Source organism: Paramisgurnus dabryanus, chromosome 24 (assembly GCF_030506205.2).
Source record: "Paramisgurnus dabryanus chromosome 24, PD_genome_1.1, whole genome shotgun sequence".
NCBI classification, from domain to species: Eukaryota; Metazoa; Chordata; class Actinopteri; order Cypriniformes; family Cobitidae; genus Paramisgurnus; species Paramisgurnus dabryanus.
Genome location: NC_133360.1, coordinates 15,374,480 through 15,487,089, shown reverse-complemented (window position 1 = coordinate 15,487,089; position 112,610 = coordinate 15,374,480). Strand labels below are relative to the sequence as shown.

The 112,610-nt window shown below is 37.0% G+C and overlaps 6 protein-coding genes across 10 annotated transcripts; 3 read left to right on the top strand and 3 right to left on the bottom strand.

The window, feature by feature from the left end:
* Positions 1-4,132: 4,132 nt before the first annotated feature.
* cks2 (CDC28 protein kinase regulatory subunit 2) lies at positions 4,133-10,614 on the top strand. Its single transcript, XM_065244311.2, has 3 exons — positions 4,133-4,332; positions 9,789-9,916; positions 10,131-10,614. The coding sequence occupies exons 1-3, from the start codon at positions 4,268-4,270 to the stop codon at positions 10,172-10,174; spliced, it is 237 nt and encodes a 78-aa protein (XP_065100383.1). The 5' UTR covers positions 4,133-4,267; the 3' UTR covers positions 10,175-10,614.
* Positions 10,615-10,829: 215 nt separating this feature from the next.
* cimap1d (CIMAP1 family member D) lies at positions 10,830-16,017 on the bottom strand. The gene is made up of 4 exons (XM_065244309.2): positions 15,023-16,017; positions 13,233-13,343; positions 11,452-11,565; positions 10,830-11,308 (listed from the first exon to the last, which is right to left on the bottom strand). Exons 1-4 carry the CDS (start codon positions 15,069-15,071, stop codon positions 10,830-10,832), a joined length of 753 nt encoding a protein of 250 aa, XP_065100381.1. The 5' UTR covers positions 15,072-16,017.
* A 4,174-nt stretch (positions 16,018-20,191) lies between these two features.
* On the bottom strand, positions 20,192-70,440 carry cpamd8 (C3 and PZP like alpha-2-macroglobulin domain containing 8). Its single transcript, XM_065246580.2, has 43 exons — positions 70,034-70,440; positions 66,253-66,404; positions 65,896-65,918; positions 65,635-65,800; positions 64,779-64,831; positions 64,028-64,045; positions 63,361-63,415; positions 63,141-63,254; positions 62,832-62,916; positions 62,642-62,750; positions 62,250-62,477; positions 61,974-62,144; positions 61,675-61,803; positions 61,381-61,576; positions 61,112-61,287; positions 60,864-61,013; positions 60,621-60,779; positions 59,608-59,750; positions 59,449-59,511; positions 58,934-59,165; positions 58,355-58,508; positions 55,028-55,167; positions 54,870-54,921; positions 54,460-54,758; positions 53,444-53,669; positions 52,974-53,150; positions 52,747-52,828; positions 47,770-47,926; positions 47,413-47,487; positions 45,527-45,692; positions 45,355-45,441; positions 43,093-43,229; positions 42,540-42,695; positions 42,216-42,278; positions 38,449-38,696; positions 38,243-38,330; positions 30,565-30,639; positions 29,730-29,835; positions 29,431-29,541; positions 29,029-29,241; positions 27,292-27,366; positions 21,428-21,620; positions 20,192-21,192 (listed from the first exon to the last, which is right to left on the bottom strand). Coding segments are annotated over exons 1-43 (5,589 nt in total). The 5' UTR covers positions 70,120-70,440; the 3' UTR covers positions 20,192-21,191.
* A 1,019-nt stretch (positions 70,441-71,459) lies between these two features.
* Positions 71,460-79,472, top strand: rex1bd (required for excision 1-B domain containing). Of its 2 annotated transcripts, XR_010525635.1 has the most exons (6): positions 71,460-71,597; positions 71,903-71,985; positions 72,070-72,274; positions 73,048-73,136; positions 73,936-74,059; positions 79,335-79,472. XR_010525635.1 is itself a non-coding variant. In XM_065246680.2 (5 exons), exons 1-5 carry the CDS (start codon positions 71,595-71,597, stop codon positions 74,006-74,008), a joined length of 453 nt encoding a protein of 150 aa, XP_065102752.1. In that variant the 5' UTR covers positions 71,460-71,594; the 3' UTR covers positions 74,009-74,938. The 2 variants fall into 2 exon arrangements, 1 of the variants encoding a protein (XP_065102752.1); XM_065246680.2 differs by lacking the exon at positions 79,335-79,472 and having other exon boundaries at positions 73,936-74,938.
* crlf1b (cytokine receptor-like factor 1b) lies at positions 75,622-84,432 on the bottom strand. Of its 2 annotated transcripts, none has more exons than XM_065246641.2 (8): positions 82,914-84,432; positions 80,815-81,093; positions 80,529-80,658; positions 80,283-80,449; positions 79,311-79,468; positions 77,614-77,782; positions 76,688-76,873; positions 75,622-76,179 (listed from the first exon to the last, which is right to left on the bottom strand). In XM_065246641.2, exons 1-8 carry the CDS (start codon positions 83,044-83,046, stop codon positions 76,163-76,165), a joined length of 1,239 nt encoding a protein of 412 aa, XP_065102713.1. In that variant the 5' UTR covers positions 83,047-84,432; the 3' UTR covers positions 75,622-76,162. The 2 variants fall into 2 exon arrangements, with proteins under 2 accessions (XP_065102713.1, XP_065102710.1); XM_065246638.2 differs by having other exon boundaries at positions 76,692-76,873; positions 82,914-84,430.
* Positions 84,433-84,536: 104 nt separating this feature from the next.
* tmem59l (transmembrane protein 59-like) lies at positions 84,537-108,211 on the top strand. 3 transcript variants are annotated; one of them, XM_065246658.2, is made up of 8 exons: positions 84,537-84,867; positions 86,886-86,991; positions 88,086-88,180; positions 90,874-91,026; positions 102,476-102,584; positions 102,767-102,881; positions 106,313-106,430; positions 106,563-108,211. In XM_065246658.2, exons 1-8 carry the CDS (start codon positions 84,703-84,705, stop codon positions 106,734-106,736), a joined length of 1,035 nt encoding a protein of 344 aa, XP_065102730.1. In that variant the 5' UTR covers positions 84,537-84,702; the 3' UTR covers positions 106,737-108,211. The 3 variants fall into 3 exon arrangements, with proteins under 3 accessions (XP_065102730.1, XP_065102725.1, XP_065102739.1); XM_065246653.2 differs by having other exon boundaries at positions 106,560-108,211; XM_065246667.2 differs by having other exon boundaries at positions 84,539-84,867; positions 106,578-108,211.
* Positions 108,212-112,610: the final 4,399 nt, after the last annotated feature.

The following is a 112,610-nucleotide window of genomic DNA, read 5'->3' as shown; positions in this document are numbered from 1 at the left end:
GGGCCCTATTTTAACGATCTGAAACGCAAGTGTGAAGCGCAAAACGCAAGTGACTTTGTGGGCGGATCTTGGGCGCTGTTGCTATTTTCCCGGCGGGAGAAATAACTCTTGCGCCAGGCGCAAATCAATAAGGGGTTTGTCTGAAGTAGGTTCATTTTTCATAGGTGTGGTTTGGGCGTAACCTCAAATAAACCAATCAGAAAGTCATCCAACATTCCCTTTAAATGCAAGTGCACAAGTTCCATGGCGGGTTGCTATCATTATGACGGATTTACCAGGCGCACGCCAGGAGCGGTTCACAGCCGAGGAGACCGACGTTCTTGTAAGAGCAATCAAAGACAGAGAAGTTGTTTTGTATGGGGATAGGAGAAACCCGCCCAAATCAGCGTCGGTTAAACAGGCGTGAGAGGAAATAGCCACAATTGTCTCATCAGCTGGCATCCCCAGGACGTTGCGCCAAGCGCTACAATGATGTCAGGAGATGGGGGAATCCCAAGCTTGCCAGCATAAATTGGGCACGCCGTGTAACGGGAGGTGGATCTGCCTCAGGACCTGACACCAGCAGAGGACATCGCTGCATCCACCCTCACCGCTGAAAGTGTTGAAGGCAGTTTGGGGACTTTGAAATCGGACCCAAGAAACGCAAGCAGTCCAACCCCAAAGTGCACTTACAAATCCAGTTCACATACATTAAGGTTTCTTATGAAAACTTTTATGAAAAATAAATGAAAATTTGAATTATTATTTACATAAAATAAACATAATACAGCCACACAACAAACTTATGAAAATGTTGTAATGGTTATATGCATGAGAATTTTTTTAACGCAGCTACACAATAAATAAAAACTATCACCACAATGCTCACCACTATGATTCCCCTTATCTCGTGTATTAATATTTTTTATTGTAACAATTTATGATTTGCAAAAATAACTGTTGCATCTGTGTAGATTAGAAAAGCAAAGTGTGTGCCCGTTGTGCACGCTATACATTATGGTCAAGCATGCGCCCTTAAAATAGCATAATGAATAACGCGCCACTGACTTTAGACTAGTTTTTTTTTGTCAGTGGCGCAATTGTTTTTTGAAACTGGAAAATAGGATCAGGGATGGTTTGCGCCGCAACACGCCTCCTTTTTTTGCGCTGAACCGCCCAGGGAGCGCAAGTTCTTTCCCTAGTTTGCCGACGTGCGTCTGTGGAGGGAAAACCCACTGTGCGCCGGTGCAAAATACAAATGATACATGCGTCACTGACAAAGTCAATTGCGCTGGGTGCAAGATAGGGCCCCATATGTGAATCAGAAGTCTTCAAACTGAGGTCTGCGCTGGGGATCCATCAATTATTGTTTATCACTAAACAAAATTTTGGTTAAAAAAAAAGTCAAATATATTATCTTTATTTAAAAATGTATATACATGATTACGTTAAGTTGAACTAATGTAAAAAAAACTTAAAAGGCTAAACAAATGAATTGCTGCGATTGCGTCTAAACTATTTCTAAATATCCTGCATATTACGCCATCACTTTGGAAATTTGCAAATGTGAAGATGAAACATTCACTATTTAAAGTGTTGGTTGTTGAATTACTCCAAAAATATGTTTTGCAAAGTCGCATGTTCATAAATAGATCAATGGCAGGTGACATTTATTGCATTAAACTTTTGACTCTTATCTGCTTTAAAAGATTGTCATGACATTATGCATCAAATTGTGGTTAACGTGGGTGAAAGGGTACATTAATAACTGCAACCAAATTAAGAGACACCTTCCAGATGTCAGGCACATACCACATCCTCATTTCAGAGGAAAGACAAGCACTAGCTTGCAACATAACAGAAATGTTACACAAAATGCTATTAATTACAAAAATAGTCTAATCTCGTATAGTGAAAAAATGAAAGATGTGGAAAGTGGTAAACACAAATTAAACATAACTCACCACTAGAGTTGAACTGATCTTCAGATGACATCCTTTATCATAACAAAAGTCACAAAACCAATCTGGATCATGTGCTTTTGAGTGTGAAAGGCATGTTAAATTGATTTAAGAATGACAATTAAGTTAACGTCTGAAGAGAGTAACGCCAATAAAACCACAGTCTAGAACCTTGTTTGTGCCCTTAGTCGTGAACACCCACCATCATATAGTTCACACGCCTCCTCTATTGACTTGTCCAATCGTGTTACATTTTTGTTGTATGCACTGATGTGTCCACATTTTGTGAAGTCGCATACGACCTGTGATGATGGTGGATGCTGTTAAAATTTGAGCGAAACGTATTAACTAGGGAAATTTTGTTTTAGCGTGACTAAGTGTGTGAAAAGTATATTTCAATTGAACAAAAGTTCATGTTGATTCCATACAAACAGGCTAGATGTAGTGTTAGACATTACTCATTGAATTCATCGCTTGGACAAAAGTGACTTGTGAACCGGAAACTGTGTAATATATTAACAAAAGTCACCTACTAAAGTTAACCTTCGGTTAAAGTTCTAACAGATCCCATTACTTGTATTAAACAACGTTAGGGTATGAAAAACGCAATAAAATGCAAGTGTGCAGGAAATTGTAAAAATGATTTGTTTTAGTGTAGCACTGTTAGTATATTACTTAGCAAAAACAAAACATTATATAAGTTATATAAAAATCAAATATAGGTAGGTGAAGTATGGTTATTGTCTGGTGCCTTCTTTGTTTTTTTTTTGTTGTTGAATGTTTACTGCAACAATATGCGCTTGGTAAAAAGGTCACAGGAACACTGTGGTCAAATCAGCAACCCTGACATTAAATGTTTAAGCATCCGTAAAAAAGCAGAGAAAGAAGCTACTGCTAACAAGCTATAGATCACGAAAACCAACGTTTTTGTTGATTTCTTAACAAACTAATTCAGAATAAATTATAATTTTGACTTTTAATTAGGATTTTGTTTTGCAAAGAGCGGCATCTGAGACCTCTTTAAACCTTTGTTTTAATTCGTAGCCTGAACTTAGTGATTTAACTATACATTTATAAAAATGCATACATTAAAATGTATAAAACAACTTCATAAAATATAATAAATGTTTATTTACAACTTCTGGTTCCAATAGGCCTGATTTCCATTATATACAGCAATTCACTTGCTGTACAACAGATAAGGTTTTGCTTGTAGAAATGTAGTTATACCTCATATGTTTACATACTGTTATACCACAAGGCTGTTGAATGCATTATTCTGATTGGTTGAGAAATGTTCCACACGTGTTGATTTTTCTTTTCTGTAAAACGCACACCTGACCTGTCAAATGTCTTTAAATAAACACCAGAGCAATGTTTGTGGTAACCTGGTATAAGCGGAATAATTAACTCCAGTCCTTTGAATTATTTGAAAATAATGCACACCCGCGTTGTGACAGCAAAACGAGCGTTTTTATTATTCCTTATTTATTTGAGCTAAAGTATTATAAATTGTCTACTTTTTTATAGTTTTTGTTTGCTTTTTTTAAACCAGGGAATAATTATGTTCTGCAAAATGCGCTACAAGTCAAGTCATTTTGAACATTTTTAAGTTTTAAAAAAATTGTGCTATTAGATCTCAAGGTAAACTTTCATTTTAATAATAGGGTAACAATTAAAATTGTGCAAAATGTAATTCATGAGAAAGAAACCTAAATGCATTCATCATTTTTGTCTCACCAAATGCTAGGGCTATAAAATGTAATAAACACTCTCTCAGATTAAATAACATCCTTTTCTGTGCCACATTTCTAGTTCTAACATTTCACACATTTACATGAATGCATTTGGTTGATACCTTTATCCAAGTTTATACTCCCTGTGCATGGTTGAACCCACAACTTGGGTGTTGCACTATGCTTTGCCAGTTGAGCTATACGAACAGTTTGCTACCTTCGACAAGGAAAAAAAAAACTTTTTCATAGACAAATATATCAGACAAAACAAAAATTATTCATTCATTTCCGGTTACGACGTACAAAACAGTCTATTTTACACACGCTATGCAGGTACATCACAGACCTACTGCAGTACCACAGACAGTAACTAGTGCGCGTGCTCAAGAGGTGCTGTCAAACGCAGACTCGCGCCGGGGGGCGGGGGCTGAACGGACAGAGATCGTGACTGGACCTATCAGAGGGCGCGAAAGACCGTTGGAGTTCAAAACTGAAGCTGCGCGCGCACAGCAAAACACCGGCGGTTGCAAGAAGAGAGTTGGGAGACGTGAAGATCTCAACATTTAACATTTAATTTAACTTTACTCGACAATGTCTTCAGCAAAAAAGCAAATTTACTACTCCGACAAGTATACCGACGAGGAGTTCGAGTACAGGTGAGGATATTTACTCAGTTTCACTTCAGTGTTGTGTTGACGTGAAAATGCGTAACTAACATTAACTTACCGATCGATGTTTTGTCAATTTGACAGCTTGTTTTTTTGAAAATACTTATAATAGTACTTAATACTACGTTAATTATATAACGTTACGAAAGTTGTATTTTTAACTAACTTTCTGCTGACTATCGTATCGTCATACCCTTAGGAAAAGTAACCATGTTATTTATTGTATAATAACAATGTTGTAACTTAACCGTATGTTTTATCAGATTGATTTACTATAGTTTTACCACACATATATTGGTTAAACTATGGTTATTGCTGTAAGACCATAGTAATTTTTGTGTTACCATGATATTGATACAAATACTATAATTAAACTATGGTTACTGTAGTTAAACCATAGTTCATTTTCTTAAAGGGATAGTTTACCCCAAAATGAAAATTCTGTCATCATTTACTCACTCTCATGTTGTTACAAACCTATATAAATTGGAGAACACAAAGGAAGCTATTTTGAGGAATGTTTGTAACTAAACCGATAAGAGGCCCCATTGACTTCCATAGTGTTCTTTAGCCCTACTTTGGAAGTCAATGGGGCCTCTTGATTGGTTTGGTTACAAACATTCCTCAAAACATCTTCCTTTGTGTTCATCAGAACAAAGAAATGTATACAGGTTTGTAACAACATGTGAGTGAGTAAATGATGAAAGAATTTTTATTTTTGGGTGAACTATCCCTTTAAGGATAACTTGACTGTATGTCAGGCAGTTTAAGAAGCCAATACACTTATGCTTTGTGTACACCTAAAGACTTTGAAAAGATTTAGAAAAGACTTTATAAGATTATCAGCTCACATCTAAAGACTTGGGTTCACAGTTTTTAGTCTCAGACTAAAGATTTTACAAACACTGAATCTTGTAGTGACACTATTTACAAGACTACAACAAGATTATTTTAGCTTTTTATCATCATGCTCAGCAGTAGTTTAACAAAAATGTATGCACATGTCCATTGTGCTTTCACACCAGCTGCGTTTTCAGCACATACTGTGCAGTTTACAGTTTTTCTCAGTTGCTTTGGTACAATTCTCAGATCAGAATTGAAATTCTCAAAAGTACTTGTTCATTTCTCACATCATTGTGTCACTTGTGCACATCAAAAAAGCAGTTTCTTATTTCTTTGAACAAGTTGCAAATGCTTGGTACATCCATGCAAATGATTATGTACAATTCTCTGCTTTTTCCTACATTATCGATTGCTTATGTCATGTTGATCAAAATGTATTATAATGGGTCTCTGTTGAATAGTCTTACCCCCCACAACATTTAGGCATCAGTTCATAGTACAAGTCTTTACATGCAAAATTATTGAACAAGTTCTCATAATACAGTTCTCATAATTGTGCCGGTCAAACATATTTTTTGTATACATTTCTATTAGAAGTTTTTTCTAAATCTGTCCTGACTTGGTAAATTGCTCCCAGGTGAATCTTGACTTTCTCTAACAGACAGAAACGTCCCCAGCAAGCAAAAACTGAGATGTTGAAATGACGGCTAATTATAGACCCAATATAGTCCAGCTATGAGTAACCCACTTCTACCCTAAATAACCTTGAATTTGGTTACATGCCATTTTTGCCCAAATAACTTGAAGATGTATGATATTCCAACAGGTGTTCAAGGTGTTTGCTTTCAATTCTTTTACATGATCTAAAAGTATTTGTATTGTCTATTTTTTGGCTATGGTTAGATGTCTATTAGACTTTCACTGGCAGCCCAAATTTAGCCTTGTAGCCAAACATGCTTGCTGAGTCAGGAGGTATAGGAAGACTTCAGTGTAAGACAGCACTGCATGTACAGTTTTCCCTAAAGATATTGTTCAATGTTCACATTTCTACTTTTTTTCTTTGGGCTATGCAGTGCTTTTCCTTTCTGTATGGCAATGACATGGTTTGTCAATGAATTACAGTACAAACAGTAAAAGCGTAAATGTAAATTTTGTTTAGTCTCTTGCAATCAAACTCCCACATAACTTACACTAAGGTGTAAATTACAATTTACAATACTTGTCGTCAAAACTTTAGCGATAGTTTACGGTATATCAGGAAATCACTTCAGAGTAAACTGTTATATTGACAACGTGACTAAACAATTTGACTGTCTTATCCATACACAATGACACATTGACTTGTCATTCTGATGGCAATGACATGTTCATTGACACAGATATTTGAGAGATGAATTTTGAGTAAGAGACTGGCTTTTGCAGGTTATCCATGGTGTTTTGCTACTTGTCCGAATTGTTTTGAGAAATGCACTTACTGTTTTGCAAATTGTGAGTATGATTGGAGAAATGTACCAAAGCGACTGAGAAAAACTGTAATAACAGTATAAAAATCTCAAGTTCACATTACTTTATTTTATATGCATTAATGAGCAAAACCTCTTCAAGACGTTTTTTGACGGTCAGTGTAATTTATATAGCTGTGATTTGTTTAACCCACATTGTTTTCGTGCTGTTCTGGTCCGTGTAATGACAGATATAGACACAATACACAATTATAGACATAAAAAGCCCTTGGCAGATTATTAGATCTGTTTCTCTTACGTTTTAAGATAAAATAAAAAAAATCACCCAGGGATTGACAGCATGAAGTAGTCGATCTTGTTTCCCGTCAAACGTTTGTAGCATAAGATTTAGATTTATTGATGTACGTTATGTGTTTCATTGAACAGTATTAAGTACGGTGGCCCTGAAGTGCAAACCACAACAACAAATTACTAAACAACAACAACAAATTAAAAAACAACAACAAATTTAAAAAACACTACAACAAATTAAAAAACACCACAATACATTAAAAAACACTACAGCAAATTAAAAAACACTATAACAAATTAAAAAAAACACTACAACAAATAAAAAAACACTACAGCAAATGAAAAAACACTACAACAAATTTAAAAAACCCACAACAAATTAAAAAACACTACAGCAAATTAAAAAACACTACAACAAATTAAAAAACACTACAACAAATAAAAAAACACTGCAACAAATTAAAAAACAACAACAAATAAAAAAACACTACAGCAAATTAAAAACCACAACAGCAAACTAAAAAACACTACAACAAAATAAAAAACAAATACAAAATAAAAAACACAACAGCAAGTTAAAAAAACACTACAGCAAATTAAAAAACACAACTACAAATTAAAAAACACTACAACAAAATAAAAACCATAAAAAAATAAAAAACACAACAGCAAGTTAAAAAAACACTACAACAAATTAAAAAACACTACAACAAAATAAAAAACCATAACAAAATAAAAAACACTACAACAAATAAAAAAACACAACAACAAATTAAAAACACAACTACAAATAAAAAACACAAATACATTAACCTACCGGAAGAGGTAGGTCCCAGTGGGCACCATGAGACATCGCTGATTGGACGACACTGCAGTTCGGCTATTGAACCGGACGTTATTCTTCCTGTAGCGCGTGGTTTGGAGAGGAGGAAGGACAGCAAAATGTTTTGCCCAAACTGCGGAAAAGAACTGGTTGAGCCATCCCCGAACTTTTTCAGCGGCTGTGGCAAAAGGCTTAAAGAAATATCTACCATCGGAGACACCCAACAACCTTCGAGTAAGTTAATAATGCTTACGTTGCTTGTGGATGTAACGTTAGCTTACTACTATCGTTAGCGGTTTCCAGACCGTACCCTTAGCCGGCCCCAGCAGCTGCTACATTTGGGTCATCTGTAACATTCATGTTTGAAAAAAATGCGCTACAGTAAGAATAACTTCCTGTTCAAAAGCCGAACTGCAGTGTCGTCCAATCAGCGATGTCTCATGTTGCCCACTGGTACCTACCTCTTCCGGTAGGTTAATGGAGTTGTGTTTTTTAATTTGTAGTTGTGTTTTTAATATGTTGTAGTGCTTTTTATTTTGTAGTTGTTTTTTATTTTGTTGTAGTGTTTTTTAATTTGTTGTAGTGTTTTTTTAACTTGCTGTTGTGTTTTTTATTTTGTTATGGTTTTTTATTTTGTTGTAGTGTTTTTTAATTTGTAGTTGTGTTTTTAATTTGTTGTAGTGTTTTTTAATTTGTAGTTGTGTTTTTTAATTTGCTGTAGTGTTTTTTTAACTTGCTGTTGTGTTTTTTATTTTGTATTTGTTTTTTATTTTGTTGTAGTGTTTTTTAATTTGCTGTAGTGGTTTTTCATTTGCTGTAGTGTTTTTTTTAATTTGTTGTTGTTTTTTAATTTGTTGCAGTGTTTTTTAATTTGTTGTGGTGTTTTTTTAATTTGTTGTAGTGTTTTTTATTTGCTGTAGTGTTTTTTAATTTGTTGTGGTGTTTTTTAAGTTGTTGTAGTGTTTTTTAATTTGCTGTAGTGTTTTTTTATTTGTTGTGGTGTTTTTTAATTTGTTATAGTGTTTTTTAATTTGCTGTAGTGTTTTTTAAATTTGCTGTAGTATTTTTTATGTGTTGTGGTGTTTTTTTTGTTTGTTTTAGTGTTTTTTAAATTCGTTGTTGTTTTTTAATTTGTTGTTGTTGTTTAGTAATTTGTTGTTGTGGTTTGCACTTCAGGGCCACCGTAATTAAGCTATATGAGGACTCATTTGCTGGGCAGAGAGTGAATGACAGCGCAGTCTTCTGATGTTTTTAAATATTTCATTGCTTTCTTTTACATTGCTCAAAGTCATGACTGTTTGAAACACACATTTATGACATTTATGGCGTCACATGTATGACCGCACGCGTGCGGTGTACGTGCTTGTGCTTTAACTTGTTAACGTGGGCACCGAAAAAAACACGCGCCGCTTACGCGTTGCTCACGCTTGCGGTGTGAAGAATGTAAGCACATACCAGAAAACATTAGCACGTTATGCCATTCAATAGAGTGGTAGAGTTAGCATGTTAACACATACAGGCAATATCGCTCCACTTTTTTTCTTTTTCCACTCTGTCGTGGTATGAATGGCAGTTTACATCAAAAAGACACTGCTCTGCCCACCGCTCGACAAGGCGCTCCTCTTTATCCACGGTCCATTTTCGCCTACTTCGCGCTCGTTGTGTTTCCACGTCCGTCGACTTGTTTCTTTGTTGTGACTGTGATGGCTTCCTGTTTCCGGAGAACGAGTTTATTGGTTGTTGATTGTTTTACGTCATGAGACTACGCTGGGACTTGCGATAATATCAAACATGTTTGATATGAAAGACTAAAGAAAGACTGGCATAAATCGGGTCGCTGACTGCAGATTATCACCTCACAGTTAACGATCGAGACTACGGGAGCGCGCCGAGACTCCAGTTAGATTCCTAAAGACTGCCGGTCTTTAGTCTGGGACTGTGAAAATCCTTTGGTGTACGCTAGGCATTAGTCAAAGTCTTAGTTTAATTGAAACTAAAATGTTTAATCTTCTTTTTCCACATAGACATGTCATGCTTCCCAAACAGTTGTCCAAACTGGTGCCCTCCGCCCATTTAATGTCCGAGGAGGAATGGAGAGGGCTGGGTGTCCAACAAAGTCAGGGCTGGATCCATTACATGATACATAAACCAGGTTAGTATATAGCTATCTATCAGTAGACATAGACTGTGTCAAATTTGAACTAGTATGCTGCCTACGTGGGCAACATTTCCATGTGGACCTATGAAGAGTAAAATGTTGTCCAGGTAGGCAGCTTGACAGGTTTTGAGACAAAGTAAGGGGTGTGGTTACTAAAATGTACCTACATTTCCATATTGCCATTCAAATATACACTCTTTCCATGTAGAGCCCCATATTCTGCTTTTCCGAAGACCACTACCCAAAGAATGAGATGAAGGAGGATTACAATCAGAAGTTAAAAGATGTGGTCGGCTCTGACCGTGTGCGCATTTCCTTCCATAAGTTATGATTTGTATATAAGTTTTATTATTTGCAGATCTGTGGTAACGAAATGTTACGCCCTCTCCCCGACAACCTTACAATTGGCCACAGGTGCTCCGAGGGGAAAAGGGTGGCATATAAATCTGTTCAGAAGTGTTTAGATATACACAGAAGTGAATTTAAATAAGTTGGATGGTGTTTCAGATCTAGTAATCGCCCCTGTTGTGAATAGAAGGAAAGGTTTTGAGTAATGTTTTGTTGTACACTACAATGCTTTCCCTTTACAGAACTAATGTAGTTAACATCTCACATCTCATGTTAACAAGTAAATGCTTGTTTGTTTTTTATTTGTTGTTGACAAATCAATAAATGTTATTTTTATTAGCTTACGGAAGATCTTGTTTGTAATTATTGTATTAAGGTAAACCACATGTGGACAATAAACAATATTTATATAAAATGTATACGTCATATACATTAAAAACAGATATTCAGGGATTCCATCTGGAAAAGATTTTCAAAATTTAATTATTAAATGCATATTCATAAAATACAACAACAAAAGATAGTTTACATATAGTGAAGTGTTAACCTCAAACTAGTACTAATCTGTAACTAAAGGTGTTACAAACTCCGAGTGTCTGATGCCTAAGGAGAATGCAGGAGGTCTGGGCTTGTGCACTGTCACTTTCTCAGGGTTATGACTTCCTGGTCCTGGTACTACTGTTGACTCTCTTTTTGCATTGTGTCTACCCAGCATAGAGAAAGCAGGCCGTCTCGGGAGATAGACGTTGGGATCTGTGCTGTTATATCTACCAGGACCTGGTGTTTTTGATAAGTCCTCAGCAGGACCTCCCGTTTTGCTTTTCCCAGAGATGGTGTAACTAGCACTTGATGTCTTGGTCAGGATGTGGGAGCCCATGAGAGAAGGAAGGGTGTATCTGTTTGGGGCAGGCACGGCGTCGACAGACCGATACTGAGTGCGGTAACCCATAGTGTGGGATGGTTGTTTGCGATGGTTGCTACCAAAAGGGGCTTTCTCAGGGCTGTATGCTCCTGGTCCAGGAGTGCAGAAAACTCCTCCTGCAAATAGAGAAAAGAAAGCTTAGGTGTTGAGCTAGGAAAAACTGTCTAAAAGCTCATTACAACTGTTTTACTAATGATTTTGACATTAAGTGGATTAACCGACCAGTAAATAGGCAACGAGTTTGAATCTTAAGGCTTACCTCGACCTTCCATTCTTCCATGTATTGAATAGGCTGGGGTGCCATCCCTTCCAAAACGAGTAAGCTTTGCGTCAATGTGATATTTAGGCCCTGGACTGCAGTCTATGCAGTGCACTATACAAACATAATAAACAAACACAACAACTTTACATTACATTACAGTGCTTATATAATTGCACATGTATATTTTATTGTATGCATAAATACATTACTACTCATTTGTGATAGGCCTACTGTTACTACAAATTTGCAATGATTTCTTTAGCTCATTGTAGTTACAAATTTTTATTATTTTATTAAGTCATAATTCTAAACCTGGGGTGGGTTAGGGTTAACCTACCCTTGTTCTATACTGTCAGAAAAAGTGGTCCCATACCCATTTAAAAGGTCCTAATATGTTTCATTTAAATACAGATATGTATACATTTGGTACCAGTATGTAGCTATGAGGTACTAATATGCAGTCTTTGGTACCAATATGTACCTTTGAGGTACTAATATGTGCTCTTTGGTACCAATATGTATCTCTGAGGTACTATTATGCAGTCTTTGGTACCAATAAGTACCTTTGAGGTACTAATATGCAGTCTTTGGTGTCAATATGTACCTTTAAGGTATTAATATGCACTCTTTGGTACCAGTAAGTACCTTTGAAGTACTAATATGCACCTCTGAGGTACTATTATGCGGTCTTTGGTACCAATTAGTACATGTGAGGTACTAATATGCAGTCTTTGGGACTGATTAGTACCTTTGAGGTACTAATATGCAGTCTTTGTTACCAATATGTACCTTCTAGGGATACTAATATGCAGTCTTTGGTACCAATAAGTACCTGTGAGGTACTAATATGCAGTCTTTTGGACCAATAAGTATCTTTGAGGTACTAATATCCAGTCTTTGGTACCAATTTGTACCTTCTAGAGATACTAATATGCAGTCTTTGGGATTAATATGTACCTGTAAGGTACTAATATGTACTCTTTGGTACCAGTATGTATCTTTGATGTACTAATATGCACTCTTGGTACCAATATGGACCTTTGAGGTACTAATATGCAGTCTAAGTACCTTTAAAGAATTCTAATATGCAGTCTTTGGTACCAATAAGTACTAATATGCAGGTACTTATATGCAGTTGTTGGGACTAATAAGTACCTTTGAGGTACTTATATGCAATCTGTGGTACCAATATGTACCTTCTAGGGATACTAATATGAAGTCTTTGGTACCAATAAGTACCTGTAAGGTACTAATATGCAGTCTTTTGGACCAATAAGTACCTTTGAGGTCCTAATATGCAGTCTTTTGGACCAATAAGTACCTTTTGAGGTACTAATATCCAGTCTTTGGTACCAATATGTACCTTTGAGGTACTAATATGCACCCTTTGCTACCAATATGTAACTTTGACGTACTAATATGCACTCTTTGGTACCAGTATGTATCTTTGAGGTACCAATATGCACTCTTTGGTACAAATATGTACCTTTGAGGTACCAATATGCACCTTTGAGGTACTAATATGCCGCCTTTGGTACCAGTATATGTAACTCTGAGGTACTATTATGAACCCTAGGTACAAAGGTTTACAAAGTGTTAAGCCTAAGCCAAAACTAAGATATGTACAAAAAATTGTCTATGTCTCCCTCTTGTGGCGGTATTAGCAAAATGCAGGTTTATAAATTTAGGTTTAACATACTGTAATGACTTGGAAACTATATTGAAAGGCTCAAGCTGTGAGCTCATATCTCAGTTAGCCATAAAAATGTATTACTTACTGTTGTTACTCATCCTACTATGAAAGGTGTAGGCAGGATTAGTCAGCTTTGTGAAATCATGGCCTATAAAGCCAATTGTCGGTGGTAGAATGTATCGCCCAGGCCCTGGTCCTTTACATAATTTTGAAAAACACACAAGTACCAAACACAACAGTCATGTGCGTGCAACATATGTTCAGCCCCAGTACTTATAATCAAAAATATGCAGTGATGCATTTCTTGGCAGGCAATTCAACACATCAACAAGTGAGATCCCCACCCTGTAGATGCAGCCCATAAGGAATGTGATGTGAGCTCATTGCATTTGCGTGATCGTTTTTTTGTTTTTTGGTGGAGGGACAGACACTGCCTTTGGCTATCTTCTGCAATTCTTCAAGGGGAATGACGTGACTTCAGCCTGTGTGCATGAGAAGGGCTACTAGAAGCACATTGCATTCTTTCACATTTACTTCAGCATGTTTTGGCAGGTCTGGACACATGGTTATCACAACCTGCTAATAAAAGTGACCTTTAAAGGGAGTCGATAGCTGTCCTACAGAACATTTTATCCTTAAAAAAAATGCTGGGGTGTTACAACCTACGGATGACTAATTTATAAACATGAACCTGTGCCATGATTAGGTCAAATATATTTTATATACTGTAACAAAAAGTTGATTTAATCTAAATTCAAATTTTGAGTTGATTCAACCTAAAAATAATAGTTAACACAACAATTTTTAAGCATTTTTTTAAATCAGCTAATATTTTTAAGTTAAATGATCTTAAAAATGTAAATTACCTGATTGCCTTGAAATTTTTAAGTTGAACTAACAAATCTTTTTTAAAGTGTAGGTTTATGTAACCCAATGGTTGGGTTTGTCCACATTTTACTTAAATACGAGTTAAAACACTACAAATAAATTAATTCCTGCCAAGAAACACATTGGAAGAAAACAGAAAACCATGAGTTTCTTAAGAGTCACACACAATGCTGGGTTATTTTTGACTCAGTGTTGGGTCACAAAGGGACGAATCCAAACTGGTTATACTAGGGATGCACCGATACGATTTGGGTGGGGGCGATACCGATTTAAACAGCCAACTATTGACCAATGCCGATATTAACCACTTGTATACAATACTATACAGTTGGCCTATTAGCTTGCATCAAATTATATTTACTGATAAAATTTAAGATAAAATTTTTGCAATTTTTGGTCTTTTTCCGAGATTTTGAAAAAAGCCCAGTCCGCAGACATTTTCCCCAAATATTTACGCTGACCGCATGGCTCATGTGAATGAGTAATCTTTAACATAATTAATTACGTTATTTACCAATTTTTTCCCTATCGCATGTCTGACAAACTATAATACAGAATTTATTTTGGGAAGTATTTAATTATTTTGATCATTCTTTTTTAAAAATGCAGGACATGCAACCTATTGCCTTCACACAGTTAATTAATAAACAATCGATATCGGCCTATTTCATGATATTGGCGTTTCAAATTAATCAAAAATCGTCCAATACATATCGGCAGCCGATACATTGTGCATCACTAGGTTATACATTAACATATTTGTTTTATAAAAATATAAAGATTTTCTTGGTTAATTCAACCCAACGGTCGGGTTTTTCCCCCTTTGACCCAATTCTTGGTTGAAAATAACCCAGCATTTTTTAGAGTGCATGTTACAAAATACAACACCACATAGATTAAATGCATTATTTCCTATACATTTCACTGTAGTATTATTAATATATGATAATTCCATACATCCATCTGAATATAAACAAAACAACTCACCTTTTTCTCTGCCAGCAATGCTTGGACGTTTCCTCTCTGTTTCACTCATGGTCGCGATAGCATTTATGATTAAACTATTTACTCTACACCACAAATCTAGAATAGGGTGTTTGCTTAAAATTAAGTACTCTTTTTTTACAATTTCAAGAAAATCACAATTATTAAGTCATTCAAGTCAATTTCCCATTTTCCAAAAGCCCACATAGGTGCAAAACTCTTCCGATCTTCATCCCATCAAAGCTGATGGTAATATCTCACAAACCCTACTATTATCCGTCTCTCTCTGGACGATATTCACCTGCATGTCTTTAGATCTCAGGCTATGCCATTTTTAATCACATGTCCTCATGCAGCACCCTTGGGATTTAACCCTGACCTTTTATTAGTTGTGACAAGTCCAGTCAAGTTCCTCACCGTCCATCTGATTATGTCAAAGCCAGAACCTTCCAAGTGGAAAACTAAACGCTTAACAGTCATTTTCATTCATTCAAGAAGCCGTGACAGCCGTCACGTTGCATGCCTCAATCAGGGGCATCCAAACCCATTAAATATACACATGCATTTGAGAGACAAGTGTCATCACTTGAATACTTTTTCGCGTAACACTATCTCCATCAGCTATTCTCTCCTCTCTTTATCCGTTTTGACGGACAGTAAGTGCAAGAGAGCATCATGCTTTAGTTAAGCATGGCTTGGCTGGGAGACCGCAGCTGGTGGCCCCCCTGCAACGCTGCACAGGGACGGCCCATTACCTTTGAGGAGATAGTTTAAACTACACCAACAGAATATATACTATACGTCCTTATCTATCTGTAAGAAATGCTTTGAAACAGTAAATATCTAGGGGGTGCTTCTAAATCCCAGGAAGTGAAAGTTAGCAGATGCTAGTAGGACCGGTCACTGCTGTGTTATACAGCAAATAACAATTAAAATTAACAGGCTCTGCTGGTTCATGCTGTGGTAACCAGAGCTGTTTGTCAACATGGGAAAACACACAAAAGCTGACCAAGCGACAGAAACGCTAGGGTCACCGAGTTGCATGGACGTTGGAACGAACTTTAGTGGGATTTGATAAAGCACTAAAGCAGTTTCCCAAACATCTCCTCGTGTTTCATTTCATCCCTATTTTTTGGCAAAGAGAAATAAAAATATGTACTGTAAAATCAAAAATGATCGTGTTTGCTTAAACAGCAAATAGTTCACATTAATAAAAAAGTTTAAATAACTTAAAAAGGCAGAAAATATTACAGGGACTCCACATTTTTAAGTTAGTATCATTTTACTCAATAAATTAGGTTAACCATACTTTATATATTTAACTTCATTTAGCATCAGGGTTTACATTGACTTAAACATCTGCTCTGGGATCTATTAAGCTTTGGCTTAATACAAATTTGCATACTTTTTAGTGCATACTTAATGCATACTGTACCTATACACTGTAAAAAGAAAAAGCTGGATCAACTTAGATAATTACTTCAATTGGTAATGCCTTTTTATTTCAACATTTTAGTTTAAAATGGTAACGCCTAAAATATTTAACCAATTCAAGTAATTTTTTAAGTTGATGATCCAACTTTCACTGTTTATACTACACTAGGTTTAACCTCCTAAGTGTGTCCACATACGTGGACATCACAATTTTTTGTTGTTGCACCATAATACTAAATTCTGTGTAACTGAACCTTGTACACAAACGTGGACAATTACACTGCTTCATGTTCAAAGAAAAATATTTGGTTATTATATTTATTGGTTCTTCCTTACCCCAAATAGCTAAAAGAAAACCAAAATGCAAGCCAAACCAAAGCTCGGGTCTTACGAGGTTAAGTATGTACTTTAAAAAATGATCTAAGCTTGAACAGCAGTGACGTGATAATGTAAGATAAGATGATGTCATACAATTGCACCCAATGATTAGCCTAAAAATATGCATGGATGCATAGTGTAAAAACATTACCCTAAATAGTCATTCTTCTGTGTTGTGTTCTTGTAGCTCACTCGGTAGAGCATTATGTTAGCAGTGCCAAGGTCATAGGTTCGATCCCAGGGAACACATATACTTATAAAATGCATTAAAGGGACACTCCACTTTTTTTAAAATATGCTCATTTTCCAACTCCCCTAAAGTTAAACATTGGATTTTTACTGTTTTGGAATCCATTCAGCTGATCTTCGGGTCTGGCGGTACCATTTTTAGCATAGCTTAGCATAATCTATTAAATCTGATTAGACCATTAGCCTCGCGCTCAAAAATAACCAAAGAGTTTTGATATTTTTCCTATTTAAAACTTGACTCTTTTGTTGTTACATCATGTAATAATTTTCTAGGCCGATATGGCTAGGAACTATACTCTCATTCTGGCGTAACAATCAAGCACTTTGCTCCTGTAACATGGCTGCAGCAGACATATGCTCAATTCGCATACCATCCGTCCTAAATAGTATGCAAAACTAGTATTAGTACGTCCCAAATCGCAGTATGTTGAAACGAGAATCCCAAAAATACCCGGATGGTCTACTATTTCTGGTTACAATTCAAAGTGCAGATCAATGCACACTCTAACGGCAAATATTGCCCACAGACCATTTCGGCGGGAGGGAGGAGCTTAACCACACTGATACTGTGCCTGTACAAATGTTAACTTTATTAGTCCAACCAAAGAAACATGGTTACTACACTTTTACTATAGACCTTTTGCGTGTTTGCAAACAGAGATGACGTTTTTTTGTGGGCGGAGCCCAACTGGTGGCAGAAAGTAAATGCTTCTCAATAGCTGTGTGAAGTGTTTTAGCATTAAACTGTGATTTTTAAGGATCCGGAGTTCTGTAGAAGTCTGTTTCCCCTATATTTCTCTTAAGTGTAATGTTTCTTATAACGTTTTCACCAAGTTGCGTTTATTTTTTAAATGAATTAAAAGTTTAAATGGCTTGGCTACTAATTGTGTGCATGTAATGTATATGTATTGTTCTTTATTGGTAAATCAATTATTTTTACAGTATGAATCGCTGAAGTACTTATAAGAGCAATACAATCATGTATTCTGTATAATATCATTTATTAAATATTTCATCATTTCCTGTTTTCAATTTCTTCCTTATATTTTTAGTCTACGTGTTTGATCTAAAACTATTATGTTTACATACAAATTAATTTGTATAGGCCTGTTTATATATAGTATTAACACTTTACATTGTGTGTGCTATGTTTATATATTTTTAGTAAACATCATAGAACAAACAGGAAGAAGACATAGGCTAAGATATAAGGTAAAAAGAAGTAATAGAAAACGAAAAAAATACGAAAACTTTAATAAATGGCAATATTATTGATATTATGAACTAATTCAAATCTTTAATCTTTCTAAATAAATTATAAACGTAAAAACGCTATAGAGAGAACAGACTTCGACAGAACACCGGATATCTTCGCTAATTATTTTCTATTCAAATTATTAAAAGATTTTCAGATGATTTCATCACTCCAGTCTGTCCTGTTGAGGGATTTTATTGCAACCATAAACACCTACGTTTATCTTCAAATGGTGTCTTCGACGACGGTATACTATAAAAATGAAGGTCATCTATTTTGGCATTCCTATTCTGACACTCAACAGCACAACAAAACATTTTCTAGTGAGTTATATTGTTCGTTTCACTCGTGTCTCATTCATTTCCACTGTTTTTCTGCCACCACATGCGCGATTGACGTAACTGTGACGTCGACTCGCAAAAGGTCTATTGTAAAAGCATGATTCATTTTCATCGGGGTATTTTTGAGTTATATACACAAGTATAAAATTAAGTATAAATTACGTTAAACAATAGTTATTCCATAAACTTTACATTTTTTTACTTTAAAATAAGTAGCTTTCGTTACACACTTTGCACATGAACGTCAGAACCAGCCGCTTCACAAACGACCTGAGTTTGGTTCTACAATGACACCCTGCTGCACTTCTCAACTTGGTAGAACACATTGTAAAATATATTGTGAAAAAAAAAACTATGAGAAAAAAAGATGGGAATAGTAAATACAATTATATTGGACATAAGTTTTAAGAATGAATGAAATCTTGTTAACAGTCGTGGAGTGCGTAACTAGGCAACCACGTTTTTGTTCACGTTGCATGACGTCATCAAAGTATGTCCCAGATCGTGCATACATACTCAAAAGTATGTACATTTTCCTCACAAAAACAGTACATACTTTTAGGTCGTAGTATAAGTAGGTGAATTGGGACTCAGCAATAGTGATATAACGCAGTGCCCGAAAATAGTCCACTTGGTTACTTTCAATAGCAGGGGACTATTTTCGGGCACTGCGTAATATCACTACGCTTCCTGCAGCCATGTTACGGCAGCAAAGTCCTTGATTGTTACGCCGGAATGAGAGTATAGTTCCTAACCATATCAGCCTAGAAAATCGCAACTTTTAATTTTCAGGCGGTCTTAGTACACAATGTAACTACAGAAGAGTCAAGTTTTAAATAGGAAAAATATTGAAACCCTTTGTTTGTTTGTTTTACTCGCGATGCTAATGGTCTAATTCAATGAACTATGCTAAGCTATGCTAAAAATGCTATCGCCAGACCCAGCTAATGGATTCCAAACCCCGGTAAAAATCAAACGTTTAACTCTAGGGAAGCTGGAAAATGGGTCCATTTAAAGGGATAGTTCACCCAAAAATGAAAATTCTGTCATCATTTACTCACTATCATGTTGTTACAAACCTGTATAATTTCTTTGTTCCGATAAACACAAAGGAAGATATTTTGAGGAATGTTTTTAACTAAACCGTTCGTGGACCCCATCAACTTCCATAGTAGGATAAAAGAATACTATGGAAGTAAATGGGGTCCACGAATGCTTTGGTTATAAACATTTCTTTAAAGATCTTCCTATGTGTTTATCGGAACAAAGAAATGTATACAGGTTTGTAACAACATGACAGTGAGTAAATGATGACAGAATTTTTCATTTTTGGTGTAGTTAAACATCCCTCTAAATGCACTGCTAGTTGTTTAGAACGCGAAAATATGAAAATATTTTAAGCAAACTATGATTTAAGACACTCTCCTAATTATATATACGCTGTATATTACATATGATGGAAAGTATTCAAATTGAAATTTAACCGTAACAAAAAAGTCTCTTGCACAGGATAAAATATTGAATAAAAAGTTTATTCTTTTTGATGAAGTTCCAAATATTTTGCTTTTGAAAGAATTGTAGGTTACATTCAATTTAAGTCCATTCAAATTTGCAGTGATCTCAAAATTCAACATTTTGCAAAATTTGTTATTTACATTTTTGTGCTGACTACAAAAAAAAAAACTACAAGCAATTGTGTTTTATATGGTACAGAGCTGCGAGTGTTAAAGTCTTAGTAGCTGAAAGCACAATTTACCGATCCAAAATATTTAATATATGAACACACAAGGGAACGATCAGAACTAAATTCAATGCAATTCAACATTTGATTTGTTATGTAGTAGTTTAAATAAAATAGCTTATGTTTGCACATCAAATCGGAGTATGGGTGACAATAAGACATTATCTGTGATTCAAAAGTAATTATTATTATTTTACTAACTATAGCTTATTTTTAACGGTTGTGGTCTCCGTTATGAAACCGTTACACATTTTTGTCCATAAATGTGACACCTAAATGTGCATCGCATAAGTATGTATTAAATGTGACACCTTACTTACAGGGTGTGAAACCACATAAGTAGTTTGTGGTCGGAAAAGACATGAACATCTGCCAGAGAAATGAAAAAACGAACCAATCAAACAACAAGTGACTAGCCACAAATAAATACCAAGGATAGAAAACAAAACAATAAAATATTTGATTTTACGTCAATTATACTTACAAACATAAATACTGGACTATTAAAACTAGATTACAAGAGGAATACGAGATGACATACCATCAAATAAACGCAAAGAGCTATGGAAACTACACGAATTGCATCAGATATTATTATTATAAAAAGAAAGGAGAAATGATACTCTCTCTCTCTTAGGACATAAACACGCACAGCTGTCTCATAGCAAGAGGCTGGGTACCCACACCTCACTTTTCCAGTATTTCTTTCACACAAACATATTCACAGAGAATGTACAATGTCGAGCCCTTGGCTTTGCTGCTGGCAGGCAGGGCTCTGTTGTAGGGATATAAAGTAGAAAACAAAAGTTAGATTGTGATACAGAAATATTAAAAGTATTCTTCAGTGTTATGTAATGTAAAGAACATTATGTGAAAATATAACCTTGATATCTTTAATATTGACATAATACAAACTTTGATGCTCCTAATCTCATAATTCGATTATAAGCATATTTTCATGTACTGTTGCTTTAAGAGACCGCATTTAGTGGTTGGCATTTGCATCTCACCATCGCTCAGGCGAGTCTTTTGTGTCCACTGTGAGGAGATGTTCGTTTATAGGCCCGACAGCATCTGCTGCCTCATCTTCCTCTCTTATAGGCACTAACTTCTCCTCGCTCTCTGGTAAAAAGGCATCTGTTTCTGGGTCATACTCGTAAGAATAGTAGGACACTTCAGCCATGGAGCCTGGCTCCTCCCCTCCTATAAAATAACAGCAGTCAGTAAAATGAAAACATTGCAGTCACACCTCAACAACTTTTAGAAAATATGTCTAGTGCATTTATATGTAGACATTTGTGACCACTAAACCAGTCTTAAGAGTCAGTTTTTGGAAATTGAGATCATTGATGTACGGTTTGTTTGGATAGGACAATATTTGGCTGAGATACAACTATTTGAAAATCTGGTATCTGAGGGTGCAAAAAAATCTAAATATTGAGAAAATCGCCTTTAAAGTTGTCCAAATGAAGTCCTTAGCAACACACATTACCATGATAAATAATGTTTTGATATAAATTTAAGGAAATTTACAAAATATCTTACAAAACACTTGATTATTAACATAAAGCACAGTGTTTCCCAACCAGGGGGTCGGGGGCCCACAGGGGGCCTCAGCAGATTTCCAAGGGGGCCTCAAGATGACTCAAAATGAAAAAAAATTGGACAAAACAAGCACTAAAATAGCTAAAACAAGCAAAAATCAATATGTTTCTTATTTTCTTGGCCATTTTAGTAGTGAATATACAGTACATCTGTCTAGCCATGCCAAGTTCTAGTTAATTTTATTTGGAGTGAGTGGGGGCCTTCAAATATTTTGTGGGCAACTAGGGGGCCTTGAAGTGAAAAAAGTTGGGAACCACTGCTATAAAAATATAGATAATTTTGACTTATTGCTAAAAATATACCCATGCTACTTATGACTGGTCCAGGGTCACATTTACATTATTGTAGGAAAGACAGAACTGAACATGGCCTGTAGAGGGAGCTCTTTGCATACATAAATAAGCAATTCGACCAGATTTTATTGCTGATTTAGAGGGCAGTAAAGTCTTAAATCATTAGATTATAATGCATTCTATTACAGTGTCTAAAATTATTTACTTTTAATTTGGCTGCAGAGCCTTAGGCATAGAACATATTTTGCAGGGGTACATAAATGAGACCATAAAATAACACAAATTCTTCACTGTAAAAAATGATATCAACATATATTTGTATATATATGTTACTTGAACTAGGTTGAATTGACTTAAAAAAACATCATGGTGCATTTTTTAGAGTGTACATGGGCCAGTACAGTTTTAAAGATGAAGAATATTTGTACATTACACGTAAAATAAAAAATGACTTCATTTTGTTAGCACTGATGTTACAGAAAAGCATAAAAACATGGTTTGGAAGTTGCTTTGGATAAAAGCGTATAGTACACCAAATGCATGAACCCAAATATAATGCATGAATATATGCAGACCGTTTATATGTTGCTTTGATCTGAAAATGGACATTAATTTAGCTAATGTGTCGTTGAAACTGTGTCATATCCAAATCACACATTTCTACTATCAAGGTGTATCTTATAAAAAGCTAAATTACTTAAAGGGACATTCCACTATTTTTAAAATATGCTAATTTTCCAACTCCCCATTTGATTCTTACAGTTTTGAAATCCATTCAGCTGATCTCCGGATCTGGCGGTAGCACTTTTAGCATAGCTAAACACAATCCATTGAATCTGATTAGACCATTAGCATCGCGCTAAAAAGTAACCAAAAAAAGTAAATCAAAATGTTTAACTCTAGGGGAGCTGGAAAATGAGCTTATTTCCAAAAAAAGTGGAATGTCCCTTTAAAGGGACCATGTCACAAGACTTTTTTTAAGATGTAAGTTACTAGTTGATCGTTTTCATATTTTCTATGTTGATAGAAGCACTGGGGACCCAATTATAGTGCTTAAATATGGAAAAAGTCACATTTTTATGCCATGGCCCCTTTAATGAATCGCAAATGCTGCAGCAGGATCCACATTTTGACTCATTTAGGCTCTGTTAAGGTCTGACCCACACAAGCTTAATCAGCCATTAATACTATAGTATACAAAAAGCTCAGAAAAATTGGCACAAAAGCTGTCAGTGGAACAATACCCTTTAAAAAGGTCTTAATATGTACCATTTCGGTACAGATATTTGGTGCAAATATGTACCTTTGAGATACTAATATGCTCTCGACTGCTTATTGAAGGGGAACCGCCCCAATGACAGCATTTGTACCTTTATTTCTGAAAGTGTATGAACAAACAAATGTATAACAAATGCAAACCGCTGCAAAGGGTTATCAAGGGTACTCAGTATTAGGTCAATAACCAATAAAGTGCGTTTTTACATTATTGGAGCAATGCAAGCACGTAGCATCTGAATGCATCAGGAAGAGATTATGCAAACCAAGCAGCGCTGACGCATTTTCGGTGCTCAACACAACACAGGGCAAGTCTTAACAGCTCTGTAAGAGACCATCTAATCAGTCTGGGAGTTTTCCAGAGGACACAGACATACCTACATACACACACACACCCCTAGTTGAAAGTGCATGTGAGATCACGAGTGCCTCTAACTTGCCATACGTGCTAATTCATAGGCATAACATTTTGCAAATTACCAGCCCAATAAAAGCGATAACCAGCCTTAAGTCAATAGCTACAGGACAATTCATCGTATACTGTTCCTGTAGATTCATTGGTAGAGCATTGCATTGCTATTGATTCAAATCCAATGAAATATAAAATATAACTTGAATGCACTGTAAGTTGCTTTAAATAAAAGCATCTGCCATAATACTTAATAAATGTAAATCTTCACTTGTTTGATTAACCCAATAATACCCATTTATTAATGGGCACGGTTTTTGTGTCTATTTCAAATTTCTTTCTTTCTCTTTCAAATTTTTAATATAGCAATCTTTAACTATAAGACTTATAGTCCAAAAATGAAAATCCTGTCATCATTTACCCTCATGTTCTGAACGGGGTTTAAATGAATCTAAGACTAGATGTTAGTTATATTAGGACATTTAAGTAGTTTTTACAAACAAACCTTACAAAAAATACTGGCGTGCATATTGAGATAAAACAATGGCACTGATGTTAAAGGGGTCATATTATGAGATTTTTTTTAAAGATGTAAAATAAATCTTTGGTGTCCCCAGAGTGCTTATGTGAAGTTTTAGCTCAAACTACCCCAAAGATAATTTATTATAGCATGTTAAAATTGCCACTTTGTAGGTCAGAGCACAAATGTGCTGTTTTGGGGTGTGTCTTTTAAAATGCAAATGAGCTGATGAAATGTAAACACTGATCGCAATGATGGTGGTTTGTTGCAATTGAATTAGTTTGATGTCTATCTCTCTTTCTCTCTGCACTAAATGGCAGTGATGTGGTTGGACAGTGCAGATGGTAGATGATAGAAGCACTGGGGACCCATTTACAGCACTTAAACATGGAAAAAGTCAGATTTTCACGCTATGACCCCTTTAGGAAATGTCAGTACGAGGTGTTTTTAAAGAGTAACTAAACCCTAAACCAACTTTTTTTAGTTAATGATCTGTAAGAATGATGCTTTATTAGTGCTGTTCATTGATTTCAGTAATTTTTTTTGACATTTGGATATAAAGTGTTTCAATACTACAATATATGGTGTAAAAACGTCTGAGTGCTGCCCTCTTCAGGTTGAACGGTGGCTACTGCAGTTGAATTTTCCTATTGGATGTTGGGTCCAAGAAATAACTCGTGACGTAAGCAGGTTCAAGCTCACCACGCCCTTGTTACGATCTCACCACACACTTGGTACGAGCCTGGTACGAGCTTAGTTCGTCCCCTCTATCTCCGTTGGGATCTGCCCACTTTTCTTGCATTTTTCAAATATTGCAGTGGGTGGAGTCAGGCTCTGACCAGGGGTTTAGTTACTCTTTAAATTAGGTAGCTCAAACAGACATTTAAGTCTGGGACTAGGATAAGCCCTGTCCGAGAAACCATCCCAAAGGGAGATATTTGTAATCAAGCAGTAAACAGAAGCACGATTGACTTCCATAGTAAAAAAAATACTATTATGGAAGTCAATGGTGCTCAAAAAGGGTTTGGTTATAAACATTGCTCAAAATATCTTCAAGAGAAATGAATACAGGTTTGTAACAACATGAGGGTTTGCAAATGATGACAGAATTTTCATTTTTAGGTGAACTATCCATTTTAGACTAAAATTTGTTGCGGGGACTAATGCAAAATACTACATATACAAAACTTCAATTTTTGTTACATTTATATTGATAGGTTCGACCAGACAATGAAGGGAAACGGTCGACGTGTGACCAACAAACAAAGAAACTTAATAAGATCATATAGTTAAAAAAGTATCCCAGGATGCACCTCGTGAAGTTGTTTGAAAGAATGTCAAAAGTGTAATCAAAGTAAAGGGAGGCTACTATAAACAAACTAAAAGATAAGACAGTTTTGATAGTCTCATACTTTTGTTTGTGGTATTTTACCACTACCAACTACAATAATTTTAAAAGGTAAAATAGTAATAACAAACAGTAAATAGTTGGGTCAGTGGCAAGATGAGAAATTCAAAAATCTTTTTTTTAAAACTTGTTTTAAAAGCACGCATCAGGTTTATTTCAATGCACATAGTGTATTTCTGTTAATTTTATGCAATAAAAATTACATTTGCAACATTTTTATGAAAGTTAAGACTGAATGGACCTGAAAGTGTCAAATGGTGTAACCGGCAATTATGCCAAAGAATGAGAAATATTAAATATTTTATCCACCTTGATGGCATGTAAGCGTAATAAAAAAAAAATCATTTTAAAATATAATTTTATTAGTTATTTCTAAATGTAAATTTTAATGCGTTTTTGTAATATTTGTCCTGACATATGCTGAAAACAGCTCTGTTTTCTAAATAATCTTTGACAAATGATGTAAAAAAATGTATGTAAAAAAAAATCATATTACACTAAACTAGATGATTATATTTTATTCCACATTTTTTTATGAATAATTTTATATTTTCTTCATTTAAAAAATCCTAGTTACACCAATTGACACAGGCCGGTTACACCACACTGACATTTTTGCAGTTATCCCCCAAATATTTTTTTCAAAATGAAATGAAACCAGAAATTTTAGACTTCATACTTAAAAAAGAGAATGTATGCAAGTAATCTGCAAATTTATTTAGAAATTTTAACCCTTAATTAACATTATTAACGTCATTGACCCAGTTATGTCCTAACCTTTAACTATTGGTAGTATAGTTTAAAAAGATACTTGAACTCACGAAGACCTCTACCCTCCCTCAAGTGATTCTTAGAAATTTAGTTTTCATTTTAGTACATTCAGCGAGAGTAATAAAATCAAAACTCTGAGCCTTATAAACTTATAAATAGCAATATACTACAGCATTGATAATTCAAACAATTTCCTTGTTTCTTGGGTAACTGGATTTAAACGGATAATTCACCCAAAAATAAAAAAAAATATTTTTTTTTGATAGGTTTAGAACAACATCAGGCTGAGTAAATGACAAATTTTTTGGTTGAACTATCCTTTAAAAGCAAACCAAGGTAACTCAGCTCACTGCTAATAGTGTTGAACACGCCAAGCGTCGTACAGGGAGGGTGAAGGGTGAGCATCAGGAGACTGGGATACTAATTATCCGTTCATTAATGCAGTCTGGGCTGATACGCAGGTCTGTACACGCGTAAGCTTTCCTGCATGTAGCTTCTGATCGCTGAACTCCCCAGCACCTGCTCATGTGTGGCACACGCTCACACCTGCAGGGCACTTGCACAGCTGGCGTTTAAAGAATAAAAGATGATACCTGCGGGAATGAGTATAGGTTCCTGTTCGGGTTCCTCTCCTGTGGCAAGCTCTCGCTCTTCTACGACCACCCCTACTGTAAGATGACAACATGCACACACACAAGCAAGTCAGATTGATGCAATACATTCTCCAAAAGACGATTGGTGTTTACATAGCTTACACCCTATGTACATTAACCGATAGGTTGAGAGCCAAAAATGATACATTTACTGTCTATTCTGGTAAGATCTGTAAAACAAGAAAGCCTCTTTGTTTTTGGTTCGTGCGTCGGAAAGGAATGCGACAGGATTTTTCTAACGCACCAATCTACCCCGCCTCTTTTCTGTCAAAGCCCTGGACAAAAGCGCTCTGTTATTTGGGGTTCCCTTTAATAGACTGTATGTGTGTGTGTGTGTGTGTGTGTATTTATATCATCTGCAAAAGCAGCACCTGAACAGCTGTTTCTACCAAGCAGGTACACACATCTTTCATGTTAGGGACCGTGGGGTTTGATTCTTTTAAGTGGGTATGCCTGGACATGAATTGAAAGGACTCGAAACACTTTGATTCCCTTTAAGTGGGTGAAGCTTTAATCTCACATCTGATGTTACAAAACTTCAATTCTAAGTCCCGATCCATATTAAGGTGATCCGAACCAGGTTTGGTTTGACCTAAACATCTGCAGTTTTCCCTCGGCGCATGTTTGTGCCTGCGTGTAGTCTATCTGAAGGTCCTGCGTATGAACTTTTTAAGGGGAAGGAAGAAACATGTTTCAAATTATGCAGTGAGCATGATTTCATCCGAGGGTGTCAGCGGAGGATAGCACCTGGTGGCATAAATCTTGACGAAAGCAAGTTTGGTAATGAAACGGTTTCTTGAAGTTACTTGGAACTTCAACTCTTTTCTCGCGGACACATCGAAGCTGTAAATATAGGTGTTGTGAATGTGATCTTTCTGTGTGGTAGTTACGCTGAGGTAGGTCTTCAACTCAACTGTACAGTACAAGGCTAAAGCTCTTCGCTTTGTGCTCTTACGGTGCTTTTCTACCATCAGGCCAAGCCTTTCCCATTGGGCATACACACCAAATGCGAATTCAGTACATATAAAGAAAATTATAAAATTTGTTCTCAGCGTCGCAAACGGAAATACCTATGGCACAGTTTTTTTTTACTGACGGGAGGGGACCAATCACAGCACTTGTGGTCCGCGTAGAATTGATGCGCTTTTAAAGATTTGGCGAGGTGCACTTCAGGCTATGCAGAGCTATGCACAGGCTACGGATAACCTATGGGAGTGGTTTTCAAACTGGAGGCCGCGAGATGGTGCCAGGGGGGCCCCAGTTTTATGACATTTTATGAAATACATTAATTTATCATGAATTATGTGTAATTAAACCTAAAAAAATAAGGCTACTAACCAAAAGCACTACTTTTTTTGTATAATTTAATGTTCTTTTATTAAAATGTTGAGTTTTAGAACAGTTTTTTGTCACAAATTTTCTTTGGGGGGCCGCAAAGGAATGCACCATACACGCTGAAAAAGTTTGGGAACCTCTGACCTATGGCATAGACCTTACGCACGACTCTAACATGGGCTTAAGTGTCCGAATTCAAGCACTCATTTTCGCTCCCTCATTCAAGTACACTAAAGTAGTGAAATAATGTAGGGAATAGTGAATGAGAGTACGGGGGGCATAAAGAGTTTTGTGCGTGCTTCAAAAAAGTGCAGAGGATGTAGGGTGTGAACGCATACTTACCCCGTGGACAGTGACTAAAGGGCATCTGCTCGATCCGTGTGCCGTTTCTGCAGGCGGACACTTCCATCTGACACTGGTTCTGATATAGCTGACCGTCAGAACCGCAGACGGGTTCGCCGTCATAGCCGCAGTCTCGATAGCACGTACAGCGCTCGTAGTGTTCCTCCTCTGGACAGTCGAAAACGTTATTACACTGACCATTTTGAACAAAGCCTGTAGAGGAAAAAAGGTCTTTGTTAAACCCTGCCGTGCTTTTTGATTGGTCAACACAGCAACAGTGACTCAGCCAATGCCGTTAGTTTAGGGCAGGAGTAATGGCTCGCGATTGCAGAATTTGTACGATGCCTTTGAGAATGACACGAAAACAAGATGTAAAATCAAATACAGTTAAGATGTACTGACCCGTCCAATGATTGCTTGAGCTCTCAACCTCATTACACGTAGTGCCGTCACACAGTTCTCGTGCGAGAGGACTGCTCTCACTTACATTGTAGAAACGAGTTGCTTCAAATGCTGTATAAACATAAATACACTTGGTGTTAAGCAGATTAGAGCAGGTTGTTGGACCAAACAATAACCTATGAACTACCTTGCTGCAAAAATCAAACTTAAAATAACCTTACACTGGTACAAACTTTTTATTTTCAAACTACAATTTCATAATGAGCTAAAAATGTACTGTTGGTCCAGATGGTACCCACCTGGTTCGTAATAGTCATAGACTTTGACTGGCACCGGGGCTGTCTTGCCCACAATATACTCCCTTATGGCTTGGAAGGTTACACAAGTCATACACTGACTAGGGATCTGTGGGACATAGAAGACGTTAGGAGATCTGTTACATCACGTCTTAAAGGAAAACACCACAGTTTTTCAATATTTTACTATGTTCTTACCTCAACTTAGATGAATTAATACATACCTATCTTTTTTCAATGCATGCACTTAATCTTTGTACAGCGTGTCGTGAAGTGTTAGCATTTAGCCTAGCCCCATTCATTCCTTAGGATCCAAACAGGGATGAATCCATATTTAAAGACTGTTACATGAGTAGTTACATGACTAAGTATGGTGGCACAAAATAAAAAGTGGCGATTTTTTAAGCCGATAAAAAAGAAAACTATATTGTATGGCGGAAGAGCACTTAGTTTGCAGCACTTTGACCTCATCACTCCCATTCTCACTGAGTTTGAGCCAGAGGGGGCAGTTCACAGGGGTGATGTTGTTACTGCGCCAGAGGTCGAAGTGCTGCAAACTAAGTGCTCTTCCGCCATACAATATAGTTCTCATTTTTTGTGCCACCATACTTACTCGTGTAACTACTTATGTAACAGTCTTTAAATATAACAGTCTTTATATACATCTATATATAATAGATGTGCTGTGCAAAGATTAAGTGCATGCATTGAAAAAAGACAGGTATGTATTAATTCGTCTAAGTTGAGGTAAGAACATAGTAAAATATTGAAAAACAGTGGTGTTTTCCTTTAACAAAACACATGCAGTTATACGAGACAATAGAGAGCTTAAACTCACCTCATCGAAGTAAAAGTGAACTTTTCGGCCATCCACCTCATACCTCTTCAGACCTACTCTCTTATCCAATAGCAACTGGGAAGAGAAGTATTAAAACTTTCAATTATTATATAACATCACAGACCATGCTAATGATTAATTAGCACAGATTTATAAGTGAAGTGACTTAGAGTACACCTATGACAAGCACAATGTACGTGCCCTAAAATAGTACCCTGCTATTGAAAGTAACCAAGGGGACTATTTTCGGGCGCTGCGTAATATCATTGCATTTTTGAGTGCCATGCTAATGGTCTAATCAGATTCAATGGATTATGTTAAGCTATGCTAAAAGTGGTACCACCAGACCCGGAGATCAGCTGAATGGATTCCAAAACTGTAAAAATCAAATGTTTTACTCTAGGGGAGCTGGAAAATGAGCATATTTTCATAAAAGTGGAGTGTCCCTTTAAGCTAAAATTGCCTTAAAAACACCTCTATTCGCAATCGTTTCACCTGTGCGAATGCGTACAGATTGAAAAGCACCTCACAAGACTCTATACAGATCCCCCTCATCCCCCAGAGAATCATCAGTCTTTATCGAGTGATGAATGGTTCTTTTAACCAAAACGTGTGACTTCCCCCAGCAAGCAATAACTGAGCCAGTAAAATGATGGCTAACTATAGAGCCAATATAGTCCAGCTATAAGTAATCCACTTCTACCCTTAATAACCTTGAAATTGGTTACATGCCATTTTTGGCAACAAACAAACTAGCAAGATGTACGATATTCCATCATGTAAGCAAAGTCAACAGGTGTTCAAGATGTTTGCTTTCATTTTTTTTACACGTATACAAATCATCTATTCTTGGGCTATTGTTAGACGTCTATTAGACTTTTACTGACAGCCGCAATTTTTCCTTGTTTTAGGCAGAACTGTTTGCTGGGCCGGCACCAGAGCGGCAACGTGGCATGTTTTTTTATTTATTTACCGCACTAATAAGTATATTTTTCATGTATATGGGACGTGTCGATATGGGATGTGTATTTGAACGCGGTCATTAAAATTACAGCATTTTAATATAAATTTATGTGTGTTCAACTGAAGAAGGGAAGAAATGTTTCATATCTGGATTAACTATACCTTTAACAGTTGTTTACCATAACATCCTTCACTCAGTGTGTGTATTGGTGGCAGAGAGAGAGAGAGAGAGAGAGAGAGAGAGAGAGAGAGAGAGAGAGAGAGAGAGAGAGAGAGAGAGAGAGAGAGAGAGAGAGGTGGTGGGCATTTGGACACAGTTTATGAGAGACCCAGTGTGAGCTGGCGCCACAAAGACATAGTCAAACACACACGCTCACAAACAATATGACTGCAGCTACATATAAATGACAAACCAACTGCCAATGGTTATTTTATTGGTTTACAAGTCACAGCAGAGTGCATGATATCGTATACAACCAATAATAAGCAAAGCCTTGGGAAAAAGGGAAGTTGTTGCATTAGCGCCCAAGACAAACCACAATCATTATTGTAACAGTAAAATATATTATTATCTAATTATTTAATACTTTTAATCGGAAACCAGACTGCATCGTTTATTGTACAAAAGCAAAAATATATATTGATTTTCAAAAAGGAATAACAAAAAAGCAAACAATTCTCTAATAACAACGTCCTCCCGTTCACTATAAATTAAAACAATGAGACATAACGATGTAAGCAATCCCGCTTCCCATAGCGAAACGAGGAATGTGAACAGCCGGGGTCGTGTAATAAACATGGAGCCCGCCAGAGGTGGCCGTGTAAAGCCAGCTTGTTACTGGCTAATGGCGCTAATGAGACACGTTCCCTGCGCTACGGTTCCGACTCAGTTGGCATTATATTGCTCCCGTGGTAGCGTCGGTTTAATGGTGTGGAGGACATGAGGCCCGAGGCTTATAACATGACTAATGAGGGACAATGAGTTGATCAGGGACAATGAAGGTGACCTGAACCAACCTCCATTTACACCCCTCCTAGCTGATAGAGGTGATGGGGCGGCATGACCCCCTAAGCATTTCCTGTTTTAGACTTTGGCTGTGAATGTTATGGGCCTGTGGAGGGTCTGCAAGAGCTCACTGGTCGCCTCTAGGGAATGAGGTCACACCAGCTCGAGGCCAGACGCACTTTTATACTCTGCAATAAACCTGCCAACCAATAATATTAACAAAACACACTCGTACCTGTCCTCATTCTCGACTGTAATTTAAGTATGATTTATGTAAGAATTTATGTGTATGTTTATATACAGTGGAGAGTCCAAAAAATGTAATACCACTAGTGAAAAGGTGTTTAGTTTGTTTTATTTGAATAGCCAATAAGTGTAGAATTTCGAAGTTTTTGGTCTTTCTCGATGTTGCCCAAATTACAAGAGCTGGCATAGGCTTAAAAGCTCACATAAAAAAAATAATGTAATATACAGTAGGGGTGCACGGGGCAAAAACTAACGTGGGGTTAGTTGTAACACGGACTGTTAACATTGTTGCACAAGGTTGAGCGTTTGGTTTTTCTGGTATTTTTTCACGCTACCAAAAGACGATCTCCTGCAAATTATTGGAAATGTATAATGTTTTTCCAGAGAGTTATTGATGAACGAGTGTTTTGGCATCATATCAGTAAAGTTTTTCATCATATGTTTTTTTCGGTTTCAAAGTTGGGTGTGTAAGATACCAAATCCAATGCTATTTCATATTAATCAGTGTCTTGTTGACTAAAAAATAGCGTCGTTTTGAAATATGTCTGCAGCTCTTAGCAACTTTTTTGGTGGTCTTGAAAATATTTTAACCCAGCGGGGTTAATTGTAACGCTGTGTTACAACTAACCCCTCAGCACTTACGAAATGAATATCGCTAATGTTAGCCTGATTCTTGTCGTTGTTTTAAATAGGCTACACACAAATGATTGCTGGCTGCTAACAAAATAAATGTGCCTGTCTTATCAAAAATCATGGTCAAATTTATTTTTGTTCATATCTTTAATATTGATTGAATAAGGTCATGTCAAAGATTGAAATCATAATGAAATAAATGGTTAAAATCAGACTTTGATGCTCATTATCTCAAAATTTGATTTTTGAAACTGTAGTATGATTATTACAGACTGGGTCACATATAAAAAAATTTTTTGTCATAATTGTGCTGCTTTTTCTCACATATTTAGACATTTGTATCCATTTATAATTGAATTATTGTTAGAAAAGGGCTGGATGAATGAATACAGTGTGGATACCTGTCTATTATAGACAGATATATAAACAATATCCACTTCAAGTATATAGACAAAATAGTATTGAAATATTTGCCTGCAAACTTAATTTAACCCCCTGCCTGATCCAATGAACCCCACCTATGGGGTAATTTGTAACGTTTGCACTTCTGTCACGTTTGATGTAATTGTCCAAGAATGGTAAGTACTAGAAACAAACTTCAAATGGTCATTTGTAGCAGAGATGTGTGTGTTGCTTGTGTAAAAATATAATTAATCAAACTCAAATACTTTTTGAATGATTGAGCCAAAACTAAAAAGCTTTAGGTTGTGCCCCGCTCTCCCCTACTGTGTAAAAGTCTTAGGCCAGCATCACCAGCTTTGTTGTTATAGCCGAGTTTTAATATCCAATCCATCCATATTTATTTTTCACTCTTCTTAAGATACAAACAGAAAATACAGGAAATGTGCACGCAAAATTAAAAACTAAAAACATTTTTCAGAACTAAATGTCTTCTTCAGGCATCAGTCAGCATTTAGTTTGACCTCTCAGGAGACTGAAGTCCTGAAGTCATTCGATTAAAATTAGAAATGAGGATTTAATTTCATTTATCTTTAAAGGCGGATTGCAAGATATCTGAAAAACGCTTCAGGCCGACTACCAAAACACACTTGTAGCCAATAAGCAGTAAGGGGCGTGTCTACTAACCGACATCCTTGCCGGGGTTGCGTATGTGTGGGGCAGGTCTATCAAAAGAAGGTCCAGATTCTATTTGGGTAGGGGTGTTTGTTTAGGTGATTTCAAATGTCAACATTGGCTTTCAAACATTGTGCACTCTGCCTTTAAAGTGCATCTATTTTAGCCTGGTTAGCCAGACCTACATCAAGATGTAAGGTCTGGCAACTCTTCACACAAATGGCTCAATGCAAGGGGCGGGATATAAGGTTGTCCCTCAAAATGCCTCTGCACGCAATAGGATAGCGCTATGACCAATCAGAGCAACGACAAACACATCTTTCTTGCTTAAAAAGGACTTCAGTAGGGTTATTTGCTCTTCTCTCAAAGAAAAACATAAGTCTAAGTCCTCCAGAGTCGCAGCCAAAGCCGCTTCAAAAGAAAGCTGTTCGCCAGCAGCAGCAGCCATTCTTTGTTTTCAAGTAGGAACCGTCGCAGCTCTGTCGTCATCATATTAAGCCCGCCCCACAGACGCTACACACGATGTGATTGGCCTGACCAAATTTTGGTTTTTGGAGCTGTTAAGTGTATTGTGAGTGCCTAGACTAAACCCTGGCAGCAAATATATTTTGCGGCCGCTAGGGTGCGTCTAGATTTCTAGGCTACATCTATTTCCTTGCTAAAAAACAACGTTATTTTGTGAATTTGGTAAAAAACAATGTGTTTGCATGGTTTATGGTTAAAAACTCACATTATTTTCCACCAGATATCTTAAAGGAATAGTTCGGCATACAGAGGAGTCTAAGATGGCGGCGCTACCGGTAGGTAGTTATTTACGTTAATAAAGTTTTAAATATGGATATTTCTACAACAACACCGCGCGGATTACCCTCAGAAGACCTTTGTTTATCATCCTGGAGCCGTTTGGATTTAATTTGTGAAGGATGGACGCACTTTTTTTGGACTTGAAGGTCGTGGACCCCGTAACATTACATTTAATCAACTGAAAGATCGAAAACATTTTATAAAATATCCGAAAATGTGTTTGTCTGAAAAACGATGGACAAATGCAACTCGGACAGCTTGGGGGTGAGTAAATCATGGGTTTAATGTCATTTTTGGCCGAACTATCCCTTTAAGGAATAGCACTCAACAGCAGGATCTCTTAAAGAGCACCTATCGTCCGATTCACGATTTTACATTTCCTTTGGTGTGTAAATGTGTATTAGTACATGTTAACAAGTTAAAGATGACGCAAATTATTATCTCCAACGTAAATCTCTTTTCTTAGACCACAACAAACACACGGATTGTAGGCAACAGTTTACTTCCTGGGATTGGTGATGTAGTAAAGACCGACATTATCATTATTACTCCTGTTTCAAACTCACAGTCTGTAAGTTAACTCCTGCATTGTGAGCGAATCTTTCTAACATGGTAAGGAGCGTCACATTTCCGGCTGATGTCAGAGGTATTCAGACTAATCACAATGTACAGATTAGCTGGCCATCAGGGACAGAGCACATTTCAGATTGATGAGTTTTGTACAAAATCAATGCATTTGAGGAAAACAATATATCTGGAGCTACAAAAATGTGTACGTTATGTGCAAGATAATGTTTTGGGTTTTTAACCACAAACCACGCATACACATTGTACTATACCAAATACACAAAATACTGTGTTTTTTAGCAATGAAATAGGTGCTCTTTAAAGAAAAGTAAGCATGCTTACAACATGAGAAATTAGTGATTAGCCAACAACAGGCTAATATCCAAAACCGATATTATGTACACAACGCCCTATTCTTATCTAAAATAAGGTCTTATTTCCCTTCTAATTTTACCAATTCATGCTTTCCAAGGCTCTTTGTCTTGTGGAAATTTGTAAAATTATGTATTTTCTGTTTTGATGGCTGAATGACAAGCATCCTGATACAAAACAAACGTCCATCCCTCACAGCCTCGGTTTGGAATCAACATGGCGGCGGACTGAATCAAGGTGCATTTCGACTAGCAGCGACTAGCAGTAGCAGACCGAAGTAATCTCATTGATTTTGGAAGCTTGCCGACTTTCGCCCACACGAGCGAAAGTGACCGTTGGTGACCTGATTGGGCGTGTCCAGTTGCACAACAAATTTGAGAAAAGTTTCACTTTATGCAAATGATGAGCGACTTTCTGGAGCGACTACCAATGAGAGCCAAGCAGTGGAGTTCACGTCATCCATCTCTCGTCAGTTACTGGAGTGGACGTTACTGAGGCGGTTTACACTTGCCATTAACATGCGTTTTCATCAAACGGATCACAAGTGTACGACGTTAATGCCAGGTGTAAACGCTGTTCAAAACGTTTTGAGCTCGTCCACTTTCGACCACTTTCAACCACATTCAGAGGTAGTCGAAACCCCTTTCGATCGGATTGCTTTTGTAGTGTAAACGCACATGTGATTGAATGTGTTCAATCAGCCACACGCGACCGCCTTCCCTCCGCCCATTTATCTAATCTGAGGTACTTAATACAATGTTTTACGTCTTTTCTGACTTCTGGTGCGAACACACAGTACAGCGCTATTTTTAGCCATTCATTGATAAAACTAAAGCGGCTGATCTCCGTAGTTTCATTTTGAAAGCGTGTGAAAGTTGCGCAATCCTATTTCATCAACTGCGCTGAAATATCAGAGAAAGCTCTAACATATACATGTACAAAACACTGTGCAGCATCTTTACTTGCTAAACAAGCAACGGACTCCAACATAATATTAGTTCGCGTCCATATAAACTCATAATTACTCCCGCTCGTGTTTGAATGACAGCAGAGAGACTCGCCCACCGTCTCACAGACCGTCCCCTCACAGTATTCAGGACAGAAGCGGTCGAAAGTGGACAAAAGGGACGGATTTAAATACCAGGTGTAAACGTAATGTGTCTCTCTCGCCCACTTGTGATCCAATCGATGAAAACACATCTTAATACCAAGTGTAAACAGCCCCACTGATTCGTTTATGAAAACCAGATTTAGACAAGCCCCCTAACAACCTATTTGAAAGAGATGAGCACACACAGCGACAAAATCGCTTATAATGTGAATGTAGCTTAAAGCGTATAGCAATCTGTTAAACACTACAGTATACTGTACTGTAATGTGTACTACAGTATGCTGTAGTATTAACTAAAGTAGAGTACACACTGTAGTACACTTTAGTCTTTACTACAATAAACTGAAGCTAAATTCTTAGACACTAAGACACTTTTTAAACCTTACCATGATAAATAAAGTGTACTACAATATTTTTTCATGTTAAAGTATTGTTTATCAATTAACTTATTAGTATAATTTTTTTGTAATGCCCGTGCTATAGGGACAGTACATGGATTATTAACATAAAAAGGGCAGAAAGCTGTTATATCTGTTCACTTGCAAAATAACAAAACAGCAACGATCTGTCACAACAGAAATATGAATTTGAGATACGGCGTGTTTGTTTACATGTGTGTGTGCTCATGAGAGAAAGCAAAGGCTGATAAATTCCACGCCATACTGCCTCCTTTGAAATGGCCTCCAGATGTTAACTCTGTCCATCTGCCAGAAGGACACACGCAGAGAGAAAGAGAGAGAGAGAGGTGTACTGTCCTACTAGAAAGACCAACACCCTTGTGGGTTCTGTGATCATCTCTATTTGCCAAGATGAAGTCAAGTACAAATGGGTGTGACAAAGGAAAGGATGTTCAGTGAGAAAGAACGTAAACAACAACAACAACAATTAAAAAGAAGTCTCACCCTCTCCAAACTCTCAACATCCGCACGAAAGCCGGACAACAGAGGGACTTCTAAGACAGCCATATTGGATGAGCCGATGTGCAGCCACCTGAAGGAGAGTTTACAGAGTAAACACCTTTTTACGCATTTATTTCTTAAAAAAAAAGGTTAAAGTTAGTTTTTGATCTACAAGCTGGCAAAAACGATCTCTTGTAAACTGTTATTACCTGGTGCAAACCTCCAGTGTAACACGGTAGTCCAGGTGATCTTGGTGGGCTGCGGGGTCCTCGTCATCTACAGGGGCCCTCCGCTTGCGATTCAGCTCTGAGCGGTTATCATCGCGAGAACGAGAGCGAAGGGATATGTGCCGGGAGGAAAGTGGGGAGTGCCGTTCCTGCCTGGGTTCCTTCAGGTCTACTTTTAGCTGAAAAGCTGGCTTAGCCACTGGATCGGGCACATTGTAAGACACATCGATCTATGAATGGAGGAACAAACATCATAGATGTCACAATAATAATTACGATAAAGCATCACAGTCTGTCAGGCAGTTTAAAACCACAATGAAACGGAAGTAGAAATTGTCTTATTTTCCCCGTCGTGATTTTTGAGTGAAACAGCTTTTATAATGAGAAAAAAAATGTAATGGCAACATGGGTCATGTTGCTAATCACTGCGATTTTTTCCCAGGCCCCGCCCTCCCACCATTCCTTGAGACCGGAAGTAAATAGTGATCGTTATGAGGTGGGGAGAAGATTTGCGCTTTGATGAAAGATTATGAGGTCACATGAATCTTTAAATAATAATGGAGCTCACAGATAAGTCATGTGTAAAAATACCACAATATACCTAAAAGTTTATCATTTCAATTTTACTGTGACTTTAAAGGGAACAGAGAATGAAAAACCATTTTTACCTTGTCTTTGTTGAATAATGGTAGTCTACCAGCATTCATGAAAATACAAAAAGTGCTAGACATGCTAAACATCTCAGTCTCATAGAAATTCCTCTTTTAGAAATGTCAGCCAGAAAACGGCCCAATCTGAAAAACTGATGCTTATGACATCACAGGCATCTCACTGCCCCTCCACTTTAAAATAATTGGCTACATTTTTTGAGTGGCAGCAAAGTCAGCCAATCAGTAATGAGATTGCAAGTTAACCAGTAGGGGGAGCCAAATAGGTGCAAAACCACTCGTTTAAAATCACCCACCCTAATAGAGCTATCTGAGAGAGGTTTTTAGGAAGCTTCTAAGGCATTACAGACCCACAAAAAAAAAAAAAAAAATCACAGAACAAGAATAAACACCCCGTTCAATCATTCTACGTCACCTTTAAATTACAAAACATTTTGACCACAGCAATATATGGTTACTAGGAACTTTTTAGCACATTGATATATGTATGGACGCAAAACTGTCTCAAGTGGTTGCTATGCAATCGCTATGGTATTGTGAATAGTTTTAGCATGTTGCTATGCAGGTGCTCAGAGAAGTTTTTCATGTTGATATGTGGATGCTAAAGTGTTTAGGATGGTCGCTATGCAGTTGTTAATGTATTCTGAATAGTTTAACATGTTGCTATGCAGTCACTAAGGTGCTTGAAGTATTTTTTTATGTCGATGTGTGGATGGTAAAGTGTTTTGGGTGGTTGCTATGCAGTCTCTAAGGCAGTGGCTCTCAAACTGGGGGCCTGGGCCCCCTGGGGGGCCGCGAGATGGTGCCAGGGGGGGCCCTAGTTTTATGACATTTTATAAAATAAATTAATTTATCATTATTTCTGTGCAATTAAACCTAACAAAATAAGGCTACTAACCAACAGCACTACTTTGTATCATTCAATATGTTTTGTTTAATAAAAAGTTGAGTTTTAGAACTGTTTTTTGTCATAAATTTTCTTTGGGGGGCCGCAAAGGACTGCGCCGTACACAAGGGGGGGGCACACGCTGAGAACCACTGCTGTAAGGTGATCTGAATAGTTTTAGCATGTTGCTATGCAGTCGCTAAGGTGCTCTAATTAGTTTTTATGTTGATGTGTGGATGCTAAAGTGTTTTGGGTGGTTGCTATGCAATCTCTAAGGTGTTCTGAATAGTTTTAACATGTCGCTAATGAGTCACTAAGGTGCTTAGAGTTGTTTTCAAGTTGATGTGTGGATGCTAAAGTGTTTAAGGTGGTCACTATGCTGTCGCTAAGGTGCTCTGATTACTCTTAGCATGTTGCTATGCAGTCGCTAAGGTGCTCAGAGTAGTTTTTCATGTTGGTGTGTGGATTCAAATGTGTTTAGGGTGGTCTCTATGCAGTCGCTTAGGTGTTCTGTTTAGTTTTATCATGTCGCTAAACAGTCACTAAGATGCTCTGATTTCTTTTAGCATGTTTGTATGCAATCGCTATGGTATTCTGATAAGTTTTAACGTGATGCGATGTGGTCGCTAAGATGCTCGGAATAGTTTATGATGTTAAAGTGGATGCTAATGCAGTTGCTAAGGTGTTGTGAATAGTTTTAACATGTTACTATACAGTTGCTAAGGTGCTCGGAATAGTTTTTCATGTTGATGTGTGGATGCTAAAGTGTTTTGGGTGGTTGCTAATGCAGTCGCTAAGTTGTTCTGAATAGTTTTAGCATGTTTCTATGCAGTTGCTAAGGTGTTCTAATTATTTTCAGCATGTTGCTTTGCAATCGCTATGGTATCCTGATTAATTTTAGCATGTTGCAATGCAGTTGATAGGATGCGCAGAGTAGTTTTCAAGTTAATGTGTGGATTCAAAACTGTTTAAGGTGGTCACTATGCAGTCGCTAAGGTGTTCTGATTAGTTTTAGCATGTCGCTAATAGGTCGCTAAGGTGTTTAGGATGATCACTATGCAGTCGCTAAGGTGTTCTGATTAGATTTAGCATGTTGCTAGGCAGTCGCTAAGGTGTTAATTTTGGTCGCTATGCAGTCGCTAATGTGTTCTGATTAGTTTTAGCATGTTGCTATGCAGCCGCTATGGTATTCTGATTAGTTTAAAGGAATTGTCTACCCTTTTGCCATATTTAACTATGTTATTACCTCAACCTAGATGAATTAATACATACCTATATTTTTTCAATGCGTGCACTGTACAGCGGGTTGTGAATGTGTTAGCATTTAGCCTAGCCCCATTCATTCCTATGGTACCAAAAAAAAGTTTTCTTTTGTGGCACCATACTTACTGGTATAACTCCTCATGTAACAGTCTTTAAATAGGGAAAACACTGAAGTGTATGGTGGCTTCCCTGTTTGATACCATAGGAATGAATGGGGCTAGGCTAAATGCTAACACATTCACGACGCGCTGTACAGTGCACGCATTGAAAAAAGATAGATATGTATTAATTCGTCTAAGTTGAGGTAATAACATAGTTTAATATGGCAAAAGGGTAGACTATTCCTTTAACATGATTTGACACGGTCGCTAAGGTGCTCAGAGTAGTTTTCAGTTCCCCTTAACAAGCTGTATCATTTGATGTATAATTTAGTGTCCATAATACAAATGGTGCAGAACAAATAAAGTACCCACGTTTATTACTTCCAGTAAAACTTAAAATCCTAAAATCAAGTACAAACAATAACAGTACTGATACAATGTAATCTTTGTGATAAACCCTTGGCGTTATTTCTTTTAGGAACTATCTGTTGTGCAATTTGACCACAGATGAGATAAGCTATTAACATTTTACCCCAAACAACCTAAGAAAAAACGTTCCAGCTGTTTTTGCGGCTTGGTTAGACTGAGACTATTGTTTCTATCGAAAGTTATTTTAAAAAAGTAGACCCAGAAAAAAGAACATACCCCTGGCATACAATAGCATAAGTTTTACCAGATCCTTCCATCCTAAAGGCAGGAATGTGAACATTACTACTGGATTTCAGTTGCCATGGAGGGATTTGCCTTTAGAGTAGGAAGAATACAAATAGCAATCGTTTATCTATGGTGGATATGGAATGTGGGTTTGGTCTAACCAGAGACCAACAATACCTGCATTAGACAGCAGCCTTCTCCTTTAGCGCTGACAAATAGTCCTGTTGGAATGCTGGGGATCTTAAAAAAAAGAGAGGGAATGTAAGATTTATCAATCAGATTAATGCCACAGGTATAAACCAGTGCATTAACTGACTGGCACCCATCCAGCGTCCAAATTACACGCATTTAAACTGACACTGCTAATCACAAGATGGAATGATGTGCCAAGCAGATGCTTAGAGGAATGCCGTATCAAGTTCAGGCCCTCACAAAAATCTCTCTAGAAAAAAATATCTAAGAGAATATGGAGATGGCATAACTGGTATGAGTGATCTTTACCATGGCCTTCTGCAGAATCTTCTTATTGTCCAACTGAAGCTCAAAGGTTTCTTGAAAGTCCAGGTTAGTGGAAGCCAAGGATATGGTGAGATTAACTCTGCCCACATATGACAGGATGGCATACTCAGACAGGGATTGCAATGCCACACAGGTATCCTGTTTTTAGATATAAATGTCATATATTTAAAGGTATAGTTCACCCAAAAATGAAAATTCTGTAATCATTTTCTCACTCTCATGTTTTAACAAACCTGTATACATTTCTTTGTTCTGATGAACACAAAGGAAGATATTTTAAGGTATGTTTGTAACCAAACCGAATCATAAGCCCCATTCACTTCCATAGTAGGAAAAAGAATACTACAGAATAATGGGGCTCATTAACAATTGCATACAAACTTTCTTTAAAATATCTTCCTTTGTGTTCATCAGAACAAAGAAAATTATATATGAAATGATGACAAAATTCATTTTTGGGTGTACTATTTCTTTTTTCTTGGTGCAAATAAATTAACATATTCAAGAAAAGTAAAGGTTTAAACAGATTTGTCACCTGAGTTGAGGAAAAACCTCCCAATGCATTTCTTTGCTGCGAGAGCCATTTAACCACTGGTAGGGCAGATGCAACATCACCAAGAAGGGTGTAGGTGAGAAGACCATAGGCTGTCATCTCAACTTCAGCCGACACCACTAATAAAGCGAAAAAATGAAAAACATTATGCACATTATTTATTTATTATTTATAAAACATTATTTGTAATTTGACTTCAAATAAATATTTAAAGTGCGTTAAATATCCAGTTATTATCAGTTATAAATAAGTGGCAATTGGTTAAGGATTGAGAATTTGTACAACTCTTTTGATTATAAGCATTGGTAGACCTGTTCATGACAATAAAACTGATAAGAAAGAAAAATCACAGATAGGATTTCTTTAATATCGCAGTTATTTCTCCAAGACATCAATGAGTTTAAATAGAATGCAGATGGAAACTTTTACTTAAGTCTCCTGCGTCTCAGATACTGTATTTCTTCTGAGAAAAAGACCCAGAAATCTCACAAATGTCTACATTTGTTCAGAAGAGATCGCAACAATGCCACAAACTAAGCTCAGATGTGACAAGATTTGACAAATCTGCAATCTCATGTTAATATTATAGAAGACTTCAATATAAATTCTAATTAAATTGACACAAATCCAGTTTTTTTTTAAATGTAAAAAAATTACATTTATTTACCCATACAATCTACTTCTACATCATTCATTTAGTCTATTTTTCTCCTAGGAATTTTAAGGGAATATCTGAGTATACTTTTATGTACTGGGGCTGGATTCACAAAAACATTCTTAAGACAAAAAATGAGAAAGTTCTTAAGATAAATTATAAGAAGTTCGTAAAAATGTTCCTACGTGCAATTCTCGAACATTTTTCTTGAGAACATCTTACATTTTTTTCTTTGAAATTAATTATGCTACCCTGCCAATGAGGTAAAATACACTTATCCATTAATCCATTGACACGATACAAGCGGGTGATGCAATAAGACATGTTATAATACGAAGATGTTATTCGTATTATTAAGTTAAATATTTGCTAATATTATCACTAATACTTTTTTGTGTTTTATGACATATTACTGAGCAAGCCATTAAACTTCTTTTGAGTGTGAAATTCCTCATGTGAAGTAACATATTAAATTGCCATTTAAGACTACACAATACAACCTGTCATATTTAAAACAATCAAATTAACTTATAAAACATATTACATTTTGAGATTTGAGACAACTGTAAGGTTACCCTAACTTTAAGATGTTATTTAAGACTTGAGAATTGGAATTCTTCTTAAGTTTTGTCTTAAGAACATACTTAGTTTAGTTAGGAATATTTTGTATTCTCAAAAAGCTTTTTAAGAAAGTTAGGTTTTTTCCTTAAGCTTGAATTTAAGATAAAAATGGCAGTTAAGAAAAATGTTTTGTGCATCCGGCCCCAGGTTCTTAAACTGAGGTTGGGCCCCCTTAGGAGGTGCGGGATGGTACCAGGGGCCCCCCAGTTTTATGACATTTTATAAAAGACATTAACTGATTGTAAATTCTGTGTTATTAAACCTCAGAAAGAAACAGCATTACATCTGTTTTTTTGTTGTTCAATTCAAAGTCTTAAATTGTTTATGTCATGAATTTTCTTTGGGGGGCAACGAAGCAATGCAAGGGGGGCGCACAGAGAAAAGTTTGAGAACCGTGCCAAAGAATGCATTCAAATAATTTATACCACGGGTCTGTTGGATGCTCTATTCTAATTGGTTGAGAAATGTTCCATGGGTATTGATTATTTTTCAATAACCACATACCTAACCTTTAAAATGTCTTAAAAATGCACACCTGCGGTTTAATGGCACTCTGCTTCGCGTCGTGGCGCATAACCACCTTTATTTTCTTATAATTCAATGGCCCGTCATCAATTATTTTTTACAAGTTAAATTGTTCTGTGATATATATATAAAAGGTATGTGCAAAAATTATCCAGAGACGGTTTAACATGTCCATTTACAACGCTAGGATTTGCCTTTAGAATGAAATAGTCTGTTATTTCCTTATTTGAAATAAGGGTCATAAATAATAATTTTGAGCTCTGCTTTGATTGGCTGTTTCACAGAGCAGCTCCTTCAGTAGCTCTGTGTGTGTGTGTGTGTAAACAGAACGTTTGATCCTGTATCAGATGAAGACAATTTTCTTCCTATTGACATGATTTAAAATTTACTTCACCTGCTATTTTGGGAACTGTTTGTTAATTTATTGGTTAATGGATAGATACCTGACTGTGAGAGGCCATCACTGAAGCCCATGAATGTGTCTTCATCAGTTACAGTACTGCCGGTGAGACTCCAGTGAGTGAAACCATCTGTGGCCAGAACAGAAAAGTCAAGATGAACAACATCTAAAAGCCTTAACCAACAGCTATCTTTAACCACGCGTTGAAAAACGACCTTGAGTGATGGCCATGTGGTTAAGTCGCCGGAGAGCCAGTGGGGCGTAAGGACTGCGGAGTAAAGTGAGCGCATATGCTGTCAGAGCTGTAGTATACGGGTCATCAGCGGAATACGTGTTGCTCTCCAGAAACGCCTTGGCTTTAGCAACGGCTTTCTTCTCCTCCTAAATAAAATCATCATTGATAACAATTTATTAGCTGTGAAGGATGTACCTCAAGCAGTGTAGTGACATAGACAAAGATTAGCTTTGACACAGCTAACAGGTGCTTCTCGCGCTAAACTTCAGATACATTTAGTACAAACTTGTTTTTTGAGGAAAAATGGCAAATAGACAACACCGTTAATGATCTTTCATCTGTTTAGAATCAGTGCACTCAGTTTTATCTCGACCATATGTCGTTTTTCTCCTTAAACCTGGACATTAGCCATGAGCAACCATGCACAATAATCTGATAATCTGGTAGTCTTTTCATTAGGGTGATTTGACAGTGTGAGAAGCTGGTCTTTGAAGTGACTCATTCTGTCTGTATAAAGGACAAGATTACACATTAATGATGCTACACATCGGGAAATATTTGGCAGTAGATCAAGTTAACTCTTAACTCTTTCCCCTCCATTGACGAGTTAACTCGTCAATTAAGAGAAAACGCTTCCCTGCCAATGACGAGTTTTTACAGCAATCCGTATTTCTGCTATTATCCACCAGGTGGTGCTCTTACCCAACTTATAAAACCTGGAAGCATTCCCTTAGGGCAAACAGTTAAAACTCAGTGTATGTTTTGAGGATGGCTCTGAATCTGATCTCTATCAAAAGTCCTTTACAAAATGTAATTATCTCAGCTTTTGCTCAAAATTTGGTATTTTTGAAAAAAATTGAGGTGATAAAAGAAAACAAATGAAGGAAGGATGAAAGTTTTTTTTATTGGAAAGCAGAGGGTCTGTTCTTTCATTTGATATATTGTATGTTTATATATTTAAAGAAGAACATTTTCTTGAAGGCATTAAACTTGTTATAAACTCATAAATGTTACACATTGCATCTTTAAAAAAAGTTGCCAGTCAGTGCCACCATTTTTATAAGGATCTCTTGGCAAAAATGCAATATCATCTACAGAACTATATTATCAGTGGTCTATAAAGACATTACATGATAAACTATTATGTGTTTATTAACTTAGAATGAGACGTTTTTATCTACGTACACCGCAGGTCCCCTACATGGAAGTCGCCATTTTGTGCCACCATGTTTTTACTGTAGCCCTAAACGGACAAAATGAGTTTGCACTAATGTGTTGTCTTCAACAACAACATGTTTGTCCTGTGGCAGCTACCGTAGCTTCTCTATGCGTTTCGGTGAACGGCGGACCGAGCTGTTGATTGCAATCTCACTGCTAGATGCCGCTAAATTCTACACACTGCACCTTTAAAATGTTGGAGGGGAAAGAGTTAAATGATAATTTTCTTTTTAAAAATCATTATTGTCCAAACATGCATGAACTGCATCGCTGACTACAGTAATGAAATGGCTATAGAGACTGTGCTATGGATTTCATGTGCATTTAATGGAAATATCAAATGTCTTTTAGGTTTGAGACCAGCAATGTGGGAAGACTGAAAACGAATTTAGAAGAATTCCATTGTCTCTGCATGTTCCAATCATAAATCTTTAGATTTAGACAGCAGGCTTCCATATTAGATTACCCATCACTAAGCTGAAAGAAAAATTGTTGATTCCCTGCCAGAACATCAATCATCTTATGAAGCAAGAACGCACTCTTAACACAGATCCTGGATACTTGTGCGAAAAGTTTGTCTAAGAGATCTGGCTCTAAGTGGTTTAATGAAACAGAAGATAAAAAGATCCATCGTGAAAGTTTTCTCACCTCAGTTGTAATCCCTGTTTCCATTAGAGCTGCCACCACATATGCAGTCAAAGAGATCTTTCCATGAATTCCACCCTTTAATTGGACAGGACAACTTTCAGCAGAGCGATGACAAATAACACTTTATTCCCATTTTTCCTAGTTGGGTGTGAGCTTGTTAAAGGATACAATTACTGGGGTCTTGATGTCTAAGCTGTCCTTTAAAACATTTTGTTTGATATCTAGCTTGACTAGTCGTGATAAGGTCTTTAAAATAATCACAGATTTACATGCAGACCTCTTGTAGTAAATGTATACATTTACAAAATCTCAAACTTTATGAAAATGTAAACATTAGGATGGTCTGCGCTCATGTACCTGCAGGTCTTTGTTGAGTATCCGGCCCATTGCTGGGAAGGAACCTTCTTCTTTTTGATGAGAGATCAACCAGGATTTAGCAGCACGTAGTTCTTCAGGATCAATGAAGATGAAGCCACGAGACTGGGCAAATGATTTTAGCACGAATGCAGTTAGCCTGAAGGAGCAAGAGGTGACAGAGCCCAACACTTAAATTTAAAATTGTTTTTAAGTTTTCAAAAATGTAAAAATGTAAATCAGTCTGTGTAATGATTAGACACCACATTGAAAACTCTTGAATATTAACAATTTTCCCGCTATTGACAAGTAAACTCAACAATTAAAGGGATAGTTCGGCCAAAAATGATATTTAAACCATGATTTACTCAGCCCCAAGCTGTCCGAGTTGCATATGTCCATCGTTTTTCAGACAAACACATTTTCGGATATTTTATAAAATGTTTTAGATCTTTCAGTTGATTAAATGTAATGTTACGGGTTCAACCAAAGTCCACGACCTTCAAGTCCAAAAAAAGTGCGTCCATCCTTCACAAATTAAATCCAAACGGCTCCAGGGTGATAAACAAAGGTCTTCTAAGGGTAATCCGCACAGTGTTGTTGTAGAAATATCCATTTTTAAAACTTTATTAACGAAACTAAATACCTTCCAGTAGCGCCACCATCTTAGTCGTGTCCGCATTCAGGAGAGAGTATTAGCGTAGTGTACGCACTTTTCTTAGTGACGTATGACAAATTCGGAGGGTAGGGATTACCCTCAGAAGACCTTTGTTTATCATCCTGGAGCCGTTTGGATTTAATTTGTGAAGGATGGACGCACTTTTTGTGGACTTGAAGGTCGTGGACCCCGTAACATTACATTTAATCAACTGAAAGATCTAAAACATTTTATAAAATATCCGAAAATGGGTTTGTCTGAAAAACGATGGACATATGCAACTCGGACAGCTTGGGGGTGAGTAAATCATGGGTTTAATATCATTTTTGGCCGAACTATCCCTTTAAGAGAAACGCTTCCCTGCCAATGACGAGTATTTACAGCAATCCTAATACCGCTATTATCCACCATTATTCCGCAACTTATAAAACCTGGAAGTATCGCCCTAGGGCAAACAGCTGTATGTTCGTGTATGTTTGCTCAAAATTTGGCGTTTGTGAAGAAACCTACCCATATTTGAGAGGTGATAAGAGAGAACAAATGAAGGTAGGATGAAACGGGGTTTTTTGTTTGAAAGCCGAGGGTCTGTTCTTTCATTTGATATATTGGTTGTTTATATATTTTAAAAAGAACATTTTCTGGAAGACATTAAACTTTTGTGAAAATCATGAGAAATGCTGGCGCTGCTGGTAACTTAAAAAAAAAAAACGCTGGTGGGGAAAGAGTTAATAAGGTGAAGTCACACTACCTTACAGCTATTAAAAATAGGTACCCCCTTGTGGCCTAGATTTACTCTAAATTCAACAGGCGATCCAAACTGTTAATGATTCCTAACTTGTTTTCTTTGTATGTAGCCAAAACTCTTATAATAAAATGCTTATTTCCCAAAAAGTGGGGAAGCCTCCAAAACTCTAGAACTTTGACAGATGTCAGAAACAACTAATGGAGTCCATGAGTCATCTGACCCTTTCAAGTTCTCTAAAAACATGCAACGCGTGTGCTAGTTTGTTTTAACAGCAACATGGCATGTCATGATGACATTCCTTGAATCGGCCAAATGATGATACAAGCTGACATCACCGAAAGTTAAGGTCAATACGTAAACAATCAGGGAGTTTTTTCTCAGCGTGTGTTGGGATACAAAACACACAAACAACACTATGGAGTCCTTGCATGCCTGGTCATAAAGTTTGGACATGATGTTTCCCAAGTGACTGAAACATTTAGCCTACAGGATTTTTTATAAATGTTAAGAAATACTGAGTCAACATTAACTGCCTAAGTGCTAGAAAAGATTGAAGATGTTCAAATGATCTAAGAATGAAGGGGACATCTGCAGTTTCTTCAAGTTAGTCTTGCCTAGATGTCCATTCAAAGGTCTGCAAATCAAAATTATACCCTTGTAAGAAGCCACCTTACCGATGTTTTGAGATGTTGTTACCTTTGCAATGACTCCCAAGAAAAACAGGACTCTTAAAATGAACATCTATGGCAGACCACTGTTACCATGCAAACAAAGTGAGATCCCCAAACTTAAGTATATGTTTTATTAATGTAGTTAAAAGGCCATTACAAAAGTTTTGAACCAAATGTTGGAAGATATATGGTGTTGTTCTCTATGGCCATTTCTGGGGAGTACATTTCAGTTTCAATTCATTTTGCATACTGGACCTTACAATTCCACTTTGATTTTCACCTGATCTACAAGATACTGTTGCCTTTCTCTTTCTAAAGTTATAAAATGTAACAAAAGTCCTCAAGTCCAGTAGGTGGACATTTGGTAAGTGGCAGTTGAACCATAGACTGTAAAAAAATATGGATGTAGTCTCCGTGACATCACCCATAGGTTGTGAAGAACTTTTTGTTGAAGACAATAGTAGGCGGTCCCTGCCATCACCATCTTGGCCATGTGTCACCGCACATTACTCGCGGATAACCAAAAATGGGTAAGGAGGCAGGACATGGGTAAAGCTGGGGTGGCTTGTTGCTGAAACCACGCCCCCCTAGCTCGACTCTAGTGACAACAGTGGCTGTTCAACCGTCACTCAAGTGGCCATCCCCCTAATTATGCAGAATTTTAAGGCTTAATAAAATTTAAACGAATGAGCTACAAAAAATCACCCCCTCACATGATGAAGGACAAATTTCTATCTAGACCAAAAACCCTTTTTGTACCAGGCTGTAAACACATTATTTTCTACTGTAAAGTTTGGAATTTTAACATGGGGGTCAATGGGAATTGACTCCCTTTTGGAGCCAGCCTCTAGGGGCCAGTCGATGAATTGCAGTTTAAGTCACTTCCGTATTGACTTCATCAGAGAGATCGGAAGGTTGCCCTTCAGTTTAAACCCACCAAGCTGTGAATTAGCACCAGTGTATACTTGACCACCATGTTTCTCAAAGAAGACACTTTGGCTTGACCATGGCCACCATAGTCCAAAATGGTAGCTTATAAGAAAATACATGTCCTTGGTACCCTCAAGTATTTCTTTCTTCAAAAACAGCCTAAAAAGGGCACTTTTCAGTTAAATGTGGTCCCATACAACGCTGGGAAATGCAAGTCCTGCAGCAGGCTTACAGGAGATTGGAGGATTGCTGGGGGTTTCTAGGGGATGTAATATAGATTACTACCACATGTGGCTTTCATTGGATCCAGACGTGCTGATGCCAATCAGTGATGCCAGAAGATGGGTTGCCAGGTCCGGTCCGAGGTCTAAACAACCTCCCCTCTCCATTGAGAACATCCTCAGACATTACAAAACTCTACTATAGCGGCATCCACCTTCCAGGCAATTGTAAATGAAAGTTTCCAATGTGTTCCAGAACATTAGGTGCTTTTTTCACTGAAGTAGATTAGTTTTGAAGGCCTTGGCATTACTGGGGCACCAAGGCGCTGATGGGGACATTAAATACTTGCTGCATCATTATGCCCAATCTTTTCATTAGGAACCGCAATTTCCTTTCCTATCATTCAGCCCAACCTGGGACACATTAACAGAACTTTGAAGCTGCTGTTAACCTGGTAATAAATTATCTGTTTGAATATCTAAAACCGGATGTGAAACAAAAGAAGGGCTTATCAGAAGAATGAATAAGTGTAGGTAATGGATATGAGTAAGACTTCGACATCTACTTAACAAGGTATCCCCAACGGTGAAAATGTCATTCTTGGAGGCCTAAATTGTAAATTATGGTTGTACGCCGTAGGTTATGCATAGCTCTGTATAGGCTGACATGGACCTCGACAAAATTTTAACACCACGTCCGTTCTACAAGGACCCCCAGCACTGTAATGAATCATTTAGACAACAAGTTCTTTGCATAAGTAACATTAGGTGGTCTTTGACATTTCCAAATTTATTGCGCAAGTGAATGTCCATGCAGCTGAGATAAACCATACAAAATGTATGCACAAAGCAAGCACATGCACGAACTTGTGCATGAAATATGCAAACATTTTCACAAACAAATCATGGTTCACCAAAAAGTTTTGTACTAAAATTTATGCTAAATGTACGAATGAACGTTTTAACGACGCATAAGCAATTATTACCGAATGAAGCCCATTGTTTCTTACCACTTGATTAGTTCGACTGTGGTTTGCAAGAATTTTAGACTTTGAATGAACTCAGATGCAAATTAAGTTTAAAGTCCATACCACATGCCACACAAACTACTTTATACAGGATAGAGAGGTGACACAGATCAAGTATGTGGCCTACAATTAGCCTATCCAAGAGTGAAAGCTAACCTTATTTTCGGTGTCTCCAATTGGGGTAGAAACTCTTACCCTTACAGGGGGCATAGTGAATGATGACTGTTCAGGACGATGTGAAGAAATCCCCCGAAACAACCAATAAATCTGTAGTCTGGTGAGTCGAGTCAGGGAGCTTATTACTAGTTTGTTAATAAGGCTCTAGGGTACAGTCCAGTGTTTTACAATCCAAGCCTCTATTAAAAGTCAGAGAACCAATAAATGAATCATTTTAATTTTTGTGCTAAGCAAAACAGTCCGGATAAAGTTTTCTATTTCATGCGGTGTTCCATTCGAGTTCTCGGACAACACAAACATTGCACTTCCAACCTCAGCTTTAGCCTTTCATCATAAATCAGTTTGAGTAGCATAAAGTCATGATACGAGGACATTTGGAAAAATAAATGACGAGTTCCCCGAAAACCAAACAGGGATGTTTGCGTACTTCACCTTTCTCTGACTGGGGCTGTGGGTTAAATAAAGGACAAACTAGAAAAAAACAATATGTAATTAAATCTAACTTCTTAGCAGACATGGCATGTACAGACTTCACATGGCAAAAGCTTACCACATGCTTCCGGAGGAATCTCTTTCCCCGAAGGCACTGTAGGAACCATCCTGCCTCTTGTATGTAAGCTGCCTCTGATAACCTGCCAGGCACATTCGAAGACCCAAGGCATTGTTTGCACTGCATATGCACAGACCTTCAATCACTTATATAATAATAATAATTCTTTACATGATTAAGGACTGAGAAGACACATTTTAAGAAAGAAGGCATGTTCTGTCTTGCACCTTGAAGTAGGTAGTCTGTGGCCTCTGCCTCCACCTCTGGGCTGAGCTGATGGGTTTTCTGTAGGTACTTGAGTACGAAGACGTTGGGAGCGAAGTGGATCATGTTCTGCTCACCACAACCGAAGGGAAGGCGAAGAAGCTTGTGAAGGTTATTGAGCGTTGGGCCCATAACATCACCTGGGACACAAAACGGTGTCACCTTAGATAATATACAGATGCTTTGATCCAAAGCAAATTAAAGTGCTTTACATTTGCAGTTCCAATCAGACTTGTGTGTTCAAATACTTTCAACTAAAAGTACAGGAATTATACTAACACTGTTCTGTTCAACCAATGGAACAGGTTTGGGTTGCGACAACCTTTTTGTCAGACCAAATTCAATTTCAAAATCTCAGATAATCGAACAAAAAAGTACAATTTGTGTTTGGTTGGCTAGATACCGAACTGAGTGACACTCCAAGTATTCTCACCAATCATAGAAGCCGTGGCTCTCTCGGAGCCTGGTACCACATTTTGTGGGACTCCCAGAGTAAAGGCCTCATTGTGGTTCTCATCTGCATCTTCTTTGCGCCAGATCCTAAACTCGCCGACAGAACCCCAGCCAGTGGAAAAACCGATATGCCGTACGTGAGCTGTAAGTGGTCCAGTCCACTGCATGATCAGGCTCTCGTTGGATGGCTCTAGGCCGTGGCCCACCTATTACAAACAAGACATAGTAACACCCTGTCAAAATGATGAAGTGATCAGCACATGACATATTCAAGATTTGCATTTGCTCATTCATAGGAAACTAAACAAAGTATGACTACACTATAATGCAATAATAACAACATGGAAACTAATTAAGTTCTACTCAAAAAGCAGTTTGATGAATACTGCACTTTACAAGCACAGGGGACTCATTAAAAACAACTGCCAAGTCTTGGCAAAGGATGCTCACCTTCAGCTTACACAGACTCAGTCAGTCCCATAAACAGGCAGGCCAGTCATGTTTTGTCATTAAATCTTAAACCATTTAAAATGGAACATGGATACAGTAAAAATAGCTCACTATCTAAACAAATTTGACCCCAGCGCTGTATTATTGCTCCCTTTGGTGAGTGGTGTAATTTCAGTGTTGGATCAGAACCTTTCCAATACCAATGAGTGCAAGGCAATAATCACAGATGCCTGGGTCTTTATGGGTCTAAATGTAAATGTAATGAAATCTCTTTGTGGTGACATCAGCTGGGATATTATGACCTCACTAATACACCCTTAACTACTGACCCTGGTGCCAGGACAAATCCAACATAAATGCAAACACAAACAACTACACAAACACTCTCTTTTGCCACTCCAGGCACCTAACAAGTCTACAACATGATGTAATGGCATACGAAATTTAGATAATCCAAATTCTGGTCAGCTATAAACTCATCCATCAACGAATCATAGCAGGCACATGTTTAACAACTGATAACTACACAATCAAATACTGTCCTACCTGCACGCCTCCTCCTCTCCAGCTGATCCAAAAGCTGCGAAACTCATCCCATGAGAGGATGCCTGGCGTTTGGGCATTGGCGACAGGCTCCCCCATCTTACCCCGCGAGATCCAGGAGCGCGAATTCTGCCGACCACCCAGCACAATCTCCACCATTTCCGTGCTGTCGTGTGCAGTGGGCGAGAGCGCAATGTGGGCATCATTGTGGCTTTTGACGGATACTTGAACGTGCGTGACTTTGGCCGGCTTCTTCACATATTGATACTCGTATTTGTTGGGTGTGGAGATGTGAATTCGTTCTGCAATACATCAGGAGTGAAATATTAGGGAATAACTTACATTGTACTTCCTTTGTATAGTGGGACAAACAATATAACCAAATGAATGAAGAATGGAAAAGATCTGTTTACCATTTGGGCAGAAGAAGACGCTGTATGTGTACTCTCTAGGTAAACCTTCAGGCTTAAGGGAATAAAGCAAAAAGGGAAGGATATTAATAACTTGCTTACTCCAGTGTGCACCCAAAAAACACCAATGAGATACAAAACAAGAGATCCAAGGTTCCCACCTCTACCAGTACACTCCTGCGGACATAGTCCATGCCCGCTGGGCTTCTCCGATCTTCTTGTTCTTCACCAGCTTTGGCCCCTTTGCTGGCCTGCAGTCCATCTGAGCAACAGCTCGGCTCACTATAGGCCACAGCTCGAGCTGCGGAGGAAAGAAATGTTAAATGAAGCAGCATGGAGAGCATGTGCATTTTAGGTGCAGATAACGGCGACACATTTTATACGAACATTCAAATGAAAGTGCAAACATGGAAGACTCCTGGCAGCAATTTGGCAGCAAAATGTCTTCCGGGACCCTGATGGCCTGAGGATAATAATATACACACATGGCTCTCCGGCAGGATGGCTAGTTGCCAGCCAGGTCCCTTTGTATGTGTGTAGTGAAAAGGAAGGACGTGTAGCCGGGGGGCTCGGACAAAGCTGTTGGGGGCTATTGGCCAGCACTGACCTGCAAATTCATTGACATGCCACAGGACCCCCAAAACCATGTGCTACTGCCCCCCATGTACTTTTCCTCAAGACTACCCGAAAACATCATTGCTGTCCGGAAAGGGTCATTACATACACGTCAATGAAAAAGGTTTAACTTGGCAATGATGCTCTTGTGAAGCTGAAATGGTGCAATATTTAGGAAAACTCAAGTTGAAACAAGTCAAGTAGGAATACGTGACAGCGATTTAACACAAATATTCCAATGAATGTAAGTTTTGAAGAGAACTTAATCTTTTTTGACAATGTAATAATATGAAAAACCTTCTGCAAACAGCGGAAAGAATAAATATAACTTTGTCAAACATGTCACATTTAACAGGCTCAAAAAACAATCAGCATGTGGCTAGCATTGACATGTATTCCTTGGACATTGTTTAAATAGCATCCCAGGATGCATTTATAAAGTTAGTTTTATGAATGCAGAGTTTGCAGAGCTGTTTTAACGAATCTTAAACAAGTCGCTTCATAAATGCCATACATTTTAAGACTGCATAACTCTACAAGAAGTAAAAAAAATTAAATATGGTGGCACGTTGAATCTTGTATGCATCATGACTAGTTGTAGTGTGCGTTTCATCACAAAACATGCAAGAACCATGCAATGTTATTGACGTGCCGTCATATCTGAACTTACCACGCTGATCTGTATTTTTCCATGGCTATGCAACAAGCTCAAAATATTAATTGTTTTCTCTGACAAATGTATTAGATTACATTTAGATTACATTAACTCTTTCCCAGCCATTGAAGAGTTAACTCGTCAATTAAAAGAAACTGCTTCCCATGCCAATGAAAAGTTTTTATGGTAATTCGTATTTCCGCTATTATCCACCAGGTAGCGCTCTTACATAACTTCTAAAATCCGGAAACATCCACTAAAACCAAATAGTAAAGACTCCGTGTGTGTTTTGATCATCACTCTGAATCTGATCTCTAACAAAGGCCTTCACAAAAATGCAATTATTAATGCTTTTTGCTCAAAATTTTGTATTTTTGAAGAAACCCACTCTTATTTGAGAGGTGATAAAAAGAGAACACATGAAGATAGGATGAAACGTTTTTTTTTCTGGGTCTGTTCTTTCATTTGATATATTGTATGTATATATACATAGTATATATATATACATAGTATATATACATAGTGGCTGGCAACTTTTTTTAAACGCTGGCGGGAAAAGAGTTAATAATGGATGTACATGCCTTTTGGAGCTTTGCCATGTTAACCCCCGTATAGGAAGATAACATGACAGCATTTAAATATATTTTTTGTGTTGAGCTGAAGACATGAAGTCATGTACATCTGAGATGGCATGAGGGTAAACCAATTGTGACCAACAATCCATTGTATAGGTCAAAATGTTTCATATCAAGTAAATAAGATCAAGTATTCAAGTAAAGATCATGTTCCATAAATATATTTTGTAAATTTTCTACCATAAATATATAAAAAATAAAGCAATAAGTTCCAAGAAGCAGTGGGTTACCAGTGCATTTTATAACAGCTAAGGGGCGTTGCTAAAACCCCCTTAGGTGTTATAAAATGCACTGTAACGCCACTGCTTTGCGGGGCTTATTGCTTTTACAAAACGTTTACTTCATATGCATAGCAGGATTTCATCAAATAAAAAGCAAATAAGTTGTAATTATATCAGTACAAATATTACTCTTCCCCCAAACAAAGTAGTTCCTCAGAATCAAGTGTGGCTGATACAGAGCGTAGTTCCCAACCAACACGCAGCAAAGACACAATGAAAATATGATTTAAGACTGTGGTGTTTATTTTTATAAATCAACATTCATCTAATTTATACATTAACATTTATATAGTGCAACTGTTGAAGTGATGATCAAATATGCTTGGAAGCATGCTTAACTCTTTCCCCGTCAGTGTTTTTTTTTTAAGTTGCCACCCAGTTTTAGTTTAATGCTTACAGAAAAATTATCTTCTTTAAATAAACTTAACATCAAATGAGAGAACAGACCATCCGCTTTCAAACAACAACAACAAAAACGTTTCATCCTACCTTCATTTGTTCTCTTATCACCTCTCAAATTTTCAGCTAACAGCGGAGATAATTCCATTTTTGTGAAGAGTTTTTGTAAGAGATCAGATTCAGAGCCTGATCAAAACACGGTGTTAAGTTGGGTAAGATGAATTTGAGGTATAAACTCCTCAGCAAACGTTTTCTCTTTATTGACGAGATGACTCAACAATATTTATTGACATTTATCTGGATATCGCCTTTAATTTTGCAATTGTAGACAAATAAAAAATATGATTAAAGACTGTGATGTTTCTTTTCATAAATCAGAACGCAGCAACAATGTCGCAGTGATACTAATGTAATGCGGCTGAACCGTGGGTTTACCGGGGTATTTTATCACGGCTTAGAACGCGTTTCAACCAATCAGAATGAAGAACCAGAACTCCCCGTTTTATAATAAGAATTTTATTAGATGTTTTGCTCCCTCAGATTCCAGATTTTCAAATAGTTGAATCTCAGCCAAATGTCCTAAACTAACAAACCATATATCAATGGAAAGCTTATTTATTTAGCTTTCAGATAATAGTAAAAACTTGACCCTAAGGAGTGGTTTGTGGTCCAGGGTCACAATTATGAGAGAATTTTTGTATTTTGTTGAACAATTTAATTAACTCATAGTGTAACATGTGTAGCCTGTAAGTTACTCAAATAGCTTTGCAATAGCTATAAAATACCAAACAGTGAATGAGTTTACATTTGTATTGTAAAATCCAAACAATTCATATTAACCTGCAATAACCACCACAGTTAACTTTTCTCCACAAGCATTGTAAAAATATTCAATGAACCAACCTGTAATGTTGGCGGTCACCAGTTCCGAAAAGAGCAGCACTATAAAAGTGGGCGTGGCCTCGCCAGGTGCCACGCACTTTTTCCGTGTCAGATGCGGTTTCCCTGGGTGACCCACAAACTTGACTCCTTTGGGCACTGATACTTTCACATGGACCTAGAGAAAATTATTGTATAAATCGGTCAAGGCATTTTGCCATAGCACATAAACACATGCTCCCTGCATTCTCAAACATATGATTTCCCAAGGACTCCCAAAGGATCCTGGGGAATTTCTGAGGTGCATTGCACATTTTCCATGCTGCCTAACCCATTGCCTCCTATCGTTCCTGAAGGATTCGACACCAGACCCCTCTGCAAACTTCTCTGCACATACAGTTTCTCAAGTCAAGAATAGGCTAAAACAAATCCTGTTATAAAATCCCAAGAAACATCAGGCCAACCACATAAAGGCAATCAACTTACTTTCTCAATTACTCACAAACTTTCACAAAAATTTATCTGGTTTATTTTATATGTTGTTTCAGGATTGACCAAATGTTGACATTGACCTAACTAAGCTGAAAACACATGCACACACACCTCTGCGCAGGTAGGGAGGTAGTTATACACAGTCAGTGGGACTTTGGTCTGTTCCCCACGGACGACGCTGTACGGCAGGGTGAAGTCGATGAAGAAAGGCTTGAATGTGCGGAGCTCTACAGTCCGAGCCAGGCCAAACCCCTTTTCCCTAGACAGACCGATAGCCTCCGTCACCCACGTAGTAATGGAATCAGGAACATCCAATCGTATCTCAGCCTCTCCGGTGACATTACTGGCAATGAAAAAAGGCAAGACTTGTTTTATGCTATATCATACAAAATTAATTAACATGTCACAGACCCCCAAACCATCCAGTCTGCTCCCTTATGTACTTTTCCTCAAAACTGTAATATTACTGTGATTTTAATAATATAAATATTTATAATATAAACATTACTTTTATTTTTATATATGTGTTCTAAAGGTGGCCTGGACAATATGTTGATCTATTTCACTTTATTACTGCATATAATGTAAAAATACAAACTCTATACTCCAAACTAATATTTTGTTACCTGACATTGAAGCAGTGCCATATCCATGTTTCCGGGAAGAACGTACGCCTGCGATTCTCTGCCCTAAAACACACATTCACATAAAATATGCAAATCCTTGAATATGTTAGTTACCTTTAAGATTAATCTTAGACCGATTTCTGAACATTGTATGTTTACCGTGTCCCAGTCCGGGCGTGCATGGCTGCCACAAGGGTTGAGGTGTGCGGCTGGAAAGCAGGCACAGCCTCATCGGTGTACATCCCTCCACTTTGCCTGTGATTCAGGCTCACCATATCCGTCATCACCACCAGTCCCGTCTCCTACAACATGTACATTTTTAATATTTGGGATCAAATTTGGGATAGTATTTCTGCCACAGTTAAAGCTCATATAACACACACTGTTTCTGCTTTTCTTATGTTAATCTTGAGTACCTATAGAGTAGTATTACATCCTTCATATATCCAAAGAGTCTTTAGTTTTATCAGATTTATAAAAGATAGATCAGCTGCTGTACAGTTTCTTTTTGAATTAATCTGTGCTACTGGAGGCGTACTGCGGGCGGAGCGAGTCACGAGCACACAAAACACACAAAGCATTATCTCACAATCTCTGGATAACTTTGATTCACTAAATGTTCTTCTCGTTTACATTATATGCACCTATGCGCCTATTTCCAACAAAAATAGAGACACTTGAGGCAGTTTTACTTACTGCCTGTGACTCAAGACCTGGTTGGGACCGCCCCATTTCAGCAAAATTCCATTGTTAAACAAACACGTATGCACAACTCTGCTGCGGATAAACAAACTATATCCATTGTTTCCACAAGGCTGGGTTCTTTGGGAAACTGAACAAGTTTAAATTTTTCCTACAAACAACAACACACTTCTTTGGTGACATTGATTTCGTGTCAGCTCTTGGTTGGCGTGTGCGTGCACTAATCCGGTTAAAGTGCCCATATAAGGACTTCCACTGTACTCCCGGGATTTATTACGCAACAGATTCAAAAGTCAAAAGAAACTTGTAGGAAAGAGGTGGAGCGTGTTTGGCCCAGAAATACTCCGTCACACGTCCAACAGCTTTTTTAAACCTTTGCCCATGTTAAGCATGAGCAATCCAACTCTTTAACTGTGTTAATAAGTCATATTAACCTCCCCCTTCATATGTGAAAACAGTGATGTTCTCACCGTAAACGCAAAACGTGCATCTTTTGTTATATCCCAGTGCCACGGGAATACAGAAGAGCGGCGTCGCCTTGATGACAATCCAGGCCACCAGAAGTGTCCCTCGTCCTTGGATACTCCAAAGGCTTCAGACACATCAAAGTCACCCAGTTCTTTGAACACCTGCAAATTCATACAATAATATAGCCAGTAGTTTTAACTCATTTTAAATCACATGTATAAAGAGATGCTTGAATGAGGGCTGACCTTCTCAGGTGTGAGCTGGAAGCCTGGTTTCAGAAGGTACATGCTCTTATCCACAGAAGCTACACATACACATGAGCCGCTCTCTGCTTGGACCTTCAGACTGACCGGACTGCCAGGCATCGACTCATTTGTGGACAAAGATACAGAAACCTAAAGACAAGACAAGTCCGTGTAAATATCAGGATTTTCTTTTCAATATTAGGTGATATGCCCTTTAATATATATTTGAAGTGAGACTGGAAACCCACTTGATTTTCAAAGTAAGGCTGAACAGGAATTTGCAGGCTGTCTGTGACCCCTTCACCATTGTCCCTCACATAGTAGACCATCAGACGGCTGAGAGGAGCCATGGCAGGGGTGACATTGAAATGCAGAACTGACATACAGCTGTCTGTCTCAGCCTGAATAGAGGACGCAACAGAGTCTGGGCAAACAGAGGACACAAAAACAAAGAATGAAGAAAAAAGCGCATTAACGTTCCTAAATTTAAAACACTGAGTCTTGTAGTAACACTGACCCGAGTCACTTGGCGGTTTAGTGGTGGTGTGTATGTTGGTGTCAAAGGTCACCGTAGCTCTCTTTCTGCGATGGGCCATGCTGTTAGGATGTCTTTGACCTGACTGCACGATATTCCCGCGAGATACTATCTCATAGTGTAAGGTGAAGTTACAGGGACAGGTGGACTTTAAATTGATCTCAGCTTCTTCTCCAATCTAGACACGAAAATAAATTATTTTTTTTAAATAGCTTTCCTGATGCCAAGGTGCATTGTGAGTGGTTGTCAGGACATGGCTATGTGGAAATTATTTACCATTAAAGGAGCACTGGGGCTTAGGAGCTGGATGTGGCACTTGCTAGGAGAATACCAGCTACTAATGGACAGATAGTTGGGAAGATACTGGTCTCCTGCTGGTCTGCCATGAATGGCTGTCACTTTTGACTGTAAGAAAAGAGAAGGTGAAGTAATACGATAACTTGTAAAGCATTTAGCAAAACAACTCCCATTATAGATCTCCCATTGTGGGGTTTGTACCTATTGGTAACTAATCTAATCCACTAAACCACCTCTAATAGATGTTTCATCTACACCTCAAAACTCATCCCACTGACCTCCAGCCAGACGTACTGGGCAGCCGTGGGTATGGAGGGGATCTCAAAAATGGCCTTGCCACTGTGTGAGACTATTTCGCTGGTAAAGACGTTGTCCTTTGGGGTGAGTTCCGCCTTTACCCGCACCTGCACCCCATCAGCTGGGCTCCCATCTGGATATGTGACCTCAATCTGGGGTCAGTGGTGAAAAACGATTATTTTAAATTAGCTTTGATCACCAAAGCGGAAAAACTGCGCTGTCTTTGCATCTTCTTCAGAAGATGATTTTCCACTCACCATCCCTTTGTAGGGCAAACCAGGCTTGAACTGCTTCCTGGTGTCTTTGGAGTACTTGATGTCAATGAGCTGCTTGTGGACAGGTGTCGAATCATCATGCACAGTCTGCTTCCCACCGTCAACACTGGTCACAGTCACCCACATGCTCACTGCACCTCGGAAATGGTCAGTGACTTCTAAGGGCATCATGTCCTTCACACAGAGGCTAAAGTTGGCTGAGTCTTTGATCTATGTAGTAGAAAAGAGACAGTTACAGTTATTTAAAGTTGGCCATTTTAGGAAATGACCTCAATGGCTGAACAAGTTGTGAAGCCAAATGGAGATACCACCACCATTGCATGGGACCAGAATGTTGGTCTTTTCAGCATGGAAATCTTTAAACATTCCCTTACCTCCATTGATTTGATAACCGGGTGTCCCATTTCATGCCTGTAATAGCCGACACCGTTAACAGTCATGTTAACTGTTAATTTGCCCGTCACTGGCTTTCCAAAGGTGTACCTGGTGGAGATCAGGGTGACGGAAAGATTGTTAACTATTCTCAAGCAATTTTTCCGATATATAATAGATTCCTTCTCTTACCTTGCCCTGACTGTGACCTGCTCACACGAGTTAAGATCTCGAATGTAGGGAGGAGGCTCAACGATGACTTCAAACTTGGGCATAACTGTTCAAGACAAGAAGCAGCAAATTCAATGATCAAAAAAGCTGCAAGTCTTATGTACTGTAAGCTCCTAAGAAACAGCTTTTGACTCTAAAGCAAGTGGATGCAACACTTTACACCTCATTCTTAAAGTCAAGGCAATTCCAGGTTTACTGAAAACGTTCTCCAACCAGATCACCAATGTTCTGCCATATTGTTGCTTTTGTTACTAATGCTTAATGGCTTACCATACTTTTGCACTTCAAAAGATTTGTTATATGTGTGGCCTTGCATCTCCACAAAGGCAAACCATTCACCGAATACTGGTTGGTCTGACAGTGGAAAGCTCATATTGACAATTCCTGAAAACAAAGACAGGGTATGTAAATACTATACACTATAACTTGTGTATTATAATGATGTTGACATGATTGCAAAAGACACAATTCTTGTATCATGAGCTCTTACCACAACAAACAGGCTTTACATCTTTCCACTGCACTATGCGGGATCCTCTGGGGTCCTGCGTACACAGAGAGTTCATCTTAAACAATATGCAGTAAATATAGATATAAATTCAGAGACCACGTTATACTTGTCAAGAATCAAATGCAAGCGAACAAGCTCCAAATCCATCTGAAGCTTAAGCATAGTGACCTTGCCCTAACTTTAAGGGCAACGATACAGGAGCCCGTCAATCAAGGTAAAACCCTGCATACCCTGAATGACACTTTCTCCATCAAGAGCCAGAGGCCGACGGTGCCAAACTAACATGAACATGAAACATCGTATACATAGCAAACATTTTTTCGGAGTCCCCTTTGGCCAATTGCACAGCTTTCAGAGGAATGTTCTGGAACCGAGCAACAGTGCCTCAAAGACGCTTCAAAGCCAAAGCAGCATGTGGGAAAGGAGTGGAAGTTAAGCATAGATCGGTGGGGGGCGGTGGCCCAGGAACACTCATTCCCTTTCATCTCCCTTGTCCCCCGATAGATTCTGCTCAAGGGTCAAACCCAACACTGCTAGGCAGTTGTCAAGCCCTATAGCTCCGTAACATGGTCCCTGCTGGGGAAAAACACACTTTGTGCGTGCGTGCATCTCAACCTGTGGTCTCTGTTTCACGACCTCCACTCACCACTATGTAAGCATCAATCTGTAAAACAAAAGATGAGATGTGATTAGTGGGGGAATTACAATGCATACAGGTACATGATAAAGATGCCTTTGTAGTACTGTGAAGATTTATATCAACACTGCATACTATTAGAAGAATTGCTAGGTAGTGTTTGATAAAAAATCTAACTGTTAAGCTACTGTAACCTACCTAATGTTTGTAAGAAGTTTGGTCACCTAGTAAACTAAAGGCCGGAGTATAGTCTGTTTTTACGTGTACGCGAACGTAAGCGCGCGGGTAAAAGCACAGCCTTGCAAAGTATAGTTTTTTTGACTCGTACGTTTACGCAGACCATCTGCGCATGCACATTGCAACAAAATGCAATGCATCTTCTGGGCTACATAAAACATGCACGACCTACGCATACAATGCGTACATCTCTTGTTGCATGTACAGTTATATTCTAATGATGGAAATTGTGTAACACACGCTGTACGTAGACCATCACGTACACGTAAAAATGGACTATACTTTGGCCTTAAGGTGTTCCTATAGCTCAACTGGTAGGGCAATGTGGTGGCAACGACAAGGTCATGGGTTTGATTCCCAGGGAACATACAGCTTGATGAAAATTGTGCAGATTGAATGCATAGCAAGTCGCTTTTGATCAAATTGTCTGCCAAATACATTACCGTTAATGTAAACCGTGCTAATTGGGATTACTGTTTGCACTTTCCTACAAATAATTTTTTTCAATTATAGGTTGTGCTACCTTTTCACTGGTTGGCCTCAGGTCTGGCGTGACGGCGTAAACATTTATGCGTACTAGAGAGGAGATAAAATTAGTATTAATTGAATGAATTAAGGTTTTGAATTCAACTTTCTTATTTGTGACACAGTGACTTTGGACTCAAAACAGCATACTATATACAACACATATATTCAGCTCCATAAATAAAGAAACTGGCCACATTTTGTGTTATTTTAGCTGTTTACCAACATTTATTCCAGGTACAGCCATATAATGAATATTGTTCAATATTGTTGTAAACTATTGACTTAAAGGGGACATTTTACAAGACTTTTTAACGATGTAAAATAAATCTTTGGTGTCCCCAGAGTACATATGTGAAGTTTTAGATCAAAATAACCAACAGATAATTTATTATAACATGTTACAATTGCCACTTTGTAGGTGTGAACAAAAATGTGCCGGTTTTGGGTGTGTCCTTTAAAATACAAATGAGCTGATCTCTGCACTAAATGGCAGTGCCGTGATTGGATAGTGCAGATAAAGGGGAGGTATTATCCCCTTCTGACATCACCGGGAGAGCCAAATTTCAATATCCTATTTTTTCACAAGCTTGCAGAGAATGGTTTACCAAAACTAAGTTACTGGGTTGATCTTTTTCATATTTTCTAGGTTGATAAAAGCACTAGAGACCCAACTATAGCACTTAAACATGGAAAAGTCCGATTTTCATGTCCCCTTTAATATAAGTTTGTTTTTGTTGCAAAAAGAGAAGTCTTATACATCCGGGATGGCATGAGGGTGAGTACATTTTAAAAATTGACATGAAGCATTACAGACACAACACATTTTTCATAATGTGAGGACTATGAGAGACCTTTCTGAAGGGGTTTATAGACTGGTTTGTCGGTCTGGATGAACACTGTTGTTCCTTTGCTGTCCACTGTCACAGTGGTGTGGTTGTGAAAGATGTAGCCCCCCTCATTGAGCTGCCGGTTCCCCCAAACCTTCAGATGTGCCTGGCCTCTTAGATCTGATGGCACCTGGGCAGATTGTGAAAATGAACCATAAAACCCCTTTTAAGCTGCTTTGTATGAAGGATCAACATGAGGTGTATGAGCCAAATCTGATGACTTACCTTTATTTTGATTGTGCCTTTATCTGAAATAGAAAATAAGCCCATGTTAAAACACTTAACAGTACATGCATCCTACTTAACAAAACTATTGCCTTTCCAAACCAACCAGACATTCAGATTTCAACATCAAAGTTTGTTGATGAATATGGACATACACTTCAGAAGAAGCACATGATAGCACAGCTGTTGTGGCACAGACATGATCTGTACATGCTGCATTAAGCATTACTTTCAGCTAGAATTTAAGTTCCTATAGCTCAGTTGGTAAAAAATGCACTAAAGCATCTGTTACAGACATAAATGTACATGTTATGTATATGTAAACTGAGGAGATACAAGATCCCGGATACTTCTCACCTCGTACAGTGCCGTGGCTCTGTGCTACAATCTCGCCTTTGACGCTGAGCTGCAAATGCACTTGTGTGTCATCCACAGCATTGAAGAGGGTCACGCTCACAGACTCTTCAACGCCGGCACGAAAAACCGATGGCGCAGCAATCAGGTAACCCCTGTGTATCAAAGGAATTGTTTAAGGTACCTATTACTTCTTTAATACTATGTTTTGTCTAAAAATTGCAGACAAAACTCATGTCACAGGACGAACAAACAAACGTGCCTTACCCGCCGACAGACTGAAAACAAACATCAGATGATCAAAAACAAACAGTAAGTATTTTAGGATTAAATACCGATACTGGTATCGGCCTCGATACCACATTTTCTAAATTACTTGTACTCGTTAAAAGTCCCCTGATACCAGGGATCGATACCACGGTCTCGGTCGGTTTCCCGAAACCATAGTTCAAACGAACATTCGCAAGCTGCATCGCAAACCGTGGTTTGAACGACAGCTCTTCACCTGTCGTTGGAAGCATCGTTCCTTGTTATTATAATATGTAGACTTACGTTGATCATGCTTTTGATTAAAATAAGCAAAAAACTTGTAGTACATTCTATATCCATCATTCTAAATATATAAAAATTTTATTTTACGTCTTAAAGTTTGTAAACAGAATTAAAGCGCTGCATTTAAAAACCGCGCATGTGCATAGTCATACAAGCTTTAAGACCCTGGGGAATCCCTTGGAGGAGTGATGTAAGAGAGAACTTGCACATGAATTCAATATCTTGAAAATAAACAAAAGAAAACTAAATCACGATAACAAAATCAGTCTTCCGATGCAATATATGTTATTTACAGCAATAATCTGACATTAAATCGATTTGCACAGATTCATCAGTACTTAACCTCCGACATGACATCAACTATGTTGTTGAACCAACATGGTTCAAACGTCGAATGTGCGACAAAGTTACTATGTTTTCGGGAAACAGTCGTGACAAGGTAGTTCGTTTCTCCAACTATGCATCGTACTATGTTGGTTCAGCAGCGAGTTACGTCCTTGTTCGAGAAACGCACCCCTGTACGTTGTGATTGGCAAGAATACCTCTGATTTCAGCCGGAAATGTGACGCTCCTTACCATGTTTGAAAGATTTGCTCACTATGCAATGCTAACAGGAGTTAACTTACAGACTATGAGTCAAAGCGGGAGAAATTATGATAATGATGGTCTTGTCCATGTCAACAGGCACAGGAAGTAAACTGTTGCCTACAATCTCTGTGTTTGTTGTAGTCCAAGAAAAGAGATTTACTTTGAAAACGATAACTCGCATTATTGTTTACCTTTGGGTTTGTACCTTTTGCATATCGTTAACATGTACTAATACACACTTACACACCAAGGAAATGAAAAATCATGAATCAGATAGTTGCTCTTTAACAGAATTAGAGGTCTGCTTATTGGGTTGGCGTAGGACACTAAAGACAAGCGTCAATTTAAATCCCTGTGTAAAAGAGCTGTGTTCTCACTACAGCACGCCCCTTCTGCCATTGTTTCTGCGTCTTGCTCACACAGAATGCTTTCTGTGTATGTTACGGCAATGTTACTAGGTGCGCATTATAGGAGATTTCCAAAACATTTACTGGACGCGTTTGTCTTCGCACAGAAGCCTCTCTGCCAATTTTATGGAAATTTTCTGGGACCAAAGTGCTGTGTAAATGGGGTGTACTTGTCAAACAGTGACACTTCTATACCAGAGTGAATCTGGTTTTCAAAAGACTTATTCAAAAAAAAAATTTGTCGACATTAACTCTCATGTTGTTATTAACCTGTATAGACGGTTTCAGCAGTAACAACATAAACAAGTGGCTTTCGTGGAAAACGCGTAACTTCCGGTAAACTCCGCAAAAAAATAAATAACAACAAAATCCGTTTGAAGTAGTATATTAATATAATAAGCAAAATAAACAACACACAGATAACCTATGAAACCAAAACATTTGTTATTTTTCGACGAGGTATTTGTTTAAGAGACAATTAGACAAACAGAAACCGGAAGTAAAGTTCGGACCAGACATGCAATTGCATCCCGCATGTGCATAAGATCTATAAATTTCTTTGTTCTGATGAACATGAAGAAAGATATTTTGAGGAATGTTTGTAACCAATCAGAGGCCCCACTGATTTCTGTAGTAAGAAAAAAAAATACTATGGAAGTCAATGGGGCCTCTGATCGATTCAGTTTGGTTACAAACATTCCTCAAAATATCTTCCTTTGTGTTCATCAGAACAAAGAAATTTATACAGGTTTGTAACAACATGAGAGTGAGTAAATGGTGACAGAATGTTCATTTTTGGATGAACTATCCCTTTAAATATGTTGATTTTCTTTCAGCTTTTCTTTATGTCTTTTTTTTGGTGTAACCAAGCCTCACAGCCTCTACTAAAAAAGGACAAACAACACGGCCGAACTGGACAGCATAAAATCCTAAAATTTTTGTCCATTTACATTTCTTTATCTGGTCGTCAATGCAATTTAAACTACTTATCAGACTTAAAACATTCTTGTAAAAACGTCTTGTTTCTCAAAGGCATGTCATGACAAGGGTTAAGGCAACATTATAACACTATTAAATGCATTAACCTAATTCTTCAGGCGTTATTTGACACTTTGGAATTCAAGCTGTCTGGAAGTATTAAAAATCTCTAACATCCAAAAAGTTACAAGGCAAAAGAATACAAATGAAATCTTGTTTCTGACCCTCAACATGCCCGAATAAACCATTCGAGCTTAGTGCCCATAATAAGTTGAATAGCATGCCTGAATGAGATATGATATCAGGTTGTTGGGATTAAAGCCAGAGGCAATTTATAAGAAATCACCTGCAAGGCATCTATGCAGAATTGATCGCATTTGATCCTACCCATCTTACAATAGTCTTATGTGTGCAGTGGGCATAAAACTCTTCTGCACTATCTTGTTGAAGGAAAGAACACCCGCTGGCTGGCTTAAGAGAATTTGGGTCTTTGTCAAAAAGGGCATTTGGTTATTTACCTCTTTTTTGGTGAGCTCTGGTGCTCTAAATACTTGGCACAGCCACATGAACAGGTACTGGCACTGACATTGAGCTGTGCCAAATGTTAAGAAAATGACTTAAGACCCTGGCTCAACTAAATCATCACAGTATGTTTGTTTTTACAGGAAGGTTAACAATTTTTTCCCCTAAAATCATCAACTAAATGGTTTAGTCTTATATCACAAAAGTAGTTTTTGCTTCACATACTGGGGAGGCTATGATGAAGTCAAGTGTTCTGGTTGCCTCTGAACTACAATGGGTTAAACTTGTGCATTTCCTTCATGCATAAGAAGTGTAATGTAAAGAACATTACACAGAAACATCATTAATACTGAAAAACGCTTGACTGAGAGATTGCAATGGTAGGTAAATGACAAACCCATGCTTATTATGTATAAGTACATGAATCAAGCTATGATTTGTTTTGAAAGATGATTTAAAATAAATTGTAAACATTTACTTTAAACATTTAGTTTGATTTGCTGTTTGTTGCTGACCACCACACATCTCAACTGGGTTTATTTTTGGTAACACAAGGTAACATTTTCACAATTAACTTTTCAGTAGTAGTCACAGTCAGGATGCAGGTATCATATGACTGCATAAAACACACAAAAAATTTACATCTGCATTCATCACTGCACCCATTTAAGGTAAATGCATGCATATTTCTATACCACCTATAACAGTGCACCACTTAAAACGACATGCATACTTACTGCCTTTCTTGTGAATGAACTCCGCTATTAACGCACATGATAACAATCCACGACAGAGTCCACGAACACTTTAACAATCGCATCATGTCTCATTAGTTTTCTCTGCGTGTGCTCCGGCAAAATTGTTGCTGCTATTTCGAGTTGCAACAGTATAAACTCAGGAATGCAAGTATCCAAACTATCCACGAGGGGTAAGCGCGAGCTTCCGCTCCGTCCGCTTCAGCGCGTGCGACTTTTTCTTATCCAAATCCTGTTCGTGCAAGTGATTTTTTAAACTAAAGACAATCCCTCTTGGCGTGTCTCATTTATCCCCCTCGGTTCTGATTGCTCACATTTCAGCATTAAAAATTACCCCATCCACCCCACCCCTGGAGTAGCGGGGCATTTGTTAATGCACATGAGATTCTGTGAGCTCAGTAATGTAAGCGGCTGCTGCTCCCTCGCCCCTTTGAACTCTTCAGGCTTTTGTCTCATTCATGGTGTGTCACAACAAGTCTCATGAAGCCCCTGTGAACTAGTAGAGGCAAGACCGGACGGTCCAGGTCACGGATTTGAAGGGTTACAGATCCAACAGTGTGAAATTAAATTTCTTCAATTTAAACAAGGGCTTTCATTCATTTTATACACGTGATATATTTCAGAATTTTTATAGTTAATTTTTTTATTACATTTTGGCATTAAATCATGCTAAAATATTTCGATATATAAGTAAACTTGTGGAGTTAAAAGTAGATTAAAGAAAGATTTTTTAATACGGAGGCAAAATAAGAGTTTTAATGTGTCGTATGCCGCTGACGCCCTCCTGTGGTAAAACACGTAAAGACGTTTTGAAGCACGAGCCTTTAGCAGTATGTTGTCTTCCCCTAAAAAATACAGTAAAACAAGAGTAAAAAATGAACAACAGATCATATTTATATATACTTTATCTGTTTAAGACAAGAATGTGTTATTTTTTTAAATACTTCATAAAATATGCGTGATTGTTCTGCCTATTAACTATGATAGATCATTTTGCTATTACATTAATATTACAATATTACATGTAATATATTTAAAATATTTAAATATTTCTAAACGCCCTCTAAAACGTAGGCTGCTTGTTGGATTTTGTTAATTTGATTGAAGAATAGAATTTGAATTAGACGTTTAAAACACTTCAAAATAAATAAATAAAGCAACAAAATCATTTTAATTTTTTGTTTACTGCAAGTTTAAACAAGAGTACCTTGAAACAGTTACAAACAATCATGGATGACATATAATAAAAGTATAAAGAAGGAAAGGAAGGGATACAATAAAAAGCAGAGAAAAAAATAAAAAGGTTATGAACTAATTTATCAACAGATAATACTTATTTGTACTTTTTTTTAAAGACAATAATGTGTTATTTGAGAAAAATTTAAATTTTTCCCCACTACGAACAGGCTACTGTGTGACGTCACCGCGCGTCAGCGTCCGCGAAGCTAAACAGGAAGTGAACGAAGTACAGCGTGACTGCGTCGAAATGATACACATGTTGCACATCAACCAAAAATATAAGCAATAGCGCTGTTTGGACACAATGGTGAGTTAGAACTGAGGTATATCTTGTATTAAATATTTTTTTGTAGCAATAGCAGTTAGCATTATGTATAAAAGTATTATGTGTATTCCTTTAAATTACTAACATAATAACACTAACTGTTACGTAAATTCTAACTTATGTTTCTAACAAACAGTACCATGGTAATTTGCACGTGGTTTTCTTTAAAGTATCATGAATATATTCACCATCACACTCCCATGCTATCACAACACTACTTTAACATTACAGTTTACAGATTTATGTGTATGGCTAAACGTCAAATATTGTATTCCCCTGTTCAATAGGCATGTACAGATTTCAAAAGTTTGGTGCAAAGATTTTATGTTCTTCAAGCTGAGCGAGTGGAAGCATTCAAGCTTTTCGATGAGTATGCTTTCTTCCTTTTTCTCTGTCCTTTTATCCACCTGTGCTGTTATTTGAGGTGAATGTAATCGTGGTTTTCTTTACTCAGGGGTCATGAGGCATATTTAAGGACGAGCCCGCACTATGATTTTGAGCACTACAAACAGCTGGTGCATGAGATAACAAAAGCATTCTGTGGCATTTCCAAAGAAGTCCTGGAAATTAAAGAGCAACTGCATCAAGACTTCGACCGGCCGGACCTTTCTGAACACATTGAGAAACTGCAAGTTAAAGAGAAGGAGAAGCTCGAGCTGGTGGGCACTTATCATCATTAAAAAGGATGCTAATAATTAAATACCAGCGTACAGTGCACTACTTTGTTGCTTAGTGTTTTTAATACATTAAAGGCGGGGTGGATGATCTCTGAAAGCCAATGTTGACATTTGAAATCGCTTAACAAACACGCCCCTACCCCAATAGAATCTGGACCTTTTTTTCAATAATCATGCACCCCGCCTTTAAGTACGTGTTACAGAATTGCAGCATGTGTAGAGTCCAGTAAGTTATCATTATGTAAATATAAATGTCTGGTTTTTTTTAGTGCTTTGCATTGTGGGATACACTATGTATTACTGCACTCATTTTGGCAGATGTGTTGTGGGTCATCTTGGTATTCAATGCATACACTACACATGCTATGTACTGTATAAACCGTATGAGTGTAATGGTAGGAGGAGTTGATCCTACATGATCTGTTGCACATGCTGATCGGAGTTCAATTCTTGGTTACCCAGTTAATCCCTAAAGCAATTTTTATGTAAAGATTTATGCTGTTGTTAACCACCCAGATAAGTTTATTCTGATTTTACCCACCTCCAGCTTGAGTCTCTATCGGCTGATTAACAACCCTTCCGTAGGAGTTTAGTTTGCTTAAACAGAGCATCAAGTTGCATTCAATCCAGCTGTATTCAATATTGGTACATGAAACACACTTAAATGCATGTGCACCTCCTTTTTTAGTGCACATAACTGCAAATGCATTGAACCAAGTGTATCACAACTCTTTGTTTTCATGTGTTTATTATAGACAGCTAAGTTACAGCTGGCCAAGCAAAATGCCCAGGATCACCCAGAAAATGAAGACGTCCAGGAGAAAGTTCATCAGATTAAACGGGAGTAAGTTCAACCTTATGTTTATTAATATTACATTATTTAATGACACATTCTTCCCTATTTTCTCATTGCAAGAATTACTGCACATGTCACCACCATGTAAATACATTCGATGGTACATTTTCCACTGAGTCGTGACTGATGCTTTTTTGTAGACATGTCTTTGTTTTGAATCTCTCATGTCCTTACATCAAACCGCGTCCAGTTGATGTTTCTAAAACATATGTTGAACCATGTATTACGTTTCGGTTGCCAATTAAATTACCGGCAAACTGTCAAGTGACGTCGTATTTACTTACCAAAGGCACATTTTACTCATTTTGGCTTTTGCGAGAATTACATTTCGGACACCGGATCTCACTCTAGACTTCCGAGCATGAACTTTCAAATAGCTGTGGTTTGTAGACCATTCCAAACTGTTTACACTAGTAGATATTTAGTGGTTGTTGCCGATTGGCTCCGTGTTGGTATCTAATGCCTGGAGTTAAGCCTGTAATTCACTTCAGATTAAAAGCATCTGCCAAACGGCAAGAAATGAATCAATAAAACAAATGAACCTGACAACATGTCACTTGCTGTATCATTAGACATTGCGTTTTTAATGCTCCCAGCCTGGTTTTAATGTACTTTTGATACCTGGTATTTATTACATGGTAATATCTCATTGTTAAGCTTGTCTTTTCTAATGGAGTGTTTTGCAAACAAGGCTCATATCAGATATCATGTTAATGATGATGACCTATTATTCTTCAGGACGGTCCTATTAAAAGATCTCTTTTTTTTCCCTCTTCATCTCTGTTAGTATAATAAAGAATACAGCAGCTTTGGCTGATATTCTGCAAGACTTCAAGTATGACTCGGAAGAACAAGAGTGAGATGGAGCCATTGCTTTCTAAACTTTCTGTTTTGATGGAGAATCATCTAAGGTATCATGTTAAGGTCTTTGGATGTTGTTAAGACTGAGCTACTGATGTAGTTTAAAGTTTTGGAGTGTTTAGCATCTTTTATATGTTCTGGTCAACATCGTTTCGAACATAATGGCAGTTGTGTAAATAAATATGTCTTTTATACCAAAAAGTTGTTTAATTAACTTAAAAATGCAAGTTACCTGGTTCCCTTAAAATTTTAAGTTAATTTAACAAAAATATTAAATAAAATAGTTGACAACAATTTTGACAACTTTTTTTAATCAACTAATATTTTTAAGTTTAATGAACTCAAAATTTTAAGGCAACCATGTAACATCCTTTTTTAAGTTGAACCAACAAATCTTTATTTACAATGTAGTATTCAGGTTCATAAACATTAAATTCTAAAAAAGCTAAAAAAAAAAGCAGAACAATGCCTAATGTTTCCTAATTTGTTTACATACAAAATGTTAACATGATGAAATGATATTTAAATGAAGCTTTTCATGAAAAAATTGCTTTAGTTAAATTATCTTCCCTGTTTTTCTTCTCAAGTACATTTAAATTGTTACGCTAAATTGAAATAAACATGTTTGCATTACATACACTGTAAAAAGTATTTATTAAAAAAGGATAAAGTAAAAAACATGATGCATTAAGATTTATGACTCCGTAACATTAATTTATTACTTTGAATAAGTTTTGTCACTACTTAAAACAACTTGGTTTTGCAATTCAATTCAACCTACTATTTTAAGTTTTGACTTGTGACATAACATAATTAGTTAAGTTAAAGTAAAATAAAAATCTAGGTTTATTTTACATCATTTTTTACAGTGTAGAAGCAAAATACTGCACTTGTAAATTCTCATCAAGGCAACCACAGTTTTCAATTTATTAAACATGATATCTTGAAAGTTGTATCCAAATGTCGTTTTTTTATTATCTGTACATTTTTTCTAATACTTAATATTTGATCTGGTCACCCCCCCCCCCCCAGAATCTAAAACTTACAACTTACAAAAACATAAAGTATACAGAGTAGTTCTGTTGGTTGATAGCCTTAAGGGCCGTTCACATTATAACGATAACTATAAGAAATATAGTAAAAAAAAACGTTTTATATTAAAGAGAATAAGAGTTCACACCACAACTATAACGATAAAGTGGAAATGAACAATATGTTTGGTATCACTTTTCGTCGTGCACTGAGCAAATTAGCATAAAGTTATCGTCCGGTGATATGGACGCTAATATAGTTATCATTATAGTTTACGTTATAGTTGTCGTTATAATGTCAATAGCCGTTATTCAAACTTATTTCTTAAGAATTTGTGAAAAATTAATATCTCATAAAATGTCATTAAACTGGGACCCCCCTTCTCCATCTGCGTGCCCTGGACCCCAGTTTGTGAACCACTGACTTGTATAACTATAGTCAACTGCAGTCTTTGGATTGTTTTGCAAAGATACATATGCAATAGTTCTATATTGATGGGTGGCACATAAAAATGAGCTCCTACAAATAACTGAGACAATAAAAACAACAAAATTAGCATAAATAAACAGCAATACAAAAATCAAGTAACCGCATAATTTATTAATGTCGCAATGTATGCTGAAAACATTGTTTTTTGATGTAAAATAATTTGTTCAGAGAGCTCTATTAGCATAGTTATGTTAACATTTAAGAAATAACATTGTTTCAGTATCAGTCACTCAAAACTACCCATACAAAAAGTTGCTTTTTACAATGTACATAAATAAGCACGACCATATTTCTCTTGTTTCCCTTGAAGAAAATTCAGGAAGTTGTTAAAGTGTTATTCCAGAGTAGGGCTGCGTGAATCTTCAAAAGCCCCAATTATCAAAAAATATCTTTGTATTTTAATGCCCTTATAAATAACACATCTGATCTGAGACAAAAGCACTTCCTTTGCTGTTTTTGTTTGGGTCTACAGCAGAAGGAGAACAGTAGATCATGTCACCAAACTCTTGCGGGTTCCTTTAGAAAGTCTTGGCTCGTCCAAACGTAATATCCCGAGCACTGGAGAGTGATAAAATCCTTGTCGTCACGAGCCCCCACAAACTACAGATAATTCTTTGTAGTTTCGCTATGATTTACCGTTTTGTAGTACCTAAAAGGCAACAGATTGGCATTTACAAGTGAATGTGAAGATTTGATATATCCCTAAAGAGATTGTAATTGATACCAGCTATTCTTGTAGTGTAACATATGCAGTTATATTGTTTTCTTCAAAGAACAACTCGACTAATCAAGCAACCTAGTTTCCCAATAGTCGAGAGGCGCTATTGGGTTCATAGAGAAAATATCGGATTTTCTTTGGGCTTTCTGTGCTCGACTTGATCACAGCTGAATCTTTGCTATGCAGTCTAACCTACAAGGAATTTATTAGCATTCCTTCTGATTACTTCAACTGGCCGTTCCCTCTCTGTTGTGGTAGCCGTCTGAAGATTAAATGATGTAAATTAGCAAATGCGAGTCTATTTAATTAAAAGCATAAAGTGGTTACTTTTTCACGGGTCACGCAAAACAACATTGCACAGGCCTTATTTCATGCATGCCAAGAGAAAGGATTTACAAAATAGTTATTAAAAACGAAACGGGGCATGGTTTCTCCTTACCAACCTGGTCGTGCGTTTTTTGAGCTTTCTGTAGCCAGACGCGCCATTGGTCGTAGAGTTTGATGCTGACGTCCGTGCAGCCGTAGGAGTGTTTCCGCATCCAGCCGAAAAATTGCTTGAGCTCCCGTCGTAGTGTTGAGTTCTGCTCACTTGGCTTTGAATCGCAAGAACCACCATGCGACCTTTCTGCAGGGGAAATGTCATGTGCATGATCTCAGTGGTGTATTTTTATTGATTTAAAATTTAATTTAGAGTCACAAGATAATATGGGTCTTTATTGCTAATCTTTTTTGAATCGAGAAAAGCATTTTTTTTCTATACATACACTTCAGACGGTAAAAGCGCAACACTCCCGGCCACATTGCTGTGTACTCGCAAAGACCTTTATTAAAATCAGTCGACAACAGTTTCTTAAATGCTGGGAAGTGTACAGTGTTGCCTTGAGCAATGAGCACATACCCATGAATAACAGGGTATTTACTAGTTCTTTGCTAATGAGATCCAAAGCAATAAACATAGAATGCACAAAAGAAAGGGTAGCTCAGACTTGCCATAACTCATATTGCACTCCATTCACCAAAGCTTAATAACATCCTTTCACTTGCCACTCAGGACATGTAACGAAAATCATCTCTTATGAACCAAATCTGTTTTCACTGAGTTTCGGAACGCTCCTTTAATCTGAGGGGGCTCTAAATTTATCAATCTACAAAAAAATCTTCCCAAAAACACGTCAATCGTCCCCTGAAGCGCTCTGACATTTCGCTGAGGTCTTTTAAATCTGCTTATGAGAGATCTTTATCTAGTGGCGTGATGTTTTTAAGTGTACATATGGTTTGAATCTAGTTAGCTCACAATGGCGACGTTTAGCGTGAAGGAAATCTACTTGAATCAAGGCTTTGCATTTTAATTCTGCCGTAACTCACCGATGCCAGGTGTGGATGCGGCCGTCGAGTGGCTCCATTCGCTCCAGATGCCGGCCTTTCTCGAGCCATAGATACCGACCGGGCTGCAGCGTACCTGGACGAAATATACCGTGCCGGCCCTGAGACCCGCTAAACGGCAAGATGTCTGGTTCCCGGCATCATCGACCATCTACAGTGAATAATAACATTAAAAAAAGAATATTTTTACAAAAACTTTGCAAACTTGATGGTATTAAAGTGTAAAACACTGTAAAAAAATATTTGTTGGTTCAACTTAAAAAAGTAAGTTACCTGGTTGCATTAAAATGTGGAGTTAATTCAACTTAAAAATATTAGCTAACTCAAAAGTTGTCAACTAATATTTGTAAGTTGAATAAACTCAAAATTTTAAAGCAACCAGGTAACTTACTTTTTTAAGTTAAACCAGTGAAGCTATGTCTTTCTTAAAAAAATAAAACATGAATAATATGCTGCAAATATGACTTTGCGACAGGATATTTCAAATTTACATTTTTGTGTGACCAACTCTTTTATGTTTATACTTTTATGTAAATCATTCACATCCAATGTTTACTTCTTTAACATTCCTTGACTTGATCTACTGTTAAATTGTGTTTAGTGTACTAAACCTATAAATCAGTGGCGGCTCTTCCGAGAGGCGCAAATTCGAAATAAGTGTTCGGAGTGTCGTGTGTTGCTCGTGTTTTCAAAGTATGTGTTTGTTGCGTCATGTGCATCACGTGTTTTGTCCAGCCCAGTCTCACGAAATTTCGTTAAATAGTCACGTAATTTTTTATTCTTTTTTCGTGATATTATCACGAATTTCCGTTTTTTTTGTGATCGTATAACGAATTCCTGTTTTCGTTTGATTATCACGTATTGGTTACTCAACTGTTTTTTTCCTATTTCATACCATTGTCGCTTCGGTTTAGGGTTAGATTTACATAAAATGACATCCCTACCCAAACCCAACTCTAACCCTAACGCCAGGCGACATATAAAAAAATAAATCATGAAAAGTAGTATAATCCAATATATAAAGTGACATTCTAATGCAAGCACCAAATCTAACCCTAAACCGAAGCGACAATGGTTTAAAAATAGGAAAAAGCAGTTGACTAACCAATACGTGATAATCACATGAAAACAGAAATTCGTTATACGATCACGAAAAACGCGGAAATTCGTGATAATATCACGAAAAAAGAATAAAAAAATTACGTGACTATACGAAACCTCGTGAGACTGGGTAGGTTTTGTCAAAATAATTGCCTTCTGCACATGCGTCAAAACCGTTTATGACAAAAGAACGCTCACGTTCACAAAATACATGCAAGACACTATCTTAACAGTAAACTTTGATTATGCATGAGATTATGCGAGTATCTGGCAAACGCAAGCGTCTCTTTTATCATAAACCCTTTAGATGCGTCTGCAGCAGGCACTTATTTTGACAAGACACGTGATGCACATAGGTTCACTCGACGCGCCGAACGCATATCTTGAATATAACGAACCACACACATGATGGGCTACATAGATGGTGTGATAAACTTCGCATCGTGCGCCCTCGAAAAAAGAAGTCACCGGCTGCCACTGCTATGAATCTACAAAATATAAATATTGATGTATAGCTTTGAGTTGCTTTGAATAAGACCATCTGTCGAATGCATAAATGTAGTAGTTTTATGCAATACCTTCCATTCATCGCTCTCTTCCAGACGATATCGTATCTGGTATTTGGCCTGAAACAGGTAGTCTTTGAGGGCAGGAGGACTTTCCCAACGAACACTTAACTGATCTTCCAGATCTCCGACACGACTTACGTAAACATCAGAAGGTGGATCTGTAGTTACTAAATGGGAAAATATCGGACATCATCCAAAACTACACGTAATCCTCATGGTTCATTAAAGCCAGTAACAAATCAGAATTTTGTTGATAATCTATTGGGCAAATATTAACAAAATAAAGAATTAGCAATCACATCAAACCTTAAAACCCGGAAAAATCTGTTACTAAGTCGTTTCCCTTGTTTAAAATTGAACCTGCTCCATGCATTTTTATTTGAAATCAAGTTTACCCTCAGGGCAGAGCCAATCACAGAGGACTCTGAAAATTATTGGTTCTGTAATGCAGAAGATGATGCGTCATCCAATAAGAATTCTTACTGGTGTAGATTATACATAACTTTCCCACATCATGATCAATCAAATCAAATCCAGTGTACACGCATGCAGTGGGGTCCAAAAGTCACAGATCACTTTGAAAATCTGATACAGCTTTTCTTTTTCACTTAAAATTTGAAAGTGATCAAAGAATTTTCATGTACAATGACAAAGGAATGGAAGATTTTTACCCTACTCTGTGTATGTGTGTGCGTGTTTATATATACACCATGTATGCGTATGAATGTAGTACGGCAGACATTCTTGCTATCCACTGCCCTTGAAAGCACTGTTTTATGAGGCGCCTTTGAAAACATTTCAGGTATTGGAAAGTGATAAATTGATTTTATAGTTTGTAAAAATCCATTCTCACGCGTGTGTGCACACCATATGCGAGACGCTCTGATAGTTATAGGCATAAATGTGTGAGGGAGAAGAAAGTATACATATTAAGTCCATTTATTTTTTATCAAACTAGTGCATTTTAGATTTCGTACTTACCCACATCTAATATGTCCAAAGTGGTGACATCAGATGTGGCAGATCCAAGCTGATTGGATGCTTCAACCCAGATCTCATACGGTGTAAATATAGCCAAATCTCGTGGAATGTAGCATGTATATTGCTGTCCGGTGTTTTCCTCACAATCCTTTTCTTTACCGTACCATCTATAAAATAATCGAGAGATGTTACATATATAAAAAGCTTTGAGAACACTCACAAGTCATTCATCCTAAAATATCTTACTTTAGTTTGTACTTGAGGATGTATTTGGTATTGATGAACGTCTCTTCTCGACTCCCTGGACTCCATCTGCAGCTGAGGTCTTTGGTGTTTCGTGACCAGCATGTCAGGTTGACAGGTTTCTCAGGGGGCACTGTACATCGAATTAAAATGGAAAAAGAAAAGCTTGCATGAATATTTCTTGTACTTGATCAATGAGTCTATCAGAGAGGGTGACACTCTCAACAAAATGTTCACAAACTCGGAAACCATCAAAACTCAAGTTGCTCTTTTGCAACTTGACACTTACAACCAACATAAAGGCACGATCCGGCCAAAACTTCTCCGTTTCCACGGTGACAAACCAGGTTGTCCCCCGATTGCTGCAATGAACCATTGAGTTGATGTAGTGTGACACTTAATTCGGTTGAGCTCAGCACCCTGTATGTGTTTCTAGCTAAGCGTCTCCCGTTCAGTGTCCAGTACAAAGATCTAGCTGATATTTCCAGCTCGGCACTAACCGTGCACACCGCTGTCAAGCTCGAGCCAATGCGAAGCACCGTATCCTGGGGGGATATGATGGCCAAGTCTGGGGGTCAAAAGAAGAGGAGACTTCATGATTCAGGAAACTTTACAACTGGATTTATGACCGCTATGCTTTAACAGTTGGGCGATTGCTCGGAAAGGTCTCGCAAGGTCATTTTTCAACAGCTTAAGTGGTTTTCCATCCTCAAAAAAATGTTTGTCCGCAGAACTCATATTTATTCATGTTAAAGATGAATGTTCGGAGAGAACAATGGGTGCGTTTGGAAAAACTACTAGTTTGGTTCTTAAGGGACACCAAGTGTTAATGCGGATCACTTCTGCTCGTGGTGGGAGGCGGACAAGCTTTTTAACATGTGCCGTTGGACCTGGATGGAGTTGGAAAGCAAGACAGAGACAAATAAATAATTTAGATTAGTGATTCCCAACCAGATTGGGAAACGATTTCAATTTTGCATGTTGAACCTTGAAAAACAAATATTAAATGGATTGAAGTAATCACAATAAATCTTATGCTTTGGTGGTATTTAAAAATGTATGCATTTGGCAGACGATTGTATCCAAAGTGATGCACAGTGCACTCCAAATATACTCTATACCTATACATAAACATACTTTGTTAAGCTTTAATGACAATTAAACCTCACCACAGAAAGTGCAAATATGTTGTTAAAGGTCTGTTTTTTATTTAATAATAAATTTGCAACTCATTCGTCTAAAACGATGTGTGGAAAAAGTGACCAATGACATTGGAGGATGAACTTTAGGATAAACAACAGAATGTGCAATAACTATTGTTCACAATCCTTTAATCGTTTCATGAAAAATGCCTTTAGTTATTTATTTTTTAGAAATTTGAGAAATGTGCACAGTAAGTACAATCTAATGCCAAAGCCTCTCATTTTGTTTATAGTTTTACATAATGAAATATTTAGCTTGAAATGTGCATTTCTTTATCAAACACACTGACTTAAGTGAGTTTACCATAGTAGCTATTACTACAGTTAACTTACTACAATTACAGTTAATATGATAAAGGTGTTACTGCTACTATTGTAAAGCAGTATCATTTTTATGCTAAGTATTTTTACCATGATAAATTATTGCAAGGTGTAATACGGGGCAGGTTTAGTTGTCACAATGCCTATTTCAGTAATTGTAAGGTTTACAAACAAAACTTCCTAAATAAAAAATAACCCCTTTTATAAAAGGGTCTTAAATTGTAATAATTTATTTCATACTTAAATTCACCATATATTTGCTAGTTTTTATTAAAAAGCAAACACATACATTATATTAAATGCTAATCTTAAGATTAAATGAATGCAGAGGCAAGATGTCAAAAGTTATGATCTGCTTTCATTTAAAATGTATTACTTAATGTTTTGATATTACATAAGTTTATACATTTTACATTTTTTTATATACAATTATATGTGTTTGTTGTTGCATGTCAGTTGTTTAATTTTGCGTATTGGCAGGTTTCACAATTTACCTCATAGTGAGACTGCGTAACTTCCCTTTGGGGCATGTTGTCACAAAAGGTCAGCATGTGTTCAATAAACTGTTTCTTTTTTTCCAGAGTTTTCCAGCTTTTACATAGCCAGGACATTCAAGTGTGCACAAGAATTTACTTCAAAAAATGAACATAAGAAATATTTACAGGTATAAAAAGTGTGACAGTCATCCCCTATTAATAGCATTTTCGTATTGTTTTGTTGATCTCGTGAATATGTGACGAACTTTTATTGACACTGTTGAAAAGGTCATTTTTATGGACTTGTTACGAAATTTCCCCCTTTATCCTTGAAAGTAAACTTAAATACATCTGCGTGGATGTTCAGAGTAATGTAAAATTGTACTTACGTGCCGTGAGCGCGTACGGGAGAAGCGTTACCAAAAACAACATTGTGATTGAAATGGTGATATTCTGTCTGTCGCGCGCGCTCTCGGCTCTGTTCTTGTCATGCTGATGGGAGCGCGCGCACGGGCAATCCATTCTTCTTCTCAAATATCACATGAAACGAAAAAGCATTGAATTAGCAGAAACCTTGAGGAAAAATCATCGTTGCTTCAGAAAAGCGGCATTATGCGAAAAGCACGCTCACATTCACCTTCACTCTCAATTTTTGACCAGAATCAATAAAGTGCACGCCTCAAAAGTTCGTCTGAAGCCCCTCCCACATCTTACCACACAGCCACAAGTCATTAATAGCAGGGCATCAGCAGCCAATGTTTCCTTGAGTTTTTGTCAATAACGCACCTTAAAAAAGTAAATAAACATATTCCAAAAATTTATTTAGGTAGCCTATTTTTTCGTGTTTTTTGTCGTATATAAAAACGAGGCTCGTCTTATTAACTTTTTCTTTTGAAACTCTTTGGTCTATAGCCAATACACACATTATTCATTCTTGTCCGGAGTACAGTTGATTATGGTCTGCTTTGTGCAGTTAAATCCACACCCAATGACTCTTCAATTTATGAATAGGTGATTAAAGTTTGTTATGAAAAGTTAATTTTTTGTTCAGAGAGCTGTGAATATGGTTTCTTTATATTTAAGAGCCCTGTTTGCATTCATTATCATTTGAAATAATTCTCCTTTTTAAAGACTTTTCAATTTTATGTGTCTATGTTGTTTTTTTATCATTTCTATGTAAAGCACTTTAAATTACCTTTGTGTATGATTGAAATACCTTGCCTTATATTCAGCTTTTTAGTTAACACAGGCCCCTTTAGAAAATTAACCATGGTATAACTATACTAAACAAAGATTTTAGGTTTTGATTTGTAGTAAACAATTAGCTCTCTCCACAAAAGCCATATTAACCATGATATTTGTAATAAAACTAATAATACAAATGTCAATCATTGTGCCCCAAAACATCTTTCAACATAATACATGTTTCTACATCATGCATGTCTAAGGTTGGACAGTCTTGAATTAAAACTTTTGCCAAAGCATATGCCTCCACATGTTCATGAGAAAGGTATTTGTGCACCAAGTCATAAAATATATTTTTAATTAATTGAATAGAGCAAAATGACATTAGAACAGACCTTTCATTAAAATGCATTTAATTTGAAGTTCACACATTATTGATATTACAGTATTTAATTGCTCAGGATTGCAATCTCTGCTTCTGAATAAAAATTTACAATCCCACATGATAGCATACTGTAGTTTACTATAGTATTTACTCTATGATAAGATTTAAAAACACGACACTATCTAGGATTTATACTATAGTAAATACTTTGGTTTATGCTTGTTTCTTCATGTGAGATATATTTATCAAAACTTTCAGGAAACAATATTAGATACAAACTACTAGCCTACTTACTAAATTATTTTATTCATATTGCAATGGTGGAATAATATTTATGTTTCCCTGGCGTTTAGGTGTGTACATCCAACCCTAAACCATTTCGTACTACAATGTAAAGGAAGCAGACGCGCCAGTAAGAACAACAGCAGCGCGTGCGTGATGATGTGAAGAGTGACGACACGGCGCATCAAAGGCACGAGATCGCCAAGGCAGATCGGAGCCCGCAACGATATAGCAGCAGCAGCAGCATCGCCAGGTCGAGACGCACCGGACCTCGCAGACGCGCCAGTGCACGCCGAGACTGTGCTTACCGAATCACGCAAAACAACATGCTCCAGTTCGGCGGCAGGGTGCGCGGCGTTTCCGCGCTCGTTTCTCTCATTCTGGTGGCGTTGGCGGCGGCATCATCCGATCTCTTTGACAACCAACTGGGCGATATCAATTACTGCAAAAAACAATGCCAGATGTCCATCAAAAACAAAAGCCCCGCCAAAGTAAGTGCCACGTACCAGATGCTTCTACAGTAACGGCCTGTGAATAAATGATTTAGCTAAGATTGTATTTGCTCCTCAGCATCATTTGATAAAGTCTACAAGCAATTGAAACATATAGGCAACGTGTGAGCTGACATTAAACTGCTCTAAACGTGTGCGCGTCCGCAGCTTCGGCACTGCGCAAAAGACGCGAGCGTTATTTTGCAGCATCCCGAGCCGATTCCTTATCGATTCATAGATTTCTCTGTCCCAGTTCTTGGCACCGCATGGGAACGGTACTTTGTGCATAGATAAGGCCGTGAATTATCCGTTATGACGCATACATTATAACGCGCTGGATATGTGGACAAGGACAATATACCGTTCATAAGTGTCCGGAGCGCAGATCTGTTTAAATCGAACCGAAACATTCTGAATTATAAATGCGCAAAACGAACACATTTATGCGCGTTAACAACCAAGCGAGCGCGTCTCTATTGTTTGATGGTGGCCAGACGTGGGTTGATGTTTCGCGATCATTCGGTTTTTATCTAGTTTACGTAATGTTAAGGAATTTTGTTGTATTTACATGATGTGGGATAGAGTGTGTTTTTATTTGTGGTGTAAATGCATGATGCACCTTAGCAGGTGCGGTGCATTGACCATAAACGGCGTCTTATCCTTTCACTGCAGTTATGTCATATTCGTCATACCAGGTCTATTTCTCTGGTTTAAATGCGTCTTTGTCTGTTTATCTTACTTATCACAAGTCCTCTGCTTTAGAGGTCGTATAGGAAACTAAAAAGTGTAATAAAGGCGTGTTGCATTATTATTATGGCTTTAAACGTCACAGACACGAGGTGTTGGTGTAACGCACCCGTGAATTACTTTATTATTGCATTCATATGATATTGTCGGTTCAGCCATCTGTCGGCGCTGTTTGCCTTTAATAGCGTGAAATCTCAGTGTTTATTTTTTATACTGTCAAAGACATGAATAAGAAAAAACCGTGTGCACGAGATTGCGTTTTTATAGACTGTCCACATGTATACTTTACATATTTTGTACTCTATATTTGATTCCACTCAATTCAAATATATCCCTTTCAAAGTTTTGCATTGTTGCAAAATAGCTTTACATAAAATGCACGTTTGAACAAACAGAAAAGACACAAGAAAAACAGCAAAAATAAAGAAAAGCACAATAAATGATGAAATATACAGTAAATTGGGTGTTACATAATGCATCTATTTGGATATACTGCACAAATTAACAAGAATACAAGAAGTCACACAAACATGCTCATAAATATTTTGCAGTTGTTTTCTGATTTTTCAGTCCTGTGTCCTATTGAAAAAAATGCAATATCTTAATTGAAAGTGAACCATTCAATTCAGTCCATTCAATTAAAGATACATTAGAGACAATCAAATTTATATATTGCAGTCAGGACAGTTGACAGAATTGACTAAGACTTTAAAGACATCTTGTGAAGGTCAGTTGCTACTTTGCATGCAAAGACACACCTGAAGCAACACTGGTTTATGTGCTTAAGGTCACACTACTGATCTTTGCAACCATTTAGGTCGTAACCCTTATAGATTCGAACCATCGGCCTTTGATTTTAAAGTGGTCAAAATTTGTACCCCAGCTGTCATACTCTTTGAAAAGTCCTAATATGTACCATTAGGTATACATTTGGTAGAAATATGTACCTTTGAGGTACATCTATATATTCTTTAGGACCAAAGCTGTACTTTTTAAAAAGGCACCACCTCAGTGACAGCTGGGGTAAATATTTTGACAATTTTTCTGACAGTGTACTTTCCCCCATGTTCGCTTAATCTCTCCTCATCTCATATCCATAAGATCTTAAAAGTTCAAAGTATTCTGTTTTGATTTTCAGCATATATCTCATCTCTAAAGATAACCAAAAAAGTATTGAACATCTACTTTCATTGATTCTTGAAATCTGTGTTACACTTTTAAAAGCGATTTGTTCTGAATTAAGCTTTTACGAAGTTGACTTTTTTATACAGGACTCCATCATGAACGCCTGTCACCGCGGCTGCCGGCTGTACTCAATCTGCCAGTTTGTGAATGGAAATTCAGGCATCAATACCAGCAAGGAAGAGTGCCAGGGAGGTAAGACCTCATCCCTGCAAATTACATGGATGGAGTCAAATTGGCATTTGTAATTTAAATTATTGGTACTGCTGAGCTTGTACGTGTATTTTCATATCATGAAAATCTGACTTTTTCTATGTTTAAGTGCTATAATTGGGTCCGCAGTGCTTGTATCAACCTAGAAAATGTGGAAAAGATCAACCCAGTAACTTAGTTTTGGTAAACCATTCTCTGCCAGCATGTGAAAAATAGGTAATTGAAATTTGTCTCCCCTTGTGATGTCATAAGAGGATAATACTGCCCTTTAATCTGCACTATCCAACCACAAAACTGCCATTTAGTGCAGAGATCAACTCATTTGCATTTTAAAGGAAACATCCAAAAATGGCACAGTTTTGCTCACACCTACAAAGTGGCAATTTTAACATGCTATAATAAATTATCTATATTGAGCTAAAACTTTAAATATGTATTCTGGGGACACCAAAGATTTCATTTTACATCTTAAAAAAGTCTTGTGAAATGTCCCCTTTAAGGACTTTACAGGAATGCACCACAAAACTACATTTCCCAGAATTCTTTGTGGCAGTAAGCCAATCAATCACACATTTGATGCATATCCTTTACTATTCATTTAGCGCTTTTTTGTCAGTAAATGAAAAGAAAGACATGAAATTGCACAATGGGGCCATTTATTGCAGCTTTTTCATATGGTACAATCTTTCCAGAATTTCGAATTAAATATAAAAACCAAATTTAGAAATATCTCTCAAAAGTGAATTGCTTGTCAAAATGCATTCACTACATTTGAAAGAAGCAGACACAAACATTTGACACCAATAATGTTTCGGCATGAGGCGTAGGTAGCCCAAGGACATATATCGAGTGTGCAGACAGCCTTATAGCGCTCATTTTTATCTGAAGATGTTATAGCAAACACAGCTATTCAATACAGCGCTGTCAGTGGGAATCTGCTAGGCTTGAAAATCAATTCTGAGCTTTCTGGCACAAGTGGCATGATCTGATGTTTGATTATATTGATGACTGCTTGACCGTGGGGAGTGTTGGACACAGATGGACAGGTATTATCATTTCTGTATGTTTGTTTGCAGCGTGCCAGGAGGCCTACAGCAAACTGCTGGAGCAGGAGGCCTGTAGCACCGGGTGTGCCAGCCAACCCGCTGAGCCAGAGATCAAAAGAAGGAAGGTAAAACATTTGACACTTTTGTTGTTTCCTCAAGGACAGATTTTGGTCCCGCGAGGCCCCGGTGTACTGGCCTGTTCGGTCCCCCTTGAAGAAAACGAGGCCTTGATTTCTCTTGCGTAATGGGGACATTACACTTTGCAGATGTGACTTAAAATTGATTCATTCTGACTTTGTAGCTGTAACATTATATCTTAATTTTATACTTGAAAATTCATGCAATTCAAAGCTGTAATGCAATTTATTATTTGCAAACGTGAGCCTCTGAAGCAGCATTTGAGTTTATGTAGGTCTGTAGTATCTTAATAGTTTTAGTAAAGCTATAATTTAATAAAAAAATAAACAACGTTTAAGTACATAAGTTTAAAGCCATCTCTTCACCTTACTCCAATTCACAATGCTAAGCTTATAATAATGATTTATTTAAAGGAGACATATCATAAACTTATAATGACTTTTTTCATGTTTAAGTGCTATAATTGGGTCCCCAGTGCGTCTATCAACCTAGAAAATGTGAATCAACCTGGTAATTTAGTTTTGGTAACCCATTCTCTGCAAGCATGTGAAAAAATAGCTCATTAAATTTGACTCCCCTTATGATGTCAGAAGGGGATAATATGCCCCTTAATCTGCATTATCCAACCACAACACTGCCATTTAGTGCAGAGATCAGCTCATTTGTATTAAAAAGGACACAGCACATTTTGGTCACACCTACAAAGTGGGAATTTTATCATGCTATAATAAATTAAGGGGTATTTTGAGCTAAATCTTCACATACGTATTCTGGGGACACCAAAGATTTATTTTACATCTTCACTCATTCCCTGCCAGACATTTTTTGAAAAGTTGCCCGCCAGCATTTTTCACAAAATGCCTTCCAGGAAAATTTTCTTCTAAAAATATATAAAGATACAAATATATCAAATGAAAGAACAGACCCTGTGCTTTAAAACAAACAATAAACAAACAATCAGAATGGGGGGAAAACGTTTCATCTTATCTATATTTTTTTCTCTGCTTATAAACTCTGAAATATGGGTATTTTTCTTTAAAAATATTTTTTAAGCAAAAAGTTGAAATAATTGCATTTTTGTGAAGGAATTTTGTTAGAGATTAGATTCAGAATGATTATCAAAACAAACACAGAGTTTAAAATTAGTAAATAACGTGTTTTTTTTTATAAATTGGGTAACTGTGGTATTGCAGATTAACATAAAAATTCTTCAGAAACACTTTTTTATGCAAATGTTTTCTCTTAATTGACGAGATCACTTTAAATTTGAGCCGTCAGCCACGATTTCACAAGAAATTTTAGAGTGAAGTCAACATACGAAGATAAGTACATATAGTAACCGGTAATTTTATGTTTTTAACAGAGATAGCGATAGAGAGGCTAAAGTTACGAACTGCATCTTTAAAGTCCCCAAGAACGGGAAGAAGTGATCGGCTTTACTTCCATATTGTGACGTAGTTCAGAGTCAAACGTAATATAACACAAGAAAAATAATGGGCGTGGCTTGTGTTTTTCGATTGATTGGATATAGGCTGCGGCCAAATAACCACACTTGCGGTCTTTGCACTTGATCGCTGGAATACTTACATGCTGTATTTCCTGTATTTTGCCCAAGTGTTCTAGTGGGTGTGAAGGGATCTTTACCAGCGTGCATGTAAAATTATTCTCCCGATGGGACACACTTAGCAAGTGTTAAAATGTCAATCCAGGTAGTGGCAGCAATTTGCACCAAAACGTATTCATTTTTTATTTAGGCTACTTAAATTATATATATTGAAAGGTTTTCTTTAAATAAAATAAACACACAAACAAATTAATAAATAAATGAACATTTAAAGAATATTATCTACACTTATCTGAAACTTTCAGACGCAGATTTCTTTGCACATGTAAAAAACTCTTAATTTTGTGCATGTAGCTTTATTTAAGTGTATTGTTTATGTAGTAGTCCCTGAATAAACTACACCATTAGTGTTGTTTTAATGTTATAAAAGCAGTTACAGATGTTTTACAAGATACATAACAATGTTTTTACTAATGAAATGTGGAACACTTCCCATTTTACTACCAAGAAATGTAAAATGTATTTATTAACTTACAATTAAAAGTTTCCACGATAGCCAGATAGGCGTTTGTTCAGAAATGGAACTCACAGATGGAGAGGACGGATTCAAGTTTATGACGGCACATGAATAAAAAAATATAATGATATAAAAGATAATAATGAATGCTGCAATGTTCCATAAAAAATAAGAATTGTAATTTCTGGAGAATTTAAACTTAATATTAAATGTTTAACAATTAATTAAATTGTTTGTAGGTTGCTTTGAATTAAGCATCTGCTAAATAAATATAAATTACAAAAGATTGCGTCACAAATCTAAAAAAACATTTGCACGTCAGAAATAAAGTCAGGACTGAATACATCAATATATTTTCAATATTATTATTACAGGACTGAATACAGTACATGACGTCTTTAAATCACCACAATAGTGACAACAACAACAACCATTTTGCATTTGTAAGCCCACCATGAGCTTAGTTGGAGGTCTGTGGCATCTAAAGGCCCGGGGACCCTATGGCCTAGACTATGGCCTAATCCATCCTTAGTTGTGGTGTTTTGATTTGAATCTAACATTTCAAGCTGTGAACAATTTGCTTTCGATATGATCTATAGCTGAAGGCCCTGACCAACCGCCCCAAGCCCATTTCTGTGATGGATGCCTTGTCCAGCTGGTGCAACGACATCGTCAGTTCCGCTCAGAGCTTCATTTCCTCCACCTGGACCTTTTACCTGCAGGCTGATGATGGGAAGGTTGTTGTGTTCCAGGTTAGTATGTTATTGTCTCCGCTGTCTTTGAAATAGAAGCCAGAAGTGGCTCATATGCAGATCTGGTTTGTCTTACGAAGGTTGCTGGAGTTTCTCCATCCACATCAAAGAAGTGGACTGGTACAGTTGATACAAAATTAGATGAAACTGTTTGTTCCTCTGGGATCTTGCATTGAGTTTAGTTTATATGATTCTGTAATGTTTTTCAACAAACTCACAACCTCATACAGTACTGTGCAAAAGTATTAGGCCACCATTAGATTTGTAGTTTCTTGCAATGGCATATAATGGCCATATAAAAATGATTTCTCAGTCTCTTTGATAGAATACAAACAGTCATATAGAAATATTTTGTGGTATTAAAAACAGAATCAAGTGTCAATAAACTGTCAAGTATTTAGTGTAAGTTCCTCTTACACTTGAGCAATAGCAGGAACCGGCAGGCAAGCTACAAGCTTGAAGCAACAACATGAGGACAAGTAAACCGTTATTTTTTGGTGAATGACCTTTTGGGGTTGAGAGATGTGGCCAAAGAGTAAAAAAATTGAACTTTCACAAGTTCTTAGTGTAATAGCAGCCGTGAGCGAGCCCTCCGCAGCCATCCTGCGGCTAGCCTAGCGTGTGTTTAGCGGTTAGCTGACAGACAGCCAACCATGTGAAGGATCGACTCGGATCAGAGATTGTACAGAAGAGGGAAAAAACCCAGGGTTTTGGTGGTAGCATCATTTCCGAGGGATGACTAATGATGGGGTTTTCGCCTCAGGCATCTAAACAAAAAAAGTCTGATTGTTTTTAAGGAACCTGCTTGGGTGTGCATTTGGCAAAGATGAGGCTGTTTTCACAGTTTCATGGACCACTGCATGTCGTATAAATAGCAAAGCAAAAAATAAAACCAATTTCAGATGCTACAGACTTCTCGGTTTGCTCTATGTTCTGGTACAGAATATGTGATTTATGTATAAATCTGTTTGATTTTCTTGAGGAAGTAATGAAAGTTTTTTTTCTGAAGGAATTCTTACACTTGCGAAAGAGCAAGTTTCACGTTTAAAAGGAACCTAGCATGGTGAATCAGTCGATCCGTAGCCAATTTGAATAATTCCTTTTGAATCAACCTGTTCAGCTTTGTATTCGTGTTCGATTGATGTCCGATGTTCTCAAATACTTCTTCCCAAAACTGTGCTCATTTTATGTTACAGAAGTCTTGTTATTTATGTTTAAATGTGGAAATAAGAAAGTAGCGTATGAGGTACATTGCTCAAATGTTAATGCTATCCTGTATAATTTAGTGCATTGTGTTAGCAGTAAGGACATGGGTTTGAACCCAGGGAACACACATGTAGATTAAAATGTAATGCATCTTCTAATGCACTCTAATCTTTAGATAAACCATCTGCCAAATGCGTTAATGTAATGTAAATTACAGCAGTGTTAATATTTGCCTGTAACTTGAGCGTTTGGATGCTGAGTGTTTTTTGAAGGCATATGTGTCTCAATAACCCCGCCCTTTAAAGACATGTCAGCCAATCTGAAGTCAGCAATCTGGAAATGCAACATGATTGACAGGGTATAGGGCATTTTCTTTTTTGTGTTTACAGATGTTGTTTTCTAACAAGTAGTGGGGACATTTCATGTGTGCTTTTCTACATATTTTAATATTTATATTACATGCATTATGCACCATATAGGTACACATTTGTATACAGTTGTGTACCGTTGAGGCCATCAATTAGGACTAAAGCAGCTGATATCATTTAGTACTGATAGGGGACAGGAGCCGTTTCTCAATATCAAGTACGCCAAGTTCGGACTTGTGTCCTTCGTAGTTCGGACTTGCAAGTTCAGACTCGGAAGAACGAACTCTCGAGGACGGAAGGACACGAGTCCGCTTATATTGCAAATGGAACAACAGAGTACTTGAGGTCGTCATTCAGTCTAACCAATACCTGCAGTCATGGCTATTCTTATTTAAATGTATTTTTAACTAAATATATCAAATGCAAAAACCCTAATATGTGGTTAAGGCAACACGTATACGATGATTAGCTTTAGTGTATTTATTACAAAATGAATTTAAAATAAATGTATTAAAATTTATTTTAATAAATAAATTTTACTTTATTTATTATGACTCAACTTGTATACTTAAATGTTCTGATTTCTTTGTATGAATTCAATATTTGGCTTGATGGCTACATCTGGTGGAAATTTTGTGTCAATAATTTATTAAAATTTATTTTATTAAAATAAATGAAGTAGGAAAGCACATTTATTTATTTATTTATTTTATTATAAAACCATTTATTTTAATACTACTTAACTATAATATACAACATAAACTATACAACATGGCATAAACGCAAGAAAAACATACAGTAAAAGTAAAGCGCCGTAATTTAATACAGTGTTAAGATTATATAAAAATATATGTGATTTAAGTTATGAATGTTAACTTTACCATCAGTTAAAAGGATAACAAATAACAAGACTTCATATGAATAATAAAGATAAATAAAACGATGAGACGAAACATGCCAGTTAGATATATCCAAAGGGAATATTTTATGTTTGACCATCAGACACCAGAGGGCAGAGCAGCTGCACTGAGATCGCGGCAAATTTCAGAAGGACTTCGTTGGTGTATACGCCGCTGACCACCCGCTGATTCACCGGAACTCACATATCCAAAAGTAAATTTTAATATTGGCGCTATATTTACTAACTGATCACACATTTGAAGTTTATTCAGCTATATTCTCGACTAAACAGCTCTTAAAACTACATTTTATGACACGGAAAGAGTAATGTTTAGAATATTTTGAATTCATTGCCGTTGACGCGAAATACATTCTGGGAAACTTGGCTGTCAGAAGTCCGCACAAGTCGCCTTTGGATGCATCCTCGATAAAATGGGTGGATTAAGAAAACATCCGGGGATGTTATGTGAACTTGGCTTGATGCGAACTTGGAACAGTACTTGGGCCGCGACTGATGACGTTTTACATGTCCACAAGAACAAAAGTACAGACAACAATGCATATTGAAAAACGGCCAGGGTTTCTCTCTCAATACTGACAGATTTCAGGTGATCTCCTGGCTTTCCATGCCATTTTGCGCCTTCATGTGTTCAATACTTATTCCCTGTGTCATTTCACTTTATTTATTATGACTCAACTTGTATACTTAAATGTTCTGATTTCTTTGTATGAATTCAATATTTGGCTATCAGGGCTCGCAAAATTTTTAAATCCCTGGTAGCCCTTCGGGCAGTTACTCTTTAATTTTTGGTAGCCTGAAATGAATATAAGTAGCCCGAATAAACAAATACACTGTTTAATGTAGAATATTGATAAATCCTGGATTTCCATGTAAGCCAACTATTCCTGCCCATCCCCAGCTAACAATTTGGTTCCTAAAAAATTCCCCTATTTTCCAAGGTTTTTGGTTAGCCAGGAATGTTTTCTTTAGGAAAATAAACATTCTCCTAATGTTATTTTTAGGTTATTTTAACGTTCCCCTAACGTTAAAATAATATAATTTTTATATTACTGAAATATTATATGAATGTATTATAACACAGGTTATTTTTTATAAAAAAAAATATCTCAACACATCACACATTGTATTTAGATAACATGGAATTTTATAAAATATATAAACAACCAGTGACTTTAACACAATATAAAAGACTTAAAGCAGATATTTATTAAAAAGGAATAAACATTTAATTCCCTTTAGGTTAATAGATCTTACCATAGCCGTTTATTTTCGCTAGAATAATGTTAGACTTTGAGGTAAAACGAAATGACAAATAAACTTTCTATTCGCTTTAGGTAAACATATCTTACCACTGCTGTTTAGTCACCTATATCAGTTTGTAAAATCATATACTCTCAATAAGCTAGACGTGTCAAATCGATCGGAAATCACTCAAACGTATTTTCCTTCTCACATATTTAAGTTACTAACTGAATTAAGAAACGCTAAAACAATGTTAGTCTATGAGGTAAAAATGAAATGACGCTATTTTATTAAATGACTTGAGTTTGCGCTTTCTTGCTGAGCACAAAGCAAGCAGGTGCTCGTGAAGAGCGAAGCCGGGAGAAGCGCGTGCAGAGGGTCGCGCGCATATCAGATGTGCACATTAAAGGATGGGTTTATTTATGCTTTCACTTCATTTCCTGACAGTTTCACTTGTTACGTGAGGATAATGACTGACAAGAGGACGCCGAAATACATACAATATAATTACCTAACTAAATCTGAGACAAATCAAAAACATTAAAATATTATTTCCTCACCAAGATAGCCCGACGGGCAGGGCAGAGGTACATTTTGGTAGCCCGACAGTAATTCACAATAGCCCCGGACGTCGGGCTAGCGATTTTGCGAGCTCTGGGCTTGATGGCTACATCTGGTGGAAATTTTGTGTCAATAACCCAATTAGAAATCCCCTTACTGATAAAAATGCTGATGTGTCAAATAATTATTTTTCCCGCTGTATATGCACTCTTTAGGTACAAAGTTGTGCTTTTTGAAAGCCAAGGGTAGGGGTGAGTGGGGCACAAACTAACGCAGGGTTAATTGTAACATGGTTACTTTACATATTTATACAGGGCCGAGCAATCTGTGTTTTTGGTCTTTTTCTCTTACTGTCAGAGGATGATCTTCTTTGAATTTGTGAAAGGTTTTGATGTGTTTCCGTTAAGATATTGAACAAGGAGTGCTTTGGAGGCATGAAAGTAAATTTCTTCAATTTATGTTTTTTATTTTATTTCTGAGTTTGGATGTGTAAGTCACCAAATCCAACCTTATATTATTTAAATCTTGTTACATAAAACATAACACAATTTTAAAACATGTCAGCAACTCCTAGTAACTGATAGCTGGGATTGAAAAAAAATGTATACAGTGGGGTTAGTTGTCACACACTGTTACAATTAAGCCTCAGGTATACAATGATAATGAAATGAAAACAATGTAAATACTATTATTCATATAATACAATATCAGTTTTGTAAATTGTCTTAATTTGGCTTAATTGTGCAGTCCTTTAAAAAAATCTATTTACATGCATTGATGCACAATACAAGGATGGTTAGATGCAGGATCATGGATGGATGAATGTGTGGATATCTATCTAGTATAGGCAGATATATAAACAATATTAACTTTTAGTATATATACAGAATTGTATTGAATTATTTGTGTTTAAACTAAATTTTCTAGCAGGTGTTACAACAAACCCTTTGTTAAAATGAACCCCACCTATGAGGTAAATTGTAACGCTTGCACTCCTGTCACTTTTGTTGTAATTGTACGATAATGGTAGGTCCCACAACCAAACTTTAAGTGTTTATTTGTAGCATAGATGTGTGTGTTGATTGTGTAAAAAAATGTTAATCTAATTCAAATATTTTTTAGTGTTACTTTGTGCCCCTCTCTCCCCTACTGTACATAGCATTCAGTCCACATGTTATGAAAAATGATTAAAAGTTTAACATCACCTCCATTGCTTGCGTGTTCTGTAACAGGAACCATTCAGCTATTTGACACTGATTAAAAACATAAAGACATGTGTGTAATTGGGGGGTCAATTTACTCTCTTCCAAACATTGATCGGGGGTCACGTTGCAAACATTGGGGGACTATAATCTGTACAGATCTGTGATCCGTTTCACATCAGTAACAGGCCGACATTTGACATCAGTTAAACTGCAGTCTGGGCTTAATGTGTGTCCTCCCTGTCCAGGGTTTTGTAAGTCCCTAAGAGGTAATCAACAGGAATCAGTCTATTTCCTCCGAGCTGAAGGGTAAACACGACTCCGACGTTGACTAGCCACTGATTGGGGGATGGATTTTTGTTTGGAAAGAGGTCTCCCCATATTGTTTAAATTCCGGACGGGTTCAACGTGGACGGGCGGCTACACGCGAAAAGATGGGTTTTCGGAGAAAGCGAGCAAATTCCAAATAAGGGAATTGGGATTGTTTACTATTAAGTCAACAATCTCGGCCTCGTCTTCTTGGCAGTCCCGTAAGCTGCGTTGATCACCTTTGGCGAGTTCTGCAGTAATGCGTGACAGATGCACGTCAGGCTGCTTTCACTAATGGCAAGATTCCATTGGTCTGTGGCCAGTCAACATTAACTTCCTCAGATGTTCATTTCTCTCCCTTTGATTCTCGTCCCTTGAAGACATCTGGACTCGATATATTTGACAGCATCCCTTTCAATTAAACCAACTGTGAGAGTTGAGCTTTTTCGCAGAGCTAAATTGTCCATACCATGTTGCATTTCATGCTACGCCTTCATGTCTGTTTTTTACATGTCTGCCTTTAATCTTTGGAAATTAGGATTGTACATAACAGCGAGTTGTACGTTCATGCATATGGCCGGCGCTTTGATCCAAAGCCACTTTTAGTTAGGGATGGGTCACGATGGTTGACTAGTTGTCAAACAGTGGGCTTGCCAATTACTGAGACTAGTTGTAGTACATTTATTTTAAGTATATATGTATGTTTGAGTATGTATATAGGTCTGTAAAATCCACGGTAAAGTCTCATTATCTAATTTTGAGATTTGGAGCATCAAAGTTTCATTTCAATCTTTGACATGACCTTACTCAACCAATAGTAAAGATGTCAAGGATATATTTTTACAGAATGTTCTTTACATTTTGTAGGATGATTTTATGTAAAAAAACAGACTTGGCTGGGTTTTCACAGACTGGGTCCCAACGCCGCTGGCGAGAGCGTCAAAAACGCCCTGGTTGTCATGCCAAGAACGCTATAGAAAAAATGTAGTGGATGCTCTGACAATGGAGTGCATTCTCTGGAATTCTCTCAAGCGAATGTTTCCGCCTTCCGATTGGTTGCCGCTGAACTGCATAATAGCTAATTAACATAAAGTTAAGCCGATTTAAACTCTTCTCGACGCTCACACCCTTCATGAGCTAGCCGCTGGCTTTCATTGAAAATTAATGGGTTCTGGCCACTCTAACGCTCTCGCTGGTATGAACGCACGGTAGTATTGCCTATAGGGTTACTGTTATATTCATAATGCTATTAACTCTTTCACAGCCAGCGTTTTTTAAAAAAAGTTGCCAGCCAGCGCCAGCGTTTTTCATGATTTTCACAAAAGTTTAATGCCTTTCAGAAAATGTTCTTCTTCAAATATATAAACAAAAAGCAGAGATAATTCCATTTTTGTGACGGACTTTTCATAGAGATCCCATTCAGAGCGATCTTTAAAACAGACACGGACATGCAGCAGCTTGCCATAGGGCAATACTTCCGGGTTTAAAAAGTTGCGGAAGGGGTATTGCGGAAAGACGTAAAAACGCCTCATTGGCGGGGAAGCGTTTTCTCTTGATTGACGAGATATCTCGTCAATGGCGGGGAAAGAGTTAAAGGTGCAGTGTGTAACTTTTAGAAGAATCAGAAATGCAATATAATATACATAACTATATTATCAGTAGTGTATAAAGACCTTACATAATGAACTGTATTGTTTTTATTACCTAAGAATGAGTCGTTTTTGTCTACATACATCGCGGGTCCCCTTACATGGAAGTGTCCGTCATGTTTCTACAGTAGCCCTAAATGGACAAATTGATCTACAGTGAATAGATCGTGTTTTGTCACTACATTGTCTTATGCTGCGTTCAGACCAGCCATGGTAGAACCGTCAAGCGCGAGTGATTTCAATGTTAAGTCAATGTGAAGATGCGTTGACGCACATCTGGAGGTCTTGCGGCGCGAATGAGGTGTTTAGTGTGGTAGACACGCGAATTGAGCGTTGCCGCGGGAAACGCGCGAGTTGAAAAATGTGAACTTTGGCGGAAACCGTGCCGCGTTAACCAATCAGGAGCTTGCTCTAGTAGTGACGTGATTACAAACTGCGAGCAAAGTCACAAAAGCCCCTCCCATGATGTGAATTTCACGCGTGAATGAAGCGATTAAACTCAAAATTTTCAAGCGGCAAACTAGACGCGGTAGATGTGAATTTGACCTCAATCGCGCCTGGTGTGAACCCACCGTTAGACGACAACATGTTTGTCGTGTGGCAGCTACTGTATGCGTTTCCAGATTAAGATTGGTTGCAATTCGTAATCTCACCACTAGATGTCGCAAAAAAAATTTACCTTTACTTTACCTTTAAGTATGTCTATAAATTTTTCTTACTATGTACAGTACTGTGCAAAAGTCTTAGGCCACCACCACCAGACTTGTTGTTTTAAAAGTTTTAATGTCCTTCCATATTTATGTTTTAATCTATTTTATTAAGTTACAAATAGAAAATACAGGAAATATGTACCAAAAAAATTTAATTTTCAGGACTAAATGTCTTCTTTAGGCATCATCTGTGTTTAGTGTGACCTCTCTTAGCATTAAACACATCTTGAGCGTTTTTGAGCAGAATGAATTAAAAAGACGAATTTCTTAAAAATTTGAAATTAGGGTTTAATTTTATTTAGGTTTAAGAGATCCTGCAGTTTCCTGCTATTGCTCAAGTGGAAGGGGAGTTAACCCTAAAAACTTGACACATCAGTTTACATTTTTATATAGTTTTTAATACTATACACACATTTCCTGTATTTTCTGTATGTATTCTATTAAAGAGACTGAGAAATAATTATATATGATCACTATAATATTGCAAAAACAACAAATCTAATTCTGGCATGGTGGCCTAAGACTTGTACAGTACTGTAAATGAGCGATATTGACTAAAAAAAAAATATTCTAATTAGTTTCGTAATTAATATGTACACACACACACACATGGTGTTGGCATACCAAGTGCCCAAGCAGATATAGGAGCCATACACAATTTTTTAATACACAGTCCCTGCTAATAAAGCCCCTCTGTATTCATTCATATCTTAGTTATCTGAATACAGGAATAGTAAGACATTCAAAAGCTTCCTTAGGGTTTTCTTCCGCTAATGCACTGACATGAAAAACCATGTGTGCTTGCCTCTGCCAACCTCTTTGTGGTCATTTCAGAAGTTCACATTAGCCTCCCCTGAGAGCTAGCACAGATCTGCTCTGCTGAATCAGTTTCAGAAGATGCCAGAAATCCTCTTTTAATAAGATCTCGAGGGAAAGCTATAGGTGCATTCTTTAACAAAAACATACAGTAATTTACACATACAAGGCAAGACAAAAGCTGAAAGAGACACGTATTCCCGTAGACTAATACAAACATCCATTTGAGTCGAGTAGTATTTGTGTGAGTTGCCGCATAGTGCTCTGTTTCACCAGCGGACAGTGTTGAATTGGTAACATGGACAAATATACATTTTCATTATAAATGGGTGATAAAATCTCCTTGAATCCTCTTTTAACTCATTCCCTGCCATATAAACATACAAATATTTCAAATGAAAGAACAGACCCTCTGCTTTCAAACAAACAATAAAAAAACAAACAAAAAAATAAAAAATGGGGGGGAAAACGTTTCATCCTATCTTTATTTTTTTCTCTGCTTATAAACTCTTAAATATGGGTATTTTTCTTCAAAAAAATTTTTTTTTTTTTGCAAAAAGCTGAAATAATTGCATTTTGTGAAGGAATTTTGTTAGAGATCAGATTCAGAAAGATTATCAAAAAATACACGGAGTGTAAAATGAATTAAAAAAAAATTTCTTCAGTTTTTTTTTAAAATTGGGTAAGAGCGTTTAGTGGATACTTACTAGGGCTGGGTATCGATTCAGATGTTCCAGATCGATTCGATTTCGATTCATAAGCTATCAAATCGATTCAATTCTGATTCTCGATTAAATTTTCGATTCCGGTTCTCAGGTAGGTTTTTATACTCGATTCTCGATTCAACTCAATGGATATAGATTTAATACAAATACTTTATTGATAAAAAAGACCAGTGAACAGCAGTTTACAAGTGGGTTATTAATAAAAAGAAATTAAAAGCCACAACACGTCTTGCTTGCGAAATCTAAAATGCTTTCATTCCTCCGTTCAATGTTTGCGGAAATAAATATGAAAAAATATCGATTCTGCTCTTTGAGAATCGATTTATAATCGACCACGTTTTAAAAAACGATTAATCGAAAAATCAATTTTTTTTTTGCCCAGCCCTAATACTTACTGTAATACAGATAACCATAAAAACAGGAACAGGAACACGTTTTTTTTTTCATGCAGATGTTTTCTCTTAATTGATAAGATAACTCGTAAATGGTGGGGAAGGAGTTAATGTAAGGCCCAGCATTATTTTGGCATTTACATAATAATATATTTTTAAACTAAAAGGTGATCATGTGGTTTTGGGACAGAATTGTGTTATGACCCATATTTATGTGTGTTTTTATGTCTATATATCACATATGAACCTGGACCACAAAGCCAGTTAAGCCGAAAGTATACTAGGCATGACGTCATTTTCGTCATCAGGAGGGTCCGCGGTCGTCCGCGCGCAGCCCAAAATTTTAGACCGCGTGGACAATGTGCATAGTCCGCGTACAACAGCGCATGTGTGTGAAAATATTTAGACAGGACACTCCACTACAAACAATTATACAAAGGAAATAGACAGCATTTGCACACACAATATCGTTTTTCTTCTTTAATTTTACTTCTTCCAAGAACAGAAAGCTGTGGAGCATGTTTGTTACCATAATGTTTGATTCCTGTTCTTTGTTGTCTTGTTGTTTGTTCTAAACTGTGTTTGCAATGGTGGATCGGCTACTTTTCTTCACCTATCCTAATGTGTTTATGTACTGTAAATGTCGCCAAATCAAATGGTAGAGTAATAATTTGAATAAGAAATCATTTGTATTTTGTATAGTGTCAAACGCGGCAATCCGCATCTAGCCGCGGGAAGTATACGTGGAAAGCTTGGACAATGTATGATGATTTTAACTATTTATTTGTATGATACAGCTGCAAATAAGTATTTGAACACCTGTCTATCAGCTACAATTCTCTAAACTAATGCATAGTTGTAGTTGATGACTTATACTGTAGTTTTATATTGACGTTAAACTGTTCCTGAAAAGTCCTGCTTGTAATTTTTCTCCATTATTTAAGAATTTTCTGCAGACCTCATGGGCCCCCATTATAAATCACAAAGTGGACCACGATCCTATTGAGAAAAGCTGTGTCAAATGTATGGGGGTATGGTGTCGGGTATTACTTCTGTCAACGATCAATCACAAGAATCAATTTCTGCCAGTTTGGACTGCCGGTGATACAGATGTAAGCAGGAGCTGTGTTGGCGCTTAGTTTTAGTTCGTGTTTTAAAACGTGTTCTCCATGTCATCGTGTTTAACCGTGGCGAACATTTGCGAGAATCCTTTCGCATGACGGCGTTGAAAACTTCATCATAACAAAAACGCTCGCCGACCCAGGCGTCTCATTCAGAAGCCTTTTGCTGAGTAAATCCCATAATGCCGTTTCCTGCTTTTGACACTGTGTTTGTTGATTCTCCTAGAGCCAACCAGAGATCGAATACTCTTTGCCTGAGTTACAAGCTCCGCGCTCCAATGTGGCTGACAAACCCTGGCCCCAAGTCAACTCTCACACACAGCGACCGCATACCGGTAAGAGTATCTGCCCTCGAGCCAGATGGTCGTTGACGGCTTTGGTTTTCTCTCTGATAGCTTTCTTAAGCGTAGTCGTAGGCCGAAGCTCGAGCTTTGACTTCTGTTTGCTGCTGTGGTTTGTCCGTAGCAGGAGGGTCATAAAATCGATGGTCACGATTGCTGTCTCTGCATCATTGCAGGTGGTCGGTCGCACGGGGAGCGGAATGCGGCAAAACCTGGAGCCAAAGGAAAGCATGTCAGCCAACACGCTGAGGATGCAGCTGCAGAGCATGACTTCCTGGGCTGCATGTCAAGGTGAGATTGGGATGAACGAAGGTGCTGAAGGTTTTGATTTGGCCACGGTTAAATGATTGATTAGGTTGCTTAGAAATGCAAACATTTTAAAAAGTTTTAACTTAAAGGTGCATTGAAACCAAACTAATACCAAGCAAGTATGAAATGTTTTTAAAACATTGAACAACTTTGCATTTTTGTTGCAGTTACGTTATGTGGAGAAAGCACAAAATGTTTTACAGTTTTTAACGATGATGTATTTTTGTTGCAGTTAGGTTATGTGCACAAAAATAAAAATTAATATCCAGGAAACGCAAAATGTTTAGCTATAATAGCGGTATTGCGGAAAGCCGGAAATTCTCATCATTGGCAGGGAAGCGTTTTCTCTTAATTGATGAGTTATCTCATCAATGGCGGCGAAAGAGTCAACAACGATGCATTCTGGTTGCATTTAGGTTATGTGCGCAAAAAATAAATGAATATCCAACAAGCACAAAAAGGTTTACAACTTTTAAGAACGTTGCATTTTGGTTGCAGTTAGGTTATGTGTGCAAAAAACTAATAAATACCCAAAAAAGCACAAAAAAGTTTACAGATTTTAACAACGTTGCATTTAGGTTGCAGTTACTGTAGGTTATGTGCGCAAAAACAAATGAACACCCAACAAACACAAACGGTTTACAGCTTTTAACAAGGTTGCATTTTGGTTGCAGTAAGGTTATGTGTGCAAAAAACAAACAAATTAATACCCAACAAGCACAAAAAGATTTACAGGTTTTAACAACATTACATTTTGGTTGCAGTTATGTTACATGCGCAAAAACAAATGAATACCCAATAAGCACAAAAAGCTTACAGCTTTTAACAATGTTGCGTTTTGGTTGCAGTTATGTTATGTGTGCAAAAAAAAAATTATACCCAACATGCACAAAAAGGTTTACAGCTTTTAACAATGTTGCATTTTGGTTGCAGTTAGGTTATGTGCGCAAAAAAATTAATACCCAACAAGCACAAAAAGGTTTACAGCTTTTAATAACGTTGCATTTTGGTTGCAGTTAGGTTACATGCGCAAAAAAATTAATACCCAACAAGCACAAAATAGTTTACAGCTTTTAATAATGTTGCATTTTGGTTGCAGTTAGGTTATGTGCGCAAAAAAATTAATACCCAACAAGCACAAAAAGGTTTACAGCTTTTAATAACATTGCATTTTGGTTGCAGTTAGGTTATGTGCGCAAAAAATTAATACCCAACAAGCACAAAAAGGTTTACAGCTTTTAATAACATTGCATTTTGGTTGCAGTTAGGTTACATGCGCAAAAACAAATGAATACCCGACCAGCACAAAAATGGTTTACAGCTTTTATCAACTTTGCATTTTGGTTGTAGTTAGGTTATGTGTGCAAAAAAACAAATTAATTCCTAGCTACAACAAAATGTTTTACAAATTTCAACAATGTTGCATTTTGGTTGCAGTTAGGTTATGTGCACAAAATCAGGTTAATACCCAACAAGCACAAAAATGGTTTACAGCTTTTAACAAGGTTGCATTTTGGTTGCAGTTAGGTTACATGCACAAAAACTAATTAATTCCCAACAAGCACAAAAAGGTTTAAAGCTTTTAATAACGTTGCATTTTGTTTGCAGTTAGGTTATGCGCAAAAAAACTAATAATACCCAACGAGCACAAACAGGTTTAAAGCTTTTAATAACGTTGCATTTTGGTTGCAGTTAGGTTATGTGCACAAAATCAGATTAATACCCAACAAGCACAAAAAGGTTTACAGCTTTTATCAACGTTGCATTTTGGTTGCAGTTAGGTTATGTGGGTAAAAAACAAATTAATTCCCAGCTACAACAAAATGTTTTAACAATTTTCAACAATGTTGCATTTGGTTGCAGTTAGGTTATGTGCACAAAACCAGGTTAATACCCTACAAGCACAAAAATGGTTTACAGCTTTTAACAAAGTTGCATTTTGGTTGCAGTAAGGTTATGTTCGCAAAAAAATAATACCCAACAAGCACAAATAAGTTTACAGATTTTAACAACGTTGCATTTTGGTTGCAGTAAGGTTATTTGTGCAAAAAACAAATTAAAACCAACAAGCACAAAAAAGTTTACAGCTTTTAACAACGTTGCATTTTGGTTGCAGTAAAGTTATGTTTGCAAAAAATGAATACCCAACAAGCACAAATAAGTTTACAGATTTTAACAACGTTGCATTTTGTTTGCAGTAAGGTTATGTGTGCAAAAACAAACAAATTAATACCCAGCAAGCACAAAAAACTTCACAGCTTTTAACAACGTTGCATTTTGGATGCAGTGAGGTTATGTTTGCCAAAAAATAATACCCAACAAGCACAAATAAGTTTACAGATTTTAACAACGTTGCATTTTGGTTGCAGTTAGGTTACATGCACAAAAACGAATTAATTCCCAATAAGCACAAAAAGGTTTAAAGCTTTTAACAACGTTGCATTTTGGTTGCAGTTAGGTTATGTGCGCAATAAAACAAATTAATTCCCAGCTATAACAAAATGTTTCACAATTTTCAACAATGTTGCAGTTAGATTATGTGCACAAACAATTCCCAGCTATAACAAAATGTTTAGCTACTTTTATTAATGTTGCATTTTGGTTGCAGTTAGGTTATGTGCGCAATAAAACAAATTAATTTCCAGCTATAACAAAATGTTTCACAATTTTCAACAATGTTGCAGTTAGATTATGTGCACAAACAATTCCCAGCTATAACAAAATGTTTAGCTACTTTTATTAATGTTGCATTTTGGTTGCAGTTAGGTTATGTGCGCAATAAAACAAATTAATTTCCAGCTATAACAAAATGTTTCACAATTTTCAACAATGTTGCAGTTAGATTATGTGCACAAACAATTCCCAGCTATAACAAAATGTTTAGCTACTTTTATTAATGTTGCATTTTGGTTGCAGTTAAGTTATGTGCGCAATAAAACAAATTAATTTCCAGCTATAACAAAATGTTTCACAATTTTCAACAATGTTGCAGTTAGATTATGTGCACAAACAATTCCCAGCTATAACAAAATGTTTAGCTACTTTTATTAATGTTGCATTTTGGTTGCAGTTAGGTTATGTGCTCAAAATCAAGTTAATATCCATTTAAAAACTTTGCATTTTGGTTGCAGACTTGTATGTATAGATTTATGTTCTACTGTTTTAGAAATGGCCCATAAACTACACAAAAATTATTTGAATAATACTATCAGTAATATGTGCTATTAAGGTTTACGAAACATCACTTGAAACATTTTGATAGTGTAGTTTGTGCTAGCGGAGAAATGTTCTTGATGTAGTGTTTAAAACGATGTGCACTCACGTGAGACGGATACTCCAGACCCATAAAGTCTAAGACCATTGTTATATCAAAAATAATTTCTGTGCTAAAAAATAATGTATTTTTCCCGCAGGCGCTCAGGTCTGCCACGCTGGATATTAGCAGTGTGTCTTTTCCTATCCATCATGGTGATGCTGTGGCTGAGCTGTGCCAGTCTTGTCACAGCACCCGAGCAACACATCAAGAATCAGGTACACCGCAGAAACAAGCTAGACGTGTTCATGAGCATTAAAGCATCGCTTTCATTTTTATGAATGGGTTTTGTTAAAATTCGTCATCATTTTTCTTATTCAAAACTTCAATTTGTTGGACATTTAAAGCAGATGATGCTTTTACAGCTAAGCATCAATGGCGACAAGGAGTTCTTGGATGACACCCAAAAGGTCAACCCCTACCACCTGACACCAGTGATTGCCATGACGATCAGCCAATCGGAGGAAAGCAAGGAGGCGGGTCCGCTTCCAGTCAAGGTCGACCTCAGCAAAACATCGCTTTAAAGGAAGTACTTTCGATGACGGCACGTACTCAGAGCAACCAATCGATTTAGAGGAAATACACATCATTTTTCTAAATAAAAATACCTGCATGATGACATTTATTATATTGGTTATATAAGTACGTCCTGTCCAAATCCTACTTCACCTGCTGAATCGGCAAACCTCATGAAATCATAGTGTTAGGTGCTCGTTTACATAATGTACTAACTTATGCGTCGTCGACTATAATATATTATACATCGAAAACTGTAGTTACGTTTGAGCTCAGCATTTTTCTTATCGCTGTTGTGATATCGCACTGGGAGCTCAGACGATAGATAATGCCGCTTATAAAAACCTCGAAAGAAGAGTATAGGATTATTTGTCAAGTTCTGGAGGCTCTACAGCATTGAGATTATAAAGAACGCAATACGAATAATATTAAACAGTCAAAGTGATCTTCCTATTTAGTAACAAGTATCACAAGAGTTCAATGGGGATCTGTCAGGAAGAGTCTGACTTTATTGCACACTTCGATTTTTACTTCGATGTGAATAGAAAAATCAAAGGCGATCATTTAGCGAAAGATCAAGTTTGTAACAGATGTTCCAGACGACATTTACAAAGCATTTACAAGGGACATGACGTCCACATCCTTTAAATTGATATCAATATTAGAACTTTAATTAGGATTGTATTAAATTGTAGTTCAATTTAGTTGAATTTTTATATGCGTACAGAAATGTAGGGACATTTTAATATGCTTATGCATCTAAAATCGAATTGAACTACCCACATTTACATTAAGGAAGCATGGTGTGTATTTATTTATTTATTTCTGTATTTATTCAAAACTTTCAGTATAGCGTCTGTTGTCTTTAATGTCTCATTTAGATAACCCAGTGCCACTGTAAGAAAGATAGAAAGACACAAACATAGCTTGCTATATGATTCTAATGCATTAACCCTTGCTTATATATCTCTGACCTATTACAGATTTTGTTTCATCCTATTGGGAAAACTGACCCATAAAGGGAAAGTAAAGGTGTTGGGGTGGGGTTTAAGATGGGATGATTTGTGTCTGCCTACTGTACCGCCAGGCTTTGACAAATACATATTTTGTAACCAGACTGTAGAATCGAGGAGCTTTCATGGCACTATTTGTCTTGTGCAGCTATTTTTCACTTTTAAGCCAAGCCACGGTGCATGCTTGTACGCTATGAGACATTGAATATATTGTCCCATCTCTTTCTTCGAAAGCAAACTGCTGTAGGCTTGTGATCTTTGTGTTTTTGCTAAATGTTCAGTAATTATGACTATAAATTATTATTAAGAAGAGGTGTGGTACCTTAATAAGCCATTTAATATCTACTCCTGGTTCTAAGCAACGTCATTATTGTATGAAATAAAAGTCAATGATATCTTTTTTCTCTTTTGAACCGTTTACATAACATAATCCACAATATCAGATGAATAAAGTGTTTTCATGTAATTAATCTGGTGTGGCTACACTTCTTGTTTGAGAATTCAGATTACATCAGATGTCTTTGTTTGCCAATAAATGTGAAAAAATTCTGAATACAGAAAATATGTGTTAAACGAAAATACATATAATCAGCCTAAAACATGATGTGTTTTTTAATGCCTTTGCAAAATAGACATTTTTATAAACTAAATATATAAATATGGTAGTATGGCTATATATGGCCTATCTTTAAAGGCAACTCTTACATATTTATGCATGTAACAGGGGACCTTGCTTCAAATTTCTATCCAATAAGACTTATTGGCATGAAAAGGTTTTGTAATAACTATAAAAGTAATAACTATAAGAGTTTGCCATTGATGTAACTCATCCTCTAATAGGATACTGAACATGTAAATAATCTATTTAGATGTTTGTGCTGTAATTACTGAAAATCACCACACAGGAGCGCTAGAGAGTCACCATCCACATGATAAATACTGTAAAGTTTTAGTATTACAATAGAAAACTGTAGTAGAAATTTGGTACATTTCTAGATACTATAGTGTTTTACAATAGCAGAGCATTACTTAATAATTATTAAAGTATACTACAGGGTTGACTGTTTAAGTTTATCAATTTGCTAGTAAATACTACCCAGAATACAAAGTAGGTATACTGTAGTATAATATACTACAATATAGTAAAGTTCACTAAGGTATCCTATAGTAAAAACTACTGGGTCAGTACTAAATCTTTTTTAAAAAATTTTTTTTTAATCATGCATCAGGTTTATTTCAATGCACATAGGGTATTTATGTTAATTTTATACAATACAAAATTACATTTGCACCATTTTTTGAAAGTTAAGACTGAATGGACCTGAAAATGTCAAATGGTGTAACCACCAATTGCGCCAAAGAATGAGAAATATTTTATCCACCTTGATGGCATGTAAGCGTAATCATCAAAAAAGGATTCATTTTAAAATATAATTTTATTAGTTATTTCTAAATGTAAGTTTTAATGTGTTTTTGTAAAAAAAATTCCTGACATATGCTGAAAACAGCTCTGTTTTTTAAATAATTTTTGACAAATTATGTAAAAATGTATGTTAAAAAATCATATTACACTAAACTAGATGATTTTATTTTATTCCACATTTTTATACTAATATATTTATATTTTCATTTTTTAAAATATTAGTTACACCAATTGACACAGACCGGTTACACCACATTGGCTTTTTTTGCAATTATCCCCCTAATATTCTTTCAAAATTAAATAAAACCAGAAATTTCACACTTGGTCATCAAAAAAGAAAATGTATGCAAGTAATCTGCAAATTTATTTTGAAATTTTAACACAAACTAATTAATGTCATGTTGTGATTTTTCCTTATAGCCAGTTACTGCCAGATTAATGGCTAAGTATAACTGACAATAAATGGCACATTTAAATTAAAAAAATATGTAGGCATGATCTTATAACCATATTTTTGTTAATTATGTAGAATTATAAATATTTATTATTGGGGACATATTAATTTGGTGGCGATTAGTGGAAACGGTCAAGGATTTGTGGAAAAGTGTACATTCACACTACTGCCACTAGATGGCGCACTTTGACATAGAGATGACGAGACGCCTTCGTTCGCAGTGTTTAAATGAATCACTGGTTATATATCTCTGATTTCACCTCAACTTAATATATTAAAGAACAATTAATTAAAAACTCTGCAGTATAATCACTACTGCAGTATTTACTATAGTAAGCTGTAGTAAAATTCTTAGATACTACTGTGTCTTCTTTGAACCTTACCATAGTAAATATTAAAGTGTACTACAGTTTATAAACTCACTATTGTTAATATTACAGATAATCCATAATATACATTAACAAAAAGTAGTAATTACTTTTAAATATACTGCCGTAAATAATGATTTACTATAGTAAACCCTAAAGCATACTACAGTATTTTCAACGCGGGACGTATTTGCCTTTGGCGATATAATATAATAAATCAGTCTTACAACTTTTTGACTTTTACATGTCAACAAAGGTTCTGCGTCTCGAGACATTCACAGGTATTTTCTGAAAACAAACCACCTGTGCTGCGAAGCAGGTGTGAACCTGTGAAGGTCAGCGGCACGTTTCGGTGAGATGTCCAGCAGATTGTTCCTCAAAAATAGTCTCGCATACACATATCTGCTCTCCAGGTGCCCATCGACTGTGATAAAATATTTTCCACCTGGAGATGTCTATGAAGCTCTTTATTAAAATTTTATATGTACATCATTACAGCAATTACAAAACATATGGGAAGATGCATCATTTAATGGTGTGTAAATATATGGATAAAATATGCAGTAAGGTACTGGATCGGTGACCTTTAGCTTGTTTTTAAAGTTACCCTATAAGAAAATACAAATAAAAATTATAATCTGTCCAAATGTTCCTATTATTTTCACTAATATTTAGGCCCTCTCATTGCCTTCATATTCTGGTCCATCTACTCACCTGAGTTTAGTATTAACCTGATAGGTAGCAGATGTGGATATCAGAGACCATTGTGCTGCTGTGCAAACATTAACATAGTCGACGGGCCTGTGATGCCACACAATAGGCTTGCTGGGATACGAAAGAAACCCAACTAAAGATAGAGTTGTTTGCGTATGACTCACATGGTCAGATCCTGAAGCATTTGACTCGGTGCTAATGCACAAAGCTAATAACAACCCTACATGAACGCCCAGTCAAAGAGATCAACCTGTTCTGCTCTGTTTGTCCCCCGTGCAATCCCACAGTGCATTGCACTTCAGTGATGAAAAACAGCGGCTCATCTCATTTGGGTATCTTTTGAGGATAGATCTAAAAAGCATCTGGTAATTTTGGTAATATTAATGCAATAGTTCACTTAATTACGCAGTCATTATTTGCTGTTCCAAACCTGTATGATGTCATCTTGTTGTTTTGAGAAATTTTGTTGAAATTTTTTATGCAGCTTTTTACAATAACATTATAAAAAATTATGTGTTGGGTTTATATATATATATATGCGCACTGTTTTTGCATCATGACTTTTGATAAGAATTCCCCTAACAAGAAAACCTTTATTGTATTTACACAAATATGAGTTTGCTTAAGATTCTTTACTAAAAAATGTAATGTAACACCAGTTGGATTTACTTAAATAATCATTAAAGCAAGGTAATTTATTAAGTTAAATCAACAAAACCAACAACAGTTACCCAAAAAAATCTGGAGCTTGTAAACCAGTCATACTTAATAAATGTATTTATTTATGCATTTATGTACACTGTCAAAAAAATTGTCCCTCCTACAGAGTTCATATTAGTACCTCAGAGGTACATATCGGTACCAAAGAGTGCATATTAGTACGGGCAGGGGTACATAATGGTGCCAAATGTATACATATCTGTACCTACTGTAAATGGTACATATTAGGACGTTTTCAAAGGGTGACAGCTTTTTTGGGAAACATTTTTTTCTGATATTGTATGTACTTAAATATGTTTATTCATTTACATATCGTGTTTTGCAGTCCAATATCTTAACTTAAGTTTGCTTAATTTTAACCATTGTTTTGTGGCTCACCTCCTTGTCATACAGGTGACAGCGGGGGTTAAATGACAATTTTAAACTGTTTTTTAAAACTATGCTATTCCACTATGACATCACCAAAGGTGTTCAATATATGACATGTCAAATTTTTCTGTAGTTTGCTCATAAGAATGTCAGTTTAACACTTTCATTCCTTCTAGTTCACTAAATTGTAGCCAGTATGACATGCTTAAGTATAGTGTGACAAACAAGTCAATCACATTGCGTGTCACAGTTCAAAGCCATGCATTACACTTCAATTGTGCTACTATAGGGGGTGCAGTGGGGCTGAGTTTGTGTAGTACCTTTATTGTTGCCGAGGTGTGGAGACTGTCTGTGGGCAGCCGTATACGACTTCCTTATCAGCCCCAGCCTGCTGGTAAAGTCAGCCTGCATTGCATTGAAGAGCCGAACTCGCAGCCACACAGGGCCTTGTAAAATAACCATGCATGTGGAAGTGTACCGAATAATAAAGGAGAGAAAGAAGGTGAATGAAAAACAGTGTGAGAAAAATAGCATGAATGTGATATCAGGTAGTTTCCAAAATCAGCTCATGCATGCATAAGTAGGTATATTTCTGAATATGTTTCACAAATTTGTGGATATATCAAAAATGCACAACTGGTGATGCTAAAAATGTGCTAATATATGTATGCCTATGTATTTTTTTGTCAGACGTCTTGATAAAGTTACATACATTTGTAAGATAGCAATAACCAAAAAGAAAAAATGCAATATATCTATATGCGAGATTTGTGGGCAGATATTGAATCTCAGGTAGCATTCAGTCATTGTACGACCTTGCA

Bases quoted from the DNA above. Each gene is read 5' to 3' on its own strand.
- rex1bd (XM_065246680.2), top strand. The intron at 71,986-72,069 runs GTATGCTTTCTT...TTCTTTACTCAG, and splicing joins GCATTCAAGCTTTTCGATGA to GGGTCATGAGGCATATTTAA. The intron at 73,137-73,935 runs GTAAGTTCAACC...CATCTCTGTTAG, and splicing joins GTTCATCAGATTAAACGGGA to TATAATAAAGAATACAGCAG.
- cks2 (XM_065244311.2), top strand. From the start codon at position 4,268: ATGTCTTCAGCAAAAAAGCAAATTTACTACTCCGACAAGTATACCGAC. The intron at 4,333-9,788 runs GTGAGGATATTT...TTTTCCACATAG, and splicing joins GACGAGGAGTTCGAGTACAG to ACATGTCATGCTTCCCAAAC. The intron at 9,917-10,130 runs GTTAGTATATAG...CTTTCCATGTAG, and splicing joins TTACATGATACATAAACCAG to AGCCCCATATTCTGCTTTTC.
- cpamd8 (XM_065246580.2), bottom strand. From the start codon at position 70,119: ATGATGCGATTGTTAAAGTGTTCGTGGACTCTGTCGTGGATTGTTATC. The intron at 38,331-38,448 runs GTAATAACAGTT...ACTCTCCTTCAG, and splicing joins ACACTGGAGGTTTGCACCAG to GTGGCTGCACATCGGCTCAT. The intron at 30,640-38,242 runs GTGAGACTTCTT...TTCTCTTCCCAG, and splicing joins ATGTTGAGAGTTTGGAGAGG to TTGCTATTGGATAAGAGAGT.
- tmem59l (XM_065246653.2), top strand. From the start codon at position 84,703: ATGCTCCAGTTCGGCGGCAGGGTGCGCGGCGTTTCCGCGCTCGTTTCT. The intron at 102,882-106,312 runs GTGAGATTGGGA...TTTTTCCCGCAG, and splicing joins TTCCTGGGCTGCATGTCAAG to GCGCTCAGGTCTGCCACGCT. The intron at 106,431-106,559 runs GTACACCGCAGA...GGACATTTAAAG, and splicing joins AGCAACACATCAAGAATCAG to CAGATGATGCTTTTACAGCT.
- cimap1d (XM_065244309.2), bottom strand. From the start codon at position 15,071: ATGAGTGAAACAGAGAGGAAACGTCCAAGCATTGCTGGCAGAGAAAAA. The intron at 13,344-15,022 runs GTGAGTTGTTTT...AATTATGTAAAG, and splicing joins CATTGCTGGCAGAGAAAAAG to GACCAGGGCCTGGGCGATAC. The intron at 11,566-13,232 runs GTAAGTAATACA...ATGTTTGTATAG, and splicing joins TAGTAGGATGAGTAACAACA to TGCACTGCATAGACTGCAGT.
- crlf1b (XM_065246638.2), bottom strand. From the start codon at position 83,046: ATGGATTGCCCGTGCGCGCGCTCCCATCAGCATGACAAGAACAGAGCC. The intron at 80,659-80,814 runs GTAAGTGTCAAG...TTCGATGTACAG, and splicing joins ATCGTGCCTTTATGTTGGTT to TGCCCCCTGAGAAACCTGTC. The intron at 76,874-77,613 runs GTGAGTTACGGC...TTTCCCCTGCAG, and splicing joins CGCATCCACACCTGGCATCG to AAAGGTCGCATGGTGGTTCT.